This window comes from Dermacentor silvarum, chromosome 3, assembly GCF_013339745.2.
Source record: "Dermacentor silvarum isolate Dsil-2018 chromosome 3, BIME_Dsil_1.4, whole genome shotgun sequence".
Taxonomy (NCBI): Eukaryota; Metazoa; Arthropoda; class Arachnida; order Ixodida; family Ixodidae; genus Dermacentor; species Dermacentor silvarum.
In genome coordinates, this window is record NC_051156.1 from 227,440,072 (window position 1) to 227,584,250 (window position 144,179).

The 144,179-nt window shown below is 47.8% G+C and overlaps 1 protein-coding gene across 3 annotated transcripts; it reads right to left on the reverse strand.

Moving 5' to 3' along the window:
- Window positions 1–1,614: 1,614 nt before the first annotated feature.
- Window positions 1,615–71,888, reverse strand: LOC119446833 (uncharacterized). Of its 3 annotated transcripts, XM_037711396.2 has the most exons (10): window positions 71,740–71,857; window positions 52,247–52,346; window positions 35,458–35,539; window positions 34,305–34,388; window positions 24,948–24,998; window positions 24,785–24,840; window positions 19,238–19,316; window positions 17,493–17,621; window positions 9,174–9,251; window positions 1,615–2,126 (listed from the first exon to the last, which is right to left on the reverse strand). In XM_037711396.2, the coding sequence occupies exons 1-10, from the start codon at window positions 71,786–71,788 to the stop codon at window positions 1,980–1,982; spliced, it is 855 nt and encodes a 284-aa protein (XP_037567324.1). In that variant the 5' UTR covers window positions 71,789–71,857; the 3' UTR covers window positions 1,615–1,979. The 3 variants fall into 3 exon arrangements, with proteins under 3 accessions (XP_037567324.1, XP_037567325.1, XP_049520409.1); XM_037711397.2 differs by lacking the exon at window positions 52,247–52,346 and having other exon boundaries at window positions 71,740–71,888; XM_049664452.1 differs by lacking the exon at window positions 34,305–34,388.
- Window positions 71,889–144,179: the final 72,291 nt, after the last annotated feature.

The window sequence follows — 144,179 nt, forward strand, 5'->3', positions numbered from 1 at the left end:
TCATCTTGAATAACCTTACGCTCTGAAGCAGAAACTTGATGTGGACGGCGATGAATAGGACTGGCATCACACTAGTATTTATGTGATGCTTAACAGTTTAAGTCTGGCCCAATTGTAGATTGTTGAGGTCGAAGATGTCGTGGTAGGAAACCAAAAGGCGACACAGAGCTGCAGCTTGTTCAGGCATTAGGTTTGCAGCAATCATGGGACTAAATTTTGTGTCAGGGCAAATAGCAACATTGTGGACATGGTGAAGAATCGGAGCAGACGTCTACTGAAAACGTCGTGACATGGTCATCTCCTATAGTACGCAGTGTTGCAACCGATGTGCCTTGGGGTAGAACTTGCTTTGTCAGGCCAAAATTGATGACGGGGAGGCATGTATTCATTTGATCTAGGTACCTGGTCATAAAGGCTTGTTTTTTAATGAAACTGCCAATTCACTGGCAAAGACATCACTTTCCGGCCCAGTTCTTTCTATTCTACCAGTGACAGCACACATCCCGGCGGCTATATTTCGGATGCGATCAATCAGAAAAGCTTTATCAAACTCAGTTCTGACTGCTTCTCCAGATTATAAGCACCTGGCATTTTCCTGGCGTAGCGAATCCTGTAACACAAAGATGCTTGAGGTCTCTCTCACCAAATTATGTTGCCGCATTCCCTCCCTGAATTTCTACTTACACAGGTCGGGTTTGGTTCCCTCCCCCCTCTGCTCGTTTTGTAATGAGGAAGGGACGATACATCACTTTCTTCTCTCTTGTCGCCACTTGACTGCGGCAAGAAAAATATTATTGGAAATACCTTTTCGAAGACTTGGCCTGGACTTAAGAGAACCTTCGTTTGGGGCCTCCACTTTGGGATTGAGTCACAGAGATGCTTGCTCCGCTGTCCAAACGTTTCTTACAGAATCCAGCCGAATGCCCTGCTAAATTCTCTTACTTTTTTTGTACTTTTAAATTAATTATTACTAATTCAACATGACTTTCCTGATTTTATTTTAACAGATAATTCTACACTATTCAACGCTAATTCCATAGATATTCGGAAATTTATGCCTCATATTAAATTGGAATAATCCACCCATTCCTTGGCCAATATCGTGGGTAGGAGCCACAGACGTGATAGGCAACAACAACCACAACATCTGCTGGTGCTCACAGTTTATATTTTTTGTGAAGGCCAACGTTGAGCAGGTATATAAGTAAAGGTAAATTTAAAAGCACGAACTAGTATTTTGATTTGCCTTGCTTTTGCAGAAGCTTTCGTTAGGTCAGCAATATTGTTGATCTGCATGAGCAATTCAGCAGGGCAGCCGCCCGACTCGCCAGCCACTGTCAGGAAAGTCCAAGAGGGTCCGCGAAAAAAAGCCTCGCTTAAAAAATGAAAAGAAAAATAGTCGCAATTATAAAGTAAGGCATGTTGTTGGAGTTGTCGGTTCATAGATTCAGATTCAGTGTGTGTGCGTCTATGTTTCTGTTTACGTCTTGTCTTCTTCGCGCATTTTAAATATTTAAATTCAAATTTAAATAAACGTTTCCAAAAGTGCATCGATAGCGGATAGTTCTTGTTAAGTCGATGCTGTGCTGCGCAAAATCGTCACACGCCACACTATTCTTAAAGGAACTATTTTATTCAATACAGAGGCTTGCTCAGCTGCAGCTTATGAAGTTGTGTATTGGTTGTTGCTACGCTGGGTGTCGCAGGGTTGCGAAATACCAATGCCAAGACTTCATTTACTTCAGTATACAAAGGATATTTAGCAATAACTAAAATATAATAAACTGGTGGAGTTAAGGGCGACGTACTAAGTTTACATCGGTGCAGCAGTCGTTAAACGAGAACACTTATGGATTTTCATTTACATTTAGGAAAAAAACGAACCGCTTAACGGCGCCATCTACATGCAAAGTTTCGAAAGTTCTGGTGCCATTGGCAACAGTGCATCACCGCGAATATCGCGCTCGAGAAAGGCATCGCTATTCGTCCAAGTTGTCCCAAGCAGCTGGGCACAGGTTAGCGTCGTCCATGTCGGATCCACTCGGCGGATGGGCTTTCGCAAGCAGCATGTAGCTGTACTGACCCTCCATGGAAAAGCGTCCCTCGGGGCCTTTCAGGGCGTGTTCCTGCGGACGAAAGAGAGTGAGTCGCGTTGCTCACTGCAATTGACATCGTCGACGACGCGACTCTGTGGTCCAATAGCTGTAGAGTGCGCGGTATTTTACACTAAGACACTAAGCGCTGGTCACCCTTGTGTTTCACCTCAATATTTGTTTCTTTTTGCTCATGTGTAATGGTATGTGCCTGTAGACGACACCGGTTGCTAACAATGTGCATAAAAAGATACGATTGCTTAAAGCATAGAATAAAGAAAAAGAACAGCGGTGACACGCATGCACGCACACACGCACGCACGCACGCACACACACGCACACACACACACACACACACAGAGAGAGAGAGAGAGAGAGAGAGAAAACAGTTCGCAAAATACAAATGTTATTGTGGAAGCACAAATGACGTCCCTTACTAGTGCCCCGTTCCAAACACTGCACTAAATGTTACAAAGTTGCAACAAGCGGAATTAGTTATAGGCTTGAGATATTCCTCCTTTTCGAGAAACTGTACTAATGCGCGTGCAGCACTGTGTTGCATTTTGTCCCTCATAATTTTTGCAGTGTAACAGAAGGTGCTCTATGTCTTCATATAAGTGTGCTCCAATGAGCCATGTGCTCCACTTTGTACCTGAGGTGAAACCGTCGGTGTTTTCTAGTGCAACGCCGTGAAAACTGAGACAGCAAAATTATAGGCGCAGCAATAGGCGTGGCCAGGGGGGGGGGGGGGGGGTCGAACCGTCGGACCTCCGTTTCGCCCTTTCCCACGGAACAGAAAGTTCCGAATGAGCTACACCACTTAGAACAAGAATGACACGGATGAAAGGGAAATGTTGAAATGAAAGCAAATCGAGGGCTAAATGGCGGTCCGAAAGAGGTGTGGTAGGGTGGGGTGGGGGGAGGGTTCTCATGGGGGCGATCGTCTTTCTCGTGCACACGCACAGAACGTCTTCGCCGTCGCGTCAAGAACAAATAGGCGAAAGTTCGCGTCTGATTGTGGAAAAAGGGACTACATTTGTGGCTGTTGGAAGAAAGAAAGTGGATTTTGCTGGCCGAACTGGCGATGGATGGCACCTGAATTAACTTTGTCCAGCAAAGGGGGTGTTGTAATGTTGCAATGAAGAGTGATCAGTATAGGATGTGCATAAATAGATGCGATTGTTTCAAGCATAGAAGGAACGAAGAAAGAAATATAGTGACAACAGTTGTAACATTCACACACACACACACACACACACACACACACACACACACACACACACACACACACACACACACACACACACACACACACACACACACACACACACACACACACACACACACACACACACACACACACACACACACACACACAAAAAAAAAAAAAAGAAAGCACCGAGTGGGGAACAACAAAGAGGGCCTATTTACAATCCATGCAGTATTTACAATAGTGGATATTAGGGCAATTTACATAGACATTTCGCTTCTCATGCAGAGGCATGAATAAGGACAATTAAGGGAGCCCATTTCTAGAGGTGCAAGCCGGCGGGCCATTGTATCTAGTAAGATTACAGAAATTTTCTGGGGCCTTAGCTTTGTTCGTGGCCGGTGTCAAGTAGTTTTCGAAGAGTACACACAAGTTCATCCGCGTCGCTGCTCCCCCCAGGCGCGTATGCCTATGACAGGCACGTAGCGATTACGGGAACGTGCTGCTTGCAGAAAAATGTGCTGCTTGCAAGCATATTTGAGGCGTGACAGAGAGGCAATAAAAAAATAAAAAAGGAAGCATTCAACTGTAGACCCCCCCTCCCCTTCTCGCACACGCAAGAGAGGGAAGCGGGAAGGAAGCGCGCCGTGTTCCAGTCGCGCGCAACGCTCTGGAGGGAGGGTTCTACTCCGCGCAGCACGAGCGGCCGCGCGCGCCCGCCTGGGCCGCAAGGCTGCGCAGGGAGGGGAGGGAGTGGGGGACCGTTCTATGCCGCGCGCACCCGCCCGGCGGCTGTATCATGAAAGTCATCTGCGGCGGGGACAGAGTTCGCTCTGCGCTGGGTTTTCACGACTTAGTTTGCGTTGATTCGAGCGGCGGCACGAAGGTCAATTCACTCGCTGCTGCTGCCGCGTTTACTCACTCCAGCGTTTCGACCGCGAGTTTCCGTGGTCATCGAGTGAGATGCGTTCATGTTGGCTTGCGCGCGCGTGACAACATGCTTGTTCATTTAGTTAGTATGCCTTTGCTTACAAGTTTATACGGCTGATAAAACTATATCCTTACTTCGTATAGCCGTCCACTAATTTGCTATCGTAATCGATGCTTCGCCTTTCGGGCGAAACTGCGCCATTTTTGGGAGCACTTATATGGCTCACCTTTTCCCACTCTCAGTGTCCCCGGGGAGGGAGGGGGATAAGCTGGTGTGCAGACAAGGTGGGGAAAGTCGAAATATAAAAAAAATTATTTACCTTCAGAAATTCGCAGGTCAATGCAAATCTAAGCAACTTATGCATCAAAGACAACAAAGCTGTATCAGAGGGTTGTCACACGCTTCGCAATCCATACAGGTCTGTTTTGTCACTGCCCAAAATGTACCCAAGACTTTGGAAACGTTTAACTTAATCCGGTACAGTTCTTTCGCTAACCTGAGCCTTTTCAAAAGCGTCACTATACCCGAGCTTATAATTTCTATATTTTCCATTAAATCCGACTCATGGTCCTTCATGCCGCGCTGGATCTACAGACGCCATTGTCTGGCTGCGCGTTCCGACGGCCTTGTAAGGTTGCGTTGCTGGCTTTTCTGTGATAGATATTTGATACCGACAATGCCGCCGCGCGAAAACCATTGTGCAACTCACTTTAACAGCTTCGCTGAAGAAAGGTGTGAGGGGTTAGCTTTTGGCGATTAGTTGCGACATCGAAGGGACCAAGGGTATATGTGCCCATTTCTTCCACAAATAAAAAAGGAAAATACTTTCCGCTACGTCCCCTTGCTATCACCCTTCCCCTTCTTTAAGACTCTTCTTAGCTGACTTCACACAGGTTTGGCATATCTGGGTATCTTGTAACCACTTGCAGCAAAAAGAAAAACGCGCCTCCAGAGCGTCGTCGCGAGTCGCATAAGGTATAAAACATGCAGGTCTCAACGAGACAAAAAGGGATAATTAGTCGCAGAGTAGGTAATATTCACGGTGTGGGCGTAATTATTGCCAATATAGTCGAACATAACCACATTGCACTAAACTTTGTAAAGGGTGTACCACCGTAGATATAGACATGTTGAGGCAAAGCCGGCGTACGGCAAGCTTTTGGGTATTGGGGCGAGTTCGCTTGGACTGAGCAGGGCTCGCGCTAGGCAATGATGTTCAGAAGGCAGTTTCAGCAGTGCCTACAAAAAGCGATAATCAGTTACAGGGTAGGGTAAAATGAACGGTGCCGGCGTAGTTAACGCCAATATAGTCGATAATGAACCATATTGCATCACAGACTCCGCAATGTTCGGGATCGGCCCACCTGGCCTCTAGATAAAAAAAAAAAAAACAATGGTGCACCAAGCGTCGACGCTAAAGAGGACAATGTCGACGTAATTGCGCGTGAAATACGATGCGAATATGATAGGAAATTACTGAACAATGAGCATGAAAAAGAGACGTGAAGACTGACCGTCTGCGGAAGAAGGGGATTCCCCGGCAAGCTAGTGGACGAGTTCATCGAGCGTCTGCATTTCCGGAAGAAGTTCCTTCTTCGAGATTTGCCTCGAGCTACGCCGAGATCATCCGGCTTAAGACCAGCACGGGTGAATACGATTGGACACTTAGTCTTCCTATTCATTTTGTACTTTACGTGTTGGACTCTTACTGCTTGTCGTTAATTATTTTCCTGTGTTTTGTGAATACCCATCTGAATTGTATTGTGATGTGTCTAGCCTAAGTGTGCACGTGTGTGTGTAACTGCCTTGTTGGGAAGAATATATTTTGTTGTGTTTTGACAACTCTGGGCTCTGACTCGGTCTTTGGGCAGCAACCGGCGTTCGCTGGCGCACCAGAGAGCCCATTACTAATTGTCCTTGCTTTCGTGGGATTATTTTCGGAAGCTGATAAGTCGGCTTTGGAATTTGGTCCGGCGTTGGCACCTCGTTCACGGGGTCGGTGACAATCATCGAATCATTTGAGCTACTATGTACGTCGACCTTTTCTTCTACAGAATCGACACTTGGTTGACCCTTTCTTTTTTAACATTTCGAATTGTCTCACGCTACTCTACGCGCTCGCTCATTTTCCTCCTCCGTTGGGGTTGAGACCATGCAGGAAGGAAGAATTAGGAGAGAGCATCGCTCAACACGATTTGAAGCCAAAAGTATCGGCCCTACACGTAATCGTCACGCCAGAGCGCGCAGTAGGTTTTAGTGATACCGCTTTGCAGGTAGAGCTACGGCAGGTGGACCGAATAAAATCGCGCATCGATTAAAAAACTACTGGAAACCAAACACCCCTGGTCAATGTGCCAGGTCTCGGAGGTCACATGTTGGGCGGATACTGCGAGGGAAAAAGCGAAAGGAATGACTTCTCAGGGGCTTCGCATGCCAAGCTGGCTACGTGATGTAATGCTCTCCCCTTGGTTGGGAGAATCAGCCGTTAGACGCTGCCAGGGAAAGCAGTTCGGCTTGTCAAAACGTTGGCTCCAGCCTGAGACAACCCTGGTTCGATCGATCACTTCAAGTTCTTTGAACCTCTGTCTTGTTTCAGTAATGCACACATGTGCTTGGAAGTGCGGGTGGGTTTGCGTGTTGCGATTGCCAGCCTTAACATCGGCGAATGGGAGCTCTCATCGCTAATGACAGGACTGTCTGGACAAGTGGCTGTGGATTAATGTGATGTGTGCCATTAATTGTTTGTGCGATTTGTACTTTTGATACATGTAGATAGCCTTTGTATGCATACTTCTTTATGTAGTGATGTGTAGACATGCATAGCCGTATTTATAGGCAGTGTGCACGTACACATATACGAGGGCGAGTCAAATGAAAGTGAGCCAACCCACCCCGCCTAATAATGGTTCGGTACATTATCTGCGAGGCATGCGCGTAGGACACAGGCATCTATCAATTACAAAAGTGACACGCAGGTGTGAGGATAAATTTTCTTTAATGCTCTCATACACTGGGTTGAACATGGTTGCCTGACATAATGGACGCCCCAAAAGTTGAACAGCGTGGTGTTGTGAGGTTTTTGGCAGTTGAAGGTGTTTCCAAAAAGAAATTAGTCGCCGTATGGCTGCCGTGTACGGTGAACATTGCATTTCACTGGCCGCTGTGAAGCGTTAGAGCAAACGGTTCAAAGAAGGACGTGAAAGTGGCAAAGACGATCCAAGACCGGGCCAAAGCCACGGTGCAATCACCCCCAACACAATCGCAAAGGTCGATGGGATGATTAGACAAGAACGGAGGACAAGCATCGATGAACTGGCAGAGCGTGTGAACATCAGTCACGGTTCGGTTCCCACCACAATTCATGACCATCTCGGTTATCGTCTCTTGTGTACGCAATGGATGCACAAGATTTTGAACCACCGCCAAAAGACGGAGAGGTTCGGCGCTGCCTTAACTCATCTGATCCGGTATCACAATGAGGGTGACGATGTCTGCAATTGGGACCGGGGACGAATCATGGTGCCTCTGCTACGAGCCTGAAACACGACGGCAAAGCTTACAGTGGAAACATTCGAATTCACCTCCCCCAAAGAAAGCAAAGGCCGTCATTTCCGCCGGAAACATGCTGTTGACGTTTTTTTTTTTTTTTTTCGTTCGTCAGGTGCCATTACTGATATAATTTGCTAACCCTGGAGATACTATCAATCGTTTCCGATATTGTGAAACGCTGGCTCGTCTACGTGTCGCAATCAAGAACAAACGACGTGGAAAATTGACTAACGCAGTTATCTTGCTCCACGACAATGCCCGTCCCCACGTCGCTGATGTAGTTAACGCAAAACTGGCAAAGTTCAAGTGGGAAATGCTGCAATATCCGCCATACAGCCCAGACCTGTCACCTTGCGACTCCCAAATTTTCCCAAATTTTCCAAATTTCCAAAAAGGCCGCTCAAGGGAACCAGATTCGTGTCGGACGATGACGTGCAAGAGTCAGTTACGAACTTTTTGAAGCAACAACCCAACGAGTTTTATGAGACGGGAATCACGCGACTCGTTAGTGAGTGGGCCAAATGTCTAAATGCTCATGGAGACTACTTTAAAATAAAGTACCCCGTTTGTCATATATTCTCTTTGGCTCACTTTCATGTGACTCGCCCTCGTAGTATGCGCCTTCTCGCGCACTTCTCAAGGACAGTGATCAAGTTGGACTACAGCCGGCGCACATCACATAGTAGTTTCCCCTCATTACCCTCCACTTTCCCCTTCCCTGCCAACATCTGCCATTTCCCTTGCGTGAACGTTCAGAACTCTCTCTCGCTCCCTGTAAATCTCAATGAAACCGAATTTTAGAATCGCTTTATATTGTAACAAGGAAGGCGGAATATATTTACAAGCATTACATACAACAATCTGCCACCACACGCGCAATATGTCACGCGCTCGATACGAGATGCTGCGGCATCTTCAATTGTTTACTGAGCTCGGAGTCCCCGTCAGTACTGTATATATGAATCAACGGACCCGTGACAGTATGAACAGTGCTTGTTCGTGGTTAACAGGAACACGTGCATAAAAGCAGACGCGATGACTTCGGAATGAAGAATATCGATGTCACCATTTGTATTGTGGTTTTTACTTCGATTCTCACCTTCGAAATTGGGCTCATTATTCGTGAGCACATTTTCTAAAATGACTAGCGCGCGAGGACTAGTTAAACTTGACGGGGACTTGAAATGTTGTAAATTTTTGACAACATAATCTATAGAACACTTGACGTCCAGCACACCCACCGGGTCTAAGCTGACTTCATCTAAGTGCTTGGTGCAACAGTTGCATTGATGATCCCCAAACAGGTAAATCAGTAAAAATAGACAAGCGGGAGTTGCAGTCCACAGGAAGCGCTGTCTGTTGTGTACAAACCAGCGCGTGGTTCACTTGCCTTGATGAATTTGATGACCTCTCTCGTGTTCACGTGACTCATCTCTAACTTGCAGCGCCACGCCACCAGAGCCAGGGGCTGCGGAAAAAAAGGAGTTGCACAAAAGTTTAAGCAGACTCGCCTCCAGTTGAGATCTACGTGATGCGAAGTGTTCTGCAGCGAACAGTTACTGCTCTTGCGACGTGTATCTCATACATGGGCACATACCTGGTGGCACTGTAGGCGTGTGCGCATGTGTACATAGCAGGCAACGCTGCGGAAGCTACGCAAGCACTCCGCACGGTGCCGTTATTTTAGACCTGCGACGCTTTCTACGGAATAACTATAATGTACGTATTGCAACTACCACTTGTGGACGCAAACTTATGTCAAAGCACGTATTACTTCTGCACATTTGTGCTTCCAGCAATATGCGACGTGTTATGATTTGATTTGATCGCAAGCGCAAGTGGTGTGCTATGGCCGCTAGTCGTAGAAACATGTCACTCCGCTTGTTTGGTGAGAAATAGGCACGGATCTGCGACGCCTTCCATGCAATAAATACGTAATATTTTGCGACATAGACGTATGACACTTAATGCTACGTCGAATTACAAACGTTTCATGTGTGACGCAACTATTTTTTGGTCGCAGATGGGAGCAGTGAGAGATGGCTGCAGTTATGCGTCGAGCAATCCGCCTAGGGCGGACCGAGCGCAATGCCTATGAAAGGGAAGTTTGTTCATCAAACATACGGAGTCAGAACCCAAGCGCTGCAGGCGCACGTGCACTATGTCATTTTTCTGTTTAACTTGCGTCGGTATGACTTACACAAACGCTAGACGCAACGTAAATCACCAATGCGCACGTGCCAAATGTGCAGCTTAACACATCCTTTAGCGTTTCTCATGCTCTGCTGCGCAGGGTACCACCGCATGACATAAAATAAACATTAGTATCTCAGAGCCGAAAACTATATTCTACCGTTCCAAACTTAAAAAAAAAACAAAAAAAAAACGCGTATGTCACTGGCGTAGGAAGACATGCATCTTCACCAGTGGCGCACCGACGGGGGGGGGGGGGGGGGGGGATTCGGGGGTTGTAACCCCCCCCCCCCCCCTGAGGCCGACTTAACCCCCCCTTTTGTTTAACCCCTTTTCTTTCCTTACGCATTTGAGTGCTGCAACTAAGATGTAAGACGCGCAATCGTCTGCACACTCGCAAAAAGCGCATTTTTTTTTTCACAATTTCCCGTGAAGAAATCGACATTAGTGCTGTTTAGATGGTATTGGCAAACTGTCAACCCCCCTGGCAGAGATCCTGGGTGCGCTACTGATCTTCACCATCTGTGTCGAGCTGTTCGGCTAGATATTTGCTTACTATCGTCCGAATTACCTGCATTGCCTCGAAAGCGGCGCGTTGTGGTTGGCGGCGCGCCAACGCGATACAACGACGCTGCCACAACAGAAAGAGCGTGACAGTGAATACTAACTAGGCGGACAGATTGCTATTCATTGGCGATCCAGCGCCGGGTAGCACTTGGACGAACTGTCTCACCATGTGCCATACTTCCTTAGTGGCTCTGCATTCAAAAAGGGTGCGGTGTGCAGTCACACGCCTGTTAAAATTCGGACACCCGTACTTTGGTACATACCCCAAAACTAGCCAGGCGCTCTCGGGTGAAAAGAAGATAATGAAATGTCGAGATGAAGCCACGTAGGTCAACGTGATCGTATCCTGAGCACGCCGCTTCTTCGTTTTGTAGCGTTATCTACACTGGCCTAGCCAAGCCCGTTTCGCGCGGCACATCAAGAGCCGTGCTGCGCATGCGCAAGGATCAGTGATGTCACACGGCTTGCGCACCGAAGCCACCGGAGCCGGCACCTCTCGCGCACTCCGCCGCCGCCGCGCGCGACTCACCGCCGCCGGTCTGCGCATTCCAGAGGAGTGACGTCGTAGCCGTGGTAGACGCACTGGCACCGGCGCGCGCTCGCTGTGCAGTCGCCGTCTGACACTGCGCTGGAGCCGCTGCGCTTCTGACTGGCGTTTGTGTGTGTCATTGGAGCAGCAGTAAGCATGACAATCAAGCTAATCCTTGACAATCTAGACAACCAGGAAAGCTAAGAATAATCAGCTGAACCTTTGCTAACGCTACGTATATCCTGGCATAGCCGAGCTAAGCCACTGCAACATTTTTTTAAATACAGAAGACTGGACAATGTTACGCGCCATGCCTCTTTTTGTTATCAACGCAATATCGCAATAGCGTGACTATCCCGCTATCTATCTACACTGTAAAAAATAAATGCGAGAAAACAAATAAAAAGCTGAAAATTACTATTTTATATAGATAATTTCTTTCAAAGGAAGAAACAGCAGTTATTTTACTTAAAAGATTATTTCTTTCTGTTTATAGTCAAAGACAACTTTTCTTGCTCTTTAACAGAATTGGTCCCCATACAACAAATCGAAAAGTCTGCCATCAATACTGTGGGCGAAATGAGATTTGTTCGTCTCTTTACTACCGTCAATTAGCATTTGTGTGCAAGCATAGGCAGATATATCTCGTATTCGCTAATCAATCAGTCTTTGTTTCTGAATAAGATACAGCGGCAATCAGGGCGAGCCATGCCACTGAGATAATCACTGTAGAAACTCCTAGAGCGGATACATGGACGTGTCGCGTAGTGCCAGGTGTCTTGGCAGTGGTAACATGTCATATTTACACGTGTACTTGCCTATATTTCTCGGGTAACCGCGTTTCACCGTGTAACAAACGTTATCGCTCAGCGCAGGACGCGTCTGCATGTATTGGAAGTTTCTCGAATGTTATCGATGGTTCTTTCCGCTGTCTGTTGTCACCAAACCTTGTGTAATCTGATTGAATGTATGCGCGACGCGAATTGTGTAGTAGCTTCTGGAAACCACGCGGGCACCAGCGATTACACTATAGAACCTTCGACGAGTGATGTTTATCGACGCGTTTGACCCGCTGATCAGATTTCGACGATCGCCGACTATGTTTGCCGCTATCGTTGTGCTTCGAGTGTAAGTTGCTTTTGTGGGCGCAGGTTAGCCCAATAAAAAGTCAGTTTCGTCATTCACAGTTTTGCAACTGTTTTCTTCACCATCACCACTACGTGACAATATTTTCTACGTAGCGTACTGATACGTATACTATCGACCAAAAAAATTTACGGACCACGGGATCTCAGAAAACGTTTAATATCCGAGCAGCTTTTAAAAACAGCCAGTAAAATCGTACATCACAATGTTGTTGGCATATAGACCTTTTCATCGGGCGAGCAGGAAAGGGCGCGCGACGAGCCTTTCCTCCTCTCTGGCTTGTGCGAGCCGGCGCGGCGCGGCTTTCTTGAATGTGTTACCGGTAGCGCGCTACGGAACGATTTAGAGGTGTTTTAACTAGTTCTGAGTGCAATTTACAGGATGTCAGTTCTTACGAGGTCGTCTAAAATCCAGTTTGTAGCATTTAGGTGCACCAGTAGCTACAGTATCTGGAAATTTCTCTTTGATGTGAAAAAATGCGACGCGCATCATCAGCCGCGGTGTATGTGTTGTGAACTATGTTGGATGTATCGGTTTTCACTCGACGAAGAGTTATTGTAAAATATTTCCATCAGTCACCGGTATCGTTCTCACGCATTTTAAGTGTAGTAGACTTCAAATCACTATTTTAGCCTCCTGAAACAGGCCGAAGGCATTGCTCAACACAGCGAGCACTGCGGTTGCCAAACCAACATGATACACACAAGCTTCGTGCTTCGATCGGCATTGCCGTTTTGCTCTGTAAGGCACAATATACAAAGGGGATCGCATAAAGGGAATCCAACAGCTCTTTGTAAGGGCACAATTTCCGTAAGATATGGGTGAATGCGTCGTAGATTACTGAACTTACGAGACTGAAAAAAAAAAAAAAGACGTTCATATGTCTGCCTTTTGCGACAAAATAAACCAGCACAGGAGATAACGACGCAATAAGACTTCGCATGGTCGTGCCGCATGCTTGTACCACTTGAACCATGCGCTATATAGAACAGATCTATAACACAGCATTTAGTACTGCCTCGGAAGCTCGCGAAGTCTGCAGCTGGTCGTTCGACCACTCGAAAAGTGTGATTAACACCGCACGGTATGTGGTTATTATTAACCAAACTATTTTATTTGTGGGCGGAAACCTTGCCCAGCAAACAAGAAAGTCGCCCAATGTATCTTCAGTTAACAACTTGAACGCCTGTCAAAGTAAACAGCACAACTTATTCGCCAGCAGAACGGTACCCACGCTGTTAGGATCGTCAAATGTTTCGTAACTACTCATTGCAGCTAAACCAGAGCTTAGAATTACAGTGATGAGAATGTTGCAGTATGGTAACATTCGTGAAACGAATTTTACTAAATACCTAACTGATATCCGAGGCTGATTGTAAGCTAAAACAAACGCGCACACCTCGCGCTGGGTGCTCCGTCCGCCCTAACGCCAGCAGAAACTCGAGCCGCTTAATTAATTCAGACTTAATTAAATTCCTTCACTACGCCTCACAGGGCCATATATCACGTAGAATACGCCATTTCATGCTAAATAGACCGCGCGAGTGCGACAAAAGTCCACCAGAAACTGCCGCCGAGCATACGACACGGGCGTTCGCCCAAGCCAGCATGCCAACTATCCATAGATGGCGCCACTGCCTACGCAATGGCGGCGCCCATGAAAAAACGGTCTATACCAGTAGAGGCTGGAAATGGGAATAGAGACTTTTAGTATTGCGGAAAATGCTTGCGTTAGCGTTAGCGTGTTACGCGCGCTAAATCTTTGCGGAACGCTGTTCGATAGAGTATAGCGTAAGACAACGATGCGCCGCTAAGCGCAAAACCATCTAGCTGCGAGTAGTCAAAGCAGCAAACTGAGCAGCTCGACAACCAAACTAGCCGTGTGGATCCACGCCAAGCCTTGAAACGAGCCTGCATGTCAAGCGCTCGGGCCGAGGGTGCCACCATGTTTGCAACGCTAAAAAAGTTGTCGCAGTTTCACCTGAAAGGCGAAGCATCAATTGCGATAGCAAATTTGTAGAGAGCTATACGGAGTAATGATATTAGCTTTATCAGCTGTATAAATTTGGACATGCAGCAGCACCAGCAACGCACAGAACTGTTGTCGACGCCGTCGGCGTTTTGCCCGCGTTCGCACAAAATGCGTGCGGCGTTGGTGACTGTTGCCGGAGCCTCTGATATAAATAGGCACTTGGTTCCGCAGCTAAACGTCGCCTCCCTTCCCTCCCCCCCACGGCCTTTCGCGCGTCGGAAGAAGGTGCGTTTGCTCTACATATATGGTGATTGTAAAGGAGGAAAGAGACGCCTACTTCTGCAGCCCTTAAGGGAGCACGGCGCAGAACACGCGTTTGTTCTCCGCCGTGCGTTCACTCTCCGTGAAAGCGCGCGTCCCTCGCGCTCTTTCACTCGCACATACAGCGTTCGGCGGCGCGCGGCGACGATTTCATCTCCATTGACGTCATACGGAACCTCGCGGCGACGGCGACGACGACGGCGACGCCGACGGCAGAAATCTGCTTTGGAGTGTCCATATAATTGCTATCGCAATAAAACTTAGCGAGCGTTTAGCGTCTCCGCTATATTTGAAAAATAGCGGACGCACGCTACGCGCAAAACTGAAATGGCGTTCTGAGCATGCGCAGTTTGACCCCGCTATATTATTGCGTTTAGCGTGGTGCCATTTCCGCAATACTAAAACTGTCTAATACCAGGCTGCGTTTTGAGGCTGCGGAGATATTCAGCTTTTACAGCGAAAGCTGTATATGGCTAGGTGAAACGAAAAACCGTTCGTCTTATGTTTCGCTAAACGTCTCCATTGGCTGCGCCGCCAGTTGCGTCGTTCTCTACGTCACACCCAAGCGCGCGCATCATTGGCAGCGCCGTTAGTGACGTCGTTAGCGAACGCGTTCCCGCCATTGCCGCGTTGACGCTGCTTAAAGGGGCTTTAACGCTGCTCTGCCCGCAGCGCCGTCTCCTCGGCTCGCCGTTGTCGCATGCATTCGATATCTCGAGCACTGACCTCCACTAAAATAGCGGAGATCAGTGATCTCGAGTTAGCTCGGCGTCGTGTTTAGCAGCATCCGCACGCCATTGGCGAGAAGGTGGTAAAGATTTCCGACGCTGCTCGACGAGTGTCCCGTTCTGATCTCGTTGAACACCTCGTCGAAAACCGTCGAAGCTAGCCGCCCCCAGAGGCACCTTTAACAGTCACCAACGCCGCGCGCGTTCGGTGCGAACGCGGGCAAAACGCCGACGGCGTCGACAACAGTTCTGCGCGTTGCTGGCGCTGCTACATGCCCAAGTTTACACAGCTGATAAAGTTACTATCCTTATTCCGTATAGCTCTCTACTAATTTGCTATCGCAATTGATGCTTCGCCTTTCGGGTCAAACTGCGACATTTTTTGTCATTATGTACAGGTGGCCACGTTCCATTCTTCTTTTATTGCGAGAGCAATTATATGGACATTCCAAGCGCATTTCTGCCGTCGCCGTGAGCTTCCGGATAAAGTCCAACGGCGATGAAATCGTCTTCGCGCGCCGTACGCTGTGTGTGCAAGTGAAAGCGTACGAGGGTGAGCCGGCAATCGCGGCTTAATGTAGCGCACGCGAGGGAGGAAGGCAGACCGGAAGCGCGCGGTCTTCTTTCGGGCGCGAGGCACGGGGGCGAGGCGAGGGAGAGGGTTCGTTCCTACCCCGTCGGCTGCTACTCACAGCGCGGTAGCGCGGGCGCCGTGTCTTGAAAGCAATCTGCGATGTGGGCGAAGTGCGCACCCGCGCGGGCCTCATCTTCAAAGCGATCTGTGATGGGGACAAAGTGCATGCGCCGAGTGTCGGTAGCTTCGTATGCGATGTGATTTCGACGTTTAGTTCGCGTTGAAGCGAGACGAGAGACAGCGCGAAGGTCAATTTGCCCTCTGCTGCTTGCGCGCTTTTTCACTCCGGCGTTCTCACAGTCAGTTTCCGCGGTCATCGATCGAGATGTGTTCATGTTTACCTGTGGGCGCGTGACACCGTGCTTGTCTATTTAGTTAGTAAGCGAATGTTTACAACTTTATACGCCTCATTAAACTACTATCCTTGCTTCGTATAGCTCTATACTAATTTGCTATCGCAATCGATGCTTCACCTTTCGGGCGAAACTGCGACTTCTTTTGACAAGTACGACGGGCGAAGCCCAGGGACTACAGGAACGCTCGATAATGCCCTTTTCAAGCATCTTTTTTACTTCCTGTTGAATAATTGCTCGTTTCGACGCAGAAACACGATATGGACGTCCGTGAATAGGGTTCGCATCACCAGTATTTATGCGATGGGTCACAACGGACGTTTGACCAAAGGGTCAATTGTCAAAGTAAAATATGTCGCGATAGCCTTCAACGACGCGGAAGAAGGCTTCAGCTTGAGCCGGTGTAAGGTCAGAGCTAGGAAATCATCTTCTCAGTGTAGACGCCACTGCCGTGGGATGACGTCACGGTATGGGCTGAGGCAACGCCTCCTAAATCTTCAAGGCCTGCGCCCAAAAATTTGACGTCACTGCGTCCTGCACCGAGCGATAATGTTTAACATTTGTTAGCCGGTGAAAAGCGGTCATCAGTGAAAGATAAACAAGTACACGTGTCAATATATAGTAACAAAGCGCTGCATGAGCGGATCTATGTCTGCGGCGGTTGCTGTGAATCGCGCCCACGCGTCACCCACGCGCTGCCTCTCGAGATCTCCCGATTAGCGAAGCAATCGCACTACACTTCGCTTCATTTGCAACGTACCGCACCAGACAGATAGTCCGCGCCGGCCAATATATCGAGAAATGAAAATACGTATCGAGCTGCGCTCAATTTCGCATTAGAGAGTATCGTAGTCGTCGGTGAATTTTTTATGTCAACTACAGAATGAAGGCCTCATCCCAGCGACCTTTAATCACCTCTGTCTTGCGCTAGCTGATTCAAAGTTGTGCCCGCAAATTTCCTAATTCGATCACACCACCCAATTCTTTGCCGTCCCAGACTGCACTTGCCTTCCCTTGGCAACCATTGTGTAACTCTAATAGATCACTGGTTATCTGCCATACGCATTACATGGCTTGCCCAGCTCCTTTTCCAGACACCTCGCTCATGACTCATGACCCTTTATCGTCGTTGCTTCACCATAAAGTATTTCTATTTTTCTGGTTCAGGAAACAATCAATAGAAGCACACCGTCATGCGGGTTCACTGCACATATCTGTTAGCTTGGCACTAGGGTGTGTCCCACTCTTGCGAATATAAAAACTTACTCGTTGAAGGGTGAGTTGTCTATACGGAGTTATGATGTGTTTTCGCAAGCAGTCTCTTACGAGCTTCCGTAGCTTATCCACAAACCACATTGGTGCACACGGGTGGTACAGCATCACCACGGCTCCGTGCTGCACGAGAAAAAGAAAGGGCATAAATTGAAGATTGACAGCGAACAAACAGCTCTTGTTTCGAAGTGCGCTGACATATTTCCATATGCCTACATGATCAACCAACTAGCCCACCAGTACGTCTTAAACAGCTTTCACTTACCGGATTCTGAGGCAGCCTTTGCACGCACCGCAGATTACCTCCAAGACAGGGCGCAGGCCGACGCGCGCTCACCTGCCCCCCCCCCCCCCCCCCCCCCCCCACACACACACACACACTTCGTTTTGCGAACGCTTTATCACGTGACCTCTTAATACTGGGCACGCATCAAGCCACCATACTTTTCGGCTCACACTCGCACGCTTCCCCAGGCACTCACAACATACGGCGTGCGGGGCGCGATAGCATATCTAATCACACTTGGACTTCATACGAAACCTCACGGCGACGGCTAAAATTCACCTGAGTGTCCATGTAATTGCTATCGCAATAAAAATTCAGCAGAGACACTTACGACGGCTTACGTGTGGGAATGCGAAAATATTGTTATATATATATATTATAAATATTATAGTCCCTTTGGTGAAATAATTTTTCCGCGCGTTCCTTGTCCGGGCAAGCTCTCGCATGGGTTCTAACTGTGCCTCGGTATGGCCAAATCAAAACGCACCAAGCGTCTCAACGTGCTCGCTTGCCCACGAGGAGTTCATAACGCGAAGTACAGCTCAGCGGCGCCACCTACTTCGCACTGGCTGCGCCGTCACGTCCCCAATGACGCACTAGGCCATAGCTTTCGAAGTGACGTGCGCAATGACGCACACACTAGTCACATCTTTAGCCAACTAGAACCGTGGAGCCGCCGTAGTGTCGGGGAAGCGTGCTCGTCTCCCGCATACCGGAGGCTCGGGTTTGATTCCCACCCAGACCGAAATTTGCCAAAATTTTCAAAGCCATTGATTTACTTTATTTGCAGAAAACTCCCTGAGAAATTTCACGCCAATCCGAGCATTTTTAACGTGTTTTTACTCTTTGCGCTTTCAACTCGGTCATGGCGCACCTACCCCCACTGCTGGACGATATAGCAGGTATCAGGCATGCCCTGTATGCCGACGATATCACGCTGTGGGCAACCTAAGGATCCCTTGGGCAGATTGAGGCCAGCCTGCAACAAGCGGCGACAGTCGTAGGAGCCTACGCCCCCTGTTCTGACCTCGAATGCTCACCCACTAAATCTGAATTGGTACATCTTCGGACCAGCCCAAAGTGTACAACCCAAATTTCCCTTTCCCTTCAGAGCGGTCCGATCTGGAGGGAAATCAGCAGATACCCGAAGGAAATAGCCCAGTAGCGCCGGCGCCTACTGGCTCGCCCGTGCAGGAATTAGCCATGGTCAGCCGACTGTAATTTCCGACTGCGTGGGTCAGCTACCATTCTGTGCTCGTAGAAAATAAACCGTAATTCATCTTACCAAAGACAATCAGCAGTATTATATATGTATATAATCTAGAAACAGCTACTCAAGACACTGATTAGCAAATTTAGTAGCACAATTTCACATTTCGCAACACTGCACTAAGGAAGCACTTGGGCGTTCCGCTCTGCCACACAACCGAGAAGATTGACGACACCAGCCTACCTCGATGTTGTGCAGCCAGCGCTGTGGCGGCACGTACTTGTATTCGCCGTACACAGGCCACAGGGGACGGTGTCCTTCGCTGGCGGAAGAGAGAGGAGGAGGGGTTACAACTATATAGCGGTGTTCGAATATCGCTATGCACGTAGTAGAATGACCGCTAGTTAATGGGTGAATATTAACGGCTTCATAATAACTGACGCACAAAAGGACAAAACGACGCAGAGCTCTTCAGTCGTGAGAGCACTTGTTTTCTTTGCTCGTGTCCTCGTCCCTTTTGGCGTCACTTATACGCACGGAGCAGAGTAGTTTAAGGATATAATTGTAATACTAGAGCAGCGCACATCGTCTTAAAGGCAAACACTAAATACTAAAGGCAAATACTAAGTCGACATGGGCTGTTTAAATACCATTCCAGAAATCTCGCAACGCTGGTTCCGTGTCAAGACTTAGTTTACGAGAAAATCGCATCTGAAGGGTCCGAATACATTTATCACAATTCAAATCTCCCGCCACCCAATCGGGAAATGGTGAGGTTGAATACGCCATCACCGCCATTTGCTGCCGTCTGTGAGTAAAACGAGGCGGCGGTACGTTTTCCTTTTTCTTCTTCTTCTTCTTTTTTTTTTTTTTTTAATTTGCACGAAACGCGAACGCGCAATCACGGAGAAACCGAGCCAAAACAGAGCGGTGGATTCGCCGCTGCAGCTGCTTTTGGTCAAGTGGCTTGAACCATTCGGGCATCCCGCAACATCACATGGAAGTGGAATTGTCTGCTACTTGCAGTTTCTGCGAGTTTCGCGAGCCAGCAAAACCAGCGCAGCGCTACGCGATAACGAAACTACTGAAACGCGAAAGCGCGGGCGGCGCAGAGTCGAGCAAAAACGAAACCTTTCGACCGACCGCGTCGTTATCGAGGACAATGTCAATGAGTTATTTCTTCTAAAAATGAAATAGAACTGGACAAGTAGCATTTTCTTTCGTCTTATCATGCAATACAATGATGTTTTTATAACAAGTGGTTGAATACTAGTGAAAGAATTTAAATGAGGAGTGCATCATCGGACAAGTACTTGGATGTCCCGGGGGAGCCTCTAATCGTGGGCTGCATTTACATCAGTTTCTCCTTTACTAAGGCCTCTGTAAGCTGTTTTATACAAGCCGGGCCGCTTGCACAAGGACGCCGACTGCCTTTCCCGTCATCCTGTCGACCGCCCTGAAGATGATGCGCATGACACCGACTCTTGCGTCCCGGCCATTTCTGATCTGCGAGACATCAGGACTGAACAACGGCGTGATGACTGCTTACGTGTTCTTATTGACCGTCTCAATTCTGGACATTCGGAGCCTACGCTGCGCATGTTCGTGCTCCGCGACGACGTTCTCTACCGTCGCAGCTTACGCCCTGAAGGACCAGACTTTTTACCCGTTGTACCAGACCTCAGTTGCATGACGCCCCTACTGCAGGCCGCCTTGGCGTTTCGCATACCTACGACCGCGTACGGCGCCGCTTCTATTGGCGAGGCCTGTACTGCTCTGTGCACCGCTACGTTGCAGCCTGTGCGCTCTGTCAGCGTTGTAAAAAACATGCTGTGCTGCCCGCTGGACGCCTTCACTCCATCAATGTGCCCTCAGAACCATTCTTTCGCGTCGGTCTCGATATTCTCAGCCCAATCTGGCCATAAGTGGGTCGTCGCGACTGATTACGCGACCCGGTGCGCAATCACGCTAGCTTTGCGCACAAGCTGTGCAACTGAGGTGGCGAATTTCCTTTTACAATACGTCATCCTCCATCACGTCGTACCCCGGCAGCTCTTCACTGATCGCGGCCGTACCTTTTTGTCCCGCGTTGCTGAAGACCTACTTCGCTCCGGTTCTGCGGAGCACAAGCTTTCCACCGCCTACCACCCTCAGCCAAACAAACTCACGGAGCGGCTCAATCGCACGTTGACAGAAATGCTGTCTATTTACGTTCCTGACTACCACAGTGATTGAGACAGCAGGTTACCCTTCGTGACCTTCGCCTATAATTCGTCCCGTCACGAGACCACTGGCTTTTCACCATTTACCTTCTGTTCAGCCACCACTCTAGACTGCCCTTTGACACACTGCTTCCTTCCTCGAGGAACACTCCCACTGAATAGGCTCAAGAAGTCGTCATCGCCCGGGCTCACACGGCACGCCAGATTGCCGGCTCCCGGCTCACTGAGTCTCAGGCCGCATAGAGGATCCGGTACAACAGCCGAAATCGGGACGTTCGATTTCCTCCTGGCTCCGTTGTCCTATGGACACCATGTCGCTGCGTCGGCTTGTCTGAAAAGCTGCTGCCCCGCTACACCGGGCCCTACACGATATTGCGTCAGCTTGGCGATGGGAACTACGAGATCGCTCCACTGCGTGTCCCCACTGACGTTGTGCATGTGTCCTGGATGAAACCTTACTTTGCCGCGAGTTCACCTCCCTTATAGTGAGCGCCGAGACGGAGCCTTTGCAGGTGCAGGTCGTGTCACAGCGCAACCATTAGGGGCACCAGTCAGAAGAAGACGATTTGACGTGTTGAGGTAGAATCCAGCCATCTTGCTTATTCCTCGTTGCCTCTCTTGTATATATTGTAAATACACCTATATATGTGACTTCCCCAACGTAACAATATTGACGCCTCAGAGGTTCTCGAGCACTAATCTAATAATTTAGCTTGACTTAATATTTGCCTTAAGTGTCCTTTTAAAGAATCCACACATGGTGAAATTGGCCAAGTAATTAATAGCTTTCTCTAAACAAAATTCGCTAGCTGCAAAAGGCGAGCTATGCTTATTTAGCGACTGGAAACTGCTGGCAGAGGTGATCTCTTCCATGCTTTCGCTCAAGAACTGGCGCGCCTGCGCAACAACCGCGGTTCTCCTTGCAGTATTATCATTCGCAACAATCTTGACTTGCATTGGTTATTCTTCCTGTAGACTGCAAGAACCGTTATGCCTTATTATAGTATTCGAACAGATTTTAATATTCGACAATTTGAAGTAGTGAATTCTCGAATCAAATAGCAAAGTCTATTTGACGATCGTATTCGGAATTTCGAATATTCACATACAAGCCTTGTAGTTAAAGCGTTATCACTGTTATCGGAAAACACAGCCCCATTTTCCGCAAAATTAAGGAGACCGCATTTCCGTATATCGACAGCCCGGTCGATTGACGTGGTTGACATTCGGCCCCTATGCTCACCACGACACCGTGCTCTTTTGACGCCGTGCTCATTGTGATAATTCAAGGAGTTGGCGAACAATCTGACATGGTGACCCGGCCTTTCTGTCTGCACAACACTCGCGACGTGTAGCAGCGTATAGAGACCGCGCCTCGCGGCAACTGTGATTGGCAGAAAGATACAGAGCATCTTCAAGAAACAGGCGCGCCGTACTCAGGATGGCGAGGCGGGCTAATTCCATTTTCCCATTTTATGACCCTGGAAGACGGCGGCAGTTTACTTTCTATATAAACGACCACGCCGTCGGACGGCATGTGAATACGTTTTGCACTAGAAACCCTAGGACTCGTGTGGGATCCGGGGTGCTATTCTGGATATTGTCAAATTCTGTAATGGCGCCATTTTGAGCCGATCAGAGAGACGGTAACAACCCTCTGGGCTAATCAGAGCTGACAAGGTAGCAAATTCGAAAATGTCCAGAATATTATACAAGATCAGACAAAAGCAACGATGGCTCGGCCGAACAGCCGTTCGTAAAAGAAACCTAATCTCTCTCTCTCTCTCTCGCGGCATTGAGTTAATTTAGCCGATGCCGTGAGTTATTTTTTTTAGCGCGACTACAATGCAAGGATTGCTCTCCTATCATCCAGCGTTCAGTGGCAGCCGATCATTCCTTCGATAACGTGGGCATAGCGCTACTCGTACACCACTGACCAAGCGCGAAACGGAATAACATTCGAATAGAATCTACCCAGCCCTGGTTTCATTTTGCAGCGGACAAGTTGCCTGCTCCGCCAGTGTTAGCCGATGGCGCATCGCGTCTCATTCATATAGTATGCTGCGTCCATACAAACGGCGGTAATGAGCTGCGAAGCCGAAGCGCAATAGTGCGTCGGTAGAGGGCATTTGATGACTGAAAATCAAACTCGCTAAGATGAGCGAGAGGTTGCTTGCTTGATTGCGACCTGCGTGGAATATTTTCGCCCTAGCCGGGCTCACTTTAATTACTAGCTGCGCATGATGCTCTACTTGACTACTTGCGTCAAAATGGTCATAGGGAGTTTAAGAAATAGCCTACCCAAGCAAAAAAACCATTGTAGGCGATTTGCGTTCTTTTGTACCCCTGGCGAATTGTGTCTCTTTACTTTGGGTCCCCTATTTCTAAATCTCGCTAACTTCGAAGACCATAGGGTGCCGTGTGCGGTACACGTCCAAGTTGCAATCTAATGTTTTCGACCAGAGTTACGAACACGAAGCCGATCACTCGACGGAAGTAAATCATTTGCGAATTTCCTTAAATGTACGCCTAATCGTGTTGCAACGCAGGGTTGAAAGAAATGATCGTTTCCTACCAGGAAATAACTACGCATTACAAGACTGAGTAGAAAGGCTTTTCCGGCGGCGGACCGTACGCTCAGTAAGAAAGAAGCTGCAGACAGGGGTCTTCCCAAACCCCGCGCTATACAGTAAATTCTATCCAGAAGTCTTCAAACCACAGTGCAAATTCTGCAGTGAAGTAGCCAATATGGTACACATGGCGTGGACGTGCGAAGCAATATATGATAGCTCAAATACGATAGAATCCTGGGAGGCCTTACTACGGTATCCGGACAGCAAGACTCAACGCGAAATCATCAGCCAAGCTCTAGCTGCCGCTAAGTCCTTCGGGATCCCGGCCGACGGATAGAGGCGCTGCGGAGGAAGACCATCTTCTGCGGCGTTAAGTGACTGGTGGAAATAAATGTTATTTCTCTCTCTTCTTTTTAACAACGAAGCTGTTTAAGCCCGCCGTAATTCGTGGGGCGTATCAAGAAACTACCAAGAAAGAAAAGAAAATGAACTTTCTTGCCGAGAAGGGATTCGAACCCGCGTGCCCCTCGTCCCAAAGCGAGCGTCGTAACTACTAGGCTATACAGCCACGCTTGCAGAACATGCATTTATGCGAACCATACGATTGCGTTCGAGCGTCGTCGTCTTCGTCCACATCTGGCGCGTTCGTACGCTCGTGCTCTGCGAGGTGAAGTGGATTTGCGCGCAATGATAGCGAGAGAGAGAGACGCATTCCCGGAGCGGGTCTCCTGGAACGTGGTGTCAGCATTGAAACGTGCTGTCGGTGTTGCAAGCTGCTCTATGCAACGCGCAGTGATGGCCGTAAGTCCGAGACACGCGAAAAGAAATTATCATCAACATGAGTAATAAGATGAAAAGTTCGCGCGCACTTCCGGAAAATGCTGGGCTACGATCGCCCAGCTTCGCTGTTTCAAGCGTTGCGCGGCCGAGTGCAAGGTTATTTTCATAGTAACATATATCCGCTGAGTCGTGCAAAGAAGAAAACGTATGCTTACTGTGTGGGTATAGCATCACTGTATATTATCCTCTTGTCCATACAGTAATGATAAGGCTGTGGAAACAGGAGTTAAAAAGATACGATGCATGAGCCTTCGGACAAACGCATGCGGTTTATCGAGATCCGAAAGTGAGGGTATAAAAAGAAAAGTCCTCACTTACGCGGTATCCTTTTTTGACCCGGTTGCACTTGTATATTGAGTGGTGCCAGCCCTTTCAGAAAAGTATCTCATTGTAAGGACTGCAATGTTGAAACGGTTATTATAACACGACACATAATTACACAAAGATTACGTCATGTATCTCAGAATGCGCGGCGGAGTTCGGTGCTTGCGAGGAGGCTCGACTACAATAGCAGGAGGTTGTCTTGGCACGTCGAGAATGCGCCAGCCACACTGCGTGAGGGCAACTTCCGGCAACAAGTTCTCAGCTCTATTCTTCTGTAGCATAGAAAAAGGTAACGTTGTACCTTCAGATTCCTATTCGGTAAACGAGGCTATCGAGGTGTGCGGGTTAATTCAACTGGGCGAAAGAAAAGTTGTGCAACTTGTTTGTCAGTGTTGCGTACTGTTACTCCACAAGTGCCAGCGTAACACTAACCACGACTGACTGCTTAATTTTATCATAACGACATTTATTTTCAATATATATATATATATATATATATATATATATATATATATATATATATATATATATATTCACTTGGCGGAATAGGAGGGAATAAAAGTGATAAAGGACCTGACCATTCGGCGGCAGCTACAATGTCTCAAGCTCTCTACACACTTTCTACACGCTACAATTAGCACGCTGCACCAACAAGCGCACAGAGGCAACATAGGAGGACAGATTAATAAATGTCTCAACACCGCTTTCTACACGTTCAATTCTGCTATACGCAGGCACACTATTGTGTCTGCGGAGTTGTGGCGTCACCGGGCTGACCGGTGACGCCACAACTACAGCTACGCCCACAGCTACGCCCGCCGTCCCGTTCCCCCTCCGTGGCCCGTTCCCCCTCCGTGGGCGCGGAGGGGGAACGGGACGGCGGGCGTAGCTCATTGCTTCCAAGGCTGCGACGATGCAGGAACTCGCACTGACTGCTCGATTTATTCGCGGACGATGTCAAAAATCGACGTAACTTGGGGCTGGGACATTTGCAGCTCTTCCCACAAGTCCGCTCTCGCGCAGGTCGTCGGTGCCTAGAGCGTCGGTGTGGTTTGTCGTCAGCGTAGGGCGACTGTATTCCCTGTTCCGCATCTCTAGTGTCTTCTCGATGTTGTTGGCCTCAGAGATAGACTCTTCGAATGTCTTTCGCGGGTTTCGCATCATTCCTGCAACCATTTCTTCCTTCACGCCGCACATCAAGAAGCGAATTTTCTTCGGACATGTCGGGGTCAGCGTGGCGGAACTAGCGAGTCATCTCCTCCTTGAAGATCTCTATGTTTTCGTTTCTGTAGCTGTAGTCGGGTTTCCAGTAAAACTTCGGCCCGTTCTCTTCGGACGGCGCTTGCGAACGTCTTCAGGAAGCGGCTCCGAAGGAGGTCCCACGTTGTTAGAGTGGACTCCCGATTCTCGAACCATCTCCTCGTGGAGTCTTCCAATGAAAAATACACATGACGAAGCGTGTCTTAAGAGTGCCAGTTATTGTAGGTTGATACTATTTCGAACGTCTCCAGCCACGTTTCGGGGTCATCCGATGAAGCTCTACGGAAGGTAGGTGGCTCCCTGGGTTGTCGACCTACGATGGCTGCTGACGATTCTGGGTCCGTCATCATGGCTCTTGACTTAATTACGATCTTCCTGGTCGTCTCAGGTAGAAGTCCGTGCTCTGGGAGCAGGTTTTGTAACCTGCGGCTAGCTCGATGGACCGGGTGGACGTTGGCGTCCAGTTCAACTTTATTGTTTCATTAATAATAATAATAATAATAATAATAATAATAATAATAATAATAATAATAATAATAATAATAATAATAATAATAATAATAATAATAATAATAATAATAATAATAATTGTAGCGACAAACACGGATGCAAGCAAAAGACGAGGACGAAGAGTGTTGTTGGTGCTCGCGCTCGCTCTGCTTTGCCGTTGACGGGACGGCTTTCGTGTCGCCTGATTATTGCGATAAATCACGCCCTGACCTGAACTTCCGCTTGCATGGTGGAGGTGCTGGTTTCACTCGTCACCCTATAGAACTCCGTACCCGGACTCTACCTCCAGCCTCGGCTATGCCTGACGACATGGCACCGCAATAAGCTACGTCGCCAACTGGTGTAATCTGTTTCGGTGTTCCAAGGCAGCGCGACTATGTTCCATTCAGAGGCGCCGAAGACCACGACGTGGAGGACTAGCTGTCTTCCTACGAACGAGTGAGTGCGCACAAGTGGGATGACGCCGCCTAACTCATCAACGTCATCTTTTACTTGAGCGACGTGGCCCTTCTATGGTTTCGCAATCACGAAGCTGACATTGCGAACTGGTCGTCTTTTAAGACGAACTTAGAGGTATTCGGCCGACCCGCTGTGCGCAAGCTACGCGCCGAACAGCGCTTACGTGGTTGCGCCCAGCACTCCGGCAAAAACTTTACCGCCTACATTGAAGATGTCGTCGACCTCTGCCGCCGCATCAACCCTTCCATTTGTGAAGCTGACAAAATCAGGCAAATTATGAAAGGAATCGAGGACGACGCCTTTCACATGCTCGTTGCGAAGAACCCCCAAACGGTCGCCGACGTGATTCAGCTCTGCCAAAGTTACGACGAGCTGAAGAAACAACGCACTTCGACACGACGAACATCTCGGCTCTCACGCTTCGCGATGATTCTGTTGACCACAGTTCCTTGCTGCAGCAAATATAGCAGTTTGTTCGCGAAGAAGTGGCACGGCAATTGTCCCCTGTGTGGCGCATCCCGGAGCCTACGCTATCACTCGCTCCGTCACTTCGACACGCCATTCAGCAGCCAGTTTCCGAGGCGCTGCCTATTTCTCAATGCCCAATGCCGCATGCACAACAGCGTCCGCCTGTATCCGCCCCTCTGACCTACGCTGAAATGGCAGCCAGGCCTCGGGCTTCCTTCGCCACGGTTCCCGGACAACCGTCAAACGTCTTCTACGTGGCACGGCCACCTATACGCCCGGCCCCTGCTCCCTCTTTTGCTTCCCCCCCCCCCCCCCCCCTGCAAACTTTTGGCGTACTACAGATAACTGGCCCATCTGCTACTTCTGCCACCTTCCTGGCCATGTAGCACGCTTTTGCTATCGCCGCGACTTCCGCACACGTGACGGCGACTGAAGTCCAGGCTACGATCGTCCTGAGCCACCACCACGCCCGGTTTCGCCTGGCCCAGCACCTGAATCTCTCTCGTCGGGTCAACGAGCCTTCGGCTCACCCCCGTCACCGTTCACTTTTGCCTATGCTCCGTCGCCCCCAACCCGTCCAAGCGGAAAACTGACCGTCGCAGTTTCGGAGGCATGAACTGCGCTCGTGTCGAAAACTGCAAGGACTCGGCGTTTTCTTTCTAAGGAGATCAACGTGTGTATTGAGGGTGTCGCTGTACAAGCGCTGGTCGATACCGGAGCTCCTGTTTCTGTGCTTAGTGGTGAACTATATCGCAAGTTGCGAAAGATTACGATTCCGCTTTCTGACGTCTCCCTGCGTACGGCAACCGCGCACCACGTCCAGCCTTGTGTGTCGTGCACCGCTCGGCTTGTCATTCAGGATGTTTAATATGTCGTTGAATTTGTCGTGTCACCATGTTCACACGACGTAATTCTGGACTGGTATTTCCTTTCCTCACATGATGCCGTTGTTGATTGTGCGCGTGCTGAACTTGCGTTATCGCCGATATGTGATCTGAGCCGTGCTTCTCTCTCTTCTGCTCTCGTGCCTTTCTTTCGCTACTCCGCGCCCTACTATACAGCTCTATTTTCACCCTCCGAAGCCATTCGCCTATCGCAAGACAGACAGACAACGAACTTTATTTCGCCTATCGCAAGAACTTCCTGCTTTTGCCATTTTCACGACGCTTGCCGTTCTCACGATTGAGAACTTTCTGGAACCATTTATGTTACCAATCGGTTATCATCATCGGCCACTTTATTCCGTGGTGAATGTCTGGGTCGACTTGACGACACTGACTCCGTTTACCCTTGTCAATTGCGCGATGATATGTCCAGCCTTCCTGTCACCAGTATTACTTCTGCTACTTCAGTTGCTTCGGCATCCTCAGATGTCTTCAAAACATCAATTGTTTCCCAACTCTCCGACAACCAACTCACCCAGCTCTTGGAGCTCCTGAACCGTTTTAGGACATATTTAGCCATATATATACAGGCTTCTTTGGGCCGCACATACGCCATCGTTCACCATATTGACACCGGCACCCACGCACCTCTGCACCAGCGCCCGTATCGAGTCTTGCACGCAGAACGCCGTGTCATTGACGACCAGGTAAATGATATGCTTTACCGAGGCGTAATACAGCCCTCGCATAGCCCTTGGGCCTCTCCAGTTGTACTGGTGAAGAAAAAGGACGGTAGCATCAGATCCTGCGTGGACTATCGGCGCCTTAATAAAATCACACGCAAATATGTTTATCCCCTGCCCCGAATCGACGACGCCCTCGACTTCCTGCAAGAAGCAGAGTTTTTCTCTTCCTTGGATCTTCGATCGGGGTACTGGCCCCGATCGAAGATGCCCCGGCCGACCTATGGAAGAAGCTGATTGCCCCAAGACTGCATCTGCCACTCACTATGGGTTATATGAATTTAACGTGATGCCATTCGGGCTTTGCAATGCGCCTGCCACTTTCGAACGCCTCATGGACAACATCCTTCGCGGCCTCAAATGGCACACATGCCTGTGTTATCTGGATGACGTCATAGTCTTTTCGAGGGACTTCGATTCTCATCTCACCCGCCTCACAAGCGTCCTCACTCAGAGATGCTCGGCTGCAGCTCAATTTGAAGAAGTGCCATTTTGCTGCACGCCGCCTCACCATCTTAGGCCACGTTGTTTGCAAGGATGGCGTTCTTCCCGACCCTGCAAAGCTTCGAGCCGTCGCCGAGTTTCCCCGGCCGACTACAAAAAAAAAAAAAAAAAAAAAAGAAGAACTACTCCTTCGTTTTATCGGCCTTTGTTCTTATTTTCGCCGGTTCATCCGCAACTTTGCGTCCATCATCGCCCCTCTGTCACAGCTTCTTGCCGACACCCAAGACGTATCGGCTTGGTCTCCCGCTTGCGACGACGCATTTTCCACTTTACGCTGATGCCTATCTTCCCCTCCTATTTTGCGCCATTTTGATCCGGACGCTTCTACAGAAATCCACACGGACGCAAGTGGTGTCGGCCTCGGCGATATATTCTTGGCCAACGCAAGTCTGGATTTGACGAGTACGTCGTCTCTTACGCCAGCCGCACTCTTACCAAAGCAGAAGCAAACTATTCTGTTACTGAGAAATAATGTCTAGCCATCATTTGAGCGATCACAAAATCTCGACCTTATGCATACGGCCGACCTTTCAACGTCGTGACTGATCACCATGCCCTGTGCAGGCTGTCTTCCCTCAAAGATCCATCTGGTCGCCTGGATCGTTAGGCACTACGTCTCCAAGACTATGACATTCGCGTCGTCTACAGGTCTGGCCATAAACATGCAGATGCCGACGCCCTTTCTCGCTCTCCACTTGCCCATGAGCCTGGAGCTGCGTCTGTCCCCAGCTACGATTCTTCGTCCCTTACATATGCCGACATGCTATCCGAGCAGCGCCAGGATCCTTGGACAGCATCACTCCTAGAGTTCCTGTCTGAGCCGTCGCCGCGTACCACCAACCGACGCTTCGACGAACTGCTCGTCACATTACCATCCGCGATGGGCTTCTGTACCGCCGCAATTACCTATCTGAGGGCCGTAAAAAAGTTTAGCACTCAAAAACCAATGGAATGGGTTTGGATGTGGTACCAAGTGAAGGAAAAGGCTAAAGGTTGAGAGAGAGAGAGAGAGAGAGAGAGAGAGAGCGAGAGAGGAAAGGCGCGGAGGTTAACCAGAAGTCAGTTTCCGGTTTGCTACCCTGCACTGTGGAAGGCTTTCACCTTAAGGTCTCTCAGGTGTAGCTAAAGGGACTGCTGAGGACTCATGACATGAATGTCATGAGATGCGTGTCATGTAGGTCATGAAAAAGCTGCCTACGTCCTGGTGCTCTCATGGTCGTTTCGTTAACTTGGTAGGCTCCCCACACACTGCTTCGCATAACATCGATTCCCACAGGGCGTGGGATCTGCCGGCTTTTTTTGTAAAGAAAACCTAGTAGTGTTTGGGTTAGCAAGACTATTTCTGTCAATGATATAAAGCAATTGTGGGTTTTTAAGTAGGCGGTAAATAGCGATTTTGTGGTAGTACCAGATAACTTTATTGTGAGGAGATTTAACTCGGTGAAAATGGGGATAACATGAGCGTTAATTATAAGGATCTAATGCGATAATACGGACAGCGTTATTTTGGATGTGCTGCAATGGAGCTCTATGACAGCGATATGTAAGACCCCAAGAACAGATACAGTAATTTAAATGGCTATAAATAAAGGCATAATGCAATGTCAGGACAGTGTACTTTTGAAAGTAGTGTCTGGCCTTTAAAAAGCACCCCGATACCATAAGCGGTTTTCTTTTTTAAGAAGCTGACATGCAAATTAAACTTTCGAAATGAGTCTAATTGAACACCAACAAATGAGCACTCATTAGATGTTAATATTCGGTGAGACGCAATGTACAGTGGTGGAAGGTTAGGTTGAGGTTTACTGTGTGAACTAAAAACCATAAACTTTGCTTTTTAAGGGTTAATGATGAATTTGTTTTTGTGCACAAACTTCTGATATTATTTAGTTCATCAGTTAAACGCTCAGTTAGTGTACAGATGTCGTTATGGGAAGTGTACACAGTGGCGTTGTCAACGTGCAAAAGACATTCTGTAGAAGTTAGGCAGTTTGGGAATTAATGAAGATTAGAACTAAGAGGGGACCGAGTATGGACCCCTGTGGAACGCCAGTGTTAATTATTTTTGTGTCAGACAGTACTGCTGAAATGCAAACCTATTGCTGTCTTCGCAGTAGCTCTGAAGATGGGCCTGTTATGCCATATGCGCTGAGTTTAGTAAAGAGAATGTTGTGATTAAGGGAATGGAATGATTTTGAGTAATCGAAAAAGACAGATCCTACGAATCTGCCCCCATCAATTTCCGCTTTCATCTTGTCAGTGAGCAAGTTAACAGTGGCGAAAAATTATTAGTAGTAATAACTCTAGGAGTTAACACACTGATACGAAAACGCTAATAATACGGAAAACAAGAATAATAATTGATTAAAACAAAACAACTTGGTTCAAGGAGTTATCTCACAAAAAACGTACTGAATAAGAAGTCATGCTATGGGTTACATATGTACTCATAAAGCTAGCGTTTATAAAGCAAGGAATTCAATAATTTAATTAGAACAAAATAAACACTTTGTGTACCATACTTGAAGCAGGCCCTACGAAGTAAAAAAAAAAGACTAGCGTAGCTTGCACTGGAGGCGCAATGCTAAGGAGACAGCAGAGCTGATGGGCACCTAGCTAGTCCTGGCTTTTGGGCTAGGCTAAGTACTACGAAATCATCCCCAGCATTTTCAGGAATTTGTTGATTACTGATCGATTATCGATTAGCTATTGATTGGATATCGATTGGATATCGATGACTGACTAAGCTTAAGTAGTCCCAACCATGCTTAGCTAGGCTTTGCCAAGATCAGCTTCGCTAGTTCACAGGAGTATGTGCCATTGCGCTTGGTCACTTTCTGCACTACCGCCAGGATCGGCCCTCATTTTTGTGGACGACCAACGAAATAACGGCCGGCCTCCACTGTTAAAAAACAGCTCCACTGTTTAAAAAAATGTTCAATCGAGCAAGACATGTAACATTTGGAAGAGAACAAATTTCATAAGTTTTTGGTCTGTAACTGCTCAATACGTAAGTATCTAAACAATAAACATCACTAGATCAGCAATACGGAGTACGTTGAGCTGATTGTAAAGATGAGTAACATATGAGTTTGGTGATTACTCCCAGTAAGTCTGCATATGGCTTGATGTTGAACGTGCTGCAGGAAAGAAATGTCAGAGTGAATGCTATCACCCCTGGAAGTTATGCAATAGTTCAGATGACTGTGAATCAACGCCTGGTATAGGGTATATGTAATCAATGTATTCAAGTCAGAATGATATCTATAACCTTAAGAAACACCGTGATTTTTAAGTTTTGCTTTGCAATCCGACAGTCATATAGCTATAGATCCGGCAGTCAAGACATCTCCCTGTCCCAGTGTCACGGTTCCCGGCGCACGAGACATGAATCCGGACAAAGACACACAAAACACATTTATAATGTTACCACACAGTAGATAAGTCCACATCCAATCTACATACAATCGCATAAATGGTTATACTGTGAGTTTGATCTCCCCCTTCTTCCCACTAATATCTTTCACGAGTTCTTAAACCATCCAGTTCTCATTTATCGTTAAGCGTCCTAATAAGTCACGTGCGATGTGGCGCTTACATGTCTGATTTGGTGTAGTTATTTCGTATGTACCGCTGGACTACTGGCATCTGTGCTGAGGGGTTGTCTCCGCAGGCTAGGCCTGGCTTGTTTAGCGTTGCCGTCGGCGAGGGCGAGAGGTAGGACGGGGCCGTTGTCCTCGGGCCAAGCCTTTGCTGGCGATCACGGGGCACAGCCGCGGGGCGTGGAGGATCAAGCCAGACTGGTGCAGGGTGTCCTCCTCCTGCTCATCTCTTCGATGTCGACGCCACAGGTTCACCGCCTTCTCCGCCCAGTGTTCGAGCGGACCTCTCCCTCCTTTTCTCGCTCCTTCCAGGCCACGTCAGCCTTCCTCCTCTTCCTTTTTCCTTTTCTTCTTCTACTTCAGCCCGTGACACCCAGCTTTCGTTTTGTAGCAGTCAAGGACACCTTCATCAAGATGGTCCACCTATTCCCGTTGCGGGGAAGCAAGCTTAGGTTCGCAGGGTCACGTAATACGGCAAACGCGCCAATATGTCGGAACATCATGCACGGAAAACTCGATGACACCGGTAACACAGCACGCGCGAAGCACCGAAATTTTCCACGGGCGCCCTGCGTTCGCACGCATGCCTGTCCTTCACGATAGTGGCGGAAACCCAATGTGCGCAAAATGTTGTCGACATTATGCAGAAGGTCTTACACTTGTGTGGGTTTGACCATGACACCCTTGTATACATTCGTGTGCTCCTTTGTGCACTGCGCGTCGGAAGGGCGACAAACGCCCTTTAAGCTCATTACTGCATTAAAACATTGAAACCGAGGATACACAACATTCAGTAAGCTGATAGGTTCACCGCAAGCAATAGCGAGCTATCTGGAAACAAGAAATGTCTGATATAAAATTTAGCTAATACTCTTGTAAACGCGATCACATGAGCTGAACAATAAATGCGAGGCAACTTACTCCGACAGTCATATACCACAGGAATTCTTTCATGGTACAAGTGTATTCCTTAGGCGATCCACCGTAGTCAACGTCTAAGTGATACTGCAATCAGTGGGAAAATATATTACAAGGTGGTTCGCGTAACTGCTACATGTGGTTTGTCAGAGTTAGGCAGGAAGCAGGATTGCACCCTGCAGGCCTTCTGGTCATACGTAGAAATTCCGATGATCAATGCATGATAGATTGGTGCCGTGTAGGCTGATTTAACCAAGGGTCCAAGAACTATAGGGGTGTGTGAATAGTAATCTTTAAAACCGAATCGAATACGAATACGAATCGAATACTTTAGGAACCGTTTTCGAATAGGACTTCTCTCAATACAAGGCACGAGTACCGCAGAATTTTTCTTATGAACAATCGGGATGTTCAACCAAAAGAACATTGAAATACATTGAAATGAGCTCCTAGCAGTGCCTATAGCATTAAAGCTGCTGTTTTATCACTATCTCCTAAATAAAGTTCAGGCATTAAAATTATTTAACAGTGTCGCGATCGAAGCAAGCGCAGCAGAGTACCGCTGAGAGCATGGTCAACAAAATGTCCTGCGATATTATGCAACAAACCTAACCTCTAACCATATAACAACCAGAGATTACCTGTACGTGATCATCGGTTTCATACGAGCATTAAGCAGGAAGATCGTCCCGAGATCAATACTCTACCCCCAGTGGTATAAAAGCTCGGGCTACGCTACGTTTTCTTAAATCACGTGACAGAAGTAGATGTTGGCGCACAAATACGGCGCCGGCTACTCCTTGGTTCTTGACTAGGTGTACACACTGGGTGTTCTTATATAACATAAAGAATTAAATAAAAATCGCCAAAGGCCGACAGCATAATTCCAGTCATTGAGCTACATACTCAAAGAGGCGGGCATTACTTGCACAAGAAATCGAAGCGCATAATCGACGAATTAACAAAATTCACTAATTGACTTTTTGATTATTTACTTTACGCCACATATAGGAGTTCAGGAATTGTAGCCGCTGAGCTCGCAAGGCGAACGAATTTCCAGGATGACACCAGTCTCGAGATCATCATCAGCAGCCTATATTTATGTCCAGAAATGAGCATGGGAGAGTGTATCTAGTGAAAAAGGGGCGCATCTCACCTGTGCATTGTCGCAACTTGGGTTGATGACGCCCATTTTGGCTCCATGCTTCCCCATCAATATGTTCGGGACACCTGCAGTACTGTACACGCACGTACAAAGAAAAAGATCACAAGGACGGCAGCAGGGTAATTTTTGCAATGCGCACCCTGGCGTAATCACGGTTAAAAGGTAACGCTGCTATTCAATTATTGTTCTTTTCATGCTCTGCGCGAATGCTATTGAACACCTCCGTTGCTCTGCTCCCGTTTCAACGTCCAGTGCCGCCCTCCCTGGATCACTTTAAACCGGCTATAGTGACGGCCGTTTTGGAGGCGAAGAGCATTCATTCTTAAAAAGTTTGCACCCTTTGAGGCCCACGGCATCCTGGACTAGGGACGCCGCCCACCTCGGACGATTTTACCGTCTGCTCATTTCTCTGAATGAAGTTTATTCCTCCTCCTCCCTTTGAGGCTTATCTTGTCCCACAATGATAATCGTCATCTAGCTTGCCCTCATTTTCTTTCTTTAACGCTGCGAGCCCGGTACTTCCAGGTCACAAACAGCATGCGCGTTATCAGCGTGACATGTCATTCTCAAAAGGAAAGTTGCCAGCGCAGAGTTTTCAAGAAAGGAAACGCAAGCAGGGCAGATTATTATTGTTGTGGGACAAGGTAGGCCCCAAATGGCGCAAACTATTTAAGTGTGTTGGACTATGTCTTAGGCACAGAAAGCAAGGAGAGCGTTAGTGATGTTCCTCAAGTCGACAAGTCTTTGCGACCGCTCGTTGTCTTGGTGTGCCTTTCTACGGGTGCGGGCAGCTAGTGCTATTTCTCTCCCTTCTTTCTCCTTTTTGGCACCTCTTATACCCCTTCCCAGCGCAGGGTAGCAAACCAGACGTTTCTCTTGTTATCCTTTTTAACGCTTTAGGATTCTTAGGGTACCTCACGCAATTCCCAAGGGCCATATATCTATGCATCTGTCCTTGTATGTTCGTATCCAACCGTTTTGCCGCCTACCTGGGTCACAGTGGTGGAATGGGCAGCGCATCGGGTAGCTGTGCGGAAGAGCGTCACTGAGTATGTGGCAATGTGTACATACGTGCTGCTCTTAAACGAACCGCTTTCACGCCGACATGGGTCACTGTAGATGCGGGACTGGGTAGGTACGGCCCTAGAGTTTCATGCAATCATTACTAGAGGGAACTGTGGCGTTAGTGCCTATACGGGAGCGGCAAGCAGGGCAGTTCGGCCAGCATGCGAACGATGGGTAGTACATGGATTTGCCTAAACTTCGTCCTTCTGGCTTTAAATGTCTTCGCGACATTGCACAGTAATAATTTTTAAGAAAGTACTGCGTTTTAAACAATAAAATAAACATTATCCGACGGCAAGATTCGAACACAGGACCTCTAGCACAGAAGTCCGATATTGAAACCACTACGCCACGGACAAGCGGAACCGCTGCAATTAGCAGTGCATGCCTGCAGAGTCTTATTAAGGCGAAAGTCTTAGGTGTCTATGACCATGGCGAAACTGAGCCGTGACGAAAAGTGGCTGACGCCGCGAGAAATGCTCGGATTGACGTCACATTGCTCAGGGAGGTTCCCGTAAACGACGTAAATTAGTGGCTTTGAAAACAAAATTTGGTACATTTCGGTCTGGGTGGGAATCGAGCTCGGGCCTCCGGGGTGCGAGACGAGCACGCTTCTCTGAAGCCACGGCTGCTCCACTGTCCTGGCTTACCAAGGGTGTGCCTAGTGCGTGCGTGATTGCACACGTCACGTCGAAGCCATCTCGCCGACTAAAGGTGTGGCCCTATACAGTGCGTGCACTAACGTGCTGCACTTTAGGTACTACGCTAAGTGTTCATATGTAGCGTTCAGGAGGTCGCCTTAGTGCCACACGTGTACTTCCATTGCGGATCGTTGTGTCTTGCAAGAAGTCTAGCTCCGATTGTACAACTTCATGTATTACCAAATGTGCAGCAGGCTTTCGCCTTCTTGTGTTACAAGAGTACCGCCTGCCGAACTTTTCACCTTCTGCATTAAAAAAAAAGCATAAATTGCCTTGAAACTTAGGCACTGATAAAGCGTAATAAACGAAGCCACAAGAACGTATGAAGCTCCAAGCACGAAGATCAGACAAATCCATGTACTACCCCAAGGAAGTTGAAAAAAAAAAAAATCTGGAGTGGCAATGCTGCTTTGAAAGTGAAGCCAGGCCGCCGCCATTTTTTTTTTTCAGACATTACCCGCAGCGCCTTTGTTGACATTATTGCGGGGGGCACAAACATTCATAAAATAAATCCACAGTCTTGCAGCCAACCAAATATGGTGGCAACAAATTCCATTCGGAAATAGTTTTGGGGAAAAATGAATTTTTCAACAGATCGGCTCTGGGGGTGTATCGCCGAACTTTAAATTTGTGATCCAAACGGGAGAATTGATAATGCCCCGGGGCACGAAGAGGCATCAGGGAATAGTGCAATATAGGAAACGCCTGCTTCTCGCCTCCTTTATGTTTGAGATGGCTAATTTAGCTGTAAAAATGCTATTAATTGTACACCTTTGTTTCACAGGTTTTAAAAGCAAACCTGAATGCCGAGGTGCATTTTTTGAGAGTTCTTGATATCAACACTTAGCCAAATATAATATTTTAGTTAGAAACAACGACCTGTTATTTTACAATTACCCTAGCGTTTACATTCGGACAACAAAAACACTTAAGGTGTGCGCGGACTGCAGCCTGCGCGGCACTCTTTCAGAGGTGAAGTCAGGGCAAGTGCTGGCTTCACCCCTGCTGGTAAACATTAGCGGGCGCCGCCGCCCCAGAAGTTCTTTTTCCAACCCATGGTGGCTGAACGATCGCAGCGCTCCCTATGGGCACCCTGCACTATTCAGAGGGCGCTACGACGTCTTCATCCCCCCCCCCCCCCCCTCCCCCCGGTGATGGGTCTGTCTCTCCTCACGCTGTCGCTCAGGTGCTGGCAGAATGTTTTTCTTCTGTCCATTCATTATCGACACCAGGCGTGACTAACATGTGCGATGATAAATTTATCAGTGAAAACGTATTCGTCAATACGGTGACGTCATCGAATGTGATGGCTGCTATACGGTCCACTGAAGGCGAAAACTTTAGCGTTTGATGGTGTCTCAGCTTTTATCGTGAATATTGTGTGTGTCTGTTTATGGAGCCTCATGCGCGCATTTTGAACTTATCTTTAGAGCAAAAATTGTTTCCAGAATTATGAAACATATTCGTTGTCATTCTTGCGCATAAGTCTGGTGACAGTGGGAAAGTAGAAAACTACAGATTGGTGTCGCTGCTTTCCCCGTTCGCGAAAGTTCGTGAAGTTATCTGCAGCAAGCATTTGTCTTTTCGCTTCAAACTCAAACTTTCAGTGCACCAACATGGCTGCATGTGTGATGAACTTGAAAAAGGGGGGTACCAGAGAATACACAAGGACGCGTACACAAGGAAAAGGCGTTAGACACGGACGGACGCCAGCGTCCGTCTGTGTCTAACGCCTTTCTTTTGTGTACGCGTCCTTGTGTATTCGCTGGTACCCCCTTTTTTTTTCAAGTTCATCATGCGCCAACTGGCCCAAGAGCTTGCGATGACTGCATGTGTGGACGATTTACAGAAACCAACATTGTGTCTTCTCTCAATGATTTCCGCCGATTGTTGAGGAGGGAGGTCTGGTAAAGTGTGCTTATTTTGATTTTTGAAAAGCTTTTGATTGGGTGATTCACAACATTCTAACACATAATTTAAACATATGTGATGCTAGTGATTCTCTTTGTTTGCTATTTAAAGACTATCTGTATTATAGTGGGACGTTTGGGATCAGGACTCTTTGTAAACAGATATATTCGCAGTAGGCGAACCGACAATTGCAGAAAAGAGCGCGAGCCTCGCGCTTCTGAATCGTCGTTTTCTTCCCGCATGAGCAGCGCTCTTTGCTTCTTCAAATAGCGATAATATTCTTCACTACAAATAGTTGCCTCCGGAAAAGAGCCATCCTGGCGACTTAGGGACAGGACACGACAGCAGGGTCATAATAAGGCTTTAGCCTGTCAATATGCATGATCTTACGCCCTCGGCGTCGTTGATCTGAAGACGGCTCAAACGGCTCGATGATGTAATTCGCAAGCGAAGTTTGCTTGACAACACCGTAAGGGCTGTGGTACTTCGAAAGAAGTTTCGTCGACTGATCGGGGCTGGTTGACGGGATCCAGAGCGATACAAGTGAGTTGAGGGTATAAGACATTGGACACTTCGAGACATGGCGATGGTGTTTCTGACGTTGCTGATCAGCAGTGGTGCGGGAGCGGGTAATCTGACGACACTCCTCAGTGCATTCAGCGGCTTGAGAAACTGTTGTCGACTGACTCACGTCCGGGTGGTACGGAAGAATGGTGTCTAGCGTGCACGAGGGCTCGTGCCCGTAAATTAAGAAGTATCGAGAAAATTCAGTGGTGGTCTGCGTGGCGGTTTTATGGGCGATCCAAGGGAAGAACACGGTCCCATTTTGAGTGGTTAGAAGCGACGTACATTGCCAGCATGTCGCGAAATGTTCAATTAAATCGTTCTGTCAAACCATTCGTTTGAGGATAGTAGGCAGTGGTGGTTGGGTAAAAAATGTTGCATTCGTTTAGAATCGCTTCGACAACATCCGACAGAAAGACACGTCCTCAGTCGCTAAGCAGCTCACGTGGTGCGCCATGCCGTAAAATGATGTATTGTAAAATGAAGGAGGAAACGTCACTTGCCGACACAGATGACAACAGTGAAGTCTGCATATCACGTGAGGTGATCGATGGCAACGATTATCCAGCGGTTGCGAGCAGGAGTGATGGGTAGCAGTCCGTACAAGCCTATACCGACGTGGTCAAAGGGCCGCGCAGGACAAGGCAACGGCTGTAGTGGAGCGTTTGAACTGCAGGGGGGCTCCTTACGGCGCTGGCAAGCAAGACAAAAACAGGCGTAGCGGCGAACGAAGCGGTACATTCCGCGCCAATAGTAGGGGAGGCCAAGGCGGGCGTAAGTCTTCAATACTCCGGCATGTGTGGACTGTGGGTCAGCGTGGAAGGCGGTGCATATGTCTCAGCGTAGAAGGCCAAGTCCAAGAAGCATTAGAGTATTCGGAAAGATATGTGCGACGGTATAGCAAACCGTCGCGAAGAATGAAGTGGGGCGCTTGACGGCGTATTTCCCGTGATACAGGATGCGACGCCAGGTGAATCAATAAGTCGATAAGGGAAGCAAGCCAGGGGTCTTTACTTTGCTCCAGAAGCATGTCGATGATGGCTAAGCACACGCCGTAAGTGGACACAGACGCGGTCACAGCACTAGGCGGGAGAGGCGAGCGGGAAAAAGCGTCTGCATCAGAATGTTTGCGTCCCCCGATCGGTAAATGACGCAAATTTCATACTCCTGGAGCCCTAATACCCAACGGGCGAGTCGACCAGATAGAGCCTTCAAGGAGGAGGTGAGGCCGCTCGGGGGCTAGAGTGTGCGGACGCTGTTCGTATCGGCTCCGCCAATTTCTGGTTCCTGTGCCCAGCTAAATCCTTCCTAGGACCCACCAAGGCGCTCAACGGATCCAGGAAGGTACACGGACCTTAACCGCTGCCATCTTTTGGATGTGCCCTGTGATCTCCGAGAACTATCCGTTGAAGAAGTCTCTGGCAGCCACGCCGCTGCGCTAAGCCTCGCCTCATCGAGGCGAGCCTCGCCGGCGCGCCGCGTTCCTCACTCCCCAACAACCATGGAGGAGCTAGTGGAAGGAGAGACCATTTCCCCACAGGACTATCACCCTGGTGAGTGGCAAACTGTGCTCCGTGCTTATCGAAATCGGGCCCCAGGTTCGAATTCGCCCCCCAAACCCAACTCAACGGCCTCGGTTCAAGCTAAGCCAAACGCCAGTAACGCCGGTGCGCCGACCGACGCATACATCCCACAAACAATACGTTCACGGTGGCGACGGTAGCGGAGGCAACAGCTCTCGCTTTGGTGAAAATACAGGAAATCACTATAGATGTGAACAAATACCCGGTAGCCGCGTACATCGCGGGCCCTCCGGCGGCAGTCAAAGCTGTGATTTCCCGAGCATACTGGAGTGAAAAACCAGAACAAATCTTAAATGAGTTGCATCATCGAAACCCGGAGGCCAACATCATAGCGGCCCGACGCATGGGGAAAACTGCATCCATTCTAATAACCTTTCCATCTGGTTCCGTACCGCACACCATTAAATATATGTGTGTGGTGCACCGCTGCACCAAATGCAAGGGCAGCCCTGATGCCTGCACGAACTGCCGGAAACCTGGTCACAGGTCCCGTATGCCATCTTCCAAAAAAAAAAAAAAATCACATCATCTCACCCTACGGGCAACCATGGTGGGATGCGAAAGCATCGCGGGGGGTGCGCATCAAGTTTCTGTTTCGTTTCACTTGGCAACACAACCCAATGAAAGTTAGACTGAGAGAATGTATTGAGAAGAGAGGAGACGTTTGTACGGGGTTGTTGCGTCTTTATTTAGAGATCGTACGTGATTCCTAGTGTCGGTGCGCGCGGTATCTTGAAGACGATGGCTGTGTGGTCGGTGAAGTGTAGCGTCAATGGGTCTTGCTGCAGAGGGTCGAGTTTGAAATTTGCGAAGACGAGGTCTATGCACGTTCCCCTGATGGTGGTGGGTTGCTTGTGATCTTGGGAAATGCATCGCAAAGAGTATACGTCCTTCATGTGCTGCACCAGCCAATTGGTTGTCACTATGTCTACGTTGAAGTCCCCTGCGAGTATGAATTAAGGGCGCGTGTCTGTAGGTCTTGGTGTACTCTACCATGCTCTTTGCGACGTAAAGTTCGACGCTTTCTCTTGAGATGGGTTTGAGATACAGCGTCATGATGACGATGTTGTTGTCACCGTGGAAGGATAGTCGGACGGCCGAGTGCTCTCCGTTGTGCCTTTGAGTGGTGAGCGGTAGGTCTAGGTCCTTTGCGTTTGCGGCGAGAGTGCGTTTCACGTATACGGCGACACCACCGACTTGCCGTTGTGCCTCCTCGGTACACACGATCACGTCGTAGCCGTTAATGGTCGGCCGTGCGGCACACGTTTCCGTGAGGCAGAGCACGTCCGCTTTGGTTATGACCGGGTCCCGTTCGATGTCCCTGGCGTGGGCGTTGAGGGACCGGCTGTTTAGAAGCGCCATGGTGAATTCTCTTTCGGGGTCGACGTCTTCTTGGAAAGCGCGGAGGTAGCGCTGCGTGACGGTGTCGAGACGGTGGTGGTCGAGGCGTTTGAATTCGTCCGCCATGTTCTTGTCTATGTTGTCGTTCTTGTGGTGGAAGCGATGGTCGGCTGAAGCGTTGGTCAGGTAGAGGTTTTGAATGTTAGTGCACCTGCTTAAGGCGACGTAGACGAATTTCTGCGGTCGGGTATTGGCGTAGTCGTAAACGATCGACGCATAGGTTCCACCCTGGGACTTGTGCACGGTTATGGCACTCGCTTGAACCAAGGGGAACTGCGTCCGTTTGCACGCCCCATCGGTTTTACGGTCGATCATCAACGTGGTTCTATGGGCACCCACGCCGCGTCAACTTCGTAACCCAGACGGCTGGCCTCGCTCACTGCGTGGGTCGATCGAAGGCGAGCGAGCTTCCCTGTCACGGGACCGTCGAAGTGCAGCCACAGTCGCCTGGGGAAGTCTTCTTCTCCTCCCACACCATCGACGCTTCGTTCACAGAACTTGAGCGTTCCCACTGCGCCGTTTACGAGACCGTTTACGTTCGGCTTCCCGAGCCTTCCTCTGCTCCGCGGCGGTGGCGCTGCCGCTGCAACTAGCGCCGACGTTGACGTTGTTCATGGCGTTTCGCACATCGTTGCACAGCGAGAGAATGACGGAAGCACAGCGAACGCGCGCTTTATACTGCGCCGCGACACTTGCGCCGCCTACCGGAGTACCCTTAGAGAGAGAGAGAGTGAGAGAGTTGCTGCGCCACACCTGTGGCGGAGAGGAGGAGAGGGGAGGAGGAGAGCGCACACTTGCGTAGGAGAGGAGAATGAGGGAGAGTTGCGCATGCGCAGTATGGGTGCCGGCGCCGCAGAACGGACAATGCCCCGAGCATAAGATGCTCTCGCATCTAAAACTGCACTCTGCCCACGGTGTGGCGAGAAGCACTAAACGCAAGAGGACCCTTGCAAGCCATTCTTCGTGGTGGAAACCACCTTACCGGTACAGGCTCAGGCAAAGTTAGGACCCCCAGCCTCGAAGACAGACAGTGACGAAACACAAGACAGCAGTGCCCACGGCGAAGGACTTTCCACCCCTAGTGCCTCATCAGATGGTCAGCGAGCCTGGACTAAAGCCACCAGTACACCCCCAACCTCACTGCGGGAGGAAGAAATAGCACACCTGCGGGAAGAGGTAAGGCATCTCAGGGCAGCCGTTAACTCTATCCCTTCCACCCTCTCACCCCCCTCCATTACAAACACCCCCACTCTCCACACCCCCTCCCCAAAAGCAATGCCGGCAAGACGACACTCCAGACATAGATTCCAAATTAAAAGACTTTGCCCAACAGTTAGAAGCCAATATTCTGGCTCAAACTCAAAATTACATTGCAGCCACCATCACTAAGCTTACAGAAACGATTATTAGTCAGGTAACCACCGCCATTCTTCAACAAATTTCATAAATAATTACTGGAATGTCTTCACATACGCCAGCCGGCAACCCCATAACACCTCCCATCCTTCGCCCACCCACCCTCCAGCATGGCCTTGCTGACGGGAAATAATCTCCCATTACGCATTCTACAATGGAAATGCAGGGGGTTTCGCCGCAAAAGAGACCCCCTGTAGCAGCTACTTTCTGCTTCCTCCACACCCCCTGATATAGTAGCACTCCAGGATGCTGGCACAAATGTATCGCTGCCAGGATATGCTCTGGTACCCTCTGACATCACTCCAAACCCCAGGGTTACCACTTATGTTCAAAATTTTGTACCATACACTTGTCATGTACTGAATTCTCCGGTAGCTCACACATCTCTAGAATTAGTCCCGTCCACTCACAAATCACATCCCCTCTTCACCCTTAACTGTTACCTCCTTCCGAGGCAACCGGTCTCAGAATTAATCACTCTCATTAAAGCCGCCTCCATCATTGCAAAGAAGGACCCTCTCATTATGTTAGGGGACTTTAACTGCGCGCATGTAGACTGGGGATACATGCGCACCAACAAGAGAGGAGCGGTATTATACAACACTCTTCAGATGCAGGGCCTTTCTATATAAAATGATTTCAGCACACCTACGAGAATCGGCAACAGTATCACCACCGACACTAGCCCAGATCTCACCTTTGGCCGCAATCTTCCCACACCAGTCTGGCGGAACTCCAATGAGGCCCTGGGCAGTGATCATTATATCCTAACTATAGAGTTTGACTTTGCCAAAAAAGCTAAAAACTACCGTGTCCGGATGACTAGCTAGGATACTCTTCGTAAGCACAGAGAGGCCAAAACATCAGAGTCCCCTTTTAACCTCCACACATGGATGACAGAACTCAAGCAGGACGTGCAAAATTTTACGCAAAAGTTCGACGCCACCCTTGAAACTCCCACTGCATATAGTAGGTTAGCGTACCTACTCCAAGCACAAAATAGTATCCTCACGCGCTGGAAAACCCAGAAACAGAATCGAAAACTCAAACTGGCACAACTTCAAAAACAAATAGAAGAGCACAGTGCCGCCCTTATAATTGGCACCAAATATGGGACGGACTACGAAGTAATCTTTACAACTCCAGGGCCTGGAATCTTCTTCGACATATGATAGACCCCACTCAAACTAAAAAGCAAACCCGACTTACACTCAAAAGGCTTACCCATAAAAATCGTTGTAATCAGCAAGCACTCTTAGGCGAACTTATACCACTGTGGGCCAAGCAGTATGATCCCGAATACATAGGCCCCGATCAACCCTCCCTCGACGCCCCTATTATGGAAGTTGAAGTCAGAACAGCCCTCATTAAGCTGCGAAACTCAACTCCTGGAGATGACCAAATCACCAATGTCATGCTAAGAAACCTAGATGACCGCTCTGTTCGCCTTCTCACCGAGTACTTCAATGAATGCTGGGAAACGGGGGAGCTACCTATTGAATGGAAGCATGGAAAAATAATTTTCATCCCCAAACACAATAAGGCCATTAATGCCCAAAATCTCCGTCCCATCTCTCTGACTTCGTGCCTGGGCAAACTCTTTGAGCATGTCATCCTCACCCGTCTCACGCAACACATGGAATCCCATGGACTATATCCCCATAGCATGGTAGGATTTCGACCTCATGTCTCGGCACAGGACGCCCTGCTACAGATTTCACATACCATCCTCAATGATATGTTGCACCACACCAGAGCAATCCTGGCAGTAGACCTCACTAAAGCATTTGACAAGGTTAAGCACAGTGACATCCTGTAGAGTATCCAAGAGCTACAGTTAGGACCTAAGACCTATAACTATATTCGAGCCTTCCTAAGCGGGCGCACCGCCTCCCTGCATGTAGATGATATACAGACGCCCTCATTCACCCTTGGAAACATTGGCACCCCGCAAGGAGCGGTGTTATCCCCATTCCTGTTCAGTATTACCCTCATTAGGCTCTTAGCCGCATCCCACACTTGGGACACACACTTTATGCGGATGATATCACGGTTTGGACCAGATACGGCTCGGATGGCGACATAGAATCGACACTTCAAGCAGCTGCCACAGCTATAGCTACCCACGCGGCAAACATTGGCCTTGAATGCTCCCCCACAAAGTCAGCACTACTCATACTCCGGCCGCGGCGTGTCCCTATCACCTCCATCGTGATTTGTCTGCATGACACTCCCATACCACAAACACCCACACTCCGCCTTCTTGGCCTGTACTTATAGGACACGGAAAAAAACAATCTTGCCCTGAAATCACTAAAACAGTCCACTTGCTCCGTCATTCATCTTCTTAGAAGGATTTCAAACTCGCGAGCCGGTTTAGATGAAGCAGACAATATCAAGGTGCTGCATGCCTTTGTGCTTAGTCGCATTCTTTACGTATCTCCTTACCTGAACCTCTCCAGTGCGGACAAATATAAAATCAGCGCTTTAATCCGCATGGCTACCAAAGCAGCGCTCAACCTACCAAAGAACACTAGCACGGACAGGCTCTTAAAATTAGGAATGCACAACACTATACAAGAACTTATAGAGACACATCGACAAGCACAATACTTTCGCCTGGCTGGCACAGAAACAGGACGGCATATACTGGATTCTCTGGGAATTCGCATACCCGCAAATGTTGTAGATTTAACAACTCTCCCTCGCGCCATGCGCGCCGCGCTTATGATCAAACCCCTCCCTAAGAACGTACATCCAGAAACTCCCCATAACGCAAATGACACTTTATAGAGGATGTGCGCTGGGTGGTCGCCGCGTGTGGTACAGACCGTTCTGTAGCTGTGACTTATCATCCAGCCCCCCCCCCCCCCCCCCCTACTCACCCACATCATAGACTCCCCCTGTACCCCGGAAGAAGCAGAGGAGGCTGCTATGCCTTAGCAATCGCTCAAACCAATGTGGCTTAGATAGTTAGCGACTCTAAAAAAGCCATTCTTAACTTTGCCCGCGGACGCGTCCATCCCCCAGGGTGGCAAATATTTAGAATGTGCGCCCAAAATCCGGATAGACGTATTGAGCTCGTGTGGGTGCCGGCTCACTCTGGCAATCCCGGAAATGAGGCCGCCGATAACATAGCCCGAGGACTTGTAAGCCGGGCAAATGGCAAAAGCTCGACTTCAGCGCGAGCATAGTCGATGACGGAATGGTGAGCGCAGAGGAAGTCCGAGCCCAGTATGATGTCGTGGGAGCATTTGGACAACACAACAAACGCAACAGTGTACAAAACATCTTGAATAACGACGCGTACTGTGCACGCCGCGAAAGGTCGGATTCGGTGCGAGCTCGCAGTGCTCAATATAAAGTCAGAAAGCAGCGTCGTTCCTCTTCGAAGTTCACGGCAAAGTGTTTCAGTCATTAAACACTGCTGCTCCGGTGTCAACAAGGGCTAGAACAGGCACACCTAAGCAGACGGCAACAACATTAGATCGGCACAAACTAGGTCTTGAAAAGTTGGAGAGCTGCGCGGTCCTTGTCTCCGAAACTGCGGCTTCTAGTTTTCCTCAGGCTGAGGGCATCGCAGCATTGGTGAAAGGAAACGGCGACGTGGTGAAGGCGACCGGCGTGACTATTGAAGTTCCGGTGAGTCGAAGAGAAAGAGTCAGTAGAAAGACCAGACGAAGCATTCTGCGGTGTCGGTGCAAAACCATAGTTAATTGGACGTACGTCATCACGAGAGAAAAATCCATGCCGGCGGCAAAACCACGCTACGTGACCTAGGATACAGCACGAGTAGCATATGAGGCGGTTGTCAGGGGTGCGCCACGGGTTTCGAAAACGTGGTGCCGGTCGTGAGAATGGACGGACAGCTTGGTGCACAGGTTGAGGCGACGCAAGACAGGTGCGAGTTGGCACGTAGGAGTTTAGCTCTCAGACTTATTCAGACTGACACATTCCCAAACCTACACAGATATGATGATGATGACCCACAAACATATCGTGGTATCTGCCCCTGGTGCGGCGACACACGCCCTACACTCTTTCACATCTCGTGGGGTGCGGGGGCAAACCTCAACACTTAAAGACGCCCAGCACGTCATTTGAGCGGTGGTAGGTACAGCTGACTGGCGATACCCTGGCGGGACAAGAAGCTCTCGTCCAGCAAGTACGTCTAGCAGCAATGGCCAGTGGAGTCCTGGAGTGAGGACACCACCCACTCGTCCTCAAGATCAACGACCTCGATGGTCCATATAAATGTTTTCTCTCTCTCTCTCTCTCTTGCGATGGGCAGAGGCTGAGGTGTGACCACAGCTTCGGCGTAGGTGAGTGGAGGCCGAGGCGTGACCACGGATACGGAGTAGGTGAGCGGAGCACTCATCGTTATCCCAGGCGCTGCGGGTAGCACCTCGGAAACTTGCTCTTGAACGGCGTGCTGTGTCGAGGGCGGCAGCGTAGATGGGATAGCACCAAGAGTACAAGGTAGAAGAGACAGCTGGCGCGCAACCTCCTCGTGTATAAAGTTCTTAATCTCATTAAGTAACAAAGAGTGGTTCCCCGCAAGACCATCAGTTAAGTCCGAAATGGTTTCTTCGGGCAAGGAGGCGCTGCGAGTGGAGTCACGTTGCTTCCGCAGCTCGTCATAGCTGTGACAAAGTTGCATGACGTCGGCTACAGTTTGCGGCCTCTTCGTGACAGGCATCTGAATTGCACCGTCATGGACTCCTTTCAAGATAGGTTTGACTTTGTTGGCGTGTGTCAAGGATGTATTCACACGCTTGCAAAGGCCGGCCACATCTTCAATGTAGCCAGTGTAATTCTCGCCACGTTGTTGAGCTCGTCCTCGCACGCGCTGTTCCGCATGCAACTTGCGAACGGCTGGACGACCGAATAGCTCCACGAGTTTCGTTCTGAAGGTCAACCAAGTGGTAAGGCCAGTCTCGTGGTTGCGGAACCACTGATTGGCGACGCTAGTCAAGTAAAAGGTGACATTTTTGAGCTTATGCGCGTCGTCCCATTTGTTGTCCTCGCTTACCGGGTCGTATGATTCACGCCAATCCTCTACGTCCCGGTCGTCGGATCCGCTGAGGAAAGCAGGGTCGCGTTGCCGAACGGCGCCGGAACAGACAACAGTTGGAGGATGGGAAGCAACCTGCTGCTCTTCGTCCATGGCCATGAGAGAAACTGAAGGCAAGGTACGTACGGCTGCAGAGTTCCAGGATTGTAGCGAACCAGCAACCTCCAGCAAATATATTGGGGCGTTTGGGCTGAGCACTCTTTATAAACAGACACAGTCGCAGTAAGCGAACCGACAATGGCAGAAAACAGAAATTCGTTAAGAGCGCCGTGTCGCAGAAAATTCGGTGTCGGCGTCCGGCGTCGGCGTCCCGTGAGCGAAAATTCCCATATATATATATGCGGGTATATGTATATGCCCTGCCTTGCTATATGACATGTGGTATATGCGGGTTATATTGCCACACCATTCTATCATTAAAGTTGCTCATACCTTGTCTTATGTTCTTGACAAAGTTATTCCTCGGAATCTTGAGAATGACAGCCCACAAACAAATGTAACGAAAGAAAACACCGACAGAGCATGTCTTTTATGTTAAATCTCCTGGCTTATAGTGCAGTAGCAGTAAGTGGTTCGTGTGGAAAGGGAAAGGTTGACGCCATCTTCTGCTGCCCTTGAGGGAGCACGGCTCAGCGCCAAGTTATATGTGTCCATCTGCATCATCCCACGTGCATGCACTCACTCTCTCCCGATTTCTATTCCCACTTTCCCTTACCCCCAGTGTAGAGTAGCAAACCGGACGCTCGTCTGGCTGACCTCCCTGCTTTTCCTCTCCTTGCTCTCTCTCTCTTCTCGGACGGAAATATGGAAATATTTAAAGTGCGAAACAATAACAAAAACCTGAAAATTATGTTGTTTTTTTTGGCCTGGCTGTGCACTACCTCCGGGATCGGCCCACTCAAGAGGCCGCGTTTCTACCGGGAAGCTCGCCTTCATTAATTGCGTTCGCCGCCAGCGTTTCCCAGTAAACACTACGGTTGCATAAGCTGCATTTGCCGGGAAGCGTGACAATCAGTCGGGGATCTTTGAATGATGTCGCACTGCACTCTTAAGGATAGGATAGGAAGAAACTTTATTTGTCCAACAGCACTCTTAAAGGTGAAGCTAACTAACGTGCGCAACTATATATATATGTGCGCATTTGACAACGAGATGACAAATACGCACATATAGTTGCGCACGTTAGTAAGTGCATTGATTGTGTGGCCCGGTTAAAGGAGACGACGATTTTAGGAAAGAGTAGTGACAATACAGCGCGCATCAGTTTGGAAGCCTAGCACATCAGGAAGTTCGGTAGCAAGTGCTTCAGCAACCCTTCCCTTGCTCTCTTTGACGCGGAATTTTATCTTCTGGATGCGGCTATCGGGGGTTCAGATTAGAAAGAAAAATAATTGTTTGCGTCTTGTTGCGCTTGGTTGGCTGTATTGCGCTTGCGTTGTTGGCACGATGTCACCCTTGTTATGTTTTCCCCTTTCCTTTGCTTCACTCTGCCATATATAAGGTGTGCTAACCTTCACAATAAAGACCAGTTGTTAGTCAGCGCCTGTGTGTCCGTGTCTCGCTTCTTGTGGTCGTCTGCGCTGTCACCCAAACTTTCAAGATGTACCAACTCGCCCAAAAAGAAGTATTGATCGATTCTTGAGCCTATTCTTTTCAATGTGTTCGTAAATGATATCGCCCCTTGCATTACAAATACCGAACACTATGCTGATATTATAAAACTGTTCACTCCTGTTAATGCCTCCATTACAAAGCGATGTTAAATCAGTGGTGAAGTGTTCTGTAATGGCACACTTATAAATGCAAAAAATATCATGTTTCATGTATTTTACTAAGAAAAACTGCCCTTTCCATTTTGCGTACACTTAGGATGATATACTTTTGAAATAAAAGTATCTAACTAAAGATCTAGGTGTTCATTTTGATAGTAACCTAAAATTTGGTGAACATGGTAACGACATCGTAAGTGCCTCTTTTGGCGTTCTTAGTTTTGTATCCCGAATAAGTAATATTTTTAGTGATCCTCGTTTTATTAGATTGTTTCAGTATGTGGCTATTAGTAAACTGGAATATTCTTCAATAGTATGCAATATCATTGGCGTTGTTCTTCAGGAAAAAAACGGAAAACGTGCAACGCAGATTTGTTAGTGTACGTTTTGATAGGTTCATGGGTAGCTCCTATTATTGCAGTTACATTGAGTTCTTGATATAGGTGCAACATGAAAACATCGAATTGGCGATGGAAAGTTTGGGACTCCGTATTTTTTCAGATGTGCATTCATGGGTATACTGAATGGCCATTTTTTCGTAAATCTATTTGTTTTTATTTCACCGGAAAGGCGATTTAGGCACAAACATTTGTTTAGAGTAAATAAAATTAGCAACCCAAGTCCAATTATCTGTTTGCAATGTTTCTTTAACCTGTGAATAACAATTACTGTGTTGCCATTTTTATAAATGATACCTCTATTTTTAAAAGTACTATCGAACTATTTTTCTAAGTTATATGTGTTTTGTGAATGCTATATATGTATTTTGTTGCCCGTCTTCTTGTTTATTATCTTTTTTTGTCTTTTCTCTTAATGTGCAGCAAATGAGAAGTCTCTTGTATACTGCTTTTGGGCACGTAAATAAACAAATTCTATCAATGAACATCCTCGAGAATTTATCTGATACTGGGAAGAATTTAACTCGCATTATATATAAATTTTGACAAGCTGCCGCGGCCTTCGCCTAAGCGTCGCTCGATGCGTGTGCGCAAGAAAAGAGCCCGGCTGCACACACGCCTCATACATGGCGCGTTTCAGCGGTGGCTGTACCGTGTGTCGCTGCATTGATTCAATGCTAATCGCATTAACGTCGATATCCATTGTGAGATATGTTCCGCCGGAATTTGTTCATAAACACCGAATAAAAAGAAGATAGGCACTTGATGTGAGTGAGTGGAGTGCTCAACCATTTGGTTCGTAAGAGAACTGGCTTCGTCCTTGGAGAAACAGCGCGAGTCACCACAATAAGAAGATGTCACAATGTTGTAAATGAATCTCCTTTATAGTATATCTTACTTCCTTGGATCCACGTATATGGTCCTTTCATAGCCGTGCGAAGCAACCCATATGCAGATGGACTGCGCCAGGATCACCGTAAGAAATACGCCCATGCAATCTGCAAACGGAAATGGTTTAGAAGAATTCACCTTCAATGCGAACCTCGTTGTTCCTGCAGAGCCGCTGCTTTTCCAACGCGTGTGCAGCTTATGCAGCACTTTTAGTCTATTGTCTGCGGCGTGACCGGTGTTACATCTCCCTCCAGAAGCACATGCTTTCACGCGAAATAAGCGTGTTTTTAAAGCGACCGCTTTCGTTGGCTATATGCATACATACGAGTATATGAACAAGGAGAAAGGAAACCGAGGGTCCCGATTGTTATTAGTCACTATATATATTCATTATGATTTGCAGAGCGAACACAACCAACGATTGCACAAGTCAAAGGTAACACAAGAGCGCTGACTTAAAACGACTTTCTTAACAAAACGTCGTTTTATGCATTGAAGCACAAAAGTAGCCGAAACGCCAATGCATTTCTCCACAAAGTTTGGAAATTAATATATCGAAACTGGTGTCATGCTGAGAATTTGTTCGAAGTGGATCCGCCTTGCGAAGTCCACGGCTAGAATTTGTAAATTGCAATATGAGACATAAGGTAATTAGTCAAGACCTTAAATAGTGCATTTTTGTTAATTAGTCGATTATGCATTTCAATTTTTTGTGCAAGTAATGTCCGCCTCTTCGAGCAGACCAGCTGATGAGCTAGCTCATGAACTGCCACAGGCAACCTTTAAACATTTTTGAAAGTGTTCCCTGAAACACCCGGCATATATACATACGCGGTTTTGAAAGCGAGTACGTTGGGCGTACCCAACCGGTATATATAGCCACGAATTTGAGGGCACCGCTCGGAACGGTGATTGAGTGAGTGTTCTCTATAAGTACGCGGTCATCTTCGGACATTTGTCAAACCTATGAAACACGATGAAGCAAAGTCGAGGCATCGCTACACTCCGCTCGGTGGTGGAGTCAGGGTGGAGCGTTGACTGCTATATGTATGGAACGGAGTATAGGGATGCCAAAGAAAGCGCAAATAACCTACAATGTCTCAGGAATGTAACGGCACAATCGCCTTGAATAAAACGGAAATTTCTCAACGGCTGCGCCAATGCCCCTGTGACAATGTCCAATTGAGGAGCCCCCTAAAGGCGAGATTTCCAGAATGGAATCGTGCAGTCTAATCTAGGTTCTCTAGTAGCTATGGCGTTGTGGCTGCTGAGCTAAAAAATATTGTGTATTATTTTGTGTATTAGTGAGCAACATACAATTTTTAATTTAGCGTTACCTCGAGACAGAGATTTGAAAAATAATTTTATAATAATCATCATAATTTTGATAATGATGTGTGGCGCAAGGTTAAAATCAACTGAAGGGATAAGCAGAGGATGCAGAAGGAGCGCCAATTTTCGTCTCTTCCTCTTATTTCTTCCGTTGATTTTAATCTTACGCCACACATCCTTCTTAAGCTATGCACCAACTGGTCCAACTTAATACTCTGATAATCATCATCTTTACCGCACTGCCAAAATAAAACACCCCTGCACCTTTACACTCTCATTAGGCACAAACTGCGAAATATGCCTTTCGTACACCCTTAAACGCCTCAAGGGTGCAGTATGAGTATTTTCGTCAAAGTTACGCCCCTATTGCTGAAAATAAGGGTGTGTCAAGGGCACTTTGTACGGCATTCCACCCTTAAGGGTCTAAAAAGCTTCATACCAGAACGGGCAAGCGGCCGTTTTCGAATGTTTACCGGACAACTTACAGGGCGCCAGCTCGCGCGGATTCCTCGCTTAAATAAGTCACTCAGAATGACAACTTGAGCGACAGAGCAAAGGAAACTGAATTTATTAGTTTTAAAGCGAAGCTTTATATGTCTAGGCGAAATAGCCTGCGCAGAAATCGATCATCATTAGCATTGGCTCGAGTGTCGTCGTCTTCTTCCGCAGCTGGCTCGTTGGCACCCCTCGGGTTGTGCTCGTGCTCGGCACGCGCTCGTGCCACTGTTCCGCGTTCGTCGTCCTCGTTGTCTTTCACAGCTGGCTGCGTTGCCGCTCATCATTCCAGGGTAGAATTTCACTTCTGTCGTCGTCCTGGGGAGGCCGTGTTTACGGGGGTATGAGCCATTGCTTAAGGGGGTATGAACCATTGATTGCCTTACGTAACGTACAGATTTAATTTTGAAGCAATTTAATTTCGAAGGATCGCAAGCGGCAATGGCGGGCGAATGCTGCTAACCACGCCGCCGAGCAAGCTCGAGACATCGAACACAAGCGACAACGGCGGACTGCGGGCATACCGTCAGTGGCGTCGTTGTCTCCGTCGCAGCCGAACGTGTGTGTGTAACCTCATAATTGAGAAATACTTTAATGAACCCTCGATATTAACCCAGTGATAAACACCAGGGCCACACGTTCCAGCTTCGCTGGTTAACCATACGCACGGAGTGGAAGGGCCGACGAATTTTGAACAGCGGAGCTGTTAAAGGCCGAGGTTGAACCGTGCCGAGCGTTGATAAGTTTTGTGAAGCGAGCGCCAGCCATAGGTGGTCGGAGAGTGGCGAGGATGAGAGAGGAAGAGCGCGCGCCGAGCGACAGGTGGGCGGAGCCAAGGAGAGAGAGACAGCGTAGCGGCGAGAAATAGCGGAGGGGGGGGGGGGGAAACCCTCCACGGTCCAGGAAACCCTCCACGACTGCTCCCAAGATTCAAATGTGCAAAGCACGTCTCTGGTCTTTGGTACTGGAGAGCCTGCCAGAGACGATGCGCCGACAAAGTCTCCTAAAGACAACAAATTTCTACCTCCAACAAGGCTGTCCAAGCGTAATAGACGTGGCTCAAGCACATTCCCAATGGTTTCACGTACTCCAGGTAATTCAACGACGAGTAAAAGCATGACAATACGCAACTATTCGCCGCCTATCCAGTGGAAACTGGCCCGGGTGACAGAACTGCTTCCTGTTCGCGACGGCGTCGCTCGAGCTTGCTGCCTAAAGCTGCCGTCCGGCTCCGCGATAAGGCGTCCCGTCCAAAAGTTTACTTTTTACAGCGTAAGCTGTTATGGGCTCATTCAAATAGCCGTTTCGGGTCGCGATGATGCCGCCGCCGGCGGCCGCGTAACCGCTATCGCCGGAAACGCGAAAAAAGTACCCGATTCTCACCGGGATCGAACCCGCGCCCACTGCGTGGGAGCCGGATACTCTACCACTGAGCCACGTAAGCTTTTTTTTCTTTATTGCATTGGTATAACAGTCAACAACGAAGTGACAAATTCATAATTTTAGAACTGTTTCATGTGTAACAAGCATTCCATACTGGGCAACCAATCGGATACACATTTTTTTCCCTTTTTCCATTTCGAGGAATGAAATAAGAGACTCGCGAAAGTACTCTATTGCACGGCGAGCATCAACGTCTGCATGGCGAACAGCCATGCGTGACATCTAAATACTATGCAGAGCCAGTAACACAGTAATATCATATCGAAAATCATCCTCGTTATCAACCATTAGGTACCTTATTCCCTGCGCAGCCAAAGGGAAATCCTTCTTTAAGGTCCTTTGCAGGACATCTCAGAAGAACACGCCATCCCAGCATTCCAGGAACACGTGTTCAATCGTTTCAGGTTTGCGGTACAAGAAACAGTCGTCACCCCACGGAACGAAAAATCCCTTTTCAGAAAGCCATGTCTTAACTGGCAGAACGCCTTCATGTAATTTAAAGAAGAAAGTTTTCATCAAGCAAGCGCTTGCTATCTGGCCGCGGAAAATACCCTAAGGCAAACGCAGGGTGAGACGACTTGAGCCTCCGCCAGTATAGTGGCGCCATCTAGGTAAGATACCTGTAAACGCAGCGTCCGGAGGCGCAGACGACGATATGCGATTCAAACGAGGCGCGCAATCAACGCGCTCCCGAGCTGCCGAGCCTAGCCGAGCCTCCACCAGTATGGTGGCGCCATCTAGTTAAGGTGCCTGCAAACGCGGCTCGCCCGACATGTAAGTTGTAGTTGTAAGGCTTGATCGGGCTCAGCAGACTGCTGTGGAGAGAGCATTACAAGCCGCAGCTCGCCATCGACGCCGGGCGGACAGTTCAGATCGTTCTCGTCAAAACGAGGCGAACAGACTGCCGCGAAGACCCTGTTGTGCGTGGTGCCCAAATTGGAGCTACTCTTGAGCCGCTCCACCAGCTTACTCTGTGACTGTGCTGTATGTGCCGCGCAGGCCTGTGACTTTTTTGAAGTCGGCATCCTTTAGCAATTTTGTCGGCGGCAGGAGTGTGTTGCAAAGAAAGAAGGTGCGCCGAGCACGCGCAGCGGCCACGGGCGCTGAAGGCTCAGTTGCTGCCAGATGACGAACGAGTCCGGGTCTAATCCCCGTCGTTATTTTGGTACAGGCAGGTCACGTGAGCAGTAGAGGAGGAGAGGCGCGTTGGGGTTAGGAGACGAATAATGAGAGGGCGCACGCTGGGGGGAGGAGGCAACCAATGAGAGGATGCGCTGAGCACGAGGAGGAGAGGCGATAAAAACCGTTTCACATGCTGCGACTGGAGCGAAAAAAATCGGTGCGGTCGCACGCGTCGCAATGCGATTTTTTGAGGGCTACACAATAATTGTTCCTCGTAACAGAATTATGTTTTCTCGTACTTTCAAGTAACAGTCCGACGCCACCATGTCTGTAGGTTGTAGTTAAGTCGTACTTTACCATTTTTATGACGGATTTCACTGTGAGAAATTCAAATTTTGTTTACTAACAACTTGCACCACGCGGAGGGCCTGCGCTGTCGGGTAGGTTCGGGCTGATTTTCTCCGCCGCAAACGCCGACATCCACAGCGACGCCGGATTTTCCGCGACATGGGGCCCTTAACGCTATCGCGTTAAAAGGAAAGGAAGATGAAGACGAGGCAAAAATAGTAGGCGACTAGGCGAAGAAGATCGAATACAGTATCAGTAGAACGAGCGGTATTTTAAAGGACCTTTCGTAAGAAATTTAAAGCACACATTTATGCTAATCTCGCAACTTTCGATAACGCAGTCGGCCCCGCGGTGGGGAAGTGTCTCTACAGCTGTTACAACGAGCGTTACGTGAGTGTATCTGCAATACAATACAAACTATATTGTATGTACCTCTCAGGGGCGACGTCTCTAATGTATAAATCAAACACGGATAGAATTCATGTCTTGCAAAAGAAAGCTATACGACTAATCGAAGGAGTACCACACAGGTTTCATACGGCGCCTCTTTTCAAAAAACATGAAGTACTAACCATTACAAACGTCATGAAAATGAATTGGCGATGGTTATTTACAATCAAGGAAAATCTAATCCTTCAGGTTTTTTTCAGAGGCATCTTGCGAAAGACCACTGCCACACCTACGTCATAAGATTTATAGAAGAAAAAAAAAACCTCGCACAAATTACGGGACTGAGAAACTGGGCGGGGAAATGAAGTACTAACCATTACAAACGTCATGAAAATGAATTGGCGATGGTTATTTACAATCAAGGAAAATCTAATCCTTCAGGTCTTTTTCAGAGGCATCTTGCGAAAGACCACTGCCACACCTACGTCATAAGATTTATAGAAGAAAAAAAAAACCTCGCACAAATTACGGGACTGAGAAACTGGGCGGGGAAATGAGAAAAGAGGCAAGGGAGGCAAGGTCCAAACTACAATACGCTGGCTGACTCAGGTTCATGGCAAACACAAACTACAGTCGCAGAATATACCTACACCTAAAATACAAAAAACATCAAGACGGCTTGGAAACGGAAATACACGTCCCTAGACACAAAATACAATCAAAATTCCAAACACCACAGAGACAGAGTGGCGCAAGGCATTCATCAAAGAAATCAATGATGCCGAAACAACAATATGGCGCACGGCAGCAACAAAGAAGCAAAGCCTGGCACTCTATCACCAACACAAGCGGGAACGTGCCCATCGCCACACTATATCGAGGGACAGAGGCAGCGCCCTACTGTTTCAAGCCCGCACTGGCGCTCTCCTCACAAACCAACGCCGCCACGAACTATTCGGCGTGGATCCGACGTGTCGCTTGTGTGTTGCACAAGAAGAAACCTTCCTCCACGTCTTACAGCAATGCCCGAGGCTTCCCCCAGACGCCCGATCGTGTACCCTGGCCGAGAGCCTAGCGCTGACCGGTAACACCGACGAGGAGCGAGCAGCACGCTCCGAGGCCACGAAGACCCGGCTAGAGCAGTGGGAACGTCAGGACAGGCACGCCGAAAGATCTGGCAAAATAACAAACAACCAGTCCTTTGACTCTCCAGCTAGAGCCACCTCATCACAGCAACGGTGAACTCTGACAGCGGCGGCCGACGCCGGCCGCGCCAAATGCGCGAGCCTCTGCCGGCTACAGCTGATCGCGACCGACGAAGCGGCAACGCGGTTGGATGGGACGCCGCGGGGGACGCGCTGACCTGACCCCGGCATGGCTGGTGGGTGGGATCGTACTGGCTTTGGTGATATCCGAGACCGACTGGTGAACAGTGAACCGGACCAACCAGACGGCCTCAAATATTGTGACGAACTGTGTTTTGTGTTCGTTTTTCTCTTTGCTTTATACGCCTCCGTTTCTTTCCTTTCTTCTTCTTTACATCTCCTGTGGCGTTGACAAACGCCTGCCCTGCGTGAAAAGGGATGAGGACCACTCACTCACTCACTCACTCACTCACTCACTCACTTACTTACTTTACTTACTTACTTTACTTACTTACTTACTTACTTACTCACTCACTCACTCACTCACTCACTCACTCACTCACTCACTCACTCACTCACTCACTTACTCACTTACTTACCTACTTACCTACTTACTTACCTACCTACCTACTTACTTACTTACTTTACTTACATTTACTTACTTACTTACTTTTACTTACTTACTTGCTTACTTTTACTTACTTACTTACTTTTACTTACTTACTTACTTTTACTTACTTACTTTTACTTACTTACTTACTTACTTTACTTTTACTCACTCACTCACTCACTCACTCACTCACTCACTCACTCACTCACTCACTCACTCACTCACTCACTCACTTACTTACTTACTTACTTACTTACTTACTAACTAACTAACTAACTAACTAAACACTGTCTCGGCTCGGCGGCGTCTCAGGCCTAATAGCGCCAAAACAAACAACCGATTTCAATAAACACGACAACAGTGCGATACTTTGTCTTCAGCTAGAGATGAGACGAAGCGATGACTGATTGTACTATTTATTTCTCTCGTTCCCGATGCGCGCGCAGCCGCTCTCTCTCTTTCGTCCGTACCTAGGGGCGCTGCGGTGAACAATGGCGTAAAACCCCTTGATAATTCTAAAGTGCCGCCACTCTTTGTACTCTGCCGCCAGCGCGCGACCTCCTCTCCTCCTCCTCGCCCCTCGCGAGTCCCCTCCGCGCATGGAGGCTTCCTCCATGCCTCCGCGGCAGACGGTCTTGCGCCCGTTTTCCTGCACGACGATTGGTCTCCCTGCCGTTGCCCTTGGAAACGAGGGGAGCTTGCGTTTTGCTTGTATTTTGCTTTTTCGTTTGCGCCATTTTGCGCCTGAGCTCGGTTGCCTCGGCTATACCTCGGCGTATAGAGAACGTCGCACGCTATCGCACGCTAACATTGCACGCTGTTTCGTGCACTGTCTGCTAGCGCTATGCCGTGCTACTGCGCATATAACAGGAGCAAGAAGCGTGATGATGGTTATGCAGTTTTTACGATACCGCAAGGAAAGCGTGATGACTTACGCAAGAAGCAGTAGCTGCACAACATTGGTCGAAAGAACTTTGTTCCGACAAGGAACAGTATTGTTTGCGAGGTAAGGCGCCTTTCTTATTGCTCATATCAAAGCATCCCCTAATGCTGCATTTTTTCAATTCTTCTGGCCTGCTCATTAGCATCACACTAAGCGTAATCTCCGGCAGCATGACCTTGCTCTCTCTCTCTCTCTCGCGCGCGCGGACGGTGTTTACCAGCATGGTAGCATTTTCGCGTGTGTTTGATTTTCATATCCTTGCGACGTATGACGCTAGCGTTTCGCCCTGAAAGCAGTTATACTACAGCGGGTCCAGTAAAAGCATACTTCTCCTAGCGGGGATGAAATTAGCCGCATTGCAGGTGTGAGGAAATTGCGCTCTCGTGACGGTGTTCTTGAAGTACCGAGAACCAAAGGCAAATGATCACCTTCTGCGTTTTCTTTTCCTCACCTATATCACAGCTCTTTCCGGTGAAAGGAGAAACTCGCTTTTTTATTTACTACATAGCCCTTTGAATTCCTAAACAAGGCCATAACTCTTCTTTCTCACAGACCCCCCCCCCCCCCCCCCCCCCAAAAAAAAAAAAAAAAAAAAAAAAACAGACGAAAAGCGCCTTCGAAAGCTTGTTCCCGACGTCGGCGGTCGTTTGGGCCTTCTTACGTGCGGCTCTGTCTTTTCAGCGAAACAGGCGGCAGAGATGGAAACGTGCGCTAGACCATTATACTAGACCATGACGTAAGTATAATACAACGTATACATGAGCATTATAAGCCACTGTCACTATATATATGTATATATTTTTTTCTTCAATTTCATAAAACCTCTTTATCTGACCAACGCCAGCAGCTGACGGCTATGTGGAGACCTAGAGGCGCGCCACGACTTCAGAGGTTCATGTGCCTGCATTCACACACACGCGCGGACTTCACGGCGGCGCAGCTAGACGGCGCAGCAAGCCTGACTGCCTCGTGCGCTTAAGCGGCGGCTACATTGTGTCGCTACATTGCTATTCATTGTTCTGCCGGAATGTTTATTTCCACTGTCGGATGAAGGTGCCGCCAAGCGATCTCCAATTATCTGGGTTGCATCAGCTGACTCAGTTATGTGCCTGGAAATTTCCGCATCAGGGCTCGCATCCAGAAAAAAAGTTCTTACGTTCGAACTGCTTGTAAGGTCAAATGCCGGCAAATCGTGATTTTGGGCATATTATTGGCAGCTTGCCTATGGCAAACAGCACACACGATTCTGCCCCCACCTAATTTTCTGCTGCCCGTGTCTCCTTTCCAATGACGCCCAATATGTTGCTCTAATAGACGACCGGTTATCTGTTCTAGGAATTACATCATTTGCCCAACTCAACGTTTCCTTTTGATCTCAATTTGAACGTTAACTACTACCGCTTGATGCCTAATGATGCTGACATTTTCAAGTTTCCCAACGGTATACGCTTATCAATTTCCGTTTCACTGCTAGTCGCCCGGTCTTTAGTTCATTCTTGATTTGCAGAATTCATTTTCTTTAAGTTGGCACTGGAAGACTGCACTGGTACTATACTTTTATTTTCAAGGCTATTACTAAGCTGCCACTCATGACATCGCAGTGCCCGCCAAATGGGGCCCAGGTAATTTTTATACATTTGCAGATTTCCGTCCCATGATGCGGGTGCCATGTGAGACGTGTCCTAGATAAATGTATTCATTTACTCTTTCACTGTGCGTACTACAAAAGACGAATTTTTGTTATGTCGTCAAGGTATTGAGCAAAACTAAAATTTCTCAAATTTTATGAAAAATCAATGAAAAATCAATGAAAATCAATGAAAATCAATGATGAAAGCAAATCAATGAAAAAAAATCTATGTAACGCCTTGTGGATGTTTTAATGCACAAAGATACAATAAAGAAGTCTTTCCCTGACGAAAGGTCAGTTGAGAATATTTGGTAGAAGAAAAAGGTATTGCTCATTCTATCATATCTGAATTTTGTGACTAGTTCGGACATAGAATTCCTGGCATTGCTAGTTAATTATAGTGCTATAATTATTGTGTACCGTCCGCCATCCCATTCAATTAGAGAATTTTGTAGATTCCTTGAAGAGACATTCGACTATGCATCGATAAATAACCTAAAGGCAATTTACATTGGCGATACAAACATTAATTTAATATCTAATCAAAAGTTATCTGTCGATTTTCTTGACATAATACACAGTCATGGCGTTGAAAATTGCATAACCTCTCCGACAAGAATAACAAATAATACAAAAAGTCTTTTAGACGTTTGCTTGACGAGTGATAAAAGTGACAATATTTTCGCAGGCACCTTAGCTTTGAGCGATCAGATGCCAATTTCCCTCTAGTGCAAAACGTAATCCACAAAGCGATCCGCCTACTTTATTCAGGAAGACTGACGAGGAAAGCCTAACTTTCAAAGTATTGCATGCAACACTGACTGAAGCAATGTTACTCAAGAGACAGACCCAAACATCTCATATAAATTTTTCATGGATATTTTCACGGTAATATATAATGAGGCCTTTCCTGTGCGACCACTTAGGAAACACAGAAAAAGTAGGAAATCATGCATTTCCCAGAGACTGCATGAAAGAATCGTCGAGAAAAACAGCTTATTTGTGCGTTTCATACAGACTAATGAGTCTAATTTATTTCTTGAATATAAAAAATAGAAATAAATTGGGAGCCGACATTAAGAAAGCACGGAACGAATATTACTTAAATAAGTTCGATGCATGCCATTCCTCGAGGAAAACTTGGGCTATGTTAAACCAATTAATTGGTGATAATAAGAATCGCATTGACACAGCTCTAACCTATGAAGGAGAAACTTTAGACGGTTTCAATTTAGCTAATGGAATGAATGTACACTTTTTAATTGCAGGTACACCTAATGAACCTTATGACGACTCCTTAGATTCCGTGAGTTTAATGACGGGAATGTATTCTAAATCTTTATTTTTATTACCATGCAGTCAAAATGAAATTATTAATATTATACATTCTCTAAAGCTCAAATGCGCCCCTTGCGTAGACAACATAATGACACGGCCAGTTAAACAAATCGCCGACATTATCGCCTGTCCCCTGGCGCATATTTGTAACGTCATGCTGACCTCTGGTTCGTTTCCTGATGACATGAAATTAGCACGAGTCAGTATGATCTACAAGGGTGGTAACAGAAATTATCTAAATAACTATAGACCTATCTCTGTGCTGTCAGCAATCGCAAAAGTTGCTGAACATGTAATTAACAATCGTCTATATAGTTATATTGCTGGTAACATTTTTGTAGATCATTAATTTGGGTTTAGAAAAAAAACAAGAGCTCAGAATCGGCCTTAATAGGTATAAAGGAAAAAAAATGCTCGACAACTTTGAGCGCAAATAAATAACGATAGGGATCTTCCTAGGCTTGCGCAAGGCTTTTGATTCCGTAGCACACGATATACTAAAAAGAAAGTTGAGTTATTATGGTGTAAGAAGAGTAGCGTTAGACTTACTCAGTAACTATCTGAATAATCGCCAACAATTCATAACTGCAAATCATATCAAATCGAACACAGGAGTAATCTCAACAGACGTACCCAAAGGGTCTATATATATTAAGTCCCGTCCTATTTTTACTATACATTAACGACACAGTTAACATACAAAGTACTAAGAATATTGTGATTTATGCTGACGATACGATTTTTTTTTTTTTTTTTGCCGGACAGGATGTCAAGAATTGCAGTATATAGCAAATGCATGGTTATCTGAACTCGCAATATGGCTAAAAGCAAATCACCTGCAATTAAATGTTAACAAAACAAAGTATGCAATGTTCAGACCAAAGAATAATACCATTCACAATGATTTCTACTTGAAGTATCACACCTGCTACCTGGCGAGCGAATCAAAAATAAAATTTCTTGGTGTTGTATTTCAGGAGAATATGTTGTAGTCAGAACACGTCAATTAATTATCCACTAAAGTAGCTCGTTCTATAAGCATAATAAATAAATTTCGTTATGCATAACACGTTTGAGTAAAGCTCGTATTGTATTACTCGCTTCTCTACTCTCAGTTTTATAATTGCATACTAATATGGGGTACGACTACAGAAACTAACGTAATTAAACTTGCCATACTCCAAAAAAGAGCTGTGCGTGCTATTGGAAATCTATCACCCCAAGAAAGCTCGACAAGGTCATTTCTTTAGCACAGCCTGCTCAATATTCCACAAACATATCTAACGAAATTATCAATTCACATACATAAACTAATCAGAAATGATAAACAAAATTTTGAGCAAAAGTATTTAAATGTTAACACATCCTACGATTTTCCACATAAACACTACCAGTTTGATACGACACGAACAAATTATGGCCTTCAAACACTTTCAGTTATTACACCTCGTACATTAAATGTTTATCCAGAAATCGATCTTCTAATTAGGCATCATTCAAACGGTAACCTTCCTTCAAATCTTTTAAGCAGTTTGCTATTAGGAGCTATGTAAACCAATATCGTAACCTTTGTCTTGTTTTCTTCAGTTACCTTATGATTTCTATATCTACAATGGATGCTTTGTAATTAGCAATGACCGATTTCTTAAAGTACTGTTTTGCATGCTACATAATGACTTACATTTTGTAAAACTTATGCTGCTACTGCATGTGCTTCAACAATCAAAGGGAGGCTCGGCCTTTTTCAGGTGTTACACCTTTAGCCCAATCTTCCTCGGTCTGCAGTGTATACTGTGAACCGAAATTAAAAAAAAAAGTTTTTTGTTTGCTGGTTTCTTCAGACATGTACCAACTATAGCCCAAGTTAGCACGTTATTGTAGAGTATCTACATAAGAGGAAAAAAACGAAATCATGAAAGAAACAATTTATGATAACTCAAAGGGAAGCTCCTTACTTTTCGAGGAAGTTTGGTGGCCGAAAAGTAGGGAGACGATAAACAACGGAGGTGTACAAAAACAATGTTCCCAATACGGGTCCAGAAAGTTTGATGATGCGAATTATTTGCGTTTTTTAACATAGGTAGGACATTGGACCAATTAATAAGAAGAGCTTTATGGCGCAACCCACTGGCCAATTTCAAAAGGGACGCTTATAGGGACGTATCCATCAATTCATCCATCCAGGCGAGGATAAAAGGCTAACCCCCGTATTCAGAAATGCATTTGAACTGGAAGCCCATGCTTGACTTGATTTATATGACGCCTGGCATGAACGTGCCCAAGACGTTCACTGCGTTACCTTCGGCGCATTCACTACAGGCGTCATTTAAATTGAGTGAAGATTAATTTATGAATAGGGGGTAAGATACAACGTCGACAAAACCTTGCAGTCCAGAAGTGCAAACCGGATGCACACATTGTGCTCGCCATGAGCATGTCGCAGTACGGGAAAGCGAGGTCAACACAAGGCGACAACGCTGAGGAAGCCCTGTAGTTCTAAACGATACTGCTCGCGGTCGTCGAGTTTTCTCTGTTCATGTGTCTACACATGCTCCACCACGCATGTTTACTTAGCTTATGTTTACTGCAGTGCATACTGTCACTACAGCTTCGAGCCTGACACTTGCACTCTAATATTCTAACATGTCGCTATCGCATTCATTGCTTTGCCCTTTGGCGAAACTGATATTTTTAAGCGTTTTCATGCTTTCTCTGTCTTGGTTTTTGCACAGCAAGCATAGCGGTCGGAATAATCCTTTCCCAAGCAACGCACATCTGGGAAGCCGGACACGTCGCCGGGAGGCTGCTTGTACCCGTCTTCTAAACCTGTGCGTGTCCGGCGGTGGGGGTCGAACCACGCACCTCCCACAGCCGAGCCGGACACCTTACCCACTTGGCACATCTTGACACGTCTACACATTTTGATGGGCCGGTGCGGGGGACTTCAGGACAGCAGCACAACCCGGGTTTTGTTATGTTGTTTGTTCTGTCTTATTTCTCCTCAGAATAAATACGGCTTTTTGACATTTGTGAAGCGTAATGTACTAATAATGCCTAACATTTTTTTATTCTTGTACCTTTAAGAGTTAAAAATACACGCCTGGGACATAAATTAGAGTAAATGAATTTATTTGTTGAAAGCAACACCTCGAAAATTTTCCTTTAGAAAGTGACAGTTCGAGTTGGGCTCAGGGTTGCCAGCCATTCCGAACTTAGCGGGACAGTCCCCACTTCTGAACAAATGTCCCGTGTCCCGACTTCACTCAATTGGGACGGCCTTCTTCTGCTTCATCGCTGCCCACAGCCTTTTGCTTTCCTTCGAGGCCCTCTTAAATGTTCTTCCATGGTCCGAGTAGAAGACTTTGCATAAGCCTCATCTTGCAACAAGTCTCCTGAAGGCAAGCATAAGCTTTTCCGATGAGAGTTCTGTTACGTCCAAAGCCCGGAGACAAACGTAGAACAGTAGCAAGCACTTTATTGCTACATAGTGCCGCAAGTACGACGGTACAAAAGCAAGCGAACAGTGAGCCGGGGAGGCAGCCGAGACATGCCAGCTTTATAGTTATCGCAGTCGGGTCACATGATTACTGGGCGGCTTAGCTGGCCGCTCTTATCAAGACACGTGGCGCTATCGCATACATGACAAGTTCAGTGACATTTTCCAGATGAACGGCTAGTATGACGGCGCAGGCGAATATCAGCATGTATGGCTTGAGCACATTTTCGTTCGCTTTGTTGTTGAGAGGGCCGGCAAAATCAACTACTGATACTTCAAAGGGCAGCGATACTTAGACCCGGTCACCCGTACGAGGAGCAAAGGACATCACCGACAGAAAGTTCAACCGTGTAGTACCTTTTATTGCGTTAGCAATTATATGGACACTTTAAGCGTATTTCTGCCGTCGGCGTCGCCGTGAGGTTCCGTATAAAGTCCAAGGGCGATAAAATTGTCGCCGCGCGTCGTATGTACGAGTGAAAGCGCAGAGGGGGGACGCGCGCTATCACGGAGAGCGAACGCACGGCGGAGAGCAAACGCGACTTCCGTCGCGCGAAAGGCCGGGGGGGGGGTATGGGAGAGAGGGAGGGGGCGACGCTGTGCTGCGGCACCAAATGCGTATCTTGCAACCGGGCGCAAGGGGAACTGGCCACTCAATCTCCCACGCGAAAGGAGGAAAGCGGAAAGGCAGCGCGGGAGGGAGGGGGGGCAGTTTCTACTCTGCCAACAACGGCGCTTGTAGTTTGCGCCGGTGCGGGCTGTCGCGCGCATCGTGTCTTGAAAGCGATCTCCAGACGACTCTGACCTTTGTATGCGCTGTGCTTTCGCCGCTCAGTTTCCGTTGAAGCGAAAGACCGCACGAACGTGCGCTCGCTGCGGCGGCCGCTCTTGTTCACGCCAGCGTTTTGACAGTGGTTGTCTGCGGTCATCGAGTGTGATTTATCCATGTATTCTTGTGCGCGCTGACACCACGCTTGTTAATTCAGTTAGTAAGTGAATGTGTCTAAGTTTATGCAGCCGATAAAACTACTATCCCTACACTGTATAGCTCTCTACTAATTTGCTATCGCAATTGATGCTTCGCCTTTCGGGCGAAACTGCGACATTTTTTTTATATTTGTCTGGTCCTCAGTATCCAGAAGTCCTCTCCGAGTTCAGCTAAAACCTGGCTGAACTCAGACCTGGGAAGCTGGACACCTGGCCGGCTAACACCGCACCGCAAGAACACAGCAGGCGGTGTTTTTTCATGTTTAGCCGTCTGAATCTGGAAGCAAAATCGGATGCTTCGAGCTCTTCCGCACGTCGCTGAACTGAAGCCGTCCTCCAAGACGCAGTAAACCTCTTTCGTCATAATATGGCTTAAATTGAACTGAAAATGACGTTTTACTAAGCGATGCTCCGAACTATCTTTCTTGAGTGCGATATTCGATATTCTTCAGCTGCACGCACCTCTGCCGTCTGCAAAAGACTTCTTCTATTTGGGTGATGACTGCGACGATTGTGGACAAACCTCTTTACCCACGCTGACACTCGTAGCATTCTGTTGTAAGAGCTGTAGCTTGTAATGACCAAAACGGCCAGAAATTCGTGGACGTTCGTTTTCAAACAGATCGCTTCTTCTCCGGTGTTGAACAATCTTCTAAGACCAACACGAACCTCTCTCGAGATTGGCTTTGTTCTTTAAAAATTATGGTCCCTCTCACTAAGTGAACTATGAAGAGTTTCTGTGCGCTTGAGTTTCTAGACAAGTCCGCGGGGTTCTGATCACCTGCACACATGACAAGATTGGTCAGCGTCGGTATTTCCAAAACTCGGTTTGTGACGAACGTCTTTCGCCGCTTTGTTGAGCTACGTATCCCGTGTAACACTATCATCGAATCAGTCCACATCCCAGTTTCTGTGTCTTCAAGACTCCGTGCACGCTTCACGGAAGACGCCAGTCTGGCTGCTGAAAGTGCTCCTCAGAGCTCTGGACGAGGTAGAGTGGTCTCCTGAACTGGCGCCACTCCCGACTTGGCCATAATTAATTGAACAACTGGCGTACCTCTCTCTTTTTGTGTTTTAAGGCACACGACTGCTCCATATGCCGAAGGACTAGCATCGCTGAAGACATGCACCGTTATGCGCACGTCTCCGTCCTTCAGCAGACCACCAAAGTACCGCGGCATAGCAATTAGACTAGTATAATGGAGGTCGCTTGTCCACATCGTCCAGTCTCTGAGCAAATAATCGGGCAGGTTTTCGTGTTACAGATATTTTTCCATCCACAGATTTTGCATGAACAATCTGAAAATGAATGTAAAGGGTGGTATCAGGCCAAATGGATCACGCACAAGGCTAAAGGTGGTTGAGCGCGGGCAAACACGAGGACAATAGAAGGCACATTGGACGGACATGCGCCCTCTGAGTCCAATGTGCCATCTCTTGTCCTCGTGTATCCTTGCACTCAACCACCTTTAATCAAGATGTACCGACAGGACCACATCGCCACCCTTGTCATGCACATGGGAAGCGAAACTTGATATGATTTTACTTGACTTGACGAACTTGACTGATTGATATGATATATGATTTTGTCATAGACGACGAATCGGAACAGCGTCAATACTCAGCGAAGAGGGGCTTGGAACGAGAGTGCAGGCTTGTTCGAAAACGAAGCCTGGCGGCGTCGATACGCAGCGGAAAGACAGCAGAGGAAAACCGGAACGCGGATGCAAACAAGCATATACTCGGATTGTGCAGGACGAAGTCTATGCGATAGGCTCGCTGTCGGACATGTCATCAGCGCTGGAGCACCACAAGTTTACATTGAACAAGGAATTTTGCAGTGTAAATGTGTCCAACTTTGTCGTTCGCCCTGTACTTGCAAATGGTCGCTAAAGAAGAGCAGCGTTCTTCGCAAACACAAAGCAAAGCTTGGTGTGTGGCATACGTACAACTTTTGGTTTGCTGAAATAAAAAAGAAAACGTCCAGGTCGAAACCTTTCGCAATTTCCTTAAAACGCGATGAGAGAATCTATGAACGTATAGCACATTTGTTTCGCTAAACAGTTTTTCTCCTTGTCCATTTTCAAGTGTCGTTCAAAGGAGTGGATTATTATTTTAAAAAGTTTCTCACATGTAGAAGGCAGCAGAAACGCAGGATAACCTGCATCCGTGAGTCGACGAAGCTCATCCAGAAAGCTGCCATGATACCAGTGGGCACGTGACTCCGCGAGAGAGGAAGTAATTAAAAACGATGTCATTCTTTACAACTTTGGAATGGTCCTAGCCAAGGAATAATGTAATATATATTTCTTTTACGTTGGAGCAAAATACCAGCACACGTGTTGGTAGAACAAACAAATTCAAGAACTGTAAAGAATTTTCCTTGGGCAACTCACAACCGAAATTCACACGAAAAGCTATTTCTTTAAGTACCCCAATTACGTGAAGTGGTGACAACCGGGGCACAATCGTTGTTACGCAAAACCAAATAATCATCGATGTAGCAAAAAGAGTAACAAGCGCGCTTACATCACACCACACGTAACTATCTTGAGGATCAGCGTCGTCACCTCAATGATGCAGATTATTCTGCAAAATCATTTGGGCTGGTTGATTCATGGACCTTATGAAAGAAGAAACAAAAAAAAAGAAAAATGACCCTAATCCTTGACTTGGGTGTTTGCTAGTAGCGTTAATGCAGCTCCACTAACAAGAAGCCTGGCGAAGTGCGAAGCAGTGATGCGCCAGCGTCGTCGCTCGATGCGCGCTTGCAGCTCGGCGTAAATGGCCCAAAGGAAGTCCCGGAGCACGCCAACTGCTGATAAAGCCCTGTTCCTTCTGTCTTGCCACACGGCGCGCACAGATCGGGTGCTGGAGTAGCGCTGGAGTGAGGAGGAATCGAGCACTTGTGGGGTGGTGGCGCTCTCTCTTGAGCTGCGCTGGTACCAGACTGGCGTTTGGGAAACGATTCTCACGAGTTTCTGCTAATTAATGCGCTTAATGCTTGATTATTCCTATCTTTTATATTATTCTGAATCATGTTAGTTTATTGTGAACCAGTTTTGATCAAATCTGCACTTGTTTTGACCCTGTTTTTGCGCGTGACCACGACGACATGAGATCACATTACACGCCGACAGCCCGCGCCCCTAAAGTGTTTCGCACTTAAAATTATACTCAAGAGATATATATCCTGTGCTTACGCTGGCCTCGGCGATTGAGAGACCTAAAAAAAATAACATTCCATCATTTCTGCGATAATTGCCTTGCCATTTTAGGAAAATTGTGAGAGCTAACAAAAAAAGAAGAAAGAAAGAAAGGGAAAGGCTTGCGCTGCGATCGAGAGGAAGCCAGCCATCCACACAAGAGCCAATGTGAAATATCGCGACCCTTCCGTGCCTTGTGGCGTCGTTGCTGCCTTTCTTGTGGGAAAACCTACACTGGGCAGACTGGCAGCTTTGTCCGTGAGAGGATATACGTCAGCTCAACTATAGATTAAAGGTAACGGCTACCTCACATTTGTCAGTGCATTGCTCTGCGTGTAGTAACGTGTGTTTACGTTATATACCAACAATTATCACCAAGCACAGAGTTCAGAGAGCGAACTTGCTGAACCTCTTCACATAAAAAGCAACCTGATAATTGCGTATCTGAACCGTTAATCTCTTTACTTGATCGTGAGACGCATCTACTTGGTGGATAATTATTCTATGATGCCTCTTAACAGCATGCGCGCTGATGTGTCATATGTGCCTCCTTTCGTGTAGCCGTCGTTTCTCACGCTGATGTTAGGTAAAGACACAATATTACTTCATTTGTTTCCGTTTAATATCGCTACTGCTTTAGGAGGGAAAATACAGCCGATATTTATGCAACAAGTACTTACGGAAAATTACAAAATCTTATGGTTTTACAAAAATACTGGACTATAGGGATCGAGAAGTTAAAAGCAGCGCTTATTTTGCTAAAAAATGTAAAGGGAAGTGGCTGCATGGTGAAGCACGTTAGACTTATTTGCAATGAGAGCACGCTTTCCTGCTTCTGAAATTAACAGCCGAAAAATATTATTTTCTGTTACCAGCTATCCAATCGTTTTGCGTATAGTCCGCTGCTTCAGCTTGCGTCTCCAATGACCGCCGACCTACCGCTAATGCACACTCTTTCTACAGCACTGCGAGACACATGTTGCAAAGTTGCGATGGATTGTTGCGCCGCACGTACCGACATGCGCTGCTCCGTGCATATCCGGAGGTTCAAGCCGAGCCTGCATCCACGTGCGCCGGCCCGCTCTAGCAGCCACACGTCGAGTGCGGGGAAGCGCGAGGCGCTGATCAGCGAAGGAAATGTGGCGCCACGTGCCGACAGGCGCGCGCGATATTTTCTTTTATTCTTGTCGGCACGGCGGTCATCACTTGCCTCCTGCGGCCGATTCTTCTCACCGCAAGAAGGCAACGTGTCGAGCGTGCAGCTGCAGAGCGAGCAAGGGCTGCGCGAAGCATGCCCTCCCTCACACCCCGGCGGTCCTGTTCTCTCTCCCTTTGCTGTGACGCTTCCCGCGTTCGCCGCTCGCTTCTGCCGCACCACTTTTTCTGTTCACGTTACGTACATGGTGCCTTACGGCTGCCGCTCTCTCTGTCGCACGCAAAAAAAAAAAAAAAGGGGGGGGGGGGGGGAGCTGCTGTCCAACAAGGCGTGTCATAGCCTTTGAAGAAAGCCGCAGTTCTGCATCGCAGAGCGTGGGGCATTGAATACATTTATGGGGCAGCTGTTCCTAGGTGTTGTTGGTGACGGCGTCGATCGGCACTGTGTGGGTCACGAAACGAGAGTGACCTACTACGTCACTTAAAGAAATGAATATTGCGAAGTCCGTCCCCTGTCGGCTTTGAGTAGGTAAGAACGGTTTTGAAATAGATTCTTTCGGCTACCGCAATGTAGCATTAGGCCAACAGTCTAGTCAAAGTTCATTGCGAAACAATTAAATGTCTCTCTGTGCGCTCCCTTAAAACCCGGCCCACATGGAGAGAACTTTCACGGCGAACTTCGTCCGGCCCGCACCGGCACGGCGGAACGTCAACGTGCCGCCGCCGTGCTGCACCCACATGCGGCGAAAAACAGGCGGTCGCGGCCGCCACGATTTCAGTGTTGCTAGAAACAGCGTGATTCAATTCCCATTAAAATGCAGCGAAAAAATAGTTTTGTATCTGCAACTGAACCATTATTCTGCAACTGAACCATATTGGTCGCGCCTGGACGGCTGTGATCAGTCGATGATCAGACGGATGGACCGACGGTCGGACGCCGCCGCTGTGCCATCACGTGATTGCTGAGAGAGTGTACGGCAGAGAGGCCACAGCTGGCACCGTTGCAGGGCACGGACGGACGGACGGACGGTCGGACGCCGCGAGTATGAGCCATTAAAGGCTTTCGACTTAAAAAGACATGGCATAGTCAGTCGAATGGCCACAGGTTTTCGCCGAACACACTTTCGAATTTACAAAGTATCCTTCAATTGTTTCGCAAGAAAATAGCATCATGTGGGTCGGACTTAAGGCTGTCGTGCGCTAAAAGGGTTGTCCATTCTATAACCATGAATTTCGTAATCTTACAACCCGAGCAGGTTTCTGCTGGTAAGCCACCTGTTCTATAAATCAAATAGGGGAAACGACCTCACAAGGCTCTGCCTCCATAACATTCAACGACTTCTGTCACGCTCAACCTCATCGTATGAGGTTTAGGTGCATTCAGGAGACTTCACATCAACTTTCGGCGGCCGCCAGCAACCTCACCTCGAGTTTATCTCAACCTCATTATTGCGGTTACAGCTGGGTCTTCAAGCTCGACATTGTTTCGCGAGCTTGAGGTCGGGTACAGCGAATTAAATATGCTTCATTAAAACGCTTGTTCAGTAAGATGTTTCACCTGTTAAACAAGATGTTTCAAGGCGTCTAACAGCTTAGTTAAATGGCAACTATCTGTATACATATTCCTAAGGACGTAAACATTAAGTTCAGTAGAAAGTCTACTAAACACCTTCTTTATTCGTTCACAAGGACCAGATATGCACATAAGCAGCTGAGGAACAGGTTGACCTTAAAATCCCTTCGTCACTGGGGAGCTGATCTCACTCAACTTCGAATTCACAAGAATTCGAGGTCACAGTTATTGACTGCACTCACCCAAAATCTAGCAGTAGCCAACCTCATTTCAATGACACTTCACTAAGTTGAAGTAAAATCGAGCACTCATGAGCTCGAAACCTCTGAGAAGCCAGCTTCATCCGTGCAGCTGGATTCTTCAGTCGTCTTTTGAGAACCTTTTGCAGACATTCCAGTGCAGTCCACTTTCCGGACCACGCGCTCGAGTGGTTGCCTCCCAGATTAGTCATCTCCCAGTCATGCGACCACGGCGGCTTGGCAGGACCATGTGTCCGGTCCCCAGCAGCCCATGCTATCAGCGACGAGCCCTGGAAAAAAGCCCCTGGGAATGATCTTCCCTAGCCCCTTCCACTCCGTGAAGATGGTCGTACAGCGAAGGTGTGAACGGCGCTACTTGCGAGGTATGGGAGGCGTCGGCGTCCACGGGCGACGGCGTTCCTAACGCGTTCCTCACGCTTTTCTACGACATTCCCAGACAAGAGTCCTTGACTAAAGCTCTGCATGTACAACCAACGCTAACGCAAACTGCTCTCACGCCCCACTCCTCCGTTGACCTTTTATTGCGATAGCAATTATATGGACACTCAAAAGCAGATTTCTGCCGTCGGCGTCGCCGTCGCCGTGAGGTTCCGTATGACGTCAATGGAGATGAAATCGTCGCCGCGCGCCGCCGAACGCTGTATGTGCGAGTGAAAGGGCGCGAGGGACGCGCTCTTTCACGGGGAGTGAACGCACGGCAGAGAACAAACGCGCGTTCTGCGCCGTGCTTCCTTAAGGGCTGCAGAAGTAGGCGTCTCTTTCCTCCTTTACAATCACCATACATGTATAGCAAACGCGCCTTCTTCCGAAGCGCGAAAGGCCGTGGGGGAGGGGGGAAGGAAGGGAGGCGACGTTTAGCTGCGGCACCAAGTGCCTATTTATATCAGAGGCTCCGGCAACAGTCACCAACGCCGCACGCATTTTGAGCGAACGCGGGCAAAACGCCGACGGCGTCGACAACAGTTCTGCGCGTTGCCGGTGCTGCTGCATGTCCAAGTTTATACAGCTGATAAAGCTAATATCATTACTCCGTATAGATCTCTACAAATTTGCTATCGCAATTGATGCTTCGCCTTTCAGGTGAAACTGCGACTTTTTTTTCGCACACCGCCATTGGTTGGCGCGCCTCACACCCCCCTCCAACTCGAGTATTGGACGGCGAGACTTACGTCAAACCCCCTCCCCGTTCTGCTTTTCATCTGCTCACAGCATTTTCACAGGGTTGAGCTTTTCTTTTCCTCTCCCGCTAGGTCACGTGGGTTTTAGCAAACGGACGACGGCGGCATAAACAGCTTCGCTGTAAAACAAGCTTGTTGACAATCCTCTTGGTGCCTGTCAGACAGACAACGAACTTCGAGATAGTCACGCAACGGTCGCAAGGGAGCCGTTCAGCCGTCGGCAGGTCATCATTCCTCGCCCAGCGTAAAGAAGACCACTCTTCGATGAATCCGACGCTTACTTTTACAGCGGACCTCGCATTTCCGTGAGTGGTCCTTCTAAACATGCGGCTGGCCAACATATGGTCTCAAGGTACCGACTTAGAAACAAAAATTCTGACACCACAAAAGGCGAATTGGACAATTGACAAGTTTTACTCACTGCCGAAATGATTGTGCCAGATTCCTGTTCTAGTGGGTTCCAAAAGATAAGAATGAATGCTGAATGCGTCCGTTATAGGCTGTACGCCTGAAGGAGGGAGGCCACTATGGTAAATGCTATGGCGAAGTAACATGTGTGTTGATAAATTACTGGGTTTCTTGAAAATTCCCAATAAGTGCGCCAAGGCATTACATGGGGGCAAGGTTTCAAACGGTACAGCAACTTTTAAAGTATATGCGATATAATTACAGGAGACAAACGTTTATTGCAACTGTTCGACATTGCATGTCATTTATGTTGATTGTAATTCATTGCGTATAACCTCGACCATGGCATTACCTAAACTAGCGATACATTTAGGCTGTAGACTTAAACACCAAGTACGATTCTTTGTTTAATTATTAAAATTGTTTGTAGAAAATGTGCATTTTTTATGCGCGCTGTGCCGCTATTTGGCGGGATCAGGGACCTCTGTGATCGAGGCACTCATTGCCTTTTGTCCCTGCATTATATTGAGGTTTTATATAGTTGCAAGCAAAAAACGTGGATGAATGCGAAAGCATTGCGACCAGCGCGCGATGCCTATGCTCTTTCAGTCGTGCTCTTCCCACCAAAGGTCGTGGGTTCAAGTGCCTTAACTATACCTTAATTAACTGTGCCTCAATTAACTTCGCGGGGAATCATACACGCAAAATTGCCTCGACTGGCCGCTCGAGGCACTTTGCGTCTATTCGCGGGCTTCGTTCACGCTCGGAAAAACACTTTTATGTAGCACGTATTGAGCAAGAGAAAGCTGTATCGGGAGTTTGTTGCTCTACAATTTTGTCATTCACACACTTCATCTAATTATAACATTTGAGAAGTTGATAAATAATTCTCCAAACGACGACAAGCAACATTACCTTGGTTCTGTTCAGCTACGTTGCATTTGCATATTTTTAAATCTTGGAGCACGATAGTTGGGACAGCCTGTATATATATGCGTGTGCGTGTGTGTGTGCGTGCGTGCGTGCGTGCGTGCGTGCGTGCGTGCGTGCGTGCGTGCGCATAATAGAGAAAGAGAGATAGAGCGGATGAACAATATCAGCATATACGCCAAACAGAATGTTTAGATTGTCTGAATTGAAATCTCGCAGTCGTGAAAGAGCGACATTCGCGGATAAGAAAAGGAAGAGAAAAAATGCCCGTCGCTGGTCGTCACGCGTCTGGGACGACGTGCTGGTTGCCCCAGTCGTAGAGGGTCCTGCCGATGGCGTTTACTGTGAGCAGGACCATGCCGACGAGAACCATCTTCAGCACTATGCCCAGCACCAACTGCGCAGAACAAAGCAGGGACACGTTTGTTACAATAACATTCACGTGACTCCATTGAGCAAAGTACTGCGATGCTTGCCATGCCTCACGGCTTTTCCTTCGGCGCACGCGGTGTGAAATCGGGACTGCTGCTGCTTTTACCGCTGCGAGGTGGTCGACAGCTGCACTCGAGTGACCTTGCTACGATAGCCTGCTTTGCCCGGAGCGTCCTTTTCGTGCGCATTCACTCAGGCCCGATCGACCGCTGCGAGCTTTGCTACTGCTGTGCGTGCGTCGTGTTCTGCGACAGCGCACCGGCGAGATCGATAGTGTACATGGATAGCGGACTATAGAGCAGCGCACAGTAAGCAACACTGTCCCGTCCTTCTTCTGCGTTCTTTACTGCGCGTTGCAGCTATATCATGGGTGAGACCCGCCATGGTGGCGTATAGTGGATTTGGTGTTGCGCTGCAAAGCCCGAGGATGCGGGATCAAATCCCAATCACGGCGGCCGCATTTCAGCGGGAGTGAAATGCAAAAACACCCGTTTACCGTGCATTGGGTGCACATTAAGGAACCCCAGGTGGTCAAAATTAACCCAGAGTCCCCCACTACGGCGTTCCTCATAATCACATCGTGGTTTTAGCACGTAAAATCCAAGATTGTAACTTAATTTTATCATAGGTGAGATTTGTAGCAGTATAAGGCATATGCATGTGCTCTGGGAAACCGCTGTCGTGCGCTAATCACGAGCTGGTAGCAATGCCAGCAGCGTCACTGCATACAGCTACACCCCAAGTTTCACATCGCGCATGAAACTCTCTTCAGATTCACCTCCGTTTAAAGGGACCGACAACCGCCCTGAACGCGCCATCAAATTTTGGCAGAAAATAAACGAACATAATTTATAGTGACACATTCGAACATGCTGTTCGTGGTTTTAATAGGTGTTATAATTTTTATTCGGCACATGATGTCGCGGAAAGCGGTACGTCTCGACGGCGAAACATTGGTACTAGCGTCCACTACCCGATGTGTAGATTACTAAGCCGGTAGTGCGGCCAAACGTATTCTTTAAAAATGCATTCTCTATACGTTTTGCTCTATGCGTATGACGTATCTGAGGAAAGTTACAAGCGCCGCCTTCGCGAGTGGAACGGCGTCCCCGACTACGTGGCGGCGCACATTGCGCTATCTTTCGCAGTTTTGATCACGCATGCCAGACAAAATGCTTCGCTCTCAGGTCTCCGAAATGAACATCACGCACGAGCTACGGCATCACGTGTAAAAGCGTCGTTCCGCATAGCGTGGCTAAAACGTGTCACTACTTGTGTTGGAAAGGGAACCATAATAGATCGTAGCTATTATTGCAGAAATAATTCAACCGTACAGAAAGCATCAACTTCAGCTTGGTAAGCAGAATAAAAAAAAATCACAGCATATCCACGAAGTGAATGATGATGAGTGGGGCGAAGCACCGGGGGATCATTCGGGTAAACCACAGCTACGGACGAGAGATAAAGAGAGCGCGCGTCGGGAACGAGAGAGAAAATTACACCATCTTCCCGTAGGGGAACCCTGAGTAGTATGCGAAGCAGCCATGGGGTCGACTCAAGGTAGTTTTATCAGCTGTATAAACTTGGACATGCAGCAGCACCAGCAACGCGCAGAACTGTTGTCGACGCCGTCGGCGTTTTGCCCGCGTTCGCACCGAACGCGCGCAAAGTGGAACCGGAACCGGAAGCGGAACCGGAACGCCATCTAGTGAACACTTCATAAAACTACAGGTGGCTACATACTACATCGGAGGAAGGACAGACCCACGCCCTAAGGAGCTTCGCCCCTAAAAAAACCAAAGCCCCTTCCTTAATCAAATATGGTTGAACGCGAAGTTTTCGCCCATGCAAACTGAATCAAAGTCAAAAGCCAACGACCACGCAACGAACCCAAGAAATGCTGAGCGACCCGATGCGATGCATATGCGATTTGATTGCTTGTTTAGGATTGTGTTATTTGAACGTTGAAGTTGAATGGAGACACATTTCGTTGAGTTGCATATCCTTTATTTTAAATGATGCAGCCGTTGATTACACGCGCACGCTCACACTTTCACGGACGACTCTACGCTTGCACAGTATTGCCTTGTGATCACTGTGGTAGACGGTCAGAGGCTCTGCCGTTGCCGATACACGGGGTCGGCCTTACAGGCACGATCGCGCTCGCGCTTATGTTAGTGTACGGCAGCGTCTTCTGCCATGCGCTGCACCCAAGGCTATACCCATGGTGACGGCCGGGAATGCATAGCGTGACGCGCGTAATGCAATGCAGATATATGCAGTTCATCTGGGTAGCGTGGCGTTGGAGTTCCCATTGTTCTTATCAGTACAACTGCGAATGTAAACTGTAGTGCTCTACGATTGTACGCGCAGATGCGCAGATAGTTCCAGTGTGTAAGTTGGCTTTCCTGCAGTGCGTTTTCGGCGCTCACGGACGAGTCAGTGAGACATAAAAAGCTTCGCTTTAATAATTTGTCACGGCTAGGGATGTGCTTGTCATTTTCTTCACACTAATGCCGGCGTACAATCGCTATCGCGCTCACGTATATTGCCACGTGTACTTGTTTATCTTTCACCGGTGACAGCTCTTCACCGGTTCACAAATGTTAACCGTTATCGCACGGCGCAGGACGCGGCTGATATTGTACTACAGTGATATTGTACTACGTGACAATATCACTGTTTTCAGCATGTATATAACTGAATAAAAACGACCGCGACCACAGATCCAAACAGTCTCATAAAATATGTTTGACAGCGTTAAATGCGTTACCGTTCCAGGATTGATCCTCTGAGCGCTAAGCTTTCAGGTTGCAATAAAAAATAAATGGTTAGCATAAAAGATTGGTTGTCGGTCCCTCTAAGGGGCGAATGAACGCATGGGAATACGTAGCAAATTATTTGCGGATGTCCTACCGGAAACATTCGGGAATAGTAATTATATATATATATATATATATATATATATATATATATTAGCAGCCAGCAAATGCTCACCAAGAAAATAAGAAACATTTGAAGGCAATTCATATATAGCGTGTCTCGTTCACAGAAAAAAAAAGAAATGCAGCAAAATCCAGTACGTTCATGTATTTCCGCGTTGTCTCTTTCTCTCTCTCTCTCCTTTTTTTTTTTTTTTTTTTTTTTTTTTTTTTTTTTTTTTTTAGGCGCTTGCATACGTGCTTTCAGCAGTGGGCTTGATAAGCGCGTTCATTCCCCCCGCCGAAGAGCTCTGTCGTTTGGGGGCTGGCAGCACGTTCATTTTTCAGCCGCATGCACGCGATATATTGCACTTATTTGGAATTATTCGAAACCCTTGGCCGTCAAACCATGATCACGCATAAACATTGCGCAGCAACGCCACGACACGTTTTATTTTTCTGTTTCGTCAGTGTATCCCTCGTCCATCTCACACACACACAAGAAGTCCCCATATGTTTCGTCAGAACTGGGAAATCCCTTATGCGATAGAAACTCGGCGGGCACAGAGCTCTGATCATCGTGGCCTAGAGGCGAGGCATGGATCTTACCAACACATAGTCCGAGATCCCATTGGCTGAGTACAGCGCTACATCGCGTTTCCGTAGCGACAAACCGACATTTCAGCGTATGGACTCATCAACAGTTTGTACGTACGAGTCGGACAAAGGGCACGCGTCCGATATCGTGCATGACCACCATGGGGATGGAGATGGGCATGATGACATTGCTGGACGCACCCACAACCACCGGAATGGCGTAGTACATCGGGTACATGTTCTTGCTCTCGGCCTGCGAAGCGAAGCAGTTGGGCATGCAGCGAAGTTTGCAGGCGGAACTCTGTGCTGAGAAGTCTCGATTTTCTAGTCACGCACCCGCCACTCGGCGGGACAGAAGGCAAGAAACAAATCGCACGGGAAGAATTCTTACAAAATATGGCCCCGGGTGTAACTGTAACAAACGCTTGTAACTTCATTGAAAACGCGCAGTGTGCGTCGTTTTAACTGCATGGGGACGCTATCTCTTAAGCTGCGAAACTGCGGGGCAAACAAGGAGCGAGCGCTGGCAGAAGGAACTTCCTGCCTCGCCGAGTTCCCGCTGCGCGCACGTATATCATGCTCCACTGTCGCTGCCAGGGATGAGCACCTGGCATGAGAGCTGCAGGCCCACGCGCAATTCAGCATATATGCGGCAGTCGTGTGTTGACAAGGCCGCGGCGGCCTGGGTGCAGAATACGCAAAAAAGCTCGAAATCCGTAAAACCTCCAGCACTACGCGCACAAACTTTTTACGAGCTGCTGTTAAAGCGATAGCGGCGCGTGCTCGCTTCTGCGAAAAGAATAAAAGGGTAACATGGACGAATCTTTAAAAAATGAGAAAGAAAATAACAAAAACAAGCAAGCAAAGAAGCAAACAAACAAGCAATAGCAGTGAATTCAGTTTCGACTGCAGCAAGTAAAGTTTGAGATGAGAAAGTGGCCCTGTTTTACGTTGGGCATAACCGTCAGAAAATATGCGACCTCCTGCCAGAAAAAGCTTGCAGTTGTTCAGTCGCTGAAGTAAACCGCGGTTTATTTTTGGGCACCACGTCGGCATACTGTCTAAAGAGAAACTCAGTGGCAGCCGTAGTTTAGAGACTTTCTTTTGCGGAGGGAAAGATGCAGAGCACTAAAGAAAAAAGAGGGGGAGGAGGAGCAAGCGTGAACAGGGCGAGTAACGAGGAGTCTCTTAGCTCCTGCCTGGTGCCCAAGCACGAAGAAAGGCATGACGTAAACTTTAACGATATCCATTTATCTGCATCTTTTCTGTACATAGATCTTGCTGCTGTTCAGCTTCCAGCTGGTTAGGCGATGGCCGCGGAAATATCTTGTAGTTGAAGCATTGAGTCCAAACAGGAGTAACGCCAAACGCATTCAGCAGAAATACGAGGGCGAATCAGAAAGTCCTTGACCCTATTTTTATTAGCCAAAAAATAAAGTACATGCAGGTAATTACAAATATACGCTTGGACATTTGTCCCATCGCAGCAATAAATTTGACATACCCCGGCTGTAGAATTCGTCCGGCTGACTGTGGAACCAACGTCGGACGGCTGTGTTGGCTTCATCGTCGCGCGTGAATCGCTGTCCTGCCATGAACTTCTTCAGCGGACCGAAAACGAGGAAATCACTAGGGCCGAGGTTCGGACTGTATGGTGGGTGGTCCAGAAGTGAAATTACCGGAGCTTGGCGGCGGTTCTAATTCCTACATGTGGCCTCGCATTGTCGTGGAGGACAACCGCGTTGTCCACATCGAGAATCCCTCGCTGTTTTCGCCTGATGGCAGCCAGGAGACGTGAGTGTGGAACAATAACTGTCGGCATTCATGGTTGCACCTTGTGGCATGAAATCCAGCAAGAGCTGTCCTCGGCGATCTCAGAAGACCGTTAACATCACTTTCCCAAAAGATGGCACTGAACGAAATTTTTTTTTTGTCACAGGCGAACCCGGATGTTTCCACACCATGCTCTGGTGCTTAGATTCCGGCGTCAAATGCAGTATCCACGTTTCATTGCCAGTGCTACGTCCCGAATCGGCCGGGCACATTCTTTGATTATTACCCATCGAGGCACGCCCTTTCATCGCCGTCGCCCAGACAGCGACAGTCCCCGACACCGACGAGACGGGCAAACAAGCGCCCCAACTCGGCAGTGGGCATTCTTTGGGTGCTTCTCCCGATTCCTACCCCCTTCATCAGCGGCCGCCTACCTGGCGACGCGGCCCTACACCGGCAGTGACGTTCGGACAAAGAAGCTCACCTAGAAGCGACCGACCACAGCCGCCACTCTTCGTTAGAAGCGGGGATTAGCGTGTGGCCATTCTCCCGACCCTGGCAAGATGACCGCTGAAGGGCAGAAACTAAGTCACCGACTTTCGTGGAAGGAGTGTCAACCCCCTGTTTCCGGATTGCCTTGTCCTTGCTTCTAAGGTGCAACATTAGAGGCGGAGTTCAGTGAACAAGTACGACCCATCTGATCGGCCGCATCAAGGTCACCTGATTCCCTAGTCGGGTTAACTAGGGAAGACGAATGCTTTATAAGGAGACACTTTGAGTGCAGTGGTGTCCCCTGACGTGTCCTGATATGTGCTCAGACATGTAGTGAGCTGAGACTTTCAAAGTGCTCTCCCATGGAGTGGGCCTCCATATTTGGAGCCACTACAAATATGTAGAATAAACCCTTTTTTCTATCGCTCTTACTCCCGGATGTACTCATCCCTCTGGCTGAAGGATCACCGGCCTAAACGCTACCCGAGTCTCAACACCAGTAAAAATGCGGTAACCAGTAACCCTCCTCCGCATACCGTTGCAGATGATTCAGTGAAGCAATCATTCGCTTGCCTTTCATCATGTCATCCAACTACTAAGGCACCCACCGACATGAAACCGTCTGGCACCCTAAGGACCCGTCAACGATGTCGTAAGCGCTTCCATACGAATGCCAAGCTCCCGGTAAATGTCCTTGAGGTGCCCACGCTGATCCGCTTTCACCATTGCATCCACGGGGGAAATGTTGTCGTGAGTCAGCGACGCACGCGGCCTCCCCGAACGCTCATCATCATGCAAGTCTTCACAGCCTTTCGTGAACTCACAAGCCCACCACCTCACACTTCACAAAGCGAAACACCTTTCCCAATACGTGGGCTGCATTTCCCTGTGTATTTCGATGGGCGTTCGTCCCTTGCTCCATAGAAACGAATCTCATTTCGTTGCTCGTACGCCCTGGAAGTGTGAAGCCCAACCGCCATCTTCAATAACTGACAGCAGCGCCATGTCGTGGAGCCACCAGCAGAGGAGGCCGGGCCGGTCCAAGAAAGGCCCACCGCTGGGAATGGATATGTTGACTTCGCATTTACAGCCGTAATTTGACCAAAAAGAAAAATAAATAACAGCACAGGAAAGACTCGGACACAAGAATAAGCATATAAGACGGACGGCACGAGCACTGAACAATTGAGCTTTTATTTCTGACGAACCAACATATATAGTTATAGAATATCGGTTAGGTGAGCAAAGAAAGAACGATATCAAAAACACAAATAAACATTAACAAACTCATCCCCGGATTATGATCATCTATAATAGCATGCGGTCAGATTTATTTATTTACAGCTGTGAAGAAATTGAACATTACCTAAAAGTGCAAGTGAAATTAAATTAAGTTAAATTATGGGGTTTTACGTGCCAAAACCAGTTCTGATTATGAGGCACGCCGTAGCTGGGGGGACTCCGGAAATTTGGACCACCTGGGGTTCGGGATGCTGATGCAGGTGCCTTGTAATTTTAGTACTTCATTCGCGTCTAGAATTTCGCACGTAGTTTTATCACAGTTTCTGCTCACGTTCGTTTGTTCGCTCGTTTTTTTTTCTTTTAATCTGCGGCACGGAGCTAGAGTACCAGAGGAAGGCTACCTGCCCTGCAAGAGCACGTTCTACGTTCGACTTGTGCTCCCTGATCCGCTCATTCAGACAGCGGCATGTTCGTCCAACGTATACTCTTCTAGAAGACAGTGGTGTGGAGTATACTATTCTCAGAGCAGCTGACAAACATCTGACATGTTTTTTTGCTTAGAGCAGCCTCAGGCTCTATTAGCTCCATTGCGAACCTGCGGGCTGTTGCGAAGTCCGAAGGTCCGACCCGCCACGAAGTTTCCACGGAGGGTGCCGTGCCAGGTTCCGGGAGAAGGAGATGCCCAGAGCCACATCGAAGAGATGAGAAAAGGGTTTAATATACAAATTTACATAATCTGGTTTTCATGTCCGCCACCTCACAACACTCCAGCTCTCCTTTTTATCCCTTTCGTTTTCCTCTTTCACTCGACGAGGGAATGCACTGTAGTTCTTCTCAGCCAATGACAATCTTCTACCAGTTCGCAAGATCCCGCCCATGATGTGACACCGTTCCGCCGGACTCCGCTTCCAATGTTGCTTTATTGCCACCGCACACCAGACAACGGGTGGCAGCTTGGGAACCAAATTTCGACGTGGTTCCCACGGGAATGCTCGACGTTGGCCCCTAGCAAGAATTAGTGGCCTCTCCATGACGGTCACTTTGACAGGGTCCGAAGACTGGCCCTCGCGGAAGCCACCGTTTCCAGGGAAGGCGGTGGCTGTTGTCGTCCCGGGGGCTCCTGGTTTGCGCGTCACAGTCGGCGCCGGGCCTCGTCGTAGTCCGAGCGGGCTCTGGTGTTTCACGGAAACCCACCAAGAGCGACGTTGCCGTTTTAGCGACGAACGAGGCCGATGACCCATTTCAGCCTGGGGACTAACTGCTCGTCCATCAGCCCCAGGTGACGGTGACGCTCCCCCTCCTCGAGAAACGACAAACGTGAACAGCACTCCACAGCTGCACGTGTGTCGTTGAGGTCTCCTTTGTCACGAAGGACCGCCAGGCACAACACGGCATAGACTAGTATATAAGGCAATTCGGCGCAGACAAGGCGACATCCATGCCTGCCCTTCTGCCAATCTGCTTCGAATTACGGGAGAGGCAATGTCATGCGGAATAACCGAGACTTTTTTTTCTTCCCGTGTTGATTTAACATTACGCACTTATAGTGTTACGTATTGGGAAGATTTTAGCTGCGCTAAAAACAGGGACAAAGGAGGACGAAAAAGACATCACGTGCGCACGTGGTGTCTTTTTCGTCGTCCTTTGTCCCTGTTTCTAGCGCGGCCACCGTCACGTGGTCCGGCCATGTTGTGTCGGACCACGTAAAGGCGCGCCATGACGTACAGCGGGAATTTGGCTTCTGCGCTTGCTAACAATGTAAAAATGTGTATTATTCGCACTTTGTAAGCTTACGTGAATTGCAATATTTACATCTCACATTAAAAACGGACTCGAAACGCAATACTAGAATAAGTTTCAAGCCCAGCAGATAACTAATCGTTTTTTCCTCGCTTTCACTCACAAATGTGTTTCGAAAGCAAGGTTGACGCATATGGTGTATGCTTAAGGTATTAGAGGTTATCCTTCAAAAAGGCTTACGCAACTTATGACGGTAACACTATAGTAGTGCACTAAGTTGGGCTAATTGGTTGAAGTTCATACTGGAAAGATTTTAACCGAGTTAGAAACAGGGACAAAGGAGGACGAAAAAGATACCCCTTTTTCGTCGTCCTTTGTCCCTGTTTCTAGCGCAGTTAAAATATTTCCAATACGTAACACTACAAGTACGTAATTTCGTGAAGAGCTATAGGACAAAACGAGGTGCATAAGTACGGCAGCGCCACCAATAACCGAAAAGTACTGTAGTTCTCGAGAAACAAATCGTGCTTGTCAATAGTAAGATTGATAAAAGCAAGTGGCCGAAAACAGTCTTACATTAGCAAATACACAATCTACGAGTGTGAAAAGGCAAGCTCGAGGTCGCGGTTTCGATCATGGCCGCGGCTGCCAAATTTCGTGGAGGCAAAATGCAAGAACGCTCGTGTACTTAAGATAGATAAAGTTTATTTACCACATAAGTTTCCATAAGTGGTGGGGATGTCAAGATAAGATCCACCTTCGGTTTAGGCGCATAATGAAGAACCGCAGGTGGCCAAAGTTATTTCGAATCCCCCGCTACGTCAGTAATGGGATCGTGGTTTTGGCACGTAAAACTACACAATTTATTATTTTAGTGAGTGAAAAGCAATCGCACGACACAATGTACAACCTTTAAACGTACACTGATAAATGAACACCGCCGTTGCCGACAGCTAGCCTAAAGTATAAGCCCATGCGTCCGGCTTGTAAATAGTTTTATTTATTTATTTATTTATTTATTTATTTATTTATTTATTTATTTATTTATTTATTTATTTATTTATTTATTTATTTATTTATTTATTTATTTATTTATTTATTTATTCATTTATTTATTTGACAATACTTCCAGCTGCTTTTGGCAGCCAAAGCAGGAGTGGTACATAGAAAAGAAAAAAAGGACACTGTACAAGCAAAGAAAATGTCGAAATAAAATTCGAACACAGCAAGATCATACACAGTGCAACACAGATCATACTTGACTGCCTGTAGTCTAGTATAACATTCCCTGCCTGTGCATGTCTAGCGCCTAAATGTTCGGCTGACAAACACATCTGATTTATGTTCTGTTATGCAATGACCTAGAGATGGCTGAACAAGCAAATGAGCGCAATGAAAGACAGAGAAACAAGAAAAGGAGGCAAATACAAGCGCTTGTCTTTGTCACCCTTTCTTGTGTCTTTGTCTTCTTGAACTAATTTACTTTTTCATCTATATAAAACCACCTAGCCGAACAATCAATTCTTCTAGAAAACCTAGGCATGAGCACACCAATGTGAGAAATAGCAGCATAGTGACACATCTCATCTAAAAAAAAAGGGAAAGTTTATTGCCAAAGTTAAAGCTGTCACGTGAGTAAAACCGCAGGAAGACAACCGGGAAATAACTGAGATGTGATCAAGGCAGCCCTCCAACACCTTCACCTGCCTGTAGCCACAGGAGGCCATGCACATAAACTTGAGAGCACCGACAACACAAAGCTCAAGTTATATGCTTCTTAAAAACATGAAAAGAGATCAGTCCAAGTTTACAACTGCGGCGGTTTTACGTCCATATTCCATCCTCCTCGTTACATCTGGCAGGTACAACCAGTGCAAGTATAAATGCTCAGTCGCCACAAGACAAAACCCCCCAGAAAACATTTTCCTAAAATGTCGACTCTGAGTCCATGCGATTGTTGGAAATTACGCGTTGGGTTTGAGCACGCTTCTCATCGCCTTGAATAACTTAGACGGCAAACACCTAGTGCTACAGAAAATTTTCTGCAATACATTACATACGAAGACACTTAAGCAACACGGCTTAGATGAACAAGGTGCTTGCCGACTTCCTGCGTTCTGGGTCACGGGGAAATCTAAAACACAGGTGTCGTTTTCCAGTTGAGCTGGTGCACAAAGGTGGGCGGCAAACGAGCATGAAAGAGCGTTTTTAGCTATAAAACTGCCACGTACCTTTAATCTGTCGCTAGCCCGAAAAGTAAACTTTAGCGAACACGTCCGCAGCGCCGTGGAAATCACAAAACACCAAGCAACACGACAGCACTGCATTTACTAATGCACACACACGTGCGGTCGCTTCTACAGCTCCGACACAATATGGCGGAGGTGCCGCGCGGGCCTGGTCAGAGGCTGTCACCACCCTGCACGGCAGGAGGCGGCGCTTAAAGCCCCTTGATAAGGAGCTTTCGCGGCGCTGACGTCAGGGCGCCATCGAGGGAGCCCACGGTAGAACGACAAACGAGCCAGTGCAGGGTGACATGGGTTCGGCCTCTTTTCCAGGTGTGAGAAGCGCAGAGCAAAATTAGTTTGAAGAAAGGCTCAGGAACACATGGATGAAAACAAATGGGCGGCTAGGGTGCACAAGTATTTGTACCTGAAAAGCGTGTACACAGAATGGAGGAAGCGGTCAAGAAAATTGGCAACCATGCAAGTACAGAGTAACTGAAAGTGTAAAGAGATAAACAGGAGTCATCAGAAAGAAAGTGAGAGCAACAGAGACAGCGAATTGGATGCAAAGAATGAAAAAAAAAAAAAAGACCACGCAGATTTACAAGAATGAGAAGAAAGGCATTAGAAGGGAAAATATGTGCGACAACACAAAGGCTAGTGCCTTGCTATTTGAGGCTCGAGCTGGTTGCCTAAGGACAAAAATATACCGGAGCAAATATTTACAAGATCACGCATGCGTAGGCAGCAGCAAAAATCCGGATACCACTCAGCACATCCTAATGGACTGCGAAGAAATTCCCCCAGTGAGACCCGTAGGTAACGTACACCTTAGAGAAGCGCTTGGATTTAAAGTAGATGAAAGCACGAACCGGTCAGCAGTCGAGATAAGGAAGAGACGTTTACAGTATTGGTGGAAAAAAAAAGCCGGCAGATCCCACGCCCTGTGAGAATCGATGTTATGCGAAGCAGTGTGCGGGGAGCCTACCAAGTTAACGAAACGACAATGAGAGCACCAAGACGTAGGCGGCTGTTTCATGAATGTCAAGACACGCATTGTGAATGTCATGACACGCATGTCATGAGTTCCTCAGGAGTGCCGTTAGCGTTAGCTAAGCCTAAGAGACCTTAAGGCGAAAGCCTCAGTCGTGCTCATGACTATGACTTCGACCATCAACCTTTAGCCTTTTCCTTCACTTAGTACCCACACCCGAACAAATTTCAGGGTATTTGAGTGTTAATGCTTTCTCGCTCAATCATTGTCATTTTGCAGAGTCATGCTCAAGACTATGACTTATATTATCATCCTTTAGTGTTTCTTTCACTTAGTACCCATGTGAAAATCCATTTCAGTGGGTTCGGAGCATTAATGTTTTCTCGCTGAGTCATTGTCATTCTTGCTGAGTCATGCTCATGACTATGATTTCTGCCATCATCCTTTAGTGTTTCCTTCACTTAGTACCCAGGTCAGAACTCATTTCAGTGGTTTTTGAGTGTTAATATTTTTTTCTGAGTTGTCATTTTTGCTGCGTCATGCTCATGACTATGACTTCTACCATCATCCTTTAGTGTTTCCTTCCCTCAGTACCCACGTCCGAGCGCATTCCACTGGTTTTTTAGTGTTAATTTTTATCGCTGTGTCATTGTCATGACCTACATAACACACATGTCATGACATTTCTCCTCGTAGGCGCCGCGCTCTAAGCCGGAGAGTCGACGTCGATCGTGCAAGTGCGCCTATACGTACATGGCAGTGTTGTGACGTCACTCATAGAGACACGTGACTTCGAGAATTATTTAAGGCTACATCTGTTATTTGTTTAATATGTTGCTTCAATAGACGAATTAATGTTTAGAGAAATATTAAAACATACAAACCGAATGTCCGCATGTTTTTGTTTTACTTCGTACCGTAGCAAGAGAGATGCATTTTCGTTTAGTCTGCTTGTTCCCACGCTTGTGCGCAGAAAACGAAACTTTGTCATTTACTACTGTGTTCCAGCGCTGCGATCATGCATTTTCATCCCCTCGCGTCTGCCTTAGTGCGCGTGACAGTGGCACTCACTTAACCGCTAATCAGGTGTTCTCGTGCACAGCGCGCAAAATCGTCCGCTGCGCGAAACGAGACAAACGCAACAGCTCCCGCGCGCGAGATTGTCACCGGAAGTGTACCACTCAACAAAAACGCGATTGAGAGAAAAAAGAAAGAAGGCGGGGCCCGTGACGTCATGCGATCCTCCAGCTCCGAAACGGGAGAACGCAGGGAAGGAATTTCGTTTGCGGAGGCTAGGCGGGGCAAGTGGAGAGAGTGCCTATGTTGGAGGCGACGCTGGCCTCCTGAAACCATGTGTTCGCGCATTTCAAATATTTCTATCTCGGCTATTAATGAACTAATTTGAAACATTCTCGAGGGTTGAGCACTCCTTCGAGGAGAGAAAAAGAAGAAAGAAGGGCACGTAACAACGTCCAGGGTATGCACCACCCGCCTGCCGCACGCGTGCGGTCGTGCGAAAAAATGCACGTATGTCGCACACTGGTGCACAAATATTGGTTTTCACTGCGAGGCATTCCAGTGTATTCTCCAGTGTAAAGCTAAATTTGTGCTCCAGTGTGCGACATATGCCGCTTTTCGCACGACCGCACGCGTGCGGCAGGCGGGCGGTGCGGCGTGCTGCTTCCCCGGTCTCTCGTGGTATGCGGCGTCCTCGATTTCTCAGCAATATCCTCCAAGTGATTCCGGTCTACAGACAGCAAGCTAACGTAAAAACTGTAAAAAATAAAAAATAACCCAAACCAATTTAAACGCAAAACTTCATAACATACGCCGCAGCAAAACTCGAAAACATTACTCGCAGCGGAAGGACTGCTCAGCGGCGTTCAGTTGGACATTATTGCTTTCGCATTCACAACTCATAACAAGTGCTTAAGTGCCCTCGGATTTTTTTTTCTTGGTCAGATAGGGGAGTCACGGTTTGTTACCTCGGGCACGAGCTGTGCGCGAAAGGCTGTTGTTCCGCGTATAAAGCAGCAGAAGGTCACGTAAAAACAAAACACAACATGGATATCAAAGTGCACCAGTGGCCCCGTCACGAAACAATTGGAACATGGCGCGAAAACGTCACAAGTGCACCGGCGCAGGGAACAAAAATCCGCCTGAAAGAAACACTTGCGAGCTCTCAGAATAAAATAGCTCACCTTCAGGCTCACATATGTTTCCGGCACACGTTCTCTCATATACGTATTCTCTAGGCAGCGTCTGCCTTGCATTGCGCAGGTGGCGAGCGCCCTTCCCTATATTCGTTCACAATGCGTAAAAAGTACAACGTTACTTTCATCACATCTGCAAAAATCACATGATATCACCCCCCAGCGTCACTCTAGGCCTCGACAGAGAACACCTTAGGTCTTTATTAATTAAAAAAAACAAAAAATTGAGGACGGCCCCATCATTACATGTATCTCTTCTGTGCTAAAGTATGTATTGAACCTTGCACTAACTTCCGCCACTTTCCCCGAAGAAATGAAGACAGCAAGGGTTTCTGTAATACACAAAGGAGGTGATCATCAGTCCATGAAAAACTACAGGCCAATATCGGTTCTCCCAGTTTTTTTCCAAAGGCTTAGAAAAAATACTTTGTACGCGTATAAACGGTTTTTTTTCCTTCTAACATATCATATCAGATGCGCAATTCATCTTTCGAAAGGGTAGGTCGACAGAAACAGCCCTACTAACAATTATTAAAATTAAAGTGTACAGCATAGATAGCAGATTTTACACGCTAGGTCTGTTTATTGACTTCTCCAAGGCGTTCGATTCTCTCAGTCATGAGATTCTTGCGGACAAGTTGTTCGCATGTGGAATTCGTGGGAAACCTTTGGATTTGCTGATATCGTATGTTTGCAGCGTTTCCAATCGCCTTTTCTTCTTATTTCGAGAGGTGTGTCACAAGGGAGCATTCTGGGTCGCCTCTTGTTCAATGTGTACATCAATGACCACGTAAAAATTTGTCATATATGCCGAAGACAGTCGCGTACTACTTTCTGGGCCAAACGTAAATGATCTACTATTTCAATGTAATAGCAGACTTTCAAAGCTATCCACGTGGTCAAGCCTTAACGAAATAAAGATTAACCCTCTAAAAACTAAAATTATAATATTTCGTGCAAGGAGTAAAGTAGTTCAACGGTTAAACCCCACTGTATATGAAGGTCAGAACATCGCTGTAGTAAACGAACACAAGATACTCGGCGTTACGTTTTCCGCTCACCTTAGTTAGAACTCGCATGTGGAAGAGCTATGTACGAAACTGTCATCAACTACTGGAGCATTATCACGATGTCACCGCTTACTTCCCTCGAAGGTAAAACTTCAAGTGCATTACGCACTATTCGTATCTGCATTAATTACTGTAGTTTAGTCTGGGCTACCACAACTAAACAGAACTTAAACAAAATCTGGATTTTTCAAAAAAAAAAGAAAGATTCTTCGCAACATTTCCTACCTGGCTTCAACTAAAATGGTGTTTCAGTAATATAGTATCATACGGGTACAGCCCTTATACAAATTTCGGATTTTGCGATCCTTCTTCTTTTCCAACGCTTATAAAGAATTCCTTGTAACTATATCAAACCTAACATTTAATGACCCTAATAAGCGTACATGACATACTTTAACGTGCATGGTCTGGTCCTCGTTACCGGACCACCTACAACTCACACTTCAATTTACCATACATTCTAAATGAATTTCGTGAACTAACTACTGCTACACACCGGCAGCTATGTCAGTTTTTCGCATCAATGTTGTAAACAGCTCTCGCATAGTAATCTTTGGAATGGCATGCATGTGTCTTGTTTGCGTGGCTTTTAGCTCACCCTGTACTTATTGCATTTTGTTTTGGTCTTGTGATGTCATGACGGGATTTATTTTTTCAGTGCTATTCTTTTACTTTTTATTGTATGTGAAACCTGTTAAATTCACAGAATTTTATTTTTATTTACTTTTATTTTTTTACGTATAAGGACGGTTCCAGTCTTTATACGATGAAGATGTTTATGCTGTATTAAACATTTGATACGAATCCTACTGCAACTCTGTAGGTTAAGTTTATTACTTGAAGTGATCCTTCCGTAAAATTTGTTACAGTATTACTAACATATGTGATAATTATGATCCGATAGGCATATTTGTGCTGTGAACGTCGTATGCTGCCGATGTAAGGGTCTTCGGGGACTCAGTTAAGCTGCCAAGAGCAGCCTTTAGCCTTGAAGACCATCCAGAATTTTCTGGTGAAATAAACTTTGATTTATTGATTGATATTTTCGAAATGCTGTATGTTCGCTGAACAGCTATGCGCTTTAGCGGTATTTTACAGTCAGATGTTTTATAGATATATGAAAATTGACGTATAGTTAGTAAAGGCATGAAAATAAATCATAGGCGTAAAAATAAAGATGTAAATTAGAGTTTAAGTAGACAATACGTCATGTTTGCGAGTTTCGCCTTGCACGTTACTCTTCGAAATCCTTGCAGTCATTATCACCAATCATGTGGGAGAAAAGTGAGGAGTCGGCAACTCATATCCACTTCAACCGTTTCCAAAGAGCCCTGTGCTTTTTTTTTTCAGTTTTGTTACCAGTCTTATGACTGCTTGAAGGGGGAAGCTCTATCATTAAAAATGTCACAGTTTCGCCCTAAGGGCGAAGCAATGAATGCGATAGCAACACAGCAATGTCATACGAAGTAAGGTGAGCGGCTTTGGTAGCAATATGAATTGTAGTAAACATGAGCTGATTAAGTAAGCAGGTGTGCTGCGGCGTAAGTAGACCGACATGAAGAGAGACTCGATGACCACGAGAAGGCGCGTGTGAAACGGTGGTGTTGATGAGAAGCGCTTCCCGTGGGCAACGCGCGTGCGAAGGGACACACCTGTAGCGCTGCACTGCCGATCCGGGCAGCATTACATGTGTAGCGTGCGTTGGAAAATGTGGCCCGACTATTACTAACTGAATGAACAAGCGTGGTGTGAGCGCGCACAAAGAAACAAGAATAGATCACACTGAATGACTGCAGACAACGACTGTCACAACGCTGGCAGCAAGCCCATACGCTGCAGCGGGCGAAGGTACGTGCGGTCTATCGCTTCAACAGAAACTGAGCGGCGAATACACAGTGCATAAAGGTCAGAGCCGTGTGGAGATAAGGGACGGTGCGGCGAGCGACGAGCGCGGTTGTTGGCAGTAGTGCCCCCCCCCCCCCCCCGCTCCCTCCGGCGCTGGCTTCCCGCTTCCTTGCTTGCGCGTGGGAGAGATAAGAGACGGGGCGGTCGAGCGACGAGCGCGGTTGTTGGCACAGTAGAAGTGCCCCCCCCCCCCCCCCCCCCCCCTGCTCCCTCCGGCGCTGGCTTCCCGCTTCATTGGTTGCGCGTGGGAGATTGAGTGCGTTCGCTCTCCGTGATAGCGCGCGTCCCCGCACGCTTCCGCTCGGGCATACGGCGCGCGGTGAAGATTTTATCTATACGAAACCTCACGGCGACGACGACGGCGACGCCGACGGCAGAAATCCGGTTGAAGTGTCCATATAATTGCTATCGCAATAAAAGGGAGCTATTGTAGGAGGAAAGAGTGGTGCTGTCACGCAGCGGCATATTTTCCAGAGTTTTCAAATGGTTTTGACGCTGATTAGCGACACGCCGATTTACCGGCGTCAAAAGCGTCGTGGCCTCACGGGGCGCCATCTCGATTCGAGACGCGACACGCCGATTACGGACCCCCAAGTACGGCCACGTGGCATGCCGGGCTCGACCTTGGCCCTTGACCTTGGGGGAGAGGAGAATCTGCGTTTGTCGTCCATGGTGAAGGGGGCGCGGCCAAGACTGTTGGGAGCTAGGAGCCGTGAATTCGGAGAACTCTACATACCGGCAGTTTCCCTACATAGGGAACTAGGGAAAGGAGAGGCTATTTAAGCGCAGGTTTTGGGCCCTGCTGATTAGTCTAGAAGCCGAACCTATGCGCTGCTGAGAAGCCGTTGGGGGCTAGTGCCGTCCAATATCGCCTGGGCCGCGTGGCCACGTCGGAACTCCGAGGAACTTGTTGACGTACGAGACGTCAAACCAGCGTCTGTAACGAAGCTCGCGGTACTTCACCTCAAGTTAGCTCAACCTGCTTGAGGGAAGTCGTCAGATCTAGACTCCCGGGAAACCCAGCTCAGCAATTTGCATCCACCTCGACAAGATCGGACCGCCAGCGTTCTTCGGGAAAGCTTTGTGCACCGATTTCACGGTTTATGGACTTGCTGCTGCTGCCCGGCCAAGCGTATGACACCATTTGTTTTCTTTTGAACTTTTAGTTCTATTGAACTTTGCTTTAGTGTTTAGTGTATTCTTGTGTTTTTGATCCTCGCACTGTTTAATTTTTATATCTACTGTTAATTGCTCGTACTTATTTGTCTTCATCATTGTGTTATATTAAGTTCAGTTGTGTTAGTTTGTCTAGTGTATTTTATTTTATTAATTTCTGTATATTTATCAGCCGATAAATATCTTGTTTTTTTTATTTGTTTTTTTGTTTTTTTTCCTCCCGACTCTGACTCCTTTCACTGTGTTCGCTCGAGCACGGAACGACCAACCAGCTTCGTCGATCGACTTCGCACCGACCACGAATCGGGGACAGCTGTGACAGGTGCGTAGCCTTCTCAGAATGTCAGCATTGACGTCAGCGGGTCACATTGGCAACGGTGTAAGCGAACTCACGATGTCTTGCACGATGGGCATCATGAGCAGGCTGAGCGTCCGGTTGTTGGTGGTCTCGGCCAGCATGGAGGAGATGGTGGCCAAAATGGCCTGCACCTCGATGTGCGACCGCGCTGTCCAGAAGGTCGGCTTGAACAGCTTGAATAGCTGTGGCAGTAAGTCATACTCCTGCGTGCACGCGTGGCACCGATTCACTTAGCGAGCGGCTCATCCGGCAACGCCGCTAACGTAAAGGCCGATTTACGCTCGAGCCGCCAGCGACGCAAGCCGCACCACGTGCGTGCGCTCGTGCTAAAATTTGCGCATGTCCAAAACTTGCGTAGAAATTTCGGTTTACACAGTGAACAATGCAAACTGAAATTTGTGCACAGGTATTCGACATGCGCATTTTTTCGCACGATCACACGCGTGCGATGCGGCTTGCGTCGCTGGGCGGCTCGAGCGTAAATCGGCCTTAGGAGGCGCTGTTGCCGAGTCTCGTCTAGAGTACTGTATAGGCTCCCTTCCTAAATGGAGACTACAGTAACTCTAGTCTCGTCATGCTCGGTCAGCGGACTATAGTAGTACTACTGCGAGTGAAGCTATAGTTGGCCCCTTACATGTTTTTACGTCGTTACCTGTCCCTACATTCTCTTGATACGCCTTCAACCAGCGGCCATGAAGTCCGCGGATTATATGCCACTATCAACACATGTCATTCTCAAGAGACGCACAATAGCACTTGAGAAAGTTCAAATGTAGCGCTTTTACGCGTGATAACGCACGAACCTTCGTCTAATCAGAAGTTTGCAGGGCGCAGCGTACGCGAAAGGCCCGAATTTCGGCGGAGCCTGTCTGGAATTCAAAGTTGTAGCCTGGGGCCGATGTGCGATCAAGGCAGCGTTTCATTAATCTACACGTTGCGTGTCCCGAACTAAGCTCAAATGGAGCTTTAATTTCAACATAACCCGTAAACTTTTGACGTTGACAATAGGCGATATAGGCATTGTTCGACGATATAGGCGATATGGTCGGTGTCGTCGGCGACTATCGTAACACCTATATCGAGGTCGTAACATCGTAACGTCGTAACACCTATATCGCCGATGTCATCGGTGACTTCGCCGACGACAACGGCGCTATAGGTGTTAAGTTTATCAGGCCAAAACATGGAAATGCGGTCTAGAAAGAAACAGAAAAACAAATTACGCCTTACACTTACTGCATCGCGAGAGCCGAGGCCACTCTAAATTTTTCTACGAGCGCTTAGTGATAGATTACAAAAGCAAAATGACTGCAAGAACCTTGACAGAAGAGCCCATTTTGCTTAACCGGAACTACTGCAGAGGTACGCCGGCGCGTCGTAGCCCGTTGCCGCTCCAAGATCATCATTTCTTTCAATTCCACACTTCCGATTCAGCGTGCCCATGGTGATGGAGGCCCGAGCTACGGTCTTCGGGTCCGCATTTGTGCACGGGGATTGCGGAGGGACAGTACCTGACCGTCAAAGGCGACGCCAATATTCTCAGCAAGCGGTCGCAGTGCTGTAAAATCAAGCTAAGTTTTTGAACAACGCTCTTGCTCTAAACCATCTAGCTTGCTGCGATGGTGCACACTCACTACACTGGACAGCATGAGGCAAACGAAGGGACCATGTGGACAGTATATGGCGAACCTCGGATATTATGAACTAACAAGGTAGCAACTGGGCTAGTAGCTGGTAATCCACTGTAAACAACAGCGCAATAACGAACGGCGGACTTATAGAGGAAACCGACTTCCAACTGCGATTTTTATGAAGGGCACAAATATGTATACACTCGCACACGTGATTTTCAAACAAGCTGCCGCGTTGGCATATTGCAAAAAAAAAAAAAAAAAAAATCATGAGCCATTCTACTCTCTGAAGGTGGATGACCAGCGCGGCTGTTTAACACAGAACACAGAGGTGACGAAGAAAGGTACGAACACATTTACTGTCTTGCTTCGTGGTCATCGTGACGATAGGTACACACACACATTCTCGTATCACCTCTGTTATTATTATATTAATTCTGTCATATTCGCGTGTAGTCCGGACTCCCGAGGAGCAAATCGCCTACGAAGAACGAGGGCAGGAACAGAGACGAGAATGCAATTGTCACCGGCGGGCGGCAAACACCACCGTGCACAAAACGGCAAGCGCATGCGGGTCGTCGCTCTTTGTGTTTTTGTGTCTTTGTTTCTCTGCGCCAAACAAGCTTTAACAGTTATGGTACAGGACTTGTTTTGCGAGAAAGGAATACTGCAAAAGGAAAGACAGAAACAGTTCTGTTGAATGTACCGAAGGAGTTGTGTATAATGTTCCCATTTCCTGTGGACTGAGGTACGTAAATCAGACTGACAGATGCCTAAACGTCATACTATAAGAACAGAACTTGGAGGCGCGCTGAAGGGCAGGGAGGGCTTTCTCGCACTGGCGCTGCAATCAGTGTGGCTGCACTCTGCTGTTTCACCAGACTGCGGTCATTGCAGAGCATGCGAGTGATCGCACAAGGGTGATATTTGAGGCAGCAGTTACAGCCAAAGCCGACTGCGACAGTAAGTCTCCGGTTGCCTTGTGAGACAAAAAGTAGCATATTTTGAATTCGCAGTGAATGGTGCATTGTCCTAATCTTCGTTGGTATTTCTAAAGGATTGAGGATGGTTTTTTGCTGTTATTTTTATTTTATTCTTCATATTTTATGGCCTTATTTATTACTCTGTTCTTGCAACGTGGCAACGCAGCAGTTTGTGTGGTAATCACGTGTGCTAGTGTGTATACGTATAGTATATTTGCTGCCCTCCTTAATGAAAACCTCAGTCGGAAGCCAACACTTGTGCCCGTCTCTTCTTTCCGTCCTCCGTCCATTAATGCGCTGTCGTTTACAACGTGGTAGCCGCTAGATCAAGGAACCTCAACAAGCGATTTCTTGGAATAACTATATGCACTTATACTCGCGCGCCAAGCGTTGGATGCTGCAACTTGACGCCTTTATGATTGTTTTGAGAACAAACGCATTTATAACGAACTTCTCCCACAGCAAATGCAGTTAGTTGCAAACGGGCTCAACTGCACACATGATTCGAGAACGCTATGGTCGGTGTCGCTGTGTTCGCTCGTATGCGATTCACGAGCATACACCGCATCTCACGAGAAAGCACAGACGTGGCACACCTCAACGACCCTGGTCGCCACCTGGACGGCCCCGAGGACGATGATAATGCCCCATGGCATCTTGCACCAGGCCTGACGCACCCTCTCAGCGGTTTTTGCGAACAGCGAGCCGAACGCGCTCACCAGCAGCGCGGTCCACGTCAGCAGGGTCAGCAGCGTCAGCCTGAGTATCACAAGTTTATCGGTTTTAAATGAGCCTGCATAGACAGGTCATGTAACGACGCCAGCTCCCTATTTATAGATAGGCCGCACGGACGCCATCGCGGACGCCATATTTGGGTACCAGCAGGTCGAGAAGCGGCGTAAGCAAGGAACATGACAGCAACGACAGGCGCGTCGAACGTCAGAGCGATAACGGTGATAAACCGGTGACAAACAATCGCCGTCAGAAAGTAAAACAGTGTGTGCGTGGTAAAACGTTGTACTGACGTCATCGTAGTGGCCATCTTTGTGTACCAGCGCGGTGAGAGATGGCGCCGTGACGTCACAAGAAAGTTATCTATAGAACAACGACTTCTCTCTAAAGAGACAAAAGCGTTTACTTAGTCATCGCCAGCTTCTTCCAAAGCTTCAGCGAGCAGCAACGTAAAACCACTGGCAGCGGCGTGTTTATGCTTTCGATTTCGCTGCGTATTTTATCTGAGACACACGCATGCAATCAGTCCCGCGGGTGGCGGAGTTTTAAAAGGTATAGCTTAAGAAGTGTAATAAACTAAAACCGAGAAAAAAAAAGAAGCGATCGTACCACGCGTCTTGCATTTCTCCTATAGAGTTTGCATTCCACAGACCGACGAGCACGGTATACCCCGGCTAATGTCTGAAAGTGTACGCGCCCTAAAACGGCGCTCACGTTAAGCGCTGGTGCATCAAGAACAAAAGCTTTGATAGCTTATATTCCACCCCATATGTGTTTCAATGTGAGTTTCATTCCACAGCGCAGAACCAAATTTGTGTCAGGTTCGGTTAAGGTTCGACTGCGTTCTAGCTTTACTTGAGTTCAAACGGGTTCGATAAAAAAGGAGAGACATTTGCGTTTTCGGGATAACGCGCGGTGTCGCGGCAGCTGGAGAAATATACAAATTCGCTTGGATATCAAGTACTGCGGACCGTTTCGCAAAGACACTAGCTCAAAAAAAAAAAAAAAAGTGAGTCACCGCGTACTTTAGACGTGTGCGAATTTGTACATGCAATGGACTTCGTGGCGCTCTGTGGCGGCTAACCATGCGTCACCGCCAGTTTGCGTGGCGCACAACGGGAGACGTGCACAATACTTTTCTTGTGCAGCTGCGCTTCTCGAGCGCCCAGTTTCCTAGTGATAAGGTGAGAAACCTCTTCGAGCTGCAGAACATACGAGAAGGACATTTCGCGCGACTTGAAAACTGATGTGAAATCACCTCATCGGTAGCTACAAACTTTACGTTGTCAGTAGCCACGTAACTGTGCTAATTAAAGATGTGAATATAGTATTTAACTAATTAGCGTGAAAAATATTACACCTATTCTGTTTTCAGACATCCGCCGTTCCCGATAATTCGGTTTCTAAAATATATAGCATTTTTATCTTGAGCGCTCGACCTATTTTCAGGCAACCCTAGCAGTCTTAGAAAAAACACCCGGTATATGCAGAAGAAAAAAAAAACAAAGAAAAAAAACGCACAAACAAATGTTACAACGCCATGTGTTATGCGCTGTGCACCATTCAGCCGTTACTGCGTTGCCAGCACCTTCGAGATATATCTTAATTCCTTTTCTGTAAGCAAAATAGACGGTGCGCTCACGCAAAGCAAATGATCACTTTGCATTTCCGCGGCCTATAAAGCGACAATATTGCTTCGGGTCACGATAAATACAATAGTTACCAGAATATGGTATGCCCCCACCCGCAAGCACGACAGTGAATCTGCCCATTTTTCTTCCTTGTTTTCGTGCTTATTGACAGCGTAAACTCGACAAGAGGATAGCGGAACAGAACGTCTTGTGCGCAGTCTACATACTTGCTGCGGTGCTACGCTTATCTCTCGGAACCGGGGCGCTCGTGTTGTTGTTTGGTCGTCTATTTCGCGCTGCCGCCGCCGAGGGCTTAAACATTCTCGCGATTTCACCGCAACGGCGCTGGTGCGAGCGCTCATAAAAAGGGCCTCGGCCTTGTGGGATTCGAAGCAAGCATCCGATTTCACTATACCGCAGTTCCGCTGTACAAACAGAGCAAAGGACCCGAGCCTCTGCAGACTCGACACGACGCTTTCTCAGTTTCGCTGGCAACGAGTAGTGCAGCTCGCTTTCGAGACAGAATAGAGAGAAATACGTGGCGCCTTGGCTACACGCGTAGTTACTTGGGTCCAAACACGCAGGAAATGTTCCAACTGGTTTGGGAATGCAGACGTGAATAGAAGTTCGGGAAGCGCGGAAGTTGCGAAAAGTTGAATCCCTTCGCGACTGGAGCGCGCGGACTGAGACAACGCACGCTGCCGACTATGCACGTAAGAGCGCCAAGCGTATGCCCACGAATGCTCCGAAGATGCTTAGCCTTTCGCAGCGTGTGACGATAACTTGCACGAGCATGCTCTCAGTGCAGGTAAACGGCGCCATCTTGCCTGATGTCAATTCCTATGTACCCTGCCGGCACGCACATCACGAAGGCCAGCACTGCACCGTGCACGATAAGAGCGCCCGCCAATCTGCGAGGAAGAAGGAAATTTTGTTTTTGCTCACGCTTCAGGTTATACACATGCGTTTGTGCACTCACGATGGCGTGCCAAGCGCTTTCAACTTGGTGAATGCAGTTTGCACTGCGGCTGAGTGCTCGATGTTGGTGTCGTCCGGCTCACTGCGAAAGTGAAACAAGCACGTTCAGTTAGCTCAAGCTTCAAGAACACGCCATGAACAAGTCCTGCAACACCACTGGCTGTTTTCTTTTTGAGCGAGAGTATTTTCCCGGCAGCAGGAAACGCGCAGCGTGCGCTGTGCACCGGCGAATCACTGAATGCAGGGCACAAACCAACATGCCTGAAAGGGAAAAATCCTTTTGGCAATTAATTAGACACTGGAGAGAGCACTTGGCCAGCAACAGGAATGTTTTATTTGATTCGAAGTTTTTCTTGATACATTCCAAGAAGGGTACAGGAGCTAAAGGCACACAGCCCGACGCGGCCTCCTGTAGCTGCATCCGGCTTAACAAATTTGTCTTAGTGAATCTAACGATTCTTTAAGAGACGATGGATGCTCCTGAGGTCTGCTTGCCCGAAACCATTGAATAAAGGGTAACTTTACTGCGTGATACTGAAAATTTACTTCAGACTCCTAATTTGGCACCACGCAGCGTCGAGCAGCTCACGGGTCAAACGCATGGCAAGCCCGCGATCAAGTGCATCCAGCGGTATACACCTGGTGCTACCCACTCGCTCATTCGTGCGGCGACAAAACGAAATCAACCGCCTGTCTCCAGCGAGCAAACATTTCTCAACGGAGCATTCTGGCGCTACTACCACCCCGTAGTTTGTCGAAATGGCTGATGATTCTTCTCGAGCTGTGCGTAATTTATAGGTCGTATTCATCCGTATGGTGTTCTGCGATCAAACGATCCGACGCCATGGAGTTCAACCGGGTTCATCGCCGAGCTTTTCTGCGGGAGCCACGCATGTACGTGGCGCTGTGCGCGCATCGCAGTGCTGCTGCATGTTATCGCCGCGTTGCAGCTTTTTGCTTCATAAAATTTCCTCGTAACGGCAGGGGACACAGCGGGTGTCCAGTGTCCACCGTGCACAGCGGCATCCCGCGTCTATAGTAACGTGCACCGCGTGGCCCTGGCCTTGACTATTCGAGCGAGCGGCATGACTGCACTAAGGTGAGCCTTTTCATGACGCGTGCAAAAGGGGCATTAGCAAATGCTGTGGAAGCGTGGGGTTTAATTTTTTTCTGTGTGTCTGAACAGCCGCCTGCACCAGGTAGTTCACGAATAAATTTCTGACTGCTAATGAAATAACGCGGAACGAAGCGTTGTTGATTTTATTCTGCAACAGCAATTTGGGGGCTCTGGCATGCACAGTGCGCTTTTAGCTGTTGAATAGCGGGGGAGACGGTTTCCTTCCGTTAATTCTTCAGCTTTTGTAATTGCTACGTCTCTATAGCTCGTTGTTTAGGACTAAGCAGCAGTACGTGGTATGCGCTATTACATTTACTGCGTACGCATGCCATAGTATGTCTCCATCAGCAGCTGAGCGGCGCTCGCTCAAGGTAACGAGTCTTCGTTAGGTTACTCTCGGAGACGTTACCACAGTATACAGCGAAATCCAGAAGCACTACGGAAAAAGAAACACAAAGAACCGTTTCCTCCGCTATATACACCCAGCAGCGAAGAGCGCATATATGAGTGCGGACGCGCGTTGCTCTTGAACAATAAACCAACAACGCTTCGTTGCATTAACAGTTGGAAACTTTGATGCTCGCTATATCTCAAGAGAACCCGCTGCTGGAGGTTCTCATGACCCACAGAAAATATCCTATGCCCCCTGCTCTCACAGCGTTTAGAGGCTGCATTTAGCTGCAGCTATAACAAAAAGCATTGTGAATTCGCCAATCCGCTTCTTCGCAGGCAAGAGCCACGCGGCGCACAGTGCGGGATGCCGTAAAGTCATGGGGACCCGCATTCCTTGACGCGAAAGTTTCCTGCTGCAAAGAATTGCAAAGCGACGATCCCTTTTGGAAACACGTTCTCCCGCAGCAGCTCCGCGATGAAAACAATGCCGTCATGGTCGAACCTGAACCGGCATCGGATCTCTTAATCGCCGAACACAGCAAACGAAAGAATACGGTTCCTATATACAGGGCGTTTCACTTTAGCTGCACCAATTTTTTTAAGGTTGCCTGTGGCAGATAGCACAATTATAAACCTTGATCTAAACTATACTCGATGAGGTGGCCATTACTTCCACGAGCAATCAAAGCGCCCAATTGAATAATTAACATAATTGCGCTAATTAACTTCTTAATTAATTATTTTACGGCACATCTTTCAATCAACGAATTATAGCCGCTGAGTTCGCAAGGCGTATCCACTTGAAACGAATTCTCAGGGCTGAACCAGTTCCGAGATATTAATTTTCGAAGTGTCCGACGAAATGCATGGGCGTTCCAGTTAACTTTATGCTTCCATGCATAAAACATTGTTTTCCTCAAAAAGTTAATTGGAACGCCCATGCATTTCGCCGAACATTTACTCGAAGTAATTTACCCATCGGTAAATTACTTCAAGAAAGCGGCTCCTTGGTGCATTGCCACGTTTACCAAATGACGCGACAGTGGGTTGTGTCGTTTTTTCCACGTAAATTTTGTGGAATAATGTACGCATGCGTTCTCATTCTGTGCCTACGAATAGACCATCACTGCTTGGTGACGTCCCGCCTAAGAAAGTGAAGTAGTGCTGATGTCAGCGTCTTGCAAAGCTGCCTCCAAACGAAGTGTAAATAACTTTTTGTTATGAACAATGTAGTTCAACTTCTCTGACGGCATAACGATATCGGCAGCAACGCAATTACCACAAAGTGCTATTTTTTTTTCAAGGAGAGTCGTGCAATGCAAGAAAATTTAAAGCGTTTTAATTTAACACACTTCCTGGCGACATCTGCAGACCATACGCCTAATTTCTGTGCAAAACTGAGTTTGCTGTGGTTCCCGGATTTGCGTATATGCTGCCAGAACATATTCAACGCTGAAATTGCACTAATACGATTAGGATTTAAAAGCCACTCTGCAGGACAGAAAGTATAATACAAGCAATTATCCAATTTTCGACGCAGTTACTCTTTCGGTTATCTATTTGCCAAGATACTTGACATTTCAAAGGTTTCAGTCGAAGGGTGACCGTATCGCGCGAAGGTAACTTGCAATAAACAATCGGAAAACGACTAAATGCGACTCTGCTCGTTAAATGTCTAATGCTGCCGTCATTTAAGGCAGAGGAAGTTAGGGCTAGTAATTCTAATATTTAATGTTAGCTGAGTCTTCTAACTTTTACCTACGTTAATAACTGACATCCCACTAGGGCTTGCATACAGTTTAGGAAAGTATACGAAATTGTCTAATATTACTACTTCCAAGGCGTTTTGTCGTCTCTGGAATCTCACTTTGACACATATACTATCGCATGGGATTTTTGCGTTATGGGAATGATATGTGTATTTTACTGGAGTTGGTTGTCACCTTAGTTGATAACGCCTATGAGATTGTTATGCACATGAGACGCACAGTAGCCTCAGGCTTCCCATCAATTGTACGAACGTGCCGGCAACTCCATTGATACACTGCGTACAACACTCACTAGGGTAGCACGTGCACCCAGGAGAGGTAGAAGTAGGCCAGCAGCAGCGCCGCGATGCAGCCGGGAAGCGTCAGCACGCACCATGAAGAGGCCGTCATATCCGGTTCCGGGGATGCCACGTTTCTGCGCGCCGCCGCCACGCACGGTAAGTGCATCGCCCCCAGCACTGAAACGCATCACTTGCAGAAGCTTTGATAAGTATAGTCAAATTTAAAAAGAAAGCGTAGTGCACACAACGCTAATACAAGAAATAATATCAGGCGCACAGCACGCTCTGATTGTCGTCCTGCGCACTGTTGCTTTAAAATTTGACACACCTTAATTTACGTTGTCAAGACAGGCAGTCCGCAGAACTAGAATATATATATATATATATATATATATATATATATTGTTACAAGCATGGGGAAAAGGGGTTTATTTAGGCGTCCTAGAGCAGGAACAGCAGGCTACGAACAGCAGGAATGGCCGCTGCACAGTCGTCGTTTTTCTCTTCCTTCCTCCTTTTTATCCGCACGTCCCTTTTACGCGCTTGGACGCAACAATATATATATATCGTGAGACGACGCCCGGGTCGACGGCAGAGCTCTTGTATTGTCACACAGCGCGAGACAGCCCACGAACACCAACCCGACAAAATGATGATGATTATGAGGATGGGCATATACACATGAAGACGATGATGAACTGCACAGTTAGCGCTCACACTAACCCCCCCTCACGATAGCGGCCGGTAAGGCAGCGAGTCAGAAACGGTCGGAACGCCGAAGATACGGCTTCAGGCGAGAGCTGCCGTCTCAGCGTAGCGAGTGAGATGGTCCACGGCGGTGACAATCCAGCGGTGACCCCCGGGTGTAAGCGGAAGAGGTCCGTATAAGTCGATGCCCACGAATTCAAAGGGAACGGGCGGGCATTGCAATGGTTGTAAAGGGCCGGCGACAAGAGAGGTCGAACGTTTTCGATGTTGACATGACGCACACGAACTGACGTACTTGGCAACACTAGTACACAGGCCAGGCCAGAAACAGCGAGTCTTAATGCGGTCGTAGGTCTTATGAAATCCTAAGTGGCCAGCCGTTGCGTCGTCGTGAAAAGCTTGTAAAATTTGCAGTCGAAGTGAGCGAGGGACGACTGGGACCCATCGGTAACCGGTAGGGTGGTAAACTTGCCGCAATAATGAGCCATCATGAAGTTTAAACTGTGCCAGTTGTCGTCTCAAGCGGCTGTTGGGAGGACGGGATAAGCCAGTGAGCCGGTCGATAATTGTGCGGCAGTACGTATCTGCACGTTGGAGGGAGGCGAGGTCTTCTGAGGACAGAATGTCAACCGAAGTCACGAACCGTACCGGGGCAATGTTTGTGGTCGGTTGGCTGGGCGGTGCCGAACGGAGGGAAGGTGAGACATGGGCATTTGGCGACATCGGGCAACGAGATAAAGCGTCAGCATCTTGATGTTGCCTGCCAGACATATATGTGACAGTGTAGTCGTACTCATGCAAACGCAGAAGCCAACGGCCGAGGCGTCCGGACAAATTCTTCAGGAGGACAACCAACACAGAGCATGGTGGTCAGTCACAATTGTGAATTGGCGGCCATATAAATAGGGGCGAAACTATTGTATGGACCATACGATGGCGAGGCATTCTTGTTCGGTGATAGTATAGTTTCGCTCAGCAGGAGAAAGAGTACGACTCGCCTAGGCCACGACTTGCTCTTCAGACGCGTGGTACCGCTGCAGCAGGACAGCGCCTATTCCATGCCCACTTGCGTCAGTGTGGAGGATAGTAGAGGCTGTGGGATCAAAGTGACGAAGCACTGGTCCTGATGTGAGGCATCGCTTGAGGGTCTGAAAGGCGGCTTCACATTCATCCGTCCAGGTAAAGGGTGTGGTCGTGGTCAGGAGTTTATGAAGAGGAGCCGCGATAGTCGCGAAGCCACCGACAAAGCGGCGGAAGTACGACGCTAATCCGAGAAAGCTGCGAAGGTCTTTAGGTGTGGTTGGTGTTGGGAAATGCTGTACAGCAGCGACCTTGTCGGGATCTGGCTCAATGCCGTGGTTGCTGACCACGTGACCTAATACTTTGATGCTGCGGCTCGCAAATCGACACTTCTTAGTATTGAGCTGGAGACCGGCCTTGGCTAGACACGTGAGAACGTCATCTAAACGTGCTAGGTGCTGGGAGAAGCTGGACGAAAAGATGACAATGTCGTCCAGGTAACATAGGCAGGTTTTCCACTTGAGGCCACGTAGTACGGTATCGATCATTCGTTCAAATGTGGCTGGCGCATTGCACAGACCAAAAGGCATTACGTTGAATTCGAAAAGGCCATCAGGTGTTGCAAACGCCGTCTTCTCTTTGTCGGGCTCATGCATCGGGATCTGCCAATATCCAGAACGCAAGTCGAGGCTCGAAAAGTATTCGGCACCTTGTAAGGTATCCAAAGCATCGTCAATACGGGGCATAGGATATACATCCTTACGGGTAATTTTGTTTAGTGTCCTATAATCGACGCAAAAGCGTACCTAACCGTCCTTTTTTTTTTTTAACTAGGACAACAGGTGATGACCAAGGGCTTGCTGAAGGCCTTATAACGTTCCGTGCGAGCATGTCGTTGACAGTCTTCTATAACTTTCCGTTCAGCAGACGATACACGGTAAGGGCCGCGACGAATGACGCGGGATTCGTTGGTTTCGATGCGATGAACGGCCACGGTTGTTTTACCCAAGCCATCCGAACACAGGTCAAAGCAAGATTGGTGTTTTCTTAAGATGGTCAGCAAGGTATTAGTCTGAGTTGGGCTCAGATCTGAACTCACAGTGGCCCTGAGAGCACTGGGTGAACCATCCGTGGGCGTACACTCGGCGAAGGAGGAAACAGGCGAAGCAGTGAGGACACATACTGGTGCTGCGTCGATAAGCATGGCAACAGTGGACCCCTCCGGCAGCAGAAGTGGCTCTGATGTCGTGTTGTAGGCGGTCAGACTGGCGCAGCCGCGTGAGAAACGCACTAGACAAGAAGCGATGGCGATTCCCCGAAAAATGCAGCGCTGAGAAGGGGAAACCACTGCGTCGCCGTCGATATTCTCGCTAGATCTAATGGTGAGAATACGGGCTTGGCCGGGTGGAAGAACAAAATCTGCCGCTGTGACATGGTGGGGCGGCGAGGAATCGGCAGCGTCAGAGAGCTCGGTGCCCGTAATATGTATAAGTGGTTGTCCGCACGAAATGACAGCAGATGCAGCTGACAAGAAATCCCAGCCTAAGATGATCTGATGAGCGCACGACGGAAGAACAGTAAACTGTATATGATGGCGAATTCCGCGGATGAGGACACGAGCAGTACACTGTCCGGTAGGGTAAATCGGACTGTCATTGGCGCCACATAGGACCGGACCAACATAACATACGGAGTTTGCACTTTTCGTAGACGGAAGCATAGGTCGCGATGAATAACAGAGATGGTGGCGCCAGTGTCAATAAGAGCGTCGTCAGAAACACCTTCCACACAAACAGCGAGCAAATTAGTCGGGCGAGCAGGAGGAATTGGGACAGTTCGCAAACAAGCAGTTTCTCCTCCAAAAACTGCAGCGTCTAGTTTTCCGGATGGTTGTCGAAAGAAGTGGAGGCAGGACGCAGGGGCGATGAAGTACGGCGGAACGGAGACGGGGAACGACGACGGGGTGAGCGAGAAGACCGGGACATGTTTTGGGACAACGGAGGTGAGGGCGAGCGACGTGACGAGGATATATAGGGTCCTGGAACGTAGGCGTCGGATCTGGGCACGTAGTCTCTCTCATAGGCGGAATAGCCACGTCGTTCATCATGCTGGCGCCGGCGGCAGAAACTAGAGATATGACCACGTATGCCACAGTAGAAACATACTGGGCGGGAAGGGCGCCAGGTAGAGTCGTATGGTTGCACGGGGACCTTCGCTGCCATCGAGGCCAGGTGGTCGCAGACAACGGTGGCAGGTCCAGATGGAACTGGGACCGCAGGCCGCGAAGCAATCTCGGCGTAAAAAGGTGCACAAACAGGCGCAGGGGACCGGGCATGTGTGACACTTGGCATGGACGCCAGTTCTTCTTTAATGATCTCGCGCAAATTGGGAGGAGGAGCGCGAAAAGACGCAATGGCGGTGTTGGCCGGAGCATGGCCGTGAAGCTCCTCTCGCACAATGATGCGGATGAGCGCTCGCAATTCGTCGTTGTCGGTAAGGTGAGCGTCGCAGGAGGCGCGTTGAAGACGAAAGGAGCAGATCGTGGCAAGTCGTTGGCAAGTCGTGATGATGTCACTAACGGAAGTGGGGTTCTGAATAACAAGGGCGTGAAAAGCAACGGAGTTGATGCCCTTCAGGATATGGCGCGGATACGTTCCACTTCGGGCAAGTCACACTGAGCGCAATGGCAGAGAGCCAGAACGTCTTCAATGTAAGAGGTATAGGATTCCTCGGCTCCCTGTATGCGGGTAGCGAGCTTCTGTTTCGCTACTTCGGAGCGCCCAGCAGATGTGCCAAATATCTGTCGCAGCTGCGTAGTAAATGCTGGCCAATCAGGGAAGTCGCGCTCATGGTTGAAAAACCAAGTTTGGGCGACCTGCCTCAGGTAGAAGGCAACATTGCGGAGCTGCTGTGACTCGTCCCAATGATTGCAAGCGCTCACCCTGTCGTACTGGTCAAGCCAGTCTTCCACGTCTCCGCCGCGAAGGCCAGAAAAAACCTGATGGTCGCGTTGCGGCGCGGTGACGGACCAAATAGGCCCAGCTGGCGAAGCTGAGGTGGTGGCAGCCGTGGATGCGGTGGTTTGTGCCATGACTGGTGTTGGCGAGCACAACCGTCGACCAGAGCGGAGCTCCAGGGGTGACCGGTAGAGCAAGAGGACGGGGATATCAACGCACGCTCCACCACTTGTGAGACGACGCCCGGCACGAAGGTAGAGCTCTTGTCACACAGCGCGAGACAGCCCACGAACACCAACCCGACAAAATGATGATGATTATGAGGATGGGTATATACACATGAAGACGATGATGAACTGCACAGTTAGGGCTCACAAACACACACACACACACAGACACACACACACACACACACACACACATATATATATATATATATATATATATATATATATATATATATGTGTGTGTGTGTGTGTGTGTGTGTGTGTGTGTGTGTGTGTGTGTGTGCGTGCGTGCGCGTGCGTGTGTGTGTGTGTGTGTGTGTGTGTGTGTGTGTGTGTGTGTGTGTGTGTGTGTGTGTGTGTGTTGGACGCTCTCCCAAATAGAAAATGCGTGATTACCTTATTTAAAAAAATATGCAGATACAACGCACATATAGGAATCTATGTAAAGCGAGGCTTCCGCGAAGTCGGTTATACAAATGATAAAAATTTGCCCGGCCCGTTCCTGCGTCTTTGGCGAAACGGAAGCTGGCGCGCACGCATACATTAGATGTGCTCTCGCGAACCCGTGCCACGCAACGTCTCAAAGAGCGAGTTGGCACGATGGAAGTGTGGCCTAATGGTTAGGGGCTGGGGGAACGAGATGCGAACGTAATTAGTTTTTTTTTTTTTTTTTTTTTTAAAGTACAGCAGCAGCATCCGCCAGTGAGGAAGGACTGGGAGGGAGTTCGCAAAGAAAGCATTTAAAGAAAAAGAAGTTTGAAGCGCAACACAGAATAAAGACAAGAAATGTATGCACACAGCGCTTAATTCCGACAACCTCCAGTAAAGAATCAAGAAGTCAGCGGCAGTGACCTCGGTGGTATTATAGCATGTCAGTCTCAACTTGATATTCTAAGTCCTAGCTACCCGAAGCATGAATTCAAGGAAGCTTTTTCAAATTGCGGGCAGCGATCACAACGGTAAGCCGCCATTCACTAGATAATATATATATATATATATATATATATATATATATATATAAACGATGAGAAGGGAAACCGAGGGGCTCGATTTTTGTTACTCACGCCCATATAGATCCAGAAGGCAATGATGAAGTCAAGGAAAGCATAAGTTGCTGTGGTTGAAATTGACAACGTGAGAAATAATGAAGAAAAGGGGAACTAAAAGTGGACGGAAATATGACTTACCGCCGCTGGGGCCCACCCCCACAACCTTCGCATGACGCCTCCTATGTACTTCCAAGTGACGGCCATCAATCCGTCCCCTAACTTGAGCCTTTATAAGTGCTAGATCTAGTCCTGGGAGTGCTAGCCAGCGCCACACGGAGCCATGGCGGGCGGATGTGGAACACCCTTTTTTGCCCTATATGTCGTCACGTCTGGGGATGTCAGCTGATGACGTCGTTCTCCCAGCGCGCCTATCGGGACATCCTTTCGTAAAGTGTGTTACCGGAGGCAGCTGTACATTTTCTTATGCGCCTCCTAATCGACTCATATACCTGACATTTAACAGTGAATCTGTTAGTGCGAGTAGGAGCGCTCTATATAGTTATGCGAAAGTTTCCCCGCTGTCTATGGGAGAAGTAAAAATATTGCACCGAGTTTCTAGAACTTTGCCAGAAACGGGGTCACCTGAGGAGTGATGTGCGGATGCCCTGTGTCTGTGTTGCTGTTCCGTCTAAGATGTGCGCTTCTGTTAAACCGGCAAGTATGAACCAGCTAGCCGCAACAACACGTTCTATTACGGATTTAAGCGGGTGGGTTAACTAATAGCTAAACGGAAATTGCTAAACACTAATTTTCTCCATGTTTACAGGCATTATGTGACACACTTAATAATTTCGTCCGATGTCATCGCAGAACCAAATGCGGCAGCAACTTTACATTCGCATAGAATGAAAGACATGTCATGGGTGATCGGTAGCGTAATTATTTAAATGTGTTGGCAATTAGGAGCCTTAAAGGTAACTGCTAAGTTTCTTTGGGGAAGTTATACTGAGGGAGTGCTTTGCTTGTCTGGTGTCTAGCTGGGACGAAGCGTGGTAACGAGATTCAATTTGATGCTACACTATTAGTAAGATGTTAAACTTATTTTACAACAACATCATTTGCAAACAATTCCTTGATAATATGTCAGAATGATCACGTAGCATCAGTGTTGGCCTGTTAGTGCTGTGCCGACGATTATCAACAAATTGCCAATATGTTCAATACTGCTCTCAAATGAAAGCATGGCTCATGGGTCCTTGTCATGCTGTTGCGCAGCTTTTAGCCCGAAGGGCCGTTACACACGTGGAAGAAACAAAGAATATATTCACATTGTGTGGGCGTGTGGGACGTGGTATGGATGATGCACGGCCAAAATTTAAGCTGCATAGGTTAGTTTACCTTTGTGGTAAATTACTTATAAAATTGTTCGAAAGCTTTAAAACATGTTTTAACAACCGCGCAGAACGTTTCCTCGGTGTCCTGGAAGAGCCAAATGTCGCATAAGAACAAGATATATATGTAGGATGAATAGGAAGCATATTAAAGGTGATGTGAGGAAAAAAGACTGCAGACTTGTGTGACATTGCAGAAGCACAACCCCAATATCCTGCGAAGCTGATTCTTTCTAGTATTTGCAATAAATATTGCAGTTAGCTGTAATTAAATCACATACTTTAAAGCGTTGCCCCTATAGTTCCCACAGGGCAGGAAGTTTAATTCTGCATTATTTCTAAATCACATGTATAATGCTCCGGATAGCCTGCATACGTAATTTACTGCTAAGCCAGTAATTTAGCCACACACTGAGAACTTCGTTTACACATTAACCATAACGCCCGTGTCCCATGCATTGGACTCACGTTAAAGATCCCTAGGTGGTAAAAATGAATCCGGAGTCCCCCACTACGGCGTGCCTATTAATCAAAATCGTGGTTTTGTCACTTAAAGCCCTAGAATCAATCTATCAAACACTGCCGTATTAAAAAAATCGTCTGCAGTTGATTTCCTGGCATCAACGTTCAAAGCGGCCATCACTACGGAATTATAGCGGTTCAATTCGTCGATAAACATGTGGTGGAACGTCAAGGTGACAAAACCCAGAGCATCCGGGTATGCCCGTCTGAACCAACCGCAACTGCGAGGCTCCTGCATGGCACGATCGAATGCTTTTTACAGTAGTTCCCGCCAAATTCAAATGCTCCAAGCTTTGTCGCCTCTTACAGCGTTTCTCGTCAATAAAGCAGCTGGTTACATGTAATTGGTAACTGAAAAAAAAAGTTCTTGAATCACATTGAGCGTTACCCCAGTAAACAAAGCAACCGACCAAATACAAAACTATCAAAAACAGTAATTGACTATAACTAATTATGAGTAATTACATGTAATTGTCGCTTACAAGTCTGGTTGTGTGACAAATTTAGAGCGCTAAACACGACCGCCCTGTTTCTTTCATAATATAATTCAACTCAATGTCTTACTTTTATTTATTATGAACAAAAGGAGTAGCCACAGGAAGCTGGGTCATTCCACGCGAAACATCCCATTCCACATGAAATGTCCCAAAAGTGACCATCGCCGATTCTATTGAAAAAAAAAAAAAGTGAGGCTTGTTGGTGATTGTGTGAATGAGGTTTTACCAAAGTATTTTTCTCGGAAAATATTTTTGGTGACGTAAACGCTAAAAAAAAAACATTAAATTATGGAGTTTTACGTCCAAAACCGCAATGTGATTATGGGGGACGCCGTAGTGGGGGACTCCGGAATGATTTGGACCACCTGGGGTTCTTTAAAGTGCACCTAAATCTAAGTACACGGGTGTTTTCGCATTTCGCCCTCATCGAAATGCGGCCGCCGTGGCCGGGATTCGACCCCGCGACCTCGTGCTTAGCAGCCCACCACCACAGCCACTAAGCAACCACGACGGGTGACGCAAACGCTCTTCGTAAACGAAGAAGCAAAAGTTGGTCAGAGGTAAAGTTTGTTTAAGCAAGGGTGAAACTAGGTACAATCACAAATCTTATTATATAATATTCTACTGGCGTGGTTCTTTCATGTGACGTAATAGATGAACACATTTATTAATATTCCGCGTTTAATTGGCTCAGTTATTGAACAAAAAATTGTGCGTTTTCAGAAGTTTTTTTTTTTTTTTTTTTTTTTTTTTTTTTTTTTTTTTTTTTTTTTTTTTTACACAAACATCGTTAAGGTGTCAGTCACATTTTAAAAATATCTTTTCCCGTTTTCGACTATAAAATTAAGTACCTTTCCAGAAAATTACTTCCGAATTTGACGAAAAGTCACTTTTTGACAATGTTCAGACATAACTTAAGCATTCAGCACCAACCTCCCATCTCGCGGTCTAGAAATATTAATTTGAATAAATTTTGCTTTAGGCGCGAAAAATGATTTTTGAAGTCCACAACCAATCTCGCCGTTAAGCATTCCCGAACTGTGCACCCTCACAGACATGCTTTCTGCTTATGTTTCATCAGACCACCGTGGCTGGGACATTGCATTACCCTACTTGACGTTTGCCTACAATTCATCACACCGCGACACCGCTGGAGATTCGCCCTTCTACATGCTTTTCGGCCGTGAACCCAAGTTGCCACTGGACACTCTACGATGATGATGAAGATCACTTATTGGCATCCCCTTTGAAACGGGGCGGTCACAAATAGTCTGCTTGAGTTACTCAGCTATGCTATACATGATTTTCATTCTAGCATTCTGGTATACCGCTCGTTAATAAGTTTTTCTCTTCCTCAAAACTTTTCCATCTACCTTGTACCGCTACCTATGCCTGTAACGGATCCGGTCATATCAATCTCTTCCCTGCTTTTTTGTTCTTTTCCATCAATACTCTAAACTTCTCTTGCTTATCACTATTGCTGACCCGGTCCACTTTAAATCCAAGCGCTTCTGGAAGGTGTACGTTACCTATACGGGTCTCACTGGGTGCATCGCTTCGCATCCCATTAGAATGTGCTGAGTGGTGTTTGGTTTTTTGATCGAATTCCGGCCGCGGCGGCCGTATTTCGATGGGGACGAAATGCAAAAATACCCGTGTACCGTGCATTCGGTGCACGTTAAGAAATCCAGGTGGTCAAAATTAACCCGGAGTCCCCCACTACGGCGTATCTCATAATCATATCGTGGTTTTGATACGTAACACCCCAAAATAACTTTTTTTTCTTCAAATTATTGCTGCAGCATACGCATGCCTCATCTTATGGTGTGTTTTTGTCCTTAGGCAACAGGCTCGAGCCTCAAATAGCTAGGCACTTCCGTTCCTGTTATCGTACAGATTTTCCCTCCAATTTCTTTCTTCTCATTCTTGTAAATCTCCAGTCTTCTTTTTGTTTCCATTCGTTGCATCCAATTCGCTGTCTCTGTTTCTCTCACTTTCCTTATGATGACTCCTAATTGTCTATTTACACCTTGAATTACCCTGTACTTGGTTGCAAACTTTCTTAACCTGTTCCTCCATTCTGTGCCCCTGTTTTTAAGGTGCGGATACTAATAAACTTTAGGCACCCACTTATTTTGATCCGTGTTCCTGAGTTTCTTGAAAGTTAATTTTGTTCTGCGCTTCCCTGACTTCAAATAAGACCCAACCCATGTCACCCTGCACCGTCTCCTTTGTGATTCTGCCGTGGGCTCCCAAAGCCAACCGGCCTACCATGCATTCTTTGGTTAACTTCCAACCCCGACAAGGCATCCGATTTTTTTCTGCTATTTCCCGTCGCTACAGCGCTGCCAAGCGAGTACGCATGTGACGTCATCGCTCGTGCCGACCACGCCAGGCAGATTTGCCTGCTGTCGGCCTCGCAAGCTAATCAGAAGCGCCTGTATGACAGCAGGCAACCATACATCCGTTTCTCACCTGGTTCTTCGGTTCTCCTGTGATACTCGTTTCGTCGCGCAGGATTGTCCGACAAGCTGCTATCCCGGTACATTGGTCCTTACCGGGTCGGGCCTCAGGTCACGGACGTTAATTACAAGATCGTTCCTGTCTCTCCGACTACGTCATCTGCGACCACGTCTGGTGACATAATTCATGTCAGCAGGCTCAAAGCTTACCACCGTCCCTCTGATCAACATGTCTAGCTGCACCGAGACGGTGCTTCCACCGCGCCGGGGGCAATGCTACGCGTTTCCTGAAGGCGAAAAGAACCGTCATTGGGAAACGACGATGAAGAGGACGGCGTCGTTCTGCATGCGAGCTGTTTGCCACTTTGTTGAGAGCTTTGCATATCAGTGTAAATACAATCTGTACATAGTGTTTTCGTTACGTAACAATATTCTAAAATAAGATTTGTCATTGTACCGTATTTCACACTTGATGAAAAAAAAATTTACCTCCAACCAACTTTTGCTTCTTTTTTTTTTTTCGAGATAAACACTTTAGCGACGCCTCACAATCACCAACTAGCCCAATCAATCACCAACTAGCCCAATTTTCCCCGAGAGAATCGGCGATGACCCCTTTTCAGGCCTGGGACGTTTCGCGTGGAATGACGCAGCTACTATCTGAGTAGATTGGCGAGGTGGCCGACCCCGCAAAATGACAGCGAAGGACAGCTGGCAGAACAAAAGTAGGTTTATACACAATAAAGAGGTTACATAGACAGTTTGAGAGAACACAGAAATGGGAAGGCAACATTGATGTCTAACAAGCAATTACAGATCTACCCAAATAAATAACGCGACAGTGCAATACGGTGGAAGAAAACGATTATTCTATAGCTCGACAAAACCGAAGAAAAATAAAAATGTTTGTCACGAGAACACGCCACTGATATAATTGCCATGTCAACCCCGCCATTTTGATGAAAATTATTCAACAAGAAAGGCAGCCGACATCGAATCATTTGTTCGCCATAGTTACAGCGTATAACATTCCATAGGATTGCGGATGTCATATGCGACTGTGTTTCTTTTAAGATTGGCGAGGTTCGGCAATATGGTGTCCTTCTTTTTAAACATAACCTATGGTAGTGAGAGAGCCTTGAATTCAAAAAGAGACGAAACTTTAACATGTGTTCCGTGTTTGACGCTGAAAATAAGTGAGGTACGTACTTTGCGAGCTCCGTGAGTGCATGGGCGGAGGTCCCAGTCCAGTAGCTGCAGAGGCTGCCCAGCATCATCATCAGCGACGGCCCCATCAGAAACGCGTTGTGTATGTCTACGCGACGCCTGCGAAGCAAAGCACAAAACCTGAGTGCAGCAGATGGTTTATGTAGTAGAGCTTAAACAATGCGTTCTACTCACCAGACGCTTGGCTTGCACTGAGATACCAGTTAGTGCGACATATACTGTTTGTGCGTGTGTGCGTCCATGTGCGCAGTTTGTGTGAACAGAACAATAAAAAATTGCCCTTGACAGATGGTACTGTTTCACATTTACAAGTGGACCACTGGAAAAAGCTGAAATTATCTGCACGACAAGCGCGACGTCCACGTAGCCAGAGTTTTCTAAATTTCTAGACTAACCAGATTTTTCTAAATATTCACTTTACGACGTACACAAGTTGAAATCGCAAAGTCGAAGCCGAGCAGTCGCAATGTCGTGTCAGCTTACCAGAGATCTCCAGACCACTTAGGAAATACCAGTCTTTAAAATGCATTGCAAAAATATACTGGCGTTTCAGTTAACAATTTGACAAAAGCGTCTTATGGCATGCAGTTCGAAACGATATTAACAACTATTGCATTTGTTAGCAGATTGTGGGGACATTTTATTATATCGCCAATTGCTGCTTAACATACGTATAACCACTACTGTCCAGCTTAAATTTCGCTGTTTGAAGGTGTGTTCTGACGAAATAAAAAGTTAATGACAATATATTTAATAGCCACCTGAACATTGCGATTTGCCATGTAGGGGATTTCCGTCTGTTTCAAAAACCCACCTGGAAATGCGAAGCGCTGCTATATATATCACAAGCGATTTCTTTATCAGTTCGAAAACAATACAGGCGACGTACAACAAGCTTATCAGAATGCTATACGACTGCAGCAAACAGATTGTTTAAGAGGCGATATCTGTAGTGAAGGAAAAGTTAGTCTTGATTAAGAAATCGACCAAAGCACCCACCAGCATATTCGCCTGATCAGGATCAAGGGTAGCAGATGGCAGCGCGAGATTGAATTCCTATCCACAGAGCTTGAAACGATCGGTACAGTTCCGAAGAAATTTGCAAGGCGAATGAAGCTTCCTGACAGAAGCTTTCGTAGAGAGAATTTGCAGAATTTCACTCAACTCGTTTAATTCATCGACGGTGGCATGGAAGCAGCTCGGTGAGCTCAGCTCTCGGTTGGCAACAATGTCCAGGAGATTTAGCATACCGATGCTTTCCAATCTTTTGTCTCAGCAGTGCGTAGAAAATCGATATAGTTTAGCCCAGATTCTGTTTACACTAGTGGCTTGAAGGAGATTAATTATGCGGCGAAAGCGATAATGCGTGTGGATTTGAAGAGCGCGCGCTTGAAACATCAGTGGAGGGACTGCCTCTTATTCACATTTAACACATGCTTAAAATAAGAATAACGTGAATGTTAAGCCAGTTACGCTAAATTTATTTGAACAACTGGCGCATTCACTTATAGCGTCCTCGATCACCTTGCCCCGGGGTTGCCCCGAAACCAGAATGGTGCGCTGTGCACCGCGGTGGTGGCGCACTGCGGAGGGTCAACATCGAGGACAAAACTGCACTCCGTGCAGATGCTTGCATGAAGCGCCACTTCGCCCCTGGCGCCCAAAACGTGCGCAAAACGCGCGCGCGCACGTTTTTTTGTTTGCAGGTGCAGAGGATACGCGGCAAGCACTCGAACCTTGTCAAACTGCGTGCTCCGACATACCTGGTTACAAGTACACACCAATGGATTTTATAGTTAATGGCAAGAGACATAATGTGGCGATGTCGGTGGATGAAATCAACGATTTTATGGCGAGTATTCGTTTTTAGCAACGCACGCGCGGGGAGTCAGTAACACAGCGCGGTGCGCTTCTGCGGCCCGCTTCCAGCAAGTTCTGGTAGCACAAAGATGGGGAGCCAAATAATCTCCCTACTCCGGTGTCGTCGAGGCGCCTGACGACCCGTTCAACGAAGCTGTCCACTTTCGGCCGCTCTTCACCACATTGTTTTTGGACGAGGTCGATCAGCATGTCGTCTTCGCTGTCAGCCGAACTGAAAAAAGCTCATCGATCGCGGCAACTAGCAGCGTTTCCTTTCTCATTGCCGACATCTCGACTAGTACCTCCATCAACTCCGTGCAACCGCAGCTATCGGGCCAGAGCGTGCGCGGTTCCGCAGTCGGCGGTGCGCGCGCGTCCCGCAGTGCTTGCTGGGATTGCACCCCGGCGCACCGCCGATTTTCTCGGTGCGAGACGGGGCAACGGAAAACCGCCCCAACCGGGTGCGCTTCCGGTGATCGAGGATGGTCGGTGCGCACCAGTGCGGTTGATCGAGGATGAAAGTGCGCACCAAGGCGCCCCGGTGCGCACCGGTGCGGGTGATCGAGGACGCTATTAATAATATTGTAAGCAATGGAGTAGCCACGATTTTTAGGTGCGAGGCACCCTATGCGCCTGGGCTTCGGAAGCCCTCACGCTATATAGAATCGGAATGTCGACGACGTGCCCTTTCCCGAGCGCGTTCGCGACGGCGTTGCTCAAACGCGTTAGAACACGTCGTCAGTTGCTCATGAATGGCTCACACCCCTTTAAGCAATGGCTCATACACCCCGTTAACGCGGCCTCCCCATTACGACGACGGAAGAGAAGTGAAATTCTACGCTGGAATGATTAGCGGCAACGCAGCCAGCTGTGCAAGCAGACGACGACTACGAAAGCAGGAGCAGTGGCACGAGCGCGTGCGCGCTCGTGCACGGCCCGGCATCCAACGGCACGAGCGCAAACCGAAGGGCGCCAACGAGCCAGCTGCGGAAGAAGACGACGATGCTCGAGCCAACGCTGACGATGAAAGTTTTTCTTTTTTTTTTTTCTACACGCGGACACGATCCTGGGGGAACAAGCCCTCAGCAGCTTCGCTGTAAAATGCGCAGTCACGTGACAGGCAAGCGGTAGTTCTTTGCGCCTCACGGCGGTCGCCCATCCGCCCTGCATGATGTGCTGCGTACGTGCGTGCATCTGTTCAATGCCGTGGAACGTTTACAGAAAGAATGCCATTCAGAACACTGCCGTTCCTTCGTAAACCTAACGAGTTACCGTTACAGTTCCACCGACGCTTAACAGAACGGTGGAACGGTGGCGTTCCTCCCAAAAGGAACTAGTTCCAGGAGCGCCGTTCCGCACAACCAGCGGCCGTGGTAGCACTCGAGTACAAAGCCGCAGAATTGGGTTTTCCTTGTTTATTTTAAGACATCCTTGGGCCTAACCAAGAGCTTAAACAGCTCCGGTGTTAAAAATAAAGGCTTGCAAATAGGGCAAGTTGGTAACGATCCGTACTGCAACAGCGCCACTTCGAAAGAACAGGGACGAGCAAGGACAGGACAAACACAGCCAATATAGGAGCGTGTGTTCTCTTTGCTTGTCCCTGATGCAGTGGTGCTACTGTAGTAATAACAAAACCTGTTTGTCGGTACTTCTTTTTGTCTTTTCCTATGTTTTATTTTGGAGGGGGGGGGGGAGGGACCAGGCATTTTATCGAGGGTGGAGGGCAGGGCAGGCGGGTTTGTCACACGTAATTTAATGACAGGTATCGCTGTACACAGAAATTTCGGGGGATGGGAAGGGGAAGGCACGTGTCCTGTGCCTCCCCCTCCCCCCCCCCCCTCCCACCTGCTACAGCCCTGGTTGGAAGAGCTGCGTCTTTTGACTAACAGAAACGTCCGTGCCGTTGTGAGGGGAAGGTGTGGTCAATATGTAGAACATAATAGAAAAGCAGTCACTATGATGTTTATTTATTCATAGTGAGCAGGGTGTCGAACCGAACACGAACCAGAATTCTAGCCGGAACTGAACCCGAACCAGAACCGATATTCTTGGAACATTCCTGAATCCCGAATGGAACCTAAACCGGGAAAAAAAATGTCGCAGTTTCACCCGGCAGGCAAAGCATCAATTGCGATAGCAAATTAGTAGAGAGCTATACGGAGTAAGGATAGTAGTTTTATCAGCTGTATAAACTTGGACATGCAGTAGCACCATGGGAAACATTGAGAACTGTCTCTCATGTGCCAGAAAGACCATTTCTTTCACCTCCTGACAAACCCTGCACATGTGCCATGCGGACAAGTCGACAGCACTCTGCAGCATTTCGCCATAGGGCAGGATAATGTTTACTGTGCTGAACCGGTTGGCGAACCGTTTAAAATTTTTGTTTATCTGGACCGGAACTGAACCAGAACGAACTCGGAGCGCACTGAACCTAAACCAAACCATAATTCTTTTTTTTCGGTTCTACACAATGATAGGGAGAGAGATTATGATGCAGGCAAATATGAACAGCATATTCTTGACCAGCGCTAAACCTGGCAAGTGTCTCTTAATGCGACAAAATGTAAAGTATTGCGCAAATTGCAGGGTTTCACGCCTCTTAAGACGCTTACGCTACTAACGACGAGTCGCTGCTGCCAGCGATTTCTTACTTCGCATCTTTCCATCAGATTTGATGCAAAACTTGCAAATGTGTCACGCTATTAACGAGAAAGACAGTCTGACAAAACATTATTATCAATTAAATTTACACTTTACAACTCACCTGCTCTCCCCATACCTCACAATCTTTATCAATAGGATTCCTTGGATAAGGTAATTAACCGATGCAAGACTGCAAAACTTTATTCACGTTCTATTCAATAATTAGGATCTAATATCCCGTACAACACAACTGAACATGCTTTGACTACCACTTTCATCATTCGACAGAAAATACACACTCACATCATTTACGCGCAATGCATATAGAACACACTACACGCAAGAATATGATAATATATTCGAGCCTCGTTGCAAGGTAACCGGACAGCTTCTCTCGCACTCCAGGTGCGCACGGTACGGATCACCCGCCGTGGTTGCTCAGAGGCTATGATGTTGGGCTGCTGAGCACGAGGTCGCGGGATCGAATCCCGGCCACGGCGGCCGCATTTCGATGGGGGCGAAATGCGAAAACACCCGTGTACTTAGATTTAGGTGCACGTTAAAGAACCCCAGGTGGTCCAAATTTCCGGAGTCCCCCACTACGGCGTGCCTCATAATCAGATCGTGGTTTTGGCACGTAAAACCCCATAATTTTTACTGTACGGATCAGACATCACGCGCGAAGCCAGCAGCTGGCCACCAAGGCGGTATAAGGGCAAGCCGGTGGTCGGCACTCGAAACTTACAATGCCGGTATATTATCTTGGGTAGCACACTTATCGATCAGGCACAGGTCGTTATTCAACGGGGAACAGTCGGAAAAATTACTCCAAGAAACAATTTATCACTTTGCTAACGCAGACTCCGCACATTTTACGGGTGTACATACGCGCTTCAGCAATGCGCAGACGCTGCTGGAGAACAATTAAACCTTGTGAACGAGACTTAAAGCCATAAATGCACCGCTGCTTTCAGTCAATCATCAGAGCGATACCAGCGCGAAAGCTGCGTCCGAACAGATAAAACTCGCTTGGTTTTGTTATTACGACAGAATGTAGACAACACGTAGACTCGGCTTCTGGGGATGAGGAGATGGAAAGCAGAGCTGCTAACGCGTGAGAAGATTGGAAGGATGAGAGCAAGCAGCTGACACCAGTGTGGCATGTCGCACGAAAATGCACTGAAAGTCAGCGCTCGCATCTGCCCCACCGAGACATAACTTGCTTTACTCACTTCATTTGTCGCCGCTTCCTGGACACATCATCGTTCAGAGACACTGAAAGAAAAATAAGCAAGGTCGAGCAAAGGTCAACATGTACACGTGTACAAGCGCATACGAACCATGCATGCTTTCTGCTATAAAGCCTACTTGAAGTTTCCTAGTGTGGTGCAGTGCTCACAGACGGGAAAGCTTATATGTGCATGTATCGACATGGGGGCCTAAGTTGCGAATAAGCTTAGTTTTCCCGCAGAGTCCCTTCGCGGTGTACTTTTTTTCGTAATGCTGGCGTGACGCTTTCTGCAATATGTCTGCGAGCCTCGTGCCAACGTTACCAGTATGCCGCAAACATTACAGAGAACCAGTCAAAAGACGAAGGACAGAGCAGAGACATGTGTCACACACGACTAGGTCGTTGTGTGTCTCTCCTCTGTTCTTCGTCTTTAGACTGGTTTAAGTTCTCAAGAATATGTGCCAACTGACCTAGATCACAACTCTAGTACTGAAAAGTTACAGCGCGTCCCATGTCACTGGTCTCAATGACCACACCGACCTAACCGGCACGCCGGACTGTAGTTGGGGTATGCTTCACCGGGAAAACGCTTCGGACGACAACGAACATTGTGCGTCGCCCCACTCTCTCGGCTCTTTCGTTTGTCACTCGAGACTGTGCAAGAATACTTGCGCCTCAGAGAGCTCAGGTCTCTTCAATTTATCATCCTGGACTATAACCAGGACTACGCGAGCCACTGCTCGTTGAATTCGATTTGCCCTAGAGGAAGAGTTTGCCGCCACATTGGTGAGAACTCTAATGCTGCCTTTTATCGTGACAGCTGTCTTATGCTTTGCCTTAGTGTTGCGTTTATTTGAAACATGCATGGTGGCAAGCACCATCCTCTGCCGACTGCTAAAAATAAACGACTGCTTGCGCAGCATGACGAGCTTTCACTCTGAAATAATTTTTTTTCTATGGGAGCGCTCTTCATGACTTTTACCTTTCACGAATCCACGTTTCGGACTCCTGCAGAACCGATTTGCCGTGATTTATTTTCGTGTACGAGGTCTTATCAGCTATATCTCAGTACTATCCATACCCCACAGACCATCTACGGATTCGTTTAAGATAAACCCGGCCAAAGTGGGTGGAAACAGCAGTCACGGTTTCTCGCGGGTCGGAACCACCGCGTGCGCACGCGGTAATTCCGAATTTCGACGCTGGCCATGCATGGCCAGCGTCGAAATTCGGGAAACAGCTCGGCCAGCCGACTCTGATGTTTCCAGAAAGCCGACTCTGCCAATTTTTCTAGACAATTCCTCCCTTGGCGAGTTACGCTCAATTATCCGTATGGGGCATGTGTGTATCTAGCCTCGTTCTTGGACTGATCCTAGGAATAATGCAGTCTAAAGATGCTGGGCGATGCAGAAGATACGGCAGTGAAAAAAATTAGGCAGTTCAACACTCTTCCTACTCCCCTCGCGCAAGGGGCGACGCGTTAGAGCGTCTTGCGTAGTAACTCCACCCTGCTCTCACCCCCAACGCGCGCTCAGGGAGACATTGCCTTAATCGACGTCGACTAGAGGTTGAATCGCCTTCCAACTTTTGTCATGTAACACATTGGGCTCAATGATCAGGATGTGTACCGTAGCTGGACGAGGGCCGAATGCTGGCGCGCGATTCCTCGCGCGACTGCTTGCGCAGCGAAATGCTCTTGCGGGCCATCCCCTTGTTGTCGGGCGTCGGCGCCTGGGAGGCGCTCTGCGTCGACATGGTCGTGTCCGACAGGATCCGCGGCTTCTTCACCACGTCTCCAGGCCTGCGTTAGAATATGTTTCCACAGTTAGACACATATTTGTTGCTGCTGGAACGTGTCGCCGACATATAGGGCGTCCCAGCTAACGTTCGCCAAGCTGTTAAAGAGAGAAAAAAAAGACATGGTGGAATATACGATCATAAGTTCACAACACCTACAGTGTTCGGTCGTATAATGTCTGAGACCGAACACCGTAGTAGTTATAAGAGAATCTTGCACCGTGTTTTATTGCGATAGCAATTATATGGACACTCCAAAGCGAATTTCTGCCGTCTCCGTGAGGTTCCGTATGACGTCAACGGCGCTGAAATCGTCGCCGCGCGCCGTATGCTGTATGTGCGAGTGAAAGCGCGTAGTAGTAAGTGGTTCGTGTGGAAAGGGAAAGGTTGACGCTATCTTCTGCAGCCCTTGAGGGAGCACGGCTCAGCGCCAACAGGGAGGGGAAAGTGGGAGAGAAAGGGGATAGGGTGAAGTCGTCACCACTCCCCTCCCTCCCTCCCGTCCCCACACGGCCTTTCGCGCGACGGAAGAAGTCGCGTTTGCTCTATATATACGGTGATTGTGAAGGAGGAAAGAGCTGCTTAATTCTGCAGCCCTCCATGGAGCACGGCGCAGAACGCGCGTTTGCTCTCCGCCGTGCGTTCGCTCCCCGTGAAAGCGCGCGTCCCTCGCGCGCTTGGTGAAAGCGCGCGAGGGACGCGCGAGCCCTGTGCATGTGCGACGCAAGCACATGCACAGGGCTTCCTCGACAGACACTTTCCCTCCTTGAGCGCTTGCCACGTAGTCCGGCACTTGCAACGCTTTCGCAAGAACACAGAAGTCTTGTTTTATTGCGATAGCAATTATATGGACACTCAAAAGCAGATTTCTGCCGTCGGCGTCGCCGTCGCCGTCGCCGTCGCCGTCGCCGTCGCCGTGAGGTTCCGTATGACGTCATTTGGAGATGAAATCGTCGCCGCGCGCCGAACGCTGTATGTGCGAGTGAAAGGGCGCGAGGGGCGCGTCTTTCACGGGGAGTGAACGCATGGCGGAGAACAAACGCGCGTTCTGCGCCTTGCTCGCTTAAGGGCTGCAGAATTAGGCGTCTCGTTTCTCCTTTACAATCACCATATATGTAGAGCAAACGCGCCTTCTTCAGACGCGCGAGAGGCCGTGGGGGAGGGGGAAGGAAGGGACGCGACGTTTAGCTGCGGCACCAAGTGCCTATTTATATGAGAGGCTCCAGCAACAGTCACCAACGCCGCACGCATTTTGAGCTAACGCGGGCAAAACGCCGATGGCGTCGACAACAGTTCTGCGTGTTGTTGCTACCAAAGCCGCTCACATTACTTCGTATGACATTGCTGTGTTGCTATCGCATTCATTGCTTCGCCCTTAGGGCGAAACTGTGACATTTTTTTCAAACCGGGATTGGCGACGGAACGTGTGGTTTGGAATGGCATCAATGTTCAGGAGCCCATTCCTGGCTGCATATAACCTGGGTCTTGGTTAGCGCTCGCGCATCGTAATTGCTTGAATGTCGTGCCAGCTTAGGTAAGCCATGCAAAAAGGGTCCCAAAGAATACTTGAGCGCTCCATGAGTTTGTGAACAGGAAAAGGACGTGCGACGCAGAACCTGCAACTGTATCGTTTTCGCGACGTTCTCGCGCGCACATAAACGGATTGGCAACTTCCTCGGCTACATGTGACTCGCTTGTAGCCAAGACATGAATTGATTGTTGATTGAGGTAAGCGATGGCGGTACGTCCGCTTACGTTTTATGTTACGTTTACGTTCGCGAACGTTAAACTAAAAGTCCTTAAGTGACGCACACCCTAATGTCCCGTAAAGTGTTTGCGTTTAGCGTACGTAAGTCGAGAAACGCTAAACTAAAACTGTCTTTTGTCGCTTGATTCGGAAAGTTACGATGCCCGTTACTGGACTGTCCCTCCGCTTAGCCGGCGCACAGCGTATTCACCCGTTAGCGGCATGCACAGCTCGTGTTGTTATTGAGGACGTTGTATACGCGATCGAATTTATTGTAATTTCGTCGTGCTCCCATGACGTTATCCTCGGCTGGGATTTTCTCTCCCGCCACAATGCCATTCATTGCGCACGGGCCGAACTAGAACTGTCGCCGCTTACAGATTTGACGCTCGCCGACCATGCTTCACTTCCGAACAAACTACTCGTCAGACACGACACCACCGTTCCTCCCAACTCGTCAGTGGCTGTCTCTATGTACTGCAGCAGCCTCTCCGACGCCGTTGCACTACTTTCTCCGTCTGGCCGCTTTTTCACTCGAAAAGGTCTACTGCTACCTTTTGCGACGGTGAACATCACACAGGGCTCTACTGTTATATTTATTTGTAACCCGTTCCCGTACCCTGTGTTGCTACTCCAAGGAGAATGTCTGGGCAGTGTCGAAGCTATCGCAGACGTACAAATTACGGACGTTCCCGAAGACCCATATTGTGCCCGTTACAGTACGCTCGGCTCGATTTCTACGTCTGACCCATTGCCTATCGATGTGTTCGATTCTTCTATTGCCGATGACCTTGCACCGGGCCAGCGATGACAGCTACTGAGCATCTTACAAGAATTTCGTGCTTCTTTCGACATCGGGCAACCTTCCCTGGGCCGGACGTCAACTGTTACGCACCACATCGATACTGGCTCCCAATCGCCATTGCGGCAACGCCCATATCGTGTATCGGCTACTGAACGTCGCGTGATTAATGAACAAGTGGCCGATATGCTCCGCCGCGATGTGATCCGACCTTCCCACAGTCCATGGGCATCTCCCGTCGTCCTTGTTACGAAGGAAGACGGTTCTGTACGGTTCTGTGTGGACTATCGGTGCCTCAACAAGATCACTCGTAAGGACGTTTACCCGCTTCCGCGAATCGACGACGCTATTGACAGCCTACAAGGAGCAGAATTTTTTTCATCTCTCGATCTGCGCTCAGGGTATTGGCAAGTACCTATGGCAGATGACGATCGACCGAAGACAGCCTTTGTCATGCCCGACGGCTTATACGAATTTAACGTCATGCCGTTTGGACTTTGTAATGCGCCAGCAACTTTTGAGCGCATGATGGATACCGTACTGCGCGGCTTGAAATGGCACACGTGCTTGTACTACCTTGATGACGTCGTTGTTTTTGCTCCGCACTTCTCCACGCACCTTCAACGCCTCCGGCGTGTCTTGACGTGTTTGCGAAATGCCGGCCTACAACTAAATTTAAAGAAGTGCCGATTTGCAGCGCGGCAGCTGACGATACTGGGTTACGTCGTTTCCAAGGATGGAATTCTCCCTGATCCAGCCAAGCTTCGTGCCGTCGCCGAATTCCCTAAACCTACGTCCATCAAAGAACTGCGAAGTTTCGTAGGTTTCTGTTCCTACTTCCGACGCTTCATTCGCAATTTCGCCGCCATCATATCGCCTCTGACGAAGCTCCTTGGAAGCAACGGACCCCTTCATTCGTGCTCGTCAGAGTGCGAGGAAGCGTTCGCACATCTCCGTCGTTTGCGGACGACTCCCCCAATTTTGTGCCAATACGACCCGACGGCCCCTACAGAGGTACACACAGATGCCAGCGGTGTTGGCCTCGGCCCTGTCCTTGCGCAGCGCAAACCTGGCTTTCCTGAATATGTCGTGGCCTATGCCAGTCGCACCCTTACGAAAGCCGAGACCAATTACACTGTCACGGAAAAAGAATGTCTGGCGATCATCTGGGCTCTTACTAAGTTCCGGCCTTATTTGTATGGCCGCCCATTTGATGTCGTAACGGACCACCACGCACTATGTTGGCTGTAATCGTTGAAGGACCCTTCAGGTCATCTTGCCCGCTGGGCACTTCGCCTACAAGACTACGGTATCCGCGTGCTGTACTGCAACGGACGCCAACATTCTGACGCCGACGCACTATCACGCTCTCCCTTGCCTGACGACAATACCTGCTGCTCACTATCCCAGCTCGCTGTCTCTTCAATCAACCTTGAGACTATCGCTTCCGAGCAGCGCAAGGACCCGTGGATTGCTTCGATTATAGACTTGCTTGCTGACCCATCACCACAGTCAACCACTCGTACGTTGCGTCGTCAGGCTCGTCATTTCGAGGTTCGCGACAACATGCTTCACCGACGCAGTTATACCGTAGACGGCCGCCAGTGGTTGTTAGTAGTTCCTCGCAGTCTGCGCTCCGAAATCTGCGCATCCTTTCACGCCGATCCACAGTGCGCACACTCGGGAGTTTTCAAAACCTACCAGCGCCTTCGACAGCGCTACTACTGGCGAGGAATGTACAAATACGTTCAACAGTTCGTTCGCTCCTGCCCCGACTGCCAGCGCCGGAAATCTTCACCCCAGCTCTCGCCGGCTGGTCTGCAGCCTCTACCATGCCCTACCCGGCAGGGTAGAGGCTGGTAGGGGTGGTAAAGACTTCCGACGCTGCTCGACAATTCCCCCTTTCTGATCTCGTCGAAAACCTCCGAGCCGCCCCCAGAGGCACCGGCAACAGTCACCAACGCCGCGCGCGTTCGGTGCGAACGCGGGCAAAACGCCGACAACGAAGACAACAGTTCTGCGCGTTGATGGTGCTGCTGCATGTCCAAGTTTACAGCTGATAAAACTACTATCCTTACTCCGTATAGCTCTCTACTAATTTGCTATCGCAATTGAAGCTTTTTTTATTCTTGGTTTTTTCACATCTTGGCTAACTTTAGCTGGGACACCCATTATGCCCTACCTGTAAGCATCATAGCTCACTCCGACTATACATTGGAGCAATTCTTGTATATGCGGATATCCTATATTTCGACCACGGATTTCCATTTCCAATTTTGAGAATTCGGCGTTCAGTTTCTTTGATCATTTGATAACGGTCTTGCGATGTTGCGATGCGATGTTACTATATATATATATAGTTACTAGAGTGCCTACTGTTCATGCGACGATCGCTTGAGGTGCCCGCTGTTGATGTCAGCGTCATCTCGCTATTGCAGCAATTACTGTGCCGAGTGAAACGTCTGCTGCAGACCGGGATCACTTAGCGAGTTCGCCGACAAGTAGCCATAACGAAACCGTCTTCACCAGAAGCGTATCTTTTACTTCGCAGATGTCAAGTACCCAGGTGGAGCCTAACATCGCGTATGGCGTTTTAGGTGTCGCTTGTTTCGCTTTTAAGCGATGTGAACCGTCACACCTACCTAACATAAGTCAATTTTAATATACTGTAAGCACACTTAATGTACTTCATCGTTCTCATTTGTATATAGCCATCATCATCCCTGCTCTTCTTATTCGTGCTTGAGCCTGGGCAGTGCCTGCGGAATAAACGGGTCTGCTAGCTCTGCCTGTCCTGGCCGTCTTCCGTCTTTCAAAGTGGTGAAGGCGCGTCTAGATCCCGACATGGTCCTGTGTTCCTGCCCTACCTGGAGCTACGTTCCGGTCGGCGCCTGCGCCCGGCCACCCCTACAGCTATGGCAACGTCGGCTGCTGACAATTCCTTGCGGGCACGGTCGATGTATCGACCCCGTGCCCGCAAGGAATTGTTGCCGTATGAGTCTACACACTCCAAGACTGTTAAACGTGCGATTGCCACTATGTGCCTCGAATCCGCCCTTAAAAAATCGTGCGTCATAAGGCACAAGGAAGCTTTGACGAACAGATTTTGAAATTGAGGAAGGCTGGCTTCCCTTGTTCGGTTTTAAGCGCAGTTTCGGAGGCCTTATTAAAAAAGGTGAAAAAAGAAAGAAAAAGAAGCACTGAAGGTCAAACATTCGAAAAGAAAGCTAAACCAGTGGTGATTCCGTATTCTCACAAAGTGGCGCACAATCTTAAACACGTCGCCGTGAAATACGGAATTCCTGTGGTTTTTTCCGCACCCCGAAAACTTGCTACTTTGTGCCGCCTGATTGGTTCTGATAACTCTAAGAAAGCAGGGTGTTCCATAAAACATACGAATCCTTTTGTGAAGTGTGAGGAAGGAGTTGTATACCGTATACTGCTGAAGTGTGGGAAAGAGTACGTCGGCCAAACTGGCCGATGTATTAATGATCGCCTGCGGGAGCATAAGCTTTCATTGAAATATGGTTATGGCTCAAACTTGCCTCTTCATTGCAAGGCCTGCGGCAATGAAAATAAACAAGCATGTGAAGCAAGGCTTCAAGATACTACAATCTTGTTTAAAAGTAAAGACTCCGTGGCACGTGAATTGTTGGAGGCCAACCAGATTAAGAAGAGAGGGGAAACATGTGTCAGCTCCCCGTCTCTGAATATATACACAAATGAAAGTGTGTTTTTAGATAAGTTTTAGATTCGCCATTTTCTTCATGCATATCTTCAGTGTTCTCACGCGTGCGCATTCATACAATCAGTGTTCCGCCTTTTTCGTCCCCCCCCCCCCCTCTCCCCATGGCTATATATTCAACCACCTTCCACCACAATAAACAGTTGCAAGTAGCGCCTGTCCTGTCTTTGTTCCTTCCTAATGTGCTGTCACTGTTGGCGCTTCATCTTTTGAAAGCTATGCACCAACTAGCCCCACAACGTGTTTTACTATCGCTACCCCTAACGCTCCCACACCCACTACATCGGCTGCACTGACATAGTGCACCATTACCAGCCATCAACGCGATCCACCAGTCTTTGTGGGTCTCCGCGGTGACGACGTCGACGACTGGTTCGACAATTACAACCACGTGAGTTCAGCCAATGGGTGGACCGACACACAGAAGTTGACTAACGTCGTGTTCTATGTGACCGGTGTTGCGAAGACGTAGTAGGCATTGGTTCCATCGCATTCAACGCCTTAGCTGTTCACAATCCTACCTCAGTTCAAGAAATTACATCGATGCGCCAGCGCTCAGTGGACGAGCTTCAGTACCTCCGTCTTCACCATGACAACGACCTTCACCTGCCACCTCTTTCTGACTTACGTGCTCTTATCCGCAATATTATTCGCGAAGAACTTCAGGAGCAGCAACAGAGACGATCCACTGTTGCTTCCGCCCCATCCCCAACGTTCGAATTGCGCAACCTTGTGAAGCAGGAATTGGCAGCCATGACACCGACAACGTCTGTTGCACCGGCAGTGTTCCCGATGCCCACATACGTGGATGTCGCTGCAATACCACCTGCCGCTGTCCCATCTGGGTCTCCTGACCTTACCTGCGGCCATTTGGCTTCTATGGGCGACAGAGCACCTGCTGCGCCTTCGTATCCTCAGTGGCGTCCAACTCGTCCGGTCTGCTTTTACTGCGATATACGGGGCCACATATCGCGTTACTGCCGTCGCCACCAGCTAGATGCAAGCCGAGGTTATGCCGATTTCGAGCGAGACGGGACCAGAAGACCCGATCCTTTGTTACCCAGGTCCGTCCGCTTTCACGCAGCGTCGTTCTCTATCTCCTCCAGCGTCTCCACATCTACCTCAGGGCTCCCGTTCGGCCAGACGACGTTCTCCTTCACACTACCGCCGCTCTCCATCACCGCTTCACTCCTTATCCCGCCTTGCTGACCAACACTAGGAAAACTAAGGACTGCAGTTATTGCAGGAAAAGAAGTTAGGATTCTTCTATCCGCGCCATAATTGGTTCTGACCTAACCACTGCCCAGTCAGAAGCGCTACTCGCCCTTTTGGCTAAGCACAAATCCTGCTTTGATAGCTGTGCCACTGCACTGGGCCAGACTTCCGTGGCTACACACCACATCAAAACCGAAGGTTCTGCAATTATACGCCGTCGCCTACATCTTGTTTCGCAGTCGGAACGGAAGGTCAATGAAGAACAAGTTGATGACATGCTAGCACGAAAGATTATACGGCTTTCATCCAGTTCCTGGGCTTCTCCTGTCATTCTGATGAAGAAAAACGATGGTTCCGTTCGCTTTTGCGTTGATTATCGAGCGCTCAATAAGATTACAGACAAGGATATCTATCTTATGCCTCGAACTGACGACGCCTCAGACACACTACAAGGAGCAGAATATTTTTCTAGCCTTGATCTGCGATCAGGATATTGGCAGATAGATTCCCATGAACGAGGCTGACAAAGAGAAAGCCGCTTTCGCCACGCCGGACGGACTTTATGAATTCAATGTAATGCCATTTGACCTCTGCAACGCTCCCACCACGTTTGAGCGTATAATCGACACTGTTCTTCGTGGCCTAAAATGGAAGACCTGCATCTGTTATCTGGATGACATCGTTGTTTTTTCTTCCAACTTCAGCCAACATCTGCAAAGATTAGACGAAGTCCTCCAATGCCTTTCAAATGCTGGCCTCCAGATTAATACAAAAAGTGCACATCCTCCAGCAGAAGCATCAAAGCCCTCGGTCACGTCGTTTCAAAAGATGGCATCCAACCAGACCCTGAGAAGATTGCTGCTGTGCTTCAATTCCCTCGCGCATCGAATCAGAAAACCTTGCGCAGCTTTCTCGGCCTGGCATCTTACTTTCGCCGTTCTATACGCAATTGTGCTACAATAGCAACTCCTCTATATAAGCTACTGGCCACCGGCGCATCTTTCGCATGGTCCGAATGCGAGTCGGCATTTCAAGCCCTTAAGAAACACCTCACTTCAGGACCAGTGCTTCACCACTTTGATGAGAGAGCGCCCACTATACTCCACACTGACGCAAATGCACAAGGCATCGGAGCACTGCTCCTGCAACGGGGTCCCGCATCTAACGAGCAGGTTGTGGCGTACGCCAGCCGGACCTTCTCGCCATTTGAACGGAATTACACCATCACAGAGCAGGAATGCCTGGCTATTGTTTGGTCCATTCAGAAGTGTCGCCTGTACCTCTACGGTCGCCACTTCGCCATCGTCACCGACCATCATGCTCTGTGTTGGCTGTCATCTATGAAGAACATGTCAGGACGCCTGGGACGCTGGATACTGCGCTTACAAGAATATGAATTCACAATAACGTACAGGTCTGGAAAATGTCATCATGATGCAGACGCACTGTCTCGATGCCCACTTTCGCCTTCTCTTGATCATGCGCAGTCCACGTCTCCACCGCGTCACTCTGACGCAACGCCTGCCTCGTACCAGCTCTCGCTAACTGCACTGGCTCAAGCTCAGCTTCCTTCACGCTCCGATTTCACTTCCCTTCAGCGCGCAGACTCCTATCCTGTCGAAATCTCATTGATCGCCTTCGCGGCTTAACTAACCCACACAACAGCCGCTTGCGACGCCAGCTTCGCCAATTTCACCTTCAAGATGGGGTGCTTCGCCGTTATATTTATCATCCCACGGGCAACAAGTTGGTCCCAGTCCTAGGTCGCTGCCTTCGTCTTCGAGCTTTAGAAGCATTTAACGATGACGTTGCCGCCGGCCACTTAGGCGACCGCATCAAGACCCGCTGCTTCTGGCCTGGATTGTTGACAACGGACAACGGTAGCCAAATAAGTTGCCTCGTGCGCGTCGTGTCAGCGCCGTAAACGCTCGACATCCCCTCCTGCCGGTTTTCTCCAGCCTCTCCCATGTCTGACCGAGCCTTTATAATTCGTTGGAATTGACTTGTATGGTCCCTTGCCGTTGACGCCTTCCGGTCACCGTTGGATCGTCACTGCGGTAGACCATCTAACAAGATACGGCGAGACTGCGCCTCTTCGATCTGGTGCTGCTTCTCAAGTCCCCGAATTTTTTTTTTGCCATCTATAGTCTTGCGCCATGGTGCTCCTCGCGGTCTTTTGACTGACCGTGGCAGAGCCTTCATGTCCCATGTCCTCGAGGAAGCGTTGCGGGCGACCAATACGAAGCATAAAACCACTTCTACATATCACTCGCAAACGAATGGCCTTACTGAGCGCTTCCACCAAACGCTCGCTGACATGATTTCTATGCACTTACGTCCTGACCACATAAACTGGGACAACATTCTTCCTTTTGTTACATTCACCTATAATACGGCGACACAACGGACTACCGGCTACAGCCCTTTCTTCCTCGTGTAGGGACGATCTGCGTTCTCCGTCTTCGACACAGAATTCTTTTTCTCTCCTGCTTCGCCTAACGCCTCCCTCTCAGAAGAATTCGCAGCTCGAGTCGCGCATTGCCGTGAAATTGCTCGTCGCAACACCGAAGCTACCCAAGAAGAAAGAAAACGTCACAGCGACAGTAGACGCCGCGACATCGCCTTCCATCCTGGAGAGCAAATCCTCCAATGGACGCCGGTTCAAACCTCTGGACTTTGCGAGAAATGCCTTCACCAGTACATTGGGCCCTACACCATCCTACGACAAACTTCCGTAGTGAACTACCTAGTTACTCCGCTTCACTCCGTCGCGGAACGCCGTTGTAGTAGTGCAGAAATTGTTCACGTCTCCCGCATGAAGCTTTTTATTCCCCGTTCAGCCGATCTTTAGATTGCGGCCAGGTTGGCCACTTCCACGAGGGGGGGATTAGTGTAAACGCATTTAGCGTACTTCACCGTTCTCATTTGAATATAGCCATCATCATCCCTGTTCTTCTTCTTCGTGCTTGATCCCGGGCAGTGCCTGTGGAATAAACGGGTCTGCTAGCGCTCCCTGACCTGGTCGTCCCCTTCCCCTTTCGTCTTTCAATGCATATAACATCTTACCCTACATATCAATCGATAATATACATATTGACTCCCCAAGACAACTGGATTAGACATGAAATATTATTTCTTTATATCCAAGACAAGCGCTTTACAGATTAAGAAGGGTGTAAGATCGGGCTTGTTGGTAAAACATGCTTTAACGTTTTAATTAACATCGCAAGGACACCAGAGGCAACAGAAGAGAGAACAGCGCTCTCTTCTCTCTTATTTGGGACATGCGCTTTACAAGCGCTTGGCTTAAACAATTAAATTTTTTTTATCTCTGCTCCAGCCATCTTGTGGAGTTCTATATTTTATTTCGGGCATAATGTATGTTTATACCGCATTTTTTTGTCGCCAGTAAGTTTTCTAGGAACTTTTCATGGTCCCTTGGTTGCCTACGTTCCACCTTGGCCAGTCGACGTGCCCTCCCCCAAGTAAGCACACCGCGGCGGTATACAGGCACCGTCCATCGCTTCTCCTCCACTTGCTTCAACTGTTCTTCGCACTGAAACATGCTTTTTGCCTTATGACCTCGCTATGCCTGTTCGGATTCGTCGCGTTGACAACCCAGAGCCCACTGCGTAATTTTAGGGATCCCAGACACATTTGCAGACGTCAGGCCCGCTTTGTTGTGCCCCACCAGATTTCGCGAATCGCTTCCTATCTATTATTATTTCGCGAAAGCATTCCGCATTTCATAACGGCAGAATTCCATTTTGCTTCTTTGTTCTGCTCTCGCGTGTAGCAATTCCCAACAATTATTCGCGCACTACACATTGACCGTATGCATAATTCGGAGCATTGCACCGTATAGTATAGTCATGCTGCGTTATGCCGGATCTTTTGGCACTAAACGTTTGTTTGTTCGTTTATTTTTCCATAAACATACACAAATGAAAAGGAGGTCAAGAAAAAAAAAAAGGCTGCGTTAGTAACTTGACAAGGCCCTGATTTCTGTACATGGTGATAGGGGCACAAGCAGCGTGTGACGAAAAAAGAAATGTGATGAAAAAAGATCAAATACCAATACAGCAATCAACCATTCATTGCACAGACGCGCCCCACAAAAATACACATTGGAAAAGGTACTGCTAATCAACACTGCAAACCGAATACATAAATAAGGAAGTTAAGCACAAAACAAAGAAATTGCTTCACCAGAGTAATAAAGTAATTCAAAAACGCTTTCGCCATTTCCAAAAAAACAAAAAAAAAACACCGAGTTTTAGATCCGAAGAAAAACAAATAATGAAACATTACAAGAAAACAAATTCAGGCATACAGATTAGGCACATTAAAACATTCAAGACAACATAAATTGCGTACCTGCAGGAAAGCCATACAAGAAGTTAGTTTAACGTCATTTATTAGCATGGAATTCAATACCTTAGAAAGGTTGTACCGAAGCATTTGCAAAGTGTTGTTTGACCGTGGACGTGGTATGTGCCAGTATTCGTGAACACGAATGGAGTAGTGAGGCATGTTTCTGTTTAGGTCAGCTATAGTCGATGTTTTACTTACCCTCTGGTAAAATTGTACGACACGCGACATTTATTAAAATTAGGAAGTTTGATTGCACCGAGTTTTTTAAACAACGGAGCCGAGGGAAAGTCATAAGGCATATTGCGGATACAGCGAACGATCTTTTTTTTTATAGCAAAAACAGTCGATTTATATTTGTTGTAGAAGTTGTACTCCAGACCAGACAGCAGCAATTAATCTCACTAAGAAATAACGAGTTGTATAACAACATCCTAACATTCACGGTTAGGTATTTCACTGCGTAATGTTGACCGACTACGTGCGAGAGTTTCCCTACTAGGAAGCTTATGCAAGCATTCCAGGAAACGTAAGGTAACCCTCCCTCCTCTGCGTAAATGTCCGCCAACTCTTGATGAGCGCTTCTCTTTTCTTGAAGATCGATATCATCTGCGTATATCGGTTCAACAGGTACGACATGCCTTTCAACTTTGCGCTAGTTGTGCACACGACGAATTAAAACCTAGCATACTCCCTTTGGTCCTTCTTCCTATTCTTCTTAAGAAAATCATGAATGCCAGTTGTGGTAATCATTATCATTGGAAACGCCCCATTTTTACTTTTACATTGATTATGCTCTTAATTGTTCGTAAGTAACCCCTGCGGTGTTCTTGCACACTTCATGTACGTAACAAAGACATAGTTGTCCTACTTTCGCCTTCCCGTTCAAAAATACGTCATAGCAGGGATATGGTTGATATTACTCTACGCGCCCCCTTTGATATGCAGATGTGCTATGCATCCATAGTGATCCTTTAGTCATTTCAGCGCACTTGGTCGCAGAGGACGCGTTGTCTTCTGGTCGGCAGAATTTCTAAAATCATTCTCTGCCTTTCCTGCCCATCAGTGTAACTGCACGGCACCTTCTGAGCCCAGAATGCGAAACACGTAAACCATGGTTAGGTCGGTGTACAGGGTCAACCACATCTAAGGTGAACACCTCATTAGTATTCAAGCCGGTAAAACTACAGCGTTTATTCTACTTCACGAGTGAAATGTTCGTTATACGATGTGTAATCATGGCGTCGATTAACACAATAATGATTTTTCGAATTATGTACTGAACATCAGCTTCTATGATGTCCTGAATACTAATGAAGTGTTCACCTTAGATGTGGTCGACCCTGTACGTGTTGTTTACCTAACGTTGTTCAAGCTGTTCAAGCTGCAAGTATGTTCAAGCTGCAAGTCTAACAAGCACCATCGAGTCAAAGTAAGTACGCACAAACATTTGGGAAACGCTTCGCTATGAAATAATTGCGAATTACTGACATCGTCACAACACATGGTGCTCAGCTCAACGGATTCCAAGAGTTGTGACGTTCACTTTGTGATAAATCAGTAGCTTCGCCCTTTTTAACACGAAAGTGTTTTATGCCGGGGTCCACCAAGACTTCACTGACGTATTTCCGTCACGGAAATACGGAATGACGTTCTTACAATGTACACGAACATAATACAAAGAAAGAAACCAGAAGAAAAAGTTCCACAAACATGCAAAATTTGGAAATCGAACCCACGACCTCTCGGTCCGCGACGATAAATCGCCGAGCGTTTAACCCATTGCGCCACAAACGCATTTGCAGAGAGCTACACAGACGCGCCTTATATATCTAACACTCCTCCGTGTACCCGCGCTCTTGCTCGGGGCGGTGCCGCCGCCTACGAGCAGAAAAGAGAAGTACTGCATTATGACACTAACGCGCACCGACAGTGAACGCTTCGGTGGTCTCAGCACTACGACGCCTCGATGCCAGCATTCGAAGGGACGCTGGCATCAAGAAGCACTACCAACGCCAGGTGGCGTTCACCGTACTCAGCACAGCGGAGCGTGGCCTCCGCAATTAGCTCTGAAAATGTTTCTGAAGTTGATCGCGAAGGCTGCAATTACGACGCGCTGTACGCGCTGATTTGACTCGGTGACGATTCAGTTACGTGCTTTGTCTTGCGCGTTGTATTAGTGTGTCAGTTACGTGCTTCGTCTTTCGCGTTGTGCTAGCGTGTGCAGCGTAGTGCAGCTTCCATATGCACGACGGTTGCTCATGGTCATCGACGTTGGTAGTCGTGATGGAGGAGACGTGCCACCAGGCGTCAGCGTGGGTGCATCAACGCCTAAGGGCGCTTTAGCCACAAAACACCAATAGACATTATATATCAATGTGCAATAAACATTACACTACTTCTGTGAAGACACGTTTCACTTTCGTGTTCTATACCGATTCCTATATAAGAGGGATCAACCACATTTTTTCTCTGCCTTTCTCACTGTACACTTTATAAATGGCAAAAAGCGATATTCCGAGTATACAGGTTCGATTGGCACACTGCAGTATTTTCACAGCTCTACTATTGCATCATTTACGTGTCTGGCGGGTGCAGAGATGACATTTACAGTTCTCCGCGCTAATGTCTCCAGTTGTTCATACGTGGCGCAAAAAGATAACGAATGTTGTACTCCCTCCCCCCACCAATAATGAGCACTCACACATATGCGGCGTACTCGTCGGCACCGAAGTCGACCACCGAGGCCCTTCGGCCCATAGCACGGGTCGTAGCCGCGAAGCGAGGTAGGGTGCCCGGCTGCTTGAGGATCGAGGCCCGGCGCTGAGCCAGTGAGGCGGTCGCCGCGATCTCCGTGGGCGACAGCGACCACTCATCGGGTGACAACACGTCCTTTTGGGCCCGGTGCGCTTGCTCTGAAGCTTTCCTCTGCACCAGTGGCGTAGCCGTAACATTTTTTCGGTGGGAGGATGCCAGAACTTGACGGCGAACGAAGAGGAGTGGGGGGGGGGGGGGGGGGGGGGCAGGCCCTATATGACCACAGAAACTGCGGGGGAGGGGGGCAGTACCCGATATGCCACTTCTGGCTACGCCATTGCTCTGCACGGAGCAAAATGTAAAACGACGAAAGGGAGATTTAATTTCTATATAGTGCCCCCTTCTCCTTCCGGAGCGTTGCGTGATATATATATATATATATATATATATATATATATATATATACACTAAATGAAGTGCAGGCTCACGTAGAAAGGCAAGAACGTTTAATTTCGACGTTCACAAAAACGCCTTATTAATAAAATAGAACGCATGCAAAAACTAGCAGTTAGGTTTGTATATTCGGATTACAAAAGGATCTCAGGTCTGATCGCAAGGACGAACCTAAAATCCCTCTCGCAGAGAAGAGCAATTTCACGTCTAAAATTCATCTATCAATTATACCATGGTCATTTCCAGATAACACGTTCTCATTACCTGCAAGATCCTCCAAAACGGTCAACTAGACTAAATCATTCCGAAACAATCTATCATCCCCCAAGTCGTGTTAATTTTCAAAAACGCTCACTTTTTCCGTCGGTTATTTCCCAGTGGAACGAGCTAACTAACGATATTGTGTGTTGCAATGACATCGACTCTTTTATTAACCGCATTCAGTGTATTGACTTCTCACCATGATTTTTTTATCATTACCATTCCGTATGACTTCTGTGTGACATTCAGTATATTGACTTTTCACCATGATTTTTTAATCATTACATTTCTGTACCACTCCTGCACGGGCCGTGAAGGGCCTGCAGTATATTCAAATAAAAAAATTTTTTAATATTTATTACATACTGCAGACCCTTGGGTCCAAGCAGGTGGGTAGTTTCAAAAAACAATCATAATACAAAAAGCGAAAATACAAACTGTTTGAAGATTCGTGCAATAACCTAGATAATAAAACACAAAATAGCAACAATGGAATCTGTTACAAGATTTGTGTAATAAGATATAATACAGACTGAATACAAAGCAACAACGGAATCTGTGTCTAGATTAGTGTAATAAGAGTGCTACAATAACAGATATGAAATGGTGAAACAGTGCTAGTTCGGTGTGGTAGGAGCGACTAAGAAGATGCCTGGTTTAATTCGTTCCAATCTAAGACTGTGCGTGGAAAATAGGAATACTTATACGTGTCAGTTCTAGCAAAATAAGGTGTTAAAGAGTTAGGCTGATGGTGCCCTGTGGGTCTGGTTAGTAAGGGTGATAGATACGGTGATGGGTCTATGGCAAGTTCGTGGTTAATAAGCAGTGAAAGGAAGTCCATTCGGAACTATTTTCGACGCGTTTTAAGGGAAATGTCATTGGTCATCATTATTTCGGATGGTGAGTGAGTTCGTCAGAATTTGTTATAAATAAACCGGACTGCTTTCGTCTGTATTCTTTCAAGACACTTAATGTTTATTTGAGTATACGGGTCCCATACTGCACTGGCGTATTCTAATTAGCATAGTAGTTTAACATTGCTTGGGGTGTTTTGAAGTTTGTTTAAGGAAGCAGAGCTTTCGAAAGGCAGACGAGCAAATATTGCTAACATGTATATTCCAGGTATATTCAACATTCAACATGCATATTCAACATTTTTTCCCGTAGAGAAAATGTAATGGTGAGAAATCCAAGAGGGGGGTGCGGAGGACAACTTATTGTACATCACCCAAAGGTTGCATTTTTCAGGTAGGTCTGGCTTCAGTCAAGCCTTTCTTAAAATCTCAAGTCTGATCGCGATGTGGCCCCTCTTCCCATTTCTACGCCGCTGAGCTGCAGGATCAGTGATATACCAACCTCCTGTGCAAAGATATCTGTAGGATAACCTGCTAAATATCCTTGTTTGGCCGAATACATTTTACCTTTGTATATTGATGGTTATTTCTTGTTTTGCCTTCATAACTTCATAACGGCGGTACTACAGCGCGAGGCCAACAGCTCCAACAGGGTTAATCCTTTGTGCCTCGATCAACCCTTCTCATCAAGCTGTGAAAGCCATTACGAATGAAGTGAAACTCGGCCAAGTTTCCATACAAGTTTCATTGTTCATACACTTGAATGGTGGCCACTTGTCAGTGCCCTCAAATCTCCCGAGACAGCACGTACTAGTAAATTTCACTGACCTTGATATGAAAGCGCAATTACAAGATATTTACTTAAAATCAGTTTTTCCCACACATCTGCATGTTTGTTTGCCACTCGCAGTGACCCGTCTTCCACGGTGTTTCGCTCAAAGATAATATATATTGGCATTTCCCCTTTGAGATGGGCCAGTGACAGTCACCAAGCCTGCTTGAGCTAATCTGGTTTTCCTACATCTGCGTATTACAGTCTAGCATTTACATTATCTTTACCATTTACTTCACCTACTTTGTCTTCTCTCTCTTAATCAAAATCTCTGCCAGTAACGACCACGGCTTAATCCATCTCTCTTCCGAGCTTTTCTTCCATTAATACTCTCTAAACGTATCTTGCTTATCTCTTCCACTGACTATGGGCACTATAACGTAAACTTAATACCATTCTGAGTTTATTCCAATATCCTGACGTCAAACTTACGTAACCACCGACGCAAGCACGGGCGTTGACCCGCAAGGTTGTTTCAACAGCCGAATCAAACGCTCTCCTCGTTTATAGGAGGATACGTTTGATTGGTTAGCCCCCAGTCTCTGGCTATTGAAAAATTCAGTTTTGTTCGCCGTATTAATTTATCTTTAGTGCGTGCACGTCACTTTGACGTGGTGCGTGTCCGTGGTTTTGTGACTTCGCGTGTCTGTCACGAGATGTCAGGAAAACCGCGACAAATTCCCATCTCAAGATGACGTGTACACACTCATTATGCATGATTAGGCCGAACAAAAGAAAAAAAAGATTGGAATAAAGTCATAATGTATTAAGTTTACGTTATAGCGCCCCTGGTCAGCGGAAGAGATAAGCAAGAGACGTTTAGAGAGTATTAACAGAATAAAAGCTTGGAAGAAAGATGGATTAAGCCGTGGTCATTACTGGCAGAGATTGTGACTAAGAGAGAGAAGACAAAGTAGGTGAAGTAAATGGTAAATATAATGTAAATGCATGCTAGACTGTAATACGCAGGCAAATGTCACTATAAATACAGAAAAATGCAAATTAATGACCATCAGCCGAAAGAAAACAAACTCTCTTTACACTTACTCGCTTAATAACAGTGTTGTCACTGTCATACCCTTGTACAAATATCTCGGCATCCATATTACAACAAACTTGTCATGGAAGGCGCATATAAAACATGTTACAGCAAAAGCATCCAGCACACTTGGTTACCTAAAACGAAACCTACATGAAACCCCTTCAGCCATTCGTGAAACAGAACCTTTGTTCGTCCTCAGCTCGAATTCGCTTCCGCCATCTGGTCGCCACATAAGGAATATTTAATAAATTCTCTCGAATCTATTCAGAACCGTGCCGCACGTTTCATCGCGAAAGATTAGAGTCGGCATTCTAGCGTTACTGCTATAAAGAAATCACTATCACTCTCATCTCTTGAATCTAGAAGGAAGATAGCTCTGCTTTGCTTACTGCAGAAAATCGCTCGCAGTCAACATGCATTACCCCTTTCCCACCCATTTCGCACATCTCGCCGCTTATATAAGGCACACAGTTTCATACGTGTGTTTGGCCACACAAATGCATTTAACAAATCTGCATTACCTCTGGCAATAGCAGCTTGGAACGAACTTTCAAGCTACATTGTTGAAATTAATAATCTGGAATCATTTATAGAATTATTAAAAAAAATGATTCCGTAGTCATGCGCACACGTTGTTTCATTTGTACCATGTGACTTAACTGTCGTCATTCTCGCTTCTTGCTAGCAGTTTATAGGTTACATGCGTTTGAAGTTCTTTGCCATGAGTTTGATGAGCCGTGTGCGTTTCTGATCGTCCAGAGTGTTGTTGTTCTTCGTTTGCTTGATGTTAAACGCCGTCTTTTCTTCAGTTGTTTGATTTTTTGTTAGCTATGTTCTCCTGTTTTCGCTACATGTTGTTTCTCTTACCCCCCTCACGCAATACTCCAGTTGGAGCTTGTGAGGTATGTGTATAAATGAATGAATGAATGAATGAATGAATGAATGAATGAATGAATGAATGAATGAATGAATGAATAGAACAGCGAAGCTGTGCATTCGCGGCCGCTTGGCTGGCCCGAACGGCGCTACGTACGAGGGATGGGCGGCTTCTTCCTCGCGAGTATAAGCAGTCTTGACCATTCTCGAGGAACGAATGCGGAGCAAGAACTGACGTCTTTTGTTTGTACCCCACCGAGCCTCTCACTGACCGACTTTTCGCGAACGCTCATTGGCTGCCTGACTCACTCGCCCCCTTCTCAGCGCGGCGCAGCTGTCTGCCTCACTCTCGTCCCTCTCGCTCCCAGGTCACGTGACCAGCGTGACGCCAAGCAACACGACGGCACAGGGTCGACCAAAAAAAAAAAAAGATTTATTTCCCATTCTACGCCTTTGTCACCATTAGCCTTCCGCGACTGGTGAACATGTTTTCGGGCGCCGCCTTATTCGCCTGTCTCTCACGTAAGAGACCGGCAAACAAGGCGTGGTCCGAAAACGTGTTCAGCAATCGCGGAAGGCTAATGGTGACAAAGGCGTAGAATCGAAAAGAAATGTTTTTTTCGGCCTAATCATGCATAATGAGTGTGTACTAATCTTGAGATGGGGAGTTGTCGTGGTTTTCCTGACATCTCGTGACAGACAAGCGATGTGGGCATAGCCCCAAAAATGTTTGACCAATCGTGGTGGGCTAACGAAGAAATGGAATATGAACCAGTTGTAATAGCGTACGTTATAGCGCCCCAGTTGTC

Bases quoted from the DNA above. Each gene is read 5' to 3' on its own strand.
- LOC119446833 (XM_037711396.2), bottom strand. From the start codon at position 71,788: ATGCAGGCTCGGCTTGAACCTCCGGATATGCACGGAGCAGCGCATGTC. The intron at 19,317-24,784 runs GTAAGCATACGT...CTCTTCCGCCAG, and splicing joins AGTGATGCTATACCCACACA to CGAAGGACACCGTCCCCTGT. The intron at 9,252-17,492 runs GTAAGTTTTTAT...TTTTTTCCGCAG, and splicing joins GACAACTCACCCTTCAACGA to CCCCTGGCTCTGGTGGCGTG.